Source organism: Platalea leucorodia, assembly GCF_965183815.1.
Source record: "Platalea leucorodia genome assembly, chromosome: 2".
Classification (NCBI taxonomy): domain Eukaryota; kingdom Metazoa; phylum Chordata; class Aves; order Pelecaniformes; family Threskiornithidae; genus Platalea; species Platalea leucorodia.
This window is the reverse complement of record NC_138824.1, coordinates 3465482-3609660: the sequence shown is the minus strand read 5'-3', so window position 1 is coordinate 3609660 and position 144179 is coordinate 3465482. Positions and strand designations below refer to the sequence as shown.

At 44.5% G+C, this 144179-nt stretch overlaps 2 protein-coding genes across 2 annotated transcripts; both read left to right on the top strand.

Moving 5' to 3' along the window:
- Window positions 1–52437: 52437 nt before the first annotated feature.
- Window positions 52438–98428, top strand: GUCY2F (guanylate cyclase 2F, retinal; the record flags this gene model as incomplete). The annotated part of the gene is made up of 18 exons (XM_082304963.1): window positions 52438–53176; window positions 54903–55204; window positions 56733–57087; window positions 61536–61620; window positions 64884–64980; window positions 65771–65905; window positions 66750–66830; window positions 67852–68028; window positions 68923–69079; window positions 70421–70570; window positions 72697–72845; window positions 74101–74264; window positions 74540–74732; window positions 74860–75034; window positions 80004–80102; window positions 82447–82541; window positions 83589–83674; window positions 98290–98428. The coding sequence occupies 18 exons, from the start codon at window positions 52438–52440 to the stop codon at window positions 98426–98428; spliced, it is 3378 nt and encodes a 1125-aa protein (XP_082161089.1).
- A 22825-nt stretch (window positions 98429–121253) lies between these two features.
- Window positions 121254–132847, top strand: LRRC32 (leucine rich repeat containing 32; the record flags this gene model as incomplete). Its single annotated transcript, XM_082304918.1, has 3 exons — window positions 121254–121276; window positions 124564–124654; window positions 129217–132847. The coding sequence occupies 3 exons, from the start codon at window positions 121254–121256 to the stop codon at window positions 131155–131157; spliced, it is 2055 nt and encodes a 684-aa protein (XP_082161044.1). The 3' UTR covers window positions 131158–132847.
- Between the last annotated feature and the right edge of the window lie 11332 nt (window positions 132848–144179).

The window sequence follows — 144179 nt, the reverse complement described above, 5'->3', positions numbered from 1 at the left end:
AGTTATTGGGCTGTGCTGCTGCCATCTGATGCAGCATTGACTGAATGTGCATTGAACGTGGCTCTACCTGGGCTGAAGCAAACATGATTTGGAGAGGGATCTAAGAGCATATCCTGGGGGTAAAACATGAAAAATGGAGTCTGTCTAGCCTAAAGAACCAGGGCTGGGGAGGAGATGGGAGAAAAGTACATTCAAAGCTGCTGCAGAGAGGAAGAAATACAATTTTCTTCTTGTCTGTGCTGGCTGCTCAGGTTAGATGCTAGTTTGGACAACTTTAGATTTGAATCTGTTTGCAAAGGGAAAACATGGTGTGGCATCACACATGACAGCTGTTGGAGTTATTGCAATTTAGATGCTTCTTGGTTTGAAATTGCTGAGAATCATCAATTCTTTCAAGGTTTCTAGCAGTCTTCTTCCAGGTGGGCCTGTGCGCATACAAAATGTGTCAGCCAGCATCATACCAATGTGCCCATTTCCCTGCTTTAATATCCCAAGAGTGTGAAGAATGACACAGAGTCTATTCCAAGAAAGGAGACATGCTGCTGTATTTTAATGCTCTTTCTGCCTAGAAGTTGGTGTTCCCCCCTAGTTGCAATTTATATAGGGAGGGGGGAATCTTCAGCCCCTTGGACTCTCCCCTATTTGACCTGCACCCTTCCATTCTCCTGGTGATCTCCAACCATTCATCTACCATCAGCCCTTCCTGCTTCTCCCACCATTTTCCCTGCTCCTCTTCTTCCTCCAGTAAAGCCAATGCTTTTCTCCTCTGGTCTCTCCTCAAAGCCAAGAATGTTCCCCCTTTTCCGACACCGACCTCCCTCCTCCCAACTGTTGTTCCTGCTTGCTACGTCTTTTGGCATTCACAGGAGGAAGGGGAGATGAAGGTTAACCTCCCTGTGAACCTCTCCTTTCCTGCATTTTTTTTATTTAATCAATGAGGCCAGAGAGGCTCTGTGGTTATTCTGGCTTGGATCTATCCCTCAGTTTAACCCTTCCACTGGGGCAATTCTGTAGCTCTAATTTGCCAATGAGGTTTTTCTTCTGGGAAAACAGTGGACAGATCTGTAGCTTACAGATACAGGTCATTAGCAAGTTGGCCAGCAAATAGGAGGAATTCTTGGCCTGGAAATGGCTTTTCCATCAGTTAGAACATCACTTGGGCTTTGCAGAAGTGTCTGTGAGAAACTGCAGCCACAAGTGCCGAAGAGCCGTTTTGTTTGGGACCTTTTTAGTTGAACATAGAGCAGGAAGCAATTGGCTTGAATTTTGTACAAGTGGGCAATTTCTCCATTCCCTGTTTTATCCCGTAAGGAAATCTTTGTCTTGTATATGAGAAGGAGGGTGAAGGAAGAGGGTAAATCGCACCTGTGAATTTACCCTTGTTGAGCTAGACTGCTTTGTGCCAGTGTGAACACCTTTCATTTAGTCTTTTTTCTTTGTCTTCTCTTTGTTTCACTGATATTAAATCTTTTCACCTAAAAATATTCATTGATATTGGCATCATGGGAGAAGGATATCCTTGAACAGCTGGTGACCCCTTGAGATCCCCATCAACATGCCCTAGGAGATCCTTATTTGATTTGAATCATGTTGGGTTTCAAGCACTTGGCAAAGGCTTTTTTTTTGTGGAAAGGACACAATTTGGTTGACTCCAGACCTGTTAACAGGTATGACTATCACCACTGCAAGGGCTGGGCTGCTCCTGCCACTGCAGAGAGAAGGGAAAAGACAAAGAGCTGGAGTGGATAGTTGTGAGGGAAACCTGTACTTAGGGGTCAGAGGACAAGAGACGAAGGCAATGAATGAAGCTGTTGTCTCCTTATTTCCCAGAGGTTCACAGAGGAGCTATAGCCTCCTGCTCTTCTCTCAGCAGCAAAGGTTGTTGAGAAAGTTGTTGGTGATGATGGAAATGCTTGGCTGGTGGTGGCATGACTGACTTTCCAGCATCCTGGCAGATATGCAGGCAGCAGGGCCAAAGCTTTTCAGGGGCACTGGGCATGCTGCTGCTCCAGGAGCTGCACCTACCACTCTACATCAAACCCACTGAGACCTCTAGTGCACAATGTACTGTATCGAGCCCAGCTACCATCAGGTAGCTTGAGGGACATCACATGTGGCTGGAGAGGAACCAGCCAGGTGGCAGCAAGTCTGAGTCTGTCCTCGCTTTCTTGGGCTTTGATGACAAAGTGACTGAAAAACCAGTTGGGTGCCTGGAATGGCAGATCTGAATATGTCCCTTTCTCCTTCAGCATCATGGGCTGACCCCAACAGCAGCTCATGCAATCCTTCCTGCTGACCATTTTTTTGCATAAACACACCAAAATCAATCAACAGGTAGGTAATTTACGGCTTGTCCTGAGTCCCACACATAACATTTAACAGCCATCGCTAGTTTTCACAGATACTGATTGCTCCAAATCCCCAAATTCCCTGGTTTTATCTTGAAAACCATATTGCACTGGAATCCAGACCTGCACTCTGGGATTCATCTCAGACCTTAGGAGAAGATACAAATGTGGAAGAAAATATAAATGATCCCTAAGGGCTTTCAGGCTGAGTTCCTCCTGGGGTGCACTGTGGGACTTGTGCCTCTCAAAGGAGAGGGGAAAGAAGCTGTTGTGATTTGCTCCCACTCTGAATACCCTACACTTCCAGCATGCTGCACCGCTCTGTGTCTTTGCTGCAATCAAATCACTCTGATGGTCGCTCTGCTGCTCCTGGGTCCATTTCTGTGGCTTCTGGGCTCCACAGTAGGGATGAACTGGTTTCCAAGTGAAAAATTCAACGTTGCATGAACTTGCAATAAACAACTCTCTGTGCTGGGAAAGCCATCAGGTTGTACTGACAGTGGAAATATTCCTTTGCAAATGGGCTCTTAGGGAAAGTCGAGCATTTTAGGAGCTCTTTCTCGCTTTCTCTCTCTCTTTTTTAAATTAGGGTTGTGAGCTGGCACTCAACTCCTGCTGTGAAAAAATAACACACAAAAAAGAAGTACCAGAACTCAGTTGACAGCTGCTGCCACTGCTTGTGACCACATGCTGGAATATGTACGTCAGTCCCCTGAATAAACCCTAGAGGCCAAAAATATAAATTTAAAAAAAATTAAAAATGTTGTAATGTTCTTGGAAAGCATTGTATTTGCAGGGTCAGGATCTGTCTCCAGTGAAGAGGGGAGGGAGAAAGGTGTCATGGATTAATAAGGAGCAAAAGGTTGTGCACTGGAGCAGAAAAAGGCAGCCCAACCTTCTGCCGAAGAAGGAGGCAGCAGTTCCCATCAAGTCACCAATCTGTTGTGCTGCTTTGTCTCACCAGGAAGGGCTTCGTGGTGGGGTGTCTTCTTGTGAAGACTTTCTCCTCGTAGCTAAGAGGTTTTGGCTTTGCTCTCTGTTTTGCTGTGACCTCCCCACAGATCATGCAGAGGTGGACATACAGAGGGGCTGAGGAGCCCCTAGTTCACATGTAACCCCCCACCCTCATTCCCTTGGCTGAACTGTGGCTCCAAAGGCACTTATCGTGGAGCCAAAACTGGCTTCAGCAGCTCTCACCCTGCTCCTGGTTGCTATTCCCTTACATGGGCTTCCCCACCCTCTCCTACAGCTTTAGAAAATCCTCTCTTTTTTTGGCAAGGTTATTTTTGACTTGGATCAATTCGCAGGTTTAGCATAAGACCCCCAGCCTGCTGCATGGGAATGACTCAAAGTAGTAACATGCAGCCAGCTGGGGAAAGTACATTGGGATGGGGAAGAGGTGGAGAAAGAGTAGTTACATCTGCTTTGCCAACAAAAATACGGCTGGTGTTTTACCACCAGCTGAGGGAACATGGTTGCTGCTGAGAGAAGTCCTTCTCCCTTCTTGGGAGAGGCTGGTGAGGAGCAAGGGAGATGAGGAATATGGGAGAGGGAAGGGAAGCAACCCCTTTTCAACAGTAATAAATTGCAGTGTTGGCTTACTGAACGAGGTCAACCACAGCCCAAAGGTCTTTGCAAAGCTGGCTTTGGGAACAGATGAAGTCCTGAGTTAGTCATGGCCAGTGGTAACACTCTCAAGCACTTTGCAGTCTGTCCTGAAACACCAGCCCAAAGGTGGTTTTACCCACTTTTTATTCCCCCCACACTGGCTGCAGACCAACGGGAGCTGTAAAAGCCTGTGCTAGGAGATTCCCTTGATTTTGTTAGGGATGCATCATTTATCTCTTTCAGCTTTTTAATTTTACGCTTCTCTTGCTGATATTGAGAGGGGTCCAGAATGGAGGTGTCTTTGATATTTTGCATGCGCTTACTTGAATTCGGTTTTCCCATTTCATTTGATTAATTCTGTTTGTATTTTTTTTTACTCAGTTGGTGATGGAGTGTAGGATTGTGCATGTCTGAAAGACTCTGTAATTGCATTGCCAGTCTGCTGATAGTGCAATTAATCAGGCATATTAATCATCACTGCTTTCCAGTTATTGCCTCCCATGTAGATATATAGCCCTGAAAATTCAAGCATAAACCTAAACCTTTACAGACTTATTCCTATTAATAACAGTTATAGATGTGGTGACTTCCTCCATAACCTCTGGGCAAGGAGTGGCCTTTTGTGATGAGTTATTTATGCTGACTTGATTTGATTTGAAGACATTGGTCATTTACATGGTTTAATTGATGGAAGTTATTTCCCTGAAGCTTGAAGTCTTTGATTTATTTCCCGAGAATAACAATCTGTTTGTAGGTGCTCTGGATAGACAGTATTTTGTGATATTTCTGTTATTGCTTTACTTCCTAATAGTCTACAAAAAGGCTGTTAAAAGTCTTTAAGTTGCTTATTAAGAGGAGTCTTGAGTAATATACTGCTTGACTAATATATGACCTACATGGATGGCAATGCATGGGTGGATTATAAACCTGTCAAAAGGCACTTTGGCTTTTAGTTATGTTCTTCGGCAGGAAATAAATGCCATTCCTCTATGAGCTCTATTATCTTAAGCATACCCATGCCTCATCTGGAAGGAGTTGTTAAGATTTATTGCCCAGCATTTGGCCATTGTGATACCTGAAGGAGTCTCCTGTTGCTGCAGCTGTGTTAGGTGGGAGAAGAGGTTCCCAAGATGAACAATGTCTATGGAGTAAGAAATTCACTGGGAATTCAGCGTTGTGAAGCTGAAATTTTGCAAAACACTGTTTAAAGAGAGAGATTTTGCTGTCTTTGACACCCTGAGGTCCTCCACAGTGTTGTCCCAAAGCATGAGAGCTCATAACACTGCCACAACAGAGACAGAATCCAATCTTGCTATGGTACTGGGTCTTTTACAGTCCTGAAACACATGGCTGGGGACCATCTGTGTGAGCCTTTGTATAAGGGCAAGTTTTTTGTCTCTGGCTTAAGTATTATACGGTTGGGACTGGACTTAGTGGATGCTGGACTTGACCGCTGAAGGACCCTAGTGTGTTTTCATAAGCAGGTAGTTTGGAACAGGAGAGTTTTCAACCCAGGGAATTTCCAAAGCACTGAGAAACTGACTCCTGGTAGATGCAAGTGGAAAATGACTGTAAATAGCTCATTGCACTAATTATGCAAATGATTGTATTTACACTGATAGGAGCTCAAGGAGACTACTCAGCTTAGTCTGGGTGCACACAGGTGTAACTAGAAAGTGAAGCCTAGTCTATCACCTGCCTTGGTTCAGGACCTTTACAGACCTCTAGTAACCCGTGGCTGACCACAGATCATGTAGTAAAAGCCTGCTCTCAAGCACAGAAACTTGATTTGAAGCTTTTACAGAGAAGCATAGAAAGTCCTATATTACAGCTGTCACTGGGGTACAGAAGATTTTTCCCTCCTTGCTATCCATTTTATTACCAACAGTTCTCATTTCCCTAATTTAATTAGCTAGCGAAAGACCATTTACATTCATTAAATCAATCAGCATTCTGGTTCATTGTGACGCTAATGATCCAGTCTCTAATTCATGCGGTTACAAGGAACTTGATAAACAAAAGTAGCTGCTGCCGGAAAGCACCTGCCCTGGTGAAACCCAGCTTTGCCAGCTCCATCCATTCAACACTGGCTACATGGAGAGCCCAGTGTCCCTTGCCCTGCCCCTTTCATACCTGGATGGTGCAGGGTTCAATGGAAGATATGTGTGGTCCTCATTCTCTCCCTCTTCCAAGGGCACGGTGAGTCCTTGCTCTGTGTAGTACATGCCTGCTTATCCACAGAGGGTAGGTGTTGTACAGGGGGCTGCCTGGAAAAGCTTACTACTTCACTCAAGATTAAGTATTTGTTTTTTGCAGCTTTGGAGGCTGTTGGTTTGATCTCGGGTACTGTGAAGGTGGGAGGTCTCACAGAGTTTCCAGGAACTGAGAAATATCCACAGTTCAGAGTCAACCATGGAAGTGACTGAAATTAATAGCAACTGAACAACTTCATGGTGCAGGATCCAGGGGGGAGGTCCAGGGGCGAAAAAAAGGGTGCAGCTGCCCCTGCTGTGTGGTGTAGAGCATGTGGTGCGCTTTGGCTCTTCATAAAGAGGAGGGTGAGGGGACTGTGATCTCAGTGTTGAGCTTGTGTTGAACGTGGTGCTCAAATTAGAGGTCACGCCGGATGGGGACTCTCTTAAGGAGATGGGTCTCATTTTCTCACCACCGTGGTAATGCAAGTAGTTCCTCATGAGAAACTATGAGGATCTGACCAAAGCTTCATCTCTTTTATACCAGTAATGTTGGTGTCACTGGAGTCAGTCCAAGTTCAGACCAGAATAATCCCAGCTAACAGAGGATTCTGCTTCCATCCCCTCGAGGGTAGGCATCCAGAGACAGACGAGCCTAAATGAATCACTCCTTGCTCTTTTTTTTTCAGGCGCTGGAGAGTCATGCTTTGAAGTCTGAAATCCCAGCTTCATCCATCTGAGATGAACTCCCTCCGGGAGTACCAAGATATCAGGATGGAATTTGGCTTTCCTGTCACTGCTGGGATGTTCTGCTGACAGCTCTGTAGACCTTGACTGTGTTGACCCCCTGCAGCCCTGTTATTAATTTCTTTAAATTCCAGCGAGATGGGGTATCACTTTGCAGACCAGTCCAGGGCTTTCAAACAGCCACATTTCTTAGCATCTTCTTCTGATGGGCTTGTGTCAAATGCTTTCGAGATAATCTAGCCAGCTGGGCCCAAGTTCATCCTACCTGTCATGGATTTCTAACTGAAGTATCTGAGCTAGGACCCTTTTCAGACTGATATAAACTGCTTCAACCTTCAGAGAGGGATTGAATCTAGTTAAGATTCAGGACTATAACCTTGGGCCTTTACTGTAGTTTGGTCACTCTCTCTCTAAAGGCAAATAACTTCTTAATGAATTCCAAATGATGAACTACACAACAGAAAGCTGACAAAAACATTAAGTTTAACTGCAGCATTGTTCCAAACCATGAAAATCCATTATCTTTTTCATATTTCTAAACCAATACCCCTGCTGTTTCCTGAAAGTCTTCCGTTTTTTGGTCCATCATTAAAAACAAAGCCTATCTACATTTGTGCACAGAAAAATTAGACTGAAAGGTAATGTAATAGCTTTCTAGGCACTCACAGGAAACTAAGATCTATGGAAATGTAAAATACTGGAACAGAAAATGCCTTTGTCTTTGGAAGCCACTAGTCAAAGTGTTCAAGGCTGCTTTTCCAGTGGGTGTAAGGAGAAAGGCGCTTGTACAGGTCGATTCAAACCACCCTAATGTATGTGTCCAAAGTGGATTGGCTGAATTGCCCTCTGAAAATCTCTTTCCCTTGCCTATAGAGAGAATATTTAGACTCAATGCTGATCTTTTTTAAATGTGTAAACTTAGGTGATATGAATCATACCCTGGCATCTCTTCAAATAACCAACAGAGACTGCAGAAAACAAGGAGAAATTTCCGGGTGCATTAGCGAAGCAACTGCCTCTGAGTCCTAGGGGTGCAGAAAGACAAAACCTTCCCAGGAACCTTTCTGCTGTCTACTTCATGGCCTTAGTTTGTATGCTCAGGTCATGAGCACAGTCACCTAAGGTATAGCCAGCGGAGAGAAAGAGAAACGTCTTCAGAGCGCAATTCAGAGCAGGAACCTGAGCTGGCTTGACAATAGGTGTACTGAATAGGGCTGTCATGATAGGCATTAATCTCAGCTTGTTAGGATGGGAGCAGTGTCTTCCTTCACGTCCGCCCACCACCACAAATGTCAGGGCTGCTGCCGAAGCCAGCCAGGAATCTTGAACAGGCAATAGCGTCCCCCGAGCAAAGGTGCAATCACCTTTCAGTAATAAAGCCCAGCGTTAGTACTTTTATGTAGCTTCGGCTCTAAAATCAAATGTGGGTTGAAAACAGAAGGCAAAGGAAAATTATGGTGCCAAAACAGACTAAAAACAATGAAGGCATTTTTGAGTTACAAGATGTTAAAGCATGAACCCTGAAATGAAATTTGGTATGTTTTTGCCCAGTATGCCTTTGTTTTCTCTCCCCATGTTATTGCATCACAGCAAAGCATACTCCTTGGGGTTTAATGGGAACAATGTGTTTCTTTTTCTGACGTGGTAGGGAAAGACATTAGGTTATTCTTAGTTATTTGGATAAATGCTTGTGTTTTGTGAAGGACCTCCCAGTAAGTGTGTGGATACTGATGTTGGTTAGCATGCTGAACTGGACTTGGAAGCAAAATGGTTTGTGTTTGAAATAGGGGTGGTGTTGCAGCTGAAGCAAAGTCTCAAAAACAAATTACAGCTGTTGATAAGGTGTGGTAAAGGCTGGAGGAGGTTTCTCTCCTCCTAACACAGGCACAAACCCTGCACTGGCGCCCTTAGCTGTGCCTAAATATGCAAGATAGCTTGGGGCATCCACTAGGAAACCAGCTTGTCTGGGTGGCCTTCTGGTTAAGTGGAAGGGTGTTATGTATTTTCCCTTCCTCTGTATTTGTGTGTTTTAATTAGGGAGGTGTTAACTGCAAAACACACTCTCATGGTAAGATCATAAGAAGACACAGATATGGTTTCTCCGATAGATGCACACCAGTTTCTCTCTTGCCATGCTAAGCCTCCCTCCCCTTTGAGGCCTTTGCAACTTCAGGGCTTGAGCTTGAAGTTAAGGATTAACCCACCCTCCACATTTCATTACCGGGGTCAGAAATGGGACTTTGGGACCTTCCTAAGATGTGACTGTAAAATCTGCATCACATGGCAGGCTTTGGGACAGTCAGCCACACCCAGCTTCCTTTGAATCCAGCCCTGCACAAAACATGCCCACGTGCGTTCAACCGCAATCCTTGTTTCCAAAGTTAATTACCTTTCTCCCCTTAAAGAGAATTCCTGCACTGTTGACATTCATCATCCGTGTGTCAATCTCGCCGTGTGAAGATGTATTGCGCTGTGTACTCCGTGCAGAGTCAGGAGTGTCCCAGTGGCGTTTTCTGAAAGTCATTTTGAGTAATCATCCCTGGAGGGTCCCTTAAGCACATTGAGCTCTACATCAAGCAGCATCACCTCCGCCTCATTAGCATTCTGCAAAGCGGCGCTCCCTTCCCCCTCCTGCCCTTTCTGCTCTTCACTGAAAGAGAGACAGAAAGTAAGTCTTTCCTCTCCTCAAATAGCTCCACTGCTACCTTATTCCTCTTAGCACCTAAATCAGAACTACCTGTGTGCTTGCTGCGCACCGTTATTTTTCACTCTGTCCCATCCCCTGCTCCTTTGGTGCCCTTCACAGGAGCTTATGGTAGCAGTGTGAGAGCCCTCTCCCCTGCAGCTCCTGCCATACGTTTATCTCCACCTTACCGAGTTGTTTGAATAGCCAAGGCTATTTCTACACTAACTTCAGCAGCTTCGAAACATTTCCAGAGGCCTTACACTGCTCACCCCATTCCCCTTTCCATATATATTATCGCAAAATCTTCCTTAGATCTGGGGGTTGGAAGTGCACAGATGAGGCTTAAAGGTGCACAGGTCTCGAGCTGAGTCTTTCCAAACTTTCTTCTTGTGTAGATCTCAGAGCACTCTGGTCCTCCCTCCTCTCCTGCTGGGTCCCTAAGGTGGGGAAGGGCCCTGCATTGATACCGCAGATGCTCCAGGCATGGCTGCATGCTGGGGAGGATGCAGGACCTGTGATTTACCATCTTTTTCTCATGGAACAGCTGCGTGAAAAGCCACTAATTGAGTCTTCAGCTTCAAGGTACGTTGTCTTTGATGGCTTTTCTGCTCTCCCTCCCTCTGCTGCCTCTCATTCTTGCTGTCAGGCTGCTGCATGCCATCCCTTCTCCCCTGCCAGCACAGCTGCTCTGCTGAGAGCTGGTTTGGGGAACGGATCCAGCTTAAAAGCAACATAGCCAAAACAGATTTTTGGGGGGTAATTGGTTGCTTCCCCGATTCTTTTCATCCTACTCAACCTCAGCTTTGCGGTACTGCACCGTGATATGGCAGGAGCAAACACTTGGGAGGGGGTAAGGGACAAGGACTGGGAGGAAATTGTTTAAGCTGATGTTGCTGCAAAAGAAAATGTATCAAGAAACCACAGCCTGAGGTGCAAGGCCTCTAAGTGAAATAACAGAGGGATAGTGTCACGTTCCTTTAAATCCCCCAAGGAATTTGACTTGCTGGACAGAGATCCTTTCTGCAAGAAAAAAACTCCAAACAAACAGCCCTTTATAAATCAGGAAATGCTTATTTTCTCCTTCACCCTCTGCTCCTTTCTGCGCCTCTTCCTTTCAAAGTTAGAGTTATGAGTATATACGGAGATGCAGAATAATGCAATAAATATATAAGTAAGTGCCCTACAGCTCAATTTTGATTGCATATATTTTAGATCTGCATGGATTTGTGGAGACATTCTGCATGGCAGAATGAAAGCCTGGCAGCATTCATAGCTCCAGACCCCTGCTGAGAGCTGTTCAAATACATCTTTAAAGAAAAAGAAAATCATGGCAAAGGCTGAAAACAGCAAGCCTTTTCCCCACTCTTGCTCCTCGTTTCTCAGTTCAGCACATCCCAATGACATTTCCTCAGGTGTTAGGACAGGTGCTTTGAAAACCTGCCAGAATCACCAACTCCAACTCGCCACCAACTCCACCACCTGAAAGAAGCCCTTATCACCTAGAAAAATGGGTCTTGCACCCCACGGCATATGGGGAAGAAAGGCACAGAGGTGTTTTTTGTAAGTGGGAGTCTACAGCTCCCGTTAGTTTCTGAGGCAGCTGGAAAATTTAGCACTGAGTCTTTTTGGAAAACATCTTCACTTTTCCTTCACTGGCATGGTCCTCCCTGGGCTATTTCTTCTACCACTAAAAGCAGCTTGAATTTCTGAGGCATGTGGGTTGGTGCTTGACTCTTTCTAGAGGTATTCAAAAGACGTGTAGACGTGGCGCTTAGGGACATACTTTAGTTGTGGATTTGGTAGTGTTAGGTTAGTGGTTGGACTCAATGATCTTAAGGGTCTTTTGCAACCTAAATGATTCTATGATTCTATTATTCTGTAGTTAGTGAAGAGAAATAGGTGCCTTCAGAAACTGATTTGGCCCTGCTAAGATCCAAATCACCTTTCAGGAGTGTCTCTGAGTTGTCCCAGGCTGTAGCACAACCTTGAGCAATTCGGTTCCTCACATAGGCACTTTGGTCTGGTATCAAATGTTGGGGTGGGCTCTCCAGACCCAATGGTGATACCCTTTTGGAGGCTCGGGCAGAGAAAGCATCGGCATTGCAGGTGATGACAACCAGCTCACCAGGGACTATGTTTGTGTCTGTCACTTCTCTTCCACCTTCTTTCTTCACCTCCTGCATCTGACTTCCCTGTGGTCCCTTGCACTCCAGTTCCTTTCCACCTCCTGCACCAGCTCCTGTCTCCTGTTGTGTGCTGAAATGGGAAGCTTCTGGGGCTATTGGACCATCTAGTTGATGTGGCTCCAGTGCTACTGGGGTCTGAACCAGGTAGCTTCATGCTAATTCTGCTGACAGCCATAGCTGCACCTTCAGACCATAGTACAAATCCTTTGCCCTCAAGCAGGAGCTGGGCTTTAAAATGCTTCATGTGAAACAGAAACCAAGGAATGTGAATATTTGGCATTGCAAGACCTTGGAAAATCTGTCCAAGTATAGCACAAAGAGAGTAGCTGAGTGTCAAAAACGTATCCTTCCTAAATGTGAAAAGAAGGACCAACGTGACAGGGATGTGTCCAAGCAGCAAGCAAGGAGGCAAGGCTCCTATTGCCTTGAAGCTGGGAGCCATGGTGTGACCATGAGCACGGTGTTAGAATGAGGAACCACGGAAAGGCCAAACCCTTTTCCATCCCCGCTCACTAATATGAGGCTGCAATAATACAAATGTGGCAAACACACGTCTCCGATTTCGTCTTCTGATTTCAGGGCAGGCTTAATTCAGCCTCAGTCTAATTGTGTTGCCCTGTGGTTTACTGAACCAGTCTGATCTTGTTCCCTGTGGTTAATACTAACTGCCAAGACTTTTTACCTTTAATTCTTCTTTTGATATCTCTTTTTGTTGTAGCTTAGGTTAAAGGGCTTAGCTTCTGAAACATGCAACTTGCTTATCTCTAAAACATCCTAAGACCTAAAAAAGCAATATTTAAGTACACTTGTTTCAGTGCACCTCTTTGGCCTTCTTAATACGTTTAGGGGTATAAGCAGGCTTTCTATTCCATATTTATGCAGCATCTTACCCAGAGAGGTCTTAGTTCATGGCTAGGATTCCTCTGTATTGCTAAAGAGATCCACAACTTGCCAGTCTGTTCTCTTTATCTGTTTTTATCCAGCATAGTTCAGCTGCAGGCCCTTCATAGAGGGGGCAGGACCTCACTCAACCTCACTTACTTGGGTGGAGGGGTCCCTAAACCAAGGCATGGGACCACTGCAGCAGATTGCCTTGGGAAACTTTCTCTAAGTAAAGGTAAATATGTGCCACTGCTCTGCTGGGACACCTTGCAAATCTTTCACCTCTTAAGTTTCCCCACCATGACTGTCTGGGGAACAGGTCCAGAGAGGTAGTGTTGGTGCAACACAGCATCCCTGGGACCAGACCACACCGTCAGCGTGGCATCAAAACCTTTCTCCGTGGCATCTTCTAAGCATCTGCTCCACCAAGCACAAAACCCTCCCTATGGGACAGACTGTGGGGGCTGGGAGCTTCCTTCCCCCTCTTCCCCAAGCCCTTCCACTTAATTTGTGTCATTTTGTTCAGATGCAGCTGGAAAGAATTAAAATGTCAGCCAGGCACAATTGCCTCCATTGAGATGAAAAGCTGCTGGAAGAAACAATTCTAACAAGCATGGCAAAGAGAAAAAGGGAAAGCCTGGTGCTGTTTAGCTGGTAATAATTAGCCCCAGAAATGGAAAGAGGAAAGATCCAGTGTGGCTCCCGTTCAGTTCAGGGGAGGTCCAGTTAGGACCAGGTCGATGAGCTCTGCTTAATTGCTGCTAATCCGTTACTGGATGTAGTCTGGTCTACAGGATGTGCCCGTCATGCAAAAGCATGTGGCAAGCTGGTTGCAGAGAGCAAGGGCAGGCAGAGATGCTTCTAAGACTTGGCTGTTGTGAGAGGTGACCTGCTTGGATAGGGTCACATGGTGACCGGTGGTTGTGGGGGTGCAAGGTTTTGGAGATCCTTTGGATATTCATATGTTATCCAAAACGGAGTGATAGAAGGAAAAGTTTTCAACTGTTTAACCCAAATGACTATGTGAAGTCAGGACTCATCCCGCCACAGCCCAAGACACTACAGGTAAAGAATAATAGATTCAAGGAAATCACTGAAGCTCCGCATGCCTTTACTATGAGAAGAAATCAGATGTGGGACTTTTGGATCAGGAACATGCAACAGCCCTGCTTTGAAGACTCAATATTTTAGCCAACTGGTTAGCATTGGGGAAACATAAAAAATGGGACTTGAAAGGTCCTCCAGGGTTGTAACTCCTGTTCCTGTGTCCTCAGCCAGAGCTTCTTATCAGGGCTGATTCCCTGCAAGTAATGTGGAGGATACTCTGGGTCCACCATCCATCTTCCTCCCTTCTCCTCTTTCCAAATCTTCCTTCTTTTCCTGGACAACGTGAGGACAATCCAGACAGCCTTGCGCCCATTGTGCATCCAGTCTCAGTTTGTAGCAGGAGCTGTAGCCAACTGCACTCTTCCTTTTCTTCTTCACATCTTCCCAGCGCAGTTTCAGCACAGCACACACTTTATAAAGCAACCTCCTCAGATGAGAGCCTGGGGTCAGGCCTTCTTCCATGCTGTGCGAGTGGCTTCATCTATACCAGGGTTGCACTGGGAAATATGGGAATAGAGAGTACTGGGAGGGCAGTGACATCCAAATCACACTGGAACCACTTGCAAACTGGAGATTGACTGTCTCTGATCTACCCAGCTCTTAAAATCTGTGATGATTTCATGTGTTGTTCCAGGTCTTTCTTGTTTATGGGTAAGTCAGTGTTTGCCTCTGTCGCTGCAATGTGATGCTGGTGACTCGGTTTACATCCACCATCAGGTCAGATGTTTGATGTGCTTGGGAACTCCTCTGTTTTTTTCAAGCTAAAGCAGTTGGCCTAATAAAAGGTATGTTCCCTCCCTACAAATCTTGCTTAAGCTCAGCCTTGAAGTCTTTCAGGCAATATTTATCCCACATCAATGCTGCATACACAGATTATTGCTTCTAGAAGGAGCAAGATGGGAACTGGGCAGGACATGTTAAACACCAGATAATGGGGGTGACAGGACACCCTGGAAATTGTTTTTAAGGTAGAATTGATGGCAGAGAAAGGAAAACAGCTTAAAGGAAAATGCAAACTAGTTGTACATGATTCAAATCAAAGGGTCTTAAGAATATGTTTAACTGTTTTCCTGGCCTGACGTCTAGGAGTTGCTCCACAGCCAAATCCAAGGCAGAGCAGTGAAAGACCGTTGCTGACCAAAGGAATACGACTGCACTAGATGCACTGTGAAATCCGAAGTGCACCTTTTTTTTAGTAAAAAGCCTACCCCCAACACAGCAGGCTGAGTTCATACTGCAGTACCAACACATGGGTGCCTTTCATTGCCTTTTGAGATAGGGGCTACCCTTCTATCTCTTATCTAGTTCAGTAGCTGTGCTACGTGTCGTGACTTTTTCACAGCAGTGCAAACACTCGACTGAAGCAAGGTCCAGCACTTCTGACATCTGCTTGTACATGCCCTATCTTTTAATGCAAGTAGCAACACACCTCCCAGTTTGGTGGGACAGAGAGCTGTGATCTGTCTTGATGTGTGTTTTCAAGAGGTAGGCAAGGGAGGAGAATGGGTACTCAGACAAAGCCAATTCTTACAGTCCAGTGGTCCAGTCAGATCATTGTTCCAGTTAATCCCATCTTCTCAGATAGCAACTGCTCATTGGGAAGATGAGACTCTTCCCAGGATGCAGCCGGTGAGCTGTGCAATATCCTCAACCGTGTGAAAAATGGCTTTCTCACCCTCCCATGTAAACTTCTTATGCTCTCTGAAGCGTAACGTTAGATTACCTGAATAATATTGTCTTCCTGCTTCTTTTGGTTAAGCCCTTTCTTTAAGCTGAGATTTCTCCAGTGAGGCATTGAAGTGAAAATCACTCCTTGATGGCCCCTGTTGTAGTGACTTTCACAACAAACACCCTCTCCCCTTCCCCTGTTTTATCTCTTCCTTCAGAGCTAGGGGGTAAAAATGACAGTATATGGTCATGACTTGTTTTGCAAGTGCAAGATGTGGTCCCAAAGGGGACATTTCTCCCATGCCTGGCAGCAAGATCCCTTGCACAAATTTAGGGAGTGTTTGAAATAAGAAACAGCCATGTAAGAGATGTCATACGTAAGAGATCAAGGAGGATGCTATCTGCCACGCTGTCCTAGTTTGAATTGCACTGCGGTTTGGACACACTCAAGACTGCTTTCCTATGCCTGCTTTAGATACAGGCAGCACATCTACCACAGCAGCATGGAGCTCCCCTGGGCTCTCCTGCTCTCCAGGGAGGGGTTGGAGCCCTCGGTGAACTACAGGATGCTGCAGCTCTCAAAACCTGAGTGATTAAAGACAGCAATATCTTCCTGACCTGCACTGCAGACCCAGCTAGGAAAGTGGTGTGTGTTGCTGCAGTGACACCACTTTTACTGGTGAAGCATCTGGAGCACCTCTGTATCAGGCCTGGACTCTAATTGAAGAAGTTGGGCTTGCGAACTGCTAAGCCACCATCTGAGCTTGAATCCCAGCCTCTGAGGTTCAGTGGTGCTATTGCAGTCAGCTTTACGAAAAACAATTCTTTATTCCAGATGTGATAAATTCTATGCTGGAGAAATTTGGACATCAAATAGAATTTATGTGCCTGATTTCTAGTCTGGTTCTGGTTTGTATCTTAGAAAAACTCACTCCCTCAGTCCCTTCTCTGTGGGTAGATGTCCTACACCCAGAGGTGGTATGTCCCCATGAGCTTTTGTCTTGCCTTGAGTTCACTCAATGGTAGCTGTGCCCTGCGAACCTTACAGGAGACGGGACAACCTGCTAAGTGTATTGACACCTCTTAATGCAGGTTTTGTCCTGGTTTCAGATACTGTTTAACACAGTTTGTGGCTTGTTCCAGGAGTTTGCTTTTACCACATCCAGGTAGCTTCAGAGAAGGTCCTCCAAATGGGGCTGATGCTATCCCAAGCCCAGCACAAGAAACAGGGACAACGTCTGCACCTGGCTTTGCCTCCCCAAAAAACCATGGCATTGCATCCTCTTGCCGCTCAAAGCCCTGGGATGCCGGGAAGAGGGTGCTGCTTCAAGTCCGTGCCCTGGCTCTGCAGTTGTGCTCCTTCAGAAGACTGCTTCCCCTCCTTCTTTTTGGTGCTGCTGTCTGCTTCCAGCCTTTGTGAATCCCTGCAGGGGCTTCGGGAGGAGAATTACCCCTCCATTAGCACCGCTCTGCATCCCAGGCTCCCATCAGGAGGCTGGGCAAGGAAGGCTTTACCATCAAGGCGGTCTCTTTCCTGGCCCTGCCAAATTGCTCCAGGGTGCCTCATTAAGTCCGCTGCTCTCTCACTGCGATGGAGTTCGTTTCTTTTTTAATACACGGGCTGACAGGCCTGGAAATATCAAACTCAGCAGCTTTGCGCCCTGCTCAGATCTGAAGCGCCGTGCTTTGGAGCTAATTAGCTGGATTTCAAATCAGAAGGGCAACTGGCTGCCTTCTTTGACAGCCCTGTTTCATCAAGACCTCCCAGGAAGATTGTTTTAAAGTTTTTTCCTTTCCCAGGCTTGAAATGAAGTCACAGGAAACTTCTTCTTTTTAGGCGGGGGGGGGAAGCAGGCATTAAATAATTTTTTTTCCTTTGCCTCATCCAATGCACTTCTTACTTCCTTTTAGGCAAGTAAAGATCATTTCATACCTATCAACCAGCTGTGTTTCAAGAAGCACTGGGGAGAGACATGTGTGCTTTCCTGGGAATCTCCCTAGACCACCACCTCCTATCCCATGAAAATCAGCACCAGCACAAGAGCTGCCTTGGAAGAAGGTTGTGCTTTTTTTTTGCATATTATGAGACAATTCTCCTCTGCCTGCTGCTCTGCCTCTGGGAGGCCACCACGGTGCTCAGTCACCTGCAGGACCGCGGTTTTGTGGGCTGGAAGAGAGGACTCAGAGCGTCCAACTGGATTTTCCAAATTATATCCGACGTTCCCCATCTCGAGCCTTAAACTTCTGCTACAGCCAGGGCATAGCAGAAGTCAAGAGCTGAATTCAGAGCTTTTTGCTCCTTATGTGTTGGCCAACATAAGATCAGTGGTGATTTTGTGCTGCTCAGCTTTATACAGTTGGAAGAGACTTATGTTTCAGAGGCAGGTGCTTAATGCTTTTTGCAGACCAAGCATTCACTGAGGGAGCATCAAAATCTCTACCCCTTCATAGCCTGCTCTGATGTGCTACAGAATTCCCCTCAAGCTTCCTGTGTGAATTCAAGCCCACCTGGAGTTGTTATTCCCGCCCCAACCCATTAAACCACTCTTCTGCCTTCATCTTTGGACCTTTAATCACCTCTGTGGCGGATGCTGGGTTCCTACACAATACGTTGCTATGGGCAATTGGCAGTCTCCAGAGCCACTACAATAAATTCCCACCTGAGTCCTCTGGCACCAATTCAGCCAGGCACTTTCTTCTTTATTTTCCCCCTCCACACCCCCAATTAAAAGTAATATGTCATTAAATTGCCTTTATATTTGTGTTGGTGGGCATGTCAAATGCTTTCACAATACCAGCTCTTACAAAACCTGAGACAAAGAGTCCCACACGAACTGGCTGCCCTCCACCACTTCACTACAAGGTCTCTCATTGTACATCAAGCCTTAATAAAGGAAACCTAACGAGACACCGGAGGGGGCTCCAGCAACAGAGGATCTGAGACCTGAGGAGGGGAAAGTGGCAGGGGGGCTTTCAAACCTCTGCAGCATTAGGTAGCAGGAGTTATTTAACTGAGTGGAGCTGGTATTCTCCTCCAGGAAAAGCTAGCTGAGCCCTCAGGAGAAGGATTTCCAATGTCACCCCATGCTGGGGGCCTGATGTCTCCATTTCTGTGGAGTGATGCATCTCTCCATCATGTGTCTGCAGAGCAGGGGGTACAGCTCTACAGGAGCTGTGGGAGAGGATTTTCAGCTGAAAGCTTTGACATGTTCTACACAGGCTGCCTTATTAATCCCTTGCAGTCCTCCAGTGGAAGAGGGAAGGATGATTCATTCCCTGATTGACTGAAAGGAAACCAGAGCATGAAGAGCTGAAAGAATACCAGAAAGAAAACTTCTACCCTGCTCTCCTGAATTAAATGTTAATTAGTGACTCTGGGTGTATCTATGTGGTGTGTGGAGACAGGGATGAAATCACTCTGCCCATGCCAAGCTCTCTGGACACAAGAAGGACCAGATCAGAGGCAGGGCTGGGGCACTACAGCTGGATCATGCCCCCGATATTTCACTCTCAAGCTATGGCACAGCACTGTATGTGTGGCTTTTGGGTTAGGGCTGCCCAAAAGCTGCCAGATCCTGGCAGAGCAGCTTTGTCCTGCCTGTCTCCAGCCATGCCAACATGCTCAGTGAGGCATCGATAATCTGGTGATGAGGAGGGTGCATCCGTGGTGGCCCCAGAATTGCAATCTCTGCTGAGATGATGGGCTTAGCATGTTTGCTTAGAGCTGCAAGAAGGATACATGGACAGAACACAGTCAGCCGAGGACATCATTCAGAAGGCAGCCCATGCATCATCTTCACACCTCTTCAGGGCACCCAGCCCTTCTCCTGAGCTGCAAACCCCTTCAGCCTCATGAGTGAGACACTGCTGCCCCACTGAAGAGTGTTGTGGATGAAAGCAAATGGCAGGCAGGAAAGGTCTCACGTTCACTGGCCCTGCTCCTGAGCAAATAAGCTCTGAGGAGATAGGAGGGTCTACTGTGGGATCAGCAGGTAGGGGTTCAAAGCCTTGTCTTTGGATTTGCACTGAAATCTGTCTCTGTGGAGCACTTTGGTGTTGCAGAGAGTTTGGGGTGATCAGTAGAAAGTGCTGAGAGGGAATCATGGCCCCTTATTCCCTTGTGAGCCAATGGCTATGGAAAACTCATGTGCATTAGCCAGGCTAGTCTGATAGACCCTCTACATCCAGGATGAATCTAAACTCTTCTTTTTCAATCAAACGCACCCCTCTCAAATCCTGCTTTACAAATGTGTACCATGATCAGTTCAGCCTTTGCTAGAGGCACTCTGCTCTCTTTGAAGGGACTGCAGTACAGGTTGCCTGATGCCATCCGTGTTGTCTGCAGATGCGTCGGTCGTTGCAGGCTCCAGTGTGTTCACTATAGCAGCAAGACTAAGGTGGCAAAACTCCCCTAGCAGAGGGTTAATAACAGCAATGCAATTTGCTTGGGCAGTGGGATGCAGTATATTGCAATCATCATGTGTGGTGACACCTATATTATGCGATGAAAACAATCCCTTTGTCTTGCAGGTAGTGGCCGCAGGGTCTTTAATCGTCCCATTTATACTGGCCAGAGGAAAGGATGGTCTTATATTGCGGAATACGATTGTTTATGATCCTCATTTCCCCTCCAAGCTGAGCACATGGCAGTGTCCATCCTGGAAAGGAGGTGATGTGAATAGTTCCCTGTATCTGCTCATTTCTAGGAAGCAATGATTAAAACCTAGACATTCCCTTATTAGAAGTGAAGGAAACCTCTGGTCCCACTAAGTGGTGGATGTATGAGGAACAGGGAAATGCTGGTGGGACTGACTGGACTTGCCTTCACCTGCTTTGCATTGCCAGCGTAACAGGAATGAGCTGTTTGCACCCTCAGGCACATACTTGCCCTTGTGTGCTGGAGTCCCAGGTTTCTGCCTGGGGAGGAGAACTAATGTGCAGCTAGACAGGCACATGCCTGCTCTCATGGACCTTATGCGGAAAAGATGCTGAACCTCAGTGTCCTCCCCTGGCTGCTAGCAGCCGGGAGTTTCCCATACCGTCCTTAAAACCTATCCCCATAGGGAGGCTGGGCCAAGGCGTGGTTTGCCGTATAAAGTTACGCGGCATGATGTTATCGTGTATCTCTGCCAGGAGGCAAGAATTTCAGGACTTCTTGCACTGTCCCTGTTTTATGAATTACCAGAGGACTGCATTTGCTTAGCTATCATCTAAAAAATATGTGCTTGCCCCACCCTAGCATGGAGACTTGCGTTACTTCACTGGAAGGTGAGCTCCCAGCTCTGCACCAGATCTGGAGGAACCAGACTGTTGAATCAGCCCTGCGGGGATGCAGCCAAACCAAGCCAAGCAGCAAGTCCTGCAGAATTTATGGATGTTGTTCCAGTCCAAGTCCTACTTCTAGCAATGGTCGAGATTAGTTGTATCGGAGGAAGATGCGTCAGCCAGTGCTCACGGTACTTGGTGCATGGGGAGCTGAGCACATCATCATGTTGGACAGCATTGCACATACCATTTGCTTTGAGACAGTCAGCATCATGCTCTGTCCAGAAAAATTGGATCCTCCTTCCTTCAGCGTGCAGAACTGCAGATGTTTTTAACAGTTGCAATGTTTTGCAGCTTTCAAAGCCAGCATCCATCCTTTAATTCAGTTCCTGTATCACTTAATGACCCAGCTAGCAAAGCTAACAGAGAGGGTGAGATGTCCTTTTGTTTCAAGTGTATTTTCGGTGGCTGACCAAGATGTTGGAAGATGCTCACAGGGGGAAGAAGGCAGGTCCTGCGACTCAGAGACAGAGTCTGGCAGAAAAGTGGTTTTGCTTTCAAGGAACTGTTGATCCTTGTTCTCTCTTGTCCCTGTTTTATAGTTGCAGAATCTGACTGACTGAGAAGACGCTCAGACCTGGTCTGTTTAACAAGCGCAGTTTTAATTCAAAAGTACAAATGTGGTCAGATCTCTTATAAACAGATCGGTTCGTGCTGATGGCGGAGGCTTCTCCAGAGGAAGTTTTGATTCACGATAAACTGTCGGTTACAACCAGGTGAAAGCTGCTGGAGGGCTGGATGTTCCTCATCTGAACTGTAAAACATCACAAGCACTATAATCCACCATATGTGTTTGAAACCAGCAGGCAAGTTCTGCGCTGTTTCATGCCCCGTTCGTTGCCCATTGCCTCCAGCCAGGCACCATCCTGCCCAGAGTTTTGTGTCTGAGTCCATTCCAGGTGCCCTGAAGAACAGGGATGTGTTTCACCCAAGCGATGCTTATCATCTGCCTGGGCAGAAATTTGGAACAACTTTTTAACCCAGCCACTCAAAGCACAACAAAGCCCGGCACCAAATAATTCAGGTGCTGTATCCCAAGGGTCTTGGTTTTGATCCAGCTGGATCTGAGGACCAAGGCTGTAATGAGAGGCCAGACACTGCCTCAAGGGCACTCAGTCACTGGCAGATTGGACTCGAAAGCCTGGAGACCACAGTCCACCGCCTGGTTTTATCTGAAAACTACCATTTGAAGTCATGCCTATTTAAAGATCATATCTATTTAAAACACACACACACAGAAGAAAGGCAGATAGAAATAGCAGGGGCTGTGAGGAATGGGGGCTGAGCTCGAATTCTTCCTCATCTACACACACGGCGACTTGGATGCTTTCCACAGACGCTCACAGCCACCATTCCTGGACTGCCAGTGGCAGGGAAAGTAACACATGGTGACAGCCTCCCTGCCATTACAGACGGGCCCTTCAGTTTATTTGCAGGTTGTTATCACACTATTTATAGCTGGCACCCATTTCTAACCCTGCAGACTACTCATACAAGAGGCATCGCCACTTCTAGAGACCCTGGAGAGCCAGGGATATTTGAAATGTGACATCTGCAAGGACAAAAGAAGGGAAAACCTGACACAAAAGACAGATGGAGAGGGCAAGCAGGGCACAAAGTATCTCAGGACCATCACTGACCTACCAGAGAATATCTCTGTCTATATGACACCTACTGTCATTCCTGCTTCATGGGGTTCACAGTCTGACCATGGTGACAGGAGAGGAACCGACCCTGGAATAACCCCCAAGCTCTTTTCTTTTTTGCGATATTCTTCTCTCTGCCTCCTGGCTTCTTACTTCAGGCTAAATTTCTTCTCTGTACAATTCTGCAGCTTCTGGAGACATCAACTGTTGTGGCCCCATGGGAGGAACCTCCCTTGGCCACAGGTGTAGAAAACAGGAGTCACCATCTCACTCTAGGTACAACTGGTCTTTCTACAAGCGCTGGGCTAACCCGTGGGACTTGCTGTCCCAAGCGTGCTGCCCACGTCCCAGCCTGAGCAGCTGCAACCCATGGACTCTGCACCAAGTGGAGACCTGGAGATCGGCACCCGGCACTCCGTGAAAACGCTGGCTGCTGTCCGAGCTTCTCCCTGCCTGTTATAGCACAACAGCTGTGAAATGCATTACTCACAGATGTCTATAATTAGGGTCCGGCACTGCCTTCTGATGGCATCTGAACCAAAAAGGCCGATGAAAATTGAACATGCTCGCTTGAGCCAGTAAATAAAAGATTCACGCTCTGTAGACCTGTGCGATTCAGTTTTACTGATTTAGCCTCATCCTAATTGTGGGAACCAATGGGAGGAACCCTGGATCCAAAGGGGTCATAGCTGAGCTGTTGTTTCCAGCAAGACATTCCCATATGGCCAGGAGGCTTTATGTTCTGGAATTGTATAGAATCCTACATGACAGAAGTAGGTCTTTATTGCAGACTTTTGGGATGATTATTTGTGCCTTCCTGCCTGCCATGGAAAACTAATTTGCATCTCGACTAACACCAGCTGTTTGCTACTGTTGATGAGCTTCAGTCATCTGTAAGTTCTGTCAACAACATCGCATTTTATAGCGCTTTTTCCAACACGAGCCGGCACCAAGAGCCTTTCCAGCCACCACAATATCGCAAAATCTCCTATAGAAAGAGAGAACACCAAAAAACCCAAATAAATTCACAATTTCCCTAAATAAAACTTACTTAAAATTTTGTCTTCCGGAAGCCCTGTGCAGTTTTTGGGAAAGCAGGCTGAGCTTGTTGAAGGCATTGTGTGTCCACAGTGTTGGGGGGGTCTGCCTTGTGTCTCCTGATGGCCTCAGCCCCCAATTTTGCAAGAACCTCTGCATGTGCTTTAAGCACACAAGCAGCGCCAACAGAAGATCTGTGTTGGGCTAAGATAACAGACAACTGATGGAGACAGGCAGCAGTGCAAAAGATGATATCTGAAGGTTGGTGGCCTTTTTTGATGGGGGTCCGTACATTTTTAGGAGGCTAGGAGGAGCAGGAGAGGGTCAGCATGTATTCAGAATGAATGGTGAGGAAGAAGAGGCAGGAAAGTACCAGCACAGAAGAGAGATGGTTAAAATGAGCTCTCACCAAGATCACAGAGCAAGAACCAGCAGGAGTGAAACCAGAGATTTTGACTTCGTGTTCCCTGCTCGGATCATCTATATGCTATTCTCTTCTCCTTTACTGCCATTTTCCATTTGTTGCTGCAGTTTTACAGAAGCAAAGAATAAAGGTGTGTTGTGGGGGTTTTTTATTTTATTTTGCAAATAGGCTGTGTTAACTTCATGCTTGCAGATAGTTCCCATTTGTGGCTCTGCTGTTTCCAGAGACAGGACATCCATCATTCCTGGAGATACATGCAAGCTGACATTTTCTGCTAGACCAAAATATAATTAGATTTACACACACCAAGCACAAGGTTATCGACCACGAAAACAAAAAGACATTGCATGAACAGGGAACAACATCTGGGAGACACACCAATCCATCTAGGGACCAGCAGATACAAAACTGGAATAATAGATGGGCTAACATGATGCTATCAGGGCCAATGTCCTGTCTGATTAAATCTACTTCATCAAACATCATCAAGGACAAAGTGTCCCCTTGGCCCATAGTTGGATGCACGATGAGTAAGGAAAAAAATATATGACTTCTAACACATTGCTGAGTTACTCTAAGTCCTCTGCATTTTGCAGCAAGTGGTCACAAACCACCCCTGTACTCTGGGCATCAAATTGGTTTGCAAGTACTCCACTTTTAGGGATGCTAATTTGTTAGATACTGCCTCAAACTGGAAAATTTGCAGACAAGCTCTCCTTTCCAGTCTGCTGTGTTGCCTGCCAGTGGACTGAGGACATGCTAAGTGTTGAGAGTGCTTAGGGTCCCCTGCTGGTATGCAACCCTGAAGCCATGTGCTCATGTTTATGTTTTCATGTTTAGTGTTTGTACAGACACTAAATTTGGTCTCCCTGGAAGCCTCAGGCTGACTGAAAAAACAGCATGGATTCACTCAGTGGGTCTGTGACCATTGATATTAATAACACCCACTGCATGGTCCCAGCCTCAGGCAGGGGCAGGCTTGGGTTAGGGCAAAGCAGCTCATGGACACACCTGCTGTCAGTGCAAACCACAAGAAAAAAAACAACCTTGAACTAGTTCAGGTTACAGGGAGAGAAAGTGAGTTATAAAAATCCATCAGCAACTGACCGAGGACTTTGCTAGCACATTTTAACTTTCCTGGGGAGCCAAAGAGAGGGATCGATCTCTCTGCCTGCGACCTGGTGACTGACAGAGACTACGTTCATGTTCAGCACAACTTCGACAAGGCGAACCGACAGGTAAATTGGAAGTATTGGGTGAGACAATAATTCAATTTTTCTCATCGGTTCAGTTAATGGCTTCCATTTAGAGGATTCATGGAGGATCATTACTCTCCATTAAGCTGCCACAGGTAGACACAGACAGATGGTAAACCAGTTTCCTCAAAGCGCTCTACTAAAACTGTCTACCTGGAGACAAATCCCTGAGCCTGGCTGTCAGAGGAACCTGTCAGGCAGAGGGATGAGAGCCTGGGACAGTCCCAGGAGCTGGCTCCAATAAGGTCTGATCCTGGTGGGCCTGCAGGAGGTCTGCAGGGTGCACAGGCTGAAGATGACTGCTCAGGAGCAGACGTGCTGCAATATAAGGGTGGAGAGAAATTCAACCCAGAAACTCTGCTCTTCCACTGCAGGGAACTGTAAGCCTGAAAATCCTCTGATGCTGAGTGTGTGTGGCTGCAGGGAGCAGGAGAGCCTCCTCTGTGGGTGAGTACCACCTGCCCTCCCTCCTGTGCCACAGGAGATGGTCAAGAGCCCTTTAATCCAGGATATTCTTCTGCTCCATGTTGTGGGTGTTTAAACAACTTCAGAAAACCAGAAGCTCTGCTGATCAGAGTCCCTAGCAGCTCTTAAAGCAATGATGTCTCAGTGGAGTGGGCAAGAAATTTGGGTTCAAAAGACCTGGGTCCACACTCTCTTTCTACTACAGGGTGAATTTGAAGAAATCACATCTGCTTTGCATGAAGGACGGGTGAAGAAGTACAGTGCACCTCTGCTTCTCTGCTTTGACATGTTGGAGATGGTCTGGCGCTAGTTACACTATGAGTCAGCCTGATATAGAAAAAGAGTCACAGCTTCAACTTTCGTGCCTGGTCCCTTGGCTTCCCTCCTGCAGCTCCCCCACCATAGCCCAGGGCTAGTACAGGTTGTGTGGCAGAGGACTGAGGCACCACATGTAAGCATTATCCTAGAAAGGATCTCTTAGGAGATTCCTTGGGAGATGAGAAAAGTTTTATCCAAGCTTTTCAAAGCTGTCAGAAAAGGAAATTTAAAAAGACAGATGTCATATTCTCACCATTACATTGAACAAGGCTTCTTGGGTGGAAATATTGCTTCCTCTTTAATTTTCTCGGAGTTGTTTTGCCCTGTCCCACTTTTAGTCAGTAAAACTGCATCAAGAACTTTTTAACAACCCCCTCCTTTTCCAGCGTGCAGTCATGTCTCCTGGGTGGGACTTGTCATTGCTGAGTTATCCTGGAGCAGGAAAATGTCAAAGAGCTCCAGAAGGCCTTGTGAGGGTGTGTTGGGTGGGGTTATACCAACACACTAAATAATGGATGCCTTGTGTGGGCAGACAAAGCCACGGCCAGAGATATGCCAGGCTTAATGAAGGAGGATTCAGGCTGGCGTTGCAGATGCAAGCACTAGAATGGCCCACTTGAGATGTCTCGCCACCCTTTGTGGCCCTACAGCTGCTTGGAGGGGTTTGACAAAAAGCTCTTCAACATTCCTAAGTAATGAAAGATGCTGTGTGGACACAAAGAAAGGGCTGAACTGGGCTGTGGGGTCACAGAGCAGGCGAAAACCATGACAAGGGGGTGTCCTGTGCAGGATGGGTGCTCAGAGAGAGCTTAAAGGATTGCTGTTGGAAAGCATGCTCCCTGTGGACACCCTTCTGCCACATGAACTCCGTTTCTTCTGCCCATGACCTGATGCATGGGGTAAGGAGAGCAGCAACATGATTCTCTCAAGAGAGAGTTGCAATAGGAAGAGCCACCTTTAGAGGTTCACACATGTCCTGTAAATGGCTCATTGAGACTAAAACTCTCCACTGTTCCTGAAGGCTGGAGTTAGTCTCTGTGTCAGGTACTGGGACCTGCAGACAAGAAATTACTTCTGCCTTGGAGGTATACATCAACTTGCTATATAAAAGTCAAACCAAAGTCTCAAAGAGTGTTACTTTACAGGATTAATAAGCTACCCGCTTATTGCTGGCTGGGGCAACTCCAAGCTAATATCCTCCTTCCCTGTAGTATTCACCTCTTGCCTTTTGCCCAAAGCCTAAGTTGTCAATTCTCTGCTTTGTACCACATTTCTCTCAAGATGGCAGGGGTTTGTTAGCACTACCACAATACTGATAACAAGCAATGAGCGAAAGGTCTTCCACACACCTCCAACTCCAGCTTTGTCTCCTCTGTAATGCCTTACAGACCAAAAAAAAAAAGGCCCTTAACCAAAATGGGGAAGTGTGTCTGCAAACTGCTGAATTTTGCCTGAAGAGAGTTAACTTGAATTAAGAACATACCGTATTCCCAGTGGAGGCAAGACCTCTTAGTATTTCTGTACTTCTTCCCCTGACCCATATTCATTACAGTGATGGCTCACTCTAACATGTGGTGCTCTGAACACTGCGGTTACCAAAACCTGCCTTCCTATGGGACTGTGTCTTGTGGTTGATTCTTTAATGTCTAATAAGGGTTGGGGTTTTGCTGCAGACTTTCCCTCTGAATAAGTAAAAGTTTTCTCCATTGACTATGAGCACAAAATCTTTAGCCGTAGAATACCTCTGAGGTCTCCACCTTTCTGTCAAAAGTGATTGAAATTGAACAGCGTGTTCAAAAATACCTGGGGAAAAAAGAAGAGGACGGAATGGTTAGGCAGGCAAAGACACTTACAGGGAGGCAATCACAAAGGTAGCATGATTGCATAGTACTCATTTCCCTAGGAAACTAGGGCAAACAACATTTTCATTGCTTTTGATTATGGCCTGCTGTGCATTGCCATCTTCAGTCTGCAAACATCAAAAAGCCACTGCTGTAGTAACCACATATGATATCTAATGCTGAACAGGAGGAGATGAAATCCCCAGTAACAGGGGACCTATTTCTGTCTAAACTTCCCAGGCAATAACGCTAGAAAAGTGTTTTATAAAATGCATAAGATAACGAGAAGCTGAGAAAACATTTTCCAAAAATTCATTTCCAATCGGCTCTAACAATTGCCATCAAATCTTGAAATTTTGTTCTCATTTCAGTGCAAAGCAAAATAACCATTAAATAAGGTCCGTATTATGGCCTGGATGAATCCAAAAATGTTTGCATTGAGACCTCTAACTGCATGGGATGGAGCAACAGGATCATGGCCTAAAAAATAAGAGTGGGCAGGTGATGTAACCAACAGATGGTGACATTTCACAGCATTGTCCCTAGACAGCCCCATATCAGTTCCAGGAATCACTATGCAACCTGGCGGATCACAAGATGCTGAGCAGCGTTGTAGAGGGTAACTGCTAGAAGGGATGTCAAGGTAGCAGAAATGATATGATGGGGAGTTCTTCCTTGGAAGAAAGCTGTGTTACAGAGGGGTACATTTCAGTCGTGTTATCTGTGAGCTTACTTGTCACAAACATTTGTGCTATGAACAATCTAGTCCCCGAGGTACTTCTACATCTTCCTTAACCAAAACCAGGAAATAACTCCCTCCTTATCTACAGAAATGCAGACACATTTTCTCTGAGTGCCACATTAATGGGAAGAACCAGCAGGGAGTTCTTGAAAAGCATGTTTGATACAATACATTTGCTGTATCATCTCAAATCTTGCCTCTACCAGTGGTGAAGGGACGGGTATCACACCCTTCACAATGCTGTGGTGGTTGAAATCTGATTTTTGAAATGGGAAAATCTGATTTTGTGTGTTTGTGTTTATTAGCAGCCTTGTTGAGAGAAGTGTTCAAGTGCTTGTCTCCTGTTCCTCAATTGTTTCCCCTTGCATTTGTTAGTTGCAGCTGGACTCACCATTTCTGTCCTGACTCAGACTTCTCCTTAGCCCAAGAGATGCTCAATGAAATGTCGAAGAGTCAGTCATGTCATTAGATGAAAGGTGGTCCACCTGGGCACAAGGTTTCCATCACGTACCTTGGGAGAGGTGACTGTGCAGCTGCAAACACATCTGTGCAAGCCCCAGAGCTGGAACGGTGAGAAAACTTGCAGGATCATCATAAACTATGGCTGCTTGTAGGATCCACAGGGTTGTGTGCCCAGTGGAGGGGCTGAGCAGATCCCAGGCATCTGTTGCAAACACGGAGAAGCACAGTTTCTTGATCCAGTCTGCACTGATCGGGGCTGGGCATGGACTTACTGGGTCAGGTCTGTGATAATTTGGGGGGTCTCTCTGGAGTGTGACATAAACGTGGTCTAATAGCCAGAGGATTAAACACAAAATTTAATATCCCTTCTCACACCTTTTGGCATTAATGGTGGTAACTAGAGATGTCCCTGACAGTCATATAAAAAATCAAATTCTTTTGGAAGGCTGTTCATTTTCTGCCTCCTGAAAAACAGTCTCCTCCCTTAGAAAGAAACTAAACCACAAAAGTCTTCTTTTGGAAACCGGTGTCACTTGGCTCTGTCATTCCTAAAAGGCTAAAAGACTCCATGCTACTCCCAGAGGAAGCTGAGGATATGAGTTATACTGGTCACATTGCTAGGACAGTATATCTGATCCCCTGTGTCTTCAGTGCGATTCAAATGTCCTGGTGGCACTGAGGCAGCATCCTTAGGTGAGGTGGGTGAGAGACTGAACGTTCAGCCCACCCCAAAATCAGGGTTCTTGGTTAGCCTCTGAAATGTTAAGGTGTTATTTAACGTCAGGAAATCTGCACAGTCACCTGGGCTGGTTGTCACTGGTTTTGATTTGACCAACTTCGAGCTTTGCACACTCAGGTACCCAGGCTGCTCTCACACAAGAAGGGCGTGCATGAAGATCCTTCCTCCATCAGTTGAGGCACCAGTAGCCAAGATGAGATCCTTGTTGATACATTGGGAACTAAACCTGGTGTCTTCAGGAAATGCATAGGGTCTGTCACACAGTGAGCCAAGACATTGCAGACTCATCTAGCTAGGGCTGAAGGCGATGTAGATCCTCCTCAGCTAGAAATGGGTTGGGGCAAGTAGCATGCATCCATTTAGTGCAAACAAAACTGAGACAGCAGCGAAGTCTTAAAGCAATCAAAGCAACTCCTAACAGTGCCAATAACTGTAATTCTAGTCTAGAAGAGTGCTGAAGCTGTGCCTTAGTTGACTGCCTATTGCTGCGCATTGATTATTTGGGGCCAGCAGTAGGGAAGGTGTCAATAGCCACCATAGTCCCGTGGATGCTGTGGGCTACAGGGAACATCATGGACTAGCCATACCAGGCTGGGGGGACCACCAGGCTCAGCATACCCTGTGGCCATTTTGCTGCAGAGAATGTAATTTGTTTCCTGCCTTTCCTGCTGTAAACATATGGCCATCATTAATAATAATCACTGATTATCCCAGTCTCTAATTGAACACAAGACACCTTGGTGTGCAAAATAGGATAAGAATGTATTGGCAGACAATCTAAAAAAGACAAAAGTGACGATTATGTGGGTTCGTTTGGGGATGTGATGGTCTAGAAGAGTGAACCAAACCTAGTCTGACCAGTCATCTGCCAGTCACACCAAGATGCCATTTTTGATTGCAGCTGAAGACATGCCTGCTCACTATCTCTTTCCTACCACATTAGCTGTACTCGTCGTAAAAGTATGAACTACATTGTGGAGTCAGACTCATAAAGGAAAGCAATAATTAACACAATCATTGCTACATCTGTTAACCACAGATTCCTCCTTCCAGGTCTTGGCAAGTCCCCACCAGGGTCATATCTTCCCATACTATTTCATTTTGGCAGAGTTTTCAGACATAACTGCCGTGACACAAAATGACACATATTGGCTGGAATGACAGCTCTTAGGGCGTTATATTAGTCAGTCATACATTTTCATCCCAGCTAAACGCATTTGATTTCTTAATATTATAGTAGTGATTTGGACAAAAAATCTATTAATTAGAGAAATGTGAAAAATTGGAATAAAATGCAAGAATGTTTTTTACTAGGTCGAACAGTGTCCGGTCTCTGACATGTCAGTTGAGAACCTGTAGGAAAAGGTGTAACGGACAAAGATAAAGTGAACATTTCCTAACAGACCTTCTCAGATTTTAGTAGCAAGTGATTTAGAGACTTCCTGAGCTAAAGCTTGAATATGGGCTACATTTTCTGTGCAGCTACCATGCAGATATATTTTTTGGATGCCATCTAGAAGCAAACTTCCATGCATCAAGTGAAAAAAAAATATGCCATTCCTGCTTGTTTTAAATAGTGAATAATCCTCCCCTTCTCTGCACTGCTCATGGTTGTACAGACCATGATCTAAAAAGCAGCCGAAGTAGATAAATTCACCTGCAGGTTACCTAACTGGGATTTTGGTAACTCTCTTCTCCTCCAAATGATTGTTGTTATTTACATCTTGAGTTTGGTTTCAAATCAGCTTCATCCGACTTGGCAAAAGCTTCTGCTGTGCTTTGTTTCCAAGGAAATATTTGGGTCAAACATAGCAACCAGAAGTTGTTGTTGTTATTATTTAGCAAATAGCCTAAACCTTTGCTCTCCATCCAAGCATCCCTCAGACTTTGAAGAGTTTGGAAATCCAATCCCACACTGAAACTTTGCAAACAATCCCTCTCTTTATAATGGGCCAAACCACAAAGCCAAATTCAATCATGCCGAACCCTCACATTGCTCAATACTTGATGTGAGCTCGAATTGCTGCCGTGTGTTTCCATCTCTGTTATTTGTTACTGCTGTTATGCTGTGCCTCCTTCTCCCTGTATCTGTAGCAAAATGCATCAGACCAAAACTGATGAGGCTTTTTAATATTGTCGATGGTGTTATTGCAGAACCGTATCCATTAGGTACCTTGAGGCTTATTAGAAGCATCTGGAAAGTTATCCATCAAGGGTGTTGACCTCTGAGATTTCACCCTTTTCCTCTCAGACAAGCCTCTTTTAATTTTCTTTTGGGTAAACAGCTCCAAAACACCTCTGCTTCATCTCTAGTCAAAATATCACACATGAGGTAAACATACCCCATTTATATTCAAAATTTTGCTTGCTAGCTTGGTTTTTTTGGTTTGGGTTTGGTTTTTTTTTCCCTCCAGAATTGCACAATAAAAATTTAATGATCCTCTGCATATATTATAGATGTATATAGAGATCTATGCTGCTTGAACGTTAAGCATAAGTGTTCACTTCATAACAAATTGCTGCAGAGGTTTACACTGCCCATAAAACAAGACTCAGCATGGGGCAATGATAGCCAGGAGTAGGCACTTATGCTTTGCTGTCTAGAGATGTGACCCAATTTAACCAACATTAAAGGGAAATCCAACCATTGATATAGGCAACGGGGTGAATTAAAAAAAAATAATCAGTGCCTAGTTCCTACATATGTGTGTGTTCTTGATTCTTTCTGCCTTCTTGCTATATGACTTTCTAGTTCTTGTGGCTCTTGGGATTTTCTGCTAAAGGTTTTGAGTTTTCTATAGGCTTCTGGGAAGCTGTGGCATCTTCTTAGTGGTTTTCCATTAATCTTTCTGGACTATGTGGCTTTATCTGTTCTGCTAAGGAATATTCTCTAGGGCTGGGGTCAAATAATACTGTTCAGGCTGTATACATGTACCTTGTTTCTCTCACCGCAGAACAGAGTGGTCTCCTCTGTGCTGCCTAATGGGAAGAGTCTTTGGCCTGTGCTCTCCTCCAGGTTGCTTTGGCATTGCCTCATCTGTTTATTGGCAACACATCACCAACTCATGCTAACGCTTAAATGGATTGGACTACTGCAGAACTGTGCTAGAGTCCATGCCATGGCATAGGTTATTCGCTGGGATAGATGTAGACCACATCTGCTGTAGTTGTATGAGCTGGATGAACTCGGGATGTTATCCAGGGGTCCTTCCAGTCAAATGTTCCTTTGATTTTACATAACGAAATTTAGATATTGATGCACGGCTGAGTCTTAAAAGGACAGTACCACATTCTGATATCTGTCACTTTAGAGCAAATCTGGAAAAACTGCCCTGACCAGCTAGCTGAGGGCATAATTTGCCATCAGAGGAGATCAAACAACTGAAGCTGAGATATACAGAGTGGTTTATTGCTCTACAACTGAATTCAGAGCTGCCATTTCCCACCACAGAGAGCTGACAGCAAACATGGAGATTGACTGCCCTTGACAGCAGGTGACACTGGGCTGGGTAGGTGGATGCTGGCATGGACCTTGCTATTCAGGATGGCTGCTTTTGGCATCACTCTCTACCTCCACAGTGACAGTGACTTTAGCAGTCCACCTGCCTTGTGGACAGCACCTTACCTGTAACATTGCAACCCTTCAGGGGAGACCTGCGGCAATTCAAAGCCACTGAGAAGGAGCTTCCTTTAGCAAAGGCCCTGAAAGATGCCATGGCTTGGACAAGAGATGGTCAACAGAAGATGACTTACCCTTTTGCACGCAAACCATCATGCTGTGGCATTGGTTCAGGCTAAAACTATGATGTGGTCACCATCACAGAAACATGGTGGGATGACTCACGCAACTGGAGTGCTGCAATGGATGGCTACAAGCTCTTTAGAAGGGATAGGCAAGGAAGGAGAGGTGGTGGGGTAGCCTTGTACGTTAGAGAGTGTTTTGATTGTCTAGAGCTCAATGAAGGTAATGATAAGGTTGAGTGCTTATGGGTAAAGATCAGGGGGAAGGCTAATAAGGCAGATATCCTGGTGGGAGTCTGTTATAGACCACCCAACCAGGATGAGGAAACAGATGAAGTATTCTACAAGCAGTTGGCTGAAGTCTCACAACCTCTAGCACTTGTTCTCGTGGGAGACTCCAACTTACCAGATATCTGCTGGAAATACAACACAGCAGAGAGAAAGCAGTCTTGGAGGTTCCTGGAGTGTGTGGAAGAGAACTTCCTGACGCAGCTGGTAAGCGAGCCAATCAGGGGGGTGTGCCACTGGACCTGCTGTTTACAAACAGAAAAGGCCTGGTGGGTGATGTGGCAGTCGGAGGCTGTCTTGGGCTCAGCGACCACGACATGATAGAGTTTTCAGTTCTTGGAGAAGTAAGGAAGGGGGTCAGCAAAACCGCAACCCTGAACTTTAGAAGGGCAGACTTTGGATTGTTGAGGAGTCTGGTTAGCAGAGTCCCTTGGGAGGAAGTCCAGAGGAGCTTGCCAAGCCACTCTCCATCACTTATCAGCAGTCCTGGTCAACGCACTCTGCGCTGGGTTAAAAACTGGCTGGACGGCCGAGCCCAGAGAGTGGTGGTGAATGGAGTCAAATCCAGTTGGCGGCCGGTCACCAGTGGTGTTCCCCAGGGCTCAATGTTGGGACCGGTCCTGTTCAATATCTTCATTGATGATCTGGATGAGGGGATCGAGTGCACCCTCAGTCAGTTTGCAGATGGCACCAAGTGGGGTGGAAGTGTTGGTCTGCTGGAGGGTAGGAAGGCCCTGCAGAGGGACCTGGGCAGACTGGAACGATGGGCCGGGGCCAACTGTATGAGGTTCAACAAGGCTGAGTGCCGGGTCCTGCCCTGGGGGCACAACAACCCCAGGCAACGCTACAGGCGTGGGGAGGAGCGGCTGGGAGCTGCCCGGCGGGAAAGGGCCTGGGGGTGTTGGTTGACAGCCGCTGAACATGAGCCAGCAGTGTGCCCAGGTGGCCAAGAGGGCCAATGGCACCCTGGCTTGTATCAGAAATAGCGTGGCCAGCATAACTAGGGAAGTGATTGTCCCCGTGCACTCGACACTGGTGAGGCCGCACCTTGAATCCTGTGTTCAGTTTTGGGCCCCTCACTACAAGAAGGACATCGAGGTGCTGGAGTGTGTCCAAAGAAGGGCAATGAAGCTGGTGAAGGGTGTAGAGCACAAGTCTTATGAGGAGCGGCTGAGGGAGCTGGGGTTGTTTAGTCTGGAGAAGAGGAGGCTGAGGGGAGACCTTATTGCTCTCTACAACAGCCTGAAAGGAGGCTGTAGCGAGGTGGGGGTTGGTCTCTTCTCCCAAGGAACAAATGACAGGACGAGAGGAGATGGCCTCAAGCTGCGCCAGGGGAAGTTTAGGTTGGATATTAGGAAAAACTTCTTCACCGAAAGGGCTGTCAGGCACTGGAACAGGCTGCCCAGGGAAGTGGTTGAGTCCCCATCCTGGAGGTATTTAAAAGACGGGTAGACGTGGTGCTTGAGGACATGGTTTAGTGGTGGACTTGGCAGTGCTGGGTTAACCGTTGGACTTGATGATCTTAAGGGTCTTTTCCAACCTTAATGATTCTATGATTCTATGATTCTATGATAATTCAGGATCATAAGCAGACGTAAGTCATCAAGACCAACAGTCGTGGTTTAACCCCAGCCGGCAACTAAGCACCACGCAGCCGCTTGCTCACTTCCCCCCAGTGGGATGCAGGAGAGAATCTGAAGGGTAAAAGTGAGAAAACTTGTGGGTTGAGAAAAAGACAGTTTAATAGGTAAAGGAAGAGCTCCACACGCAAAGAAAGCAAAACAAGGAATTCATTCACTACTTCCCATTGGCAGGCAGGTGTTCAGCCATCTCCAGGAAAGCAGGACTCCATCACACATAACAGTTACTTGGGAAGACAAACATCATCAGTCCGAACATCCCCCCTTTCCTTTTTCTTCCCCCAGCTTTATAGGCTGAACATGACGTCATACGGTATGGAACATCCCTTTGGTCAGTTGGGGTCAGCCCCCCCGGCTGTGTCCCCTCCTAGCTTCTTGTGCACCCCCAGCCTACTCACTGGTGCGGTGGGGTGAGCAGCAGAAAAGGCCTTGACTCAGTGTAAGCTCACGGAGTCACTCATGCTCAGCAGTAACTAAACCATCTCTGTGCTATCAACAATGTTTTCAGCACAAATCCAAAACATAGCCCCACACTAACTACTATGAAGAAAATTAACTCTATCCCAGCCAAACCCAGCACACAACTGTTGAAGTCAGCTTCTCAAAGTACAGCTGTCAGTTATCCATGGCAACAGACTGTCAAGGGAAACGACCACAGTGCCAGGACAGCCATCTCTCCCGGTTCTCCAGCTCTGTTCCTGCCTTCTTCCCCTATTTCCTACATCCAGAGTGGGCCATGTTCTAGCTCTTAATCAAACCTCATTTTTACTGGGAAACCCGAGCCACAATCTGTCTTTGATGCCTCCCAAAAGACCCAAAGACCTCAGCCTGATGTGTTTGGCTACATTGATGTAGCACAGAAGTCTAAGCCAACATTGATGAGCTCCAGGCTGCACAGTTTGTGAAGACGTTTAGTTTTGTTCATCATACGGCCAGTCCTCTCTCCCAGTCTCCCTCTGAACTAAACTAGCGGTGTCACTAAGCTAAGTGAGTTTGAATACACAGCTTTTTGACAGTGCAATGGTGCAAACCAAAATCTGGCTAGCAATAAACTTTATCCCCCTTCATCACTACGCCTCGTCTCTGCTTAGTCACTGCTTGAATTGGTGTCAGGGGTTCATTTCCCTGGAACAACGTGTCTTCTGCCCTAGAACAAGGCTTCCTTGTGAAGAGATGGATGCTGAGAACAGAGATGCCCGCCCAGCTGGAGGGTTCAGCTCCAGGGGTGAGGGCTGGACAAGTTCTGTGCAGAACAGATGCTTTAATATGATCTTCTCTCCTACTGCTAAAGTTAACTCACTTGCAAAGCATGACCCTGTCTGTATTTCTTGCTGGGAGATCCTTTAGCATCAGCACAGATGTCCTCACAGGCGAATTATTAGCTTTTCCTCTATTTATCTGTTTTTCTGCCAGACAATGAAATAATAGGGGTTAGCACTCGAATCCTTGACTGGATGTTTATAACAAGTCAGTTCCAGCTAAACAAACTCTGGAGGAGACATGTATATTTTACAAGACCTCAGAAATAAAGAATGCTGATAAGGATGCATAAAACCTTTGGAGTCCATACCCTGCGGCCAGGGAGTGGCGACTACATTTTGCACTCTGTTCCTGGATGAACACATGGTGGGAACAGCAGTGAATAAAGACCTATGTATAAACAGTGAGCAGCAGACACAAATGCATTTCCATTATCATTTCAACTTGACTCCATCCACCCATAATTCAATGGCTCCCGTTGCCATAGCAGTGGAGTGCCTCACCATTTTCATATATTTTTTTTCACAACATCTCCATGAGTCATGGAGGTTTTGTCTACACATTACAGATGGGGAAATGAGGCACAGCAGGAGGTGTTTTAATCCCCCTCTCTTAGCACCTAATTGAAGTGGTGGGTTCATTTCGACACCCTGGCTCACAGCAAGGAGGGAGTCAGACACCAGCACCCCAACCCTGACATGTCCCAGTGTCTCCCTGCTTGGGAGGAAGGCAAAGTGCAGATGTAAGGTGTTTTACCAGTTAAAGGGAGTCTAAGTACAGCACTGAGAGACAGCAAAGCTTGGCCAGAGGATGCTAGGAGGTCTCTGGAAGATCACAAAATTGAATACTGATCCAAAGCAATCCCTCTTAACGCATCCCTGATTGCTCAGATACAGCGGTACCCACATGCCTGTGTATACTTGGACCTGGACGCACCATCTCAGGGGGATTAACTTGTGGTGACATCCCTCCCATTAGCTCCCACCCATTCAAGCTGGGATGTGGTGGGAGCTTCCTTTCAAAACTCCTCTTTCTGGGCAGCTATCCCATCTCAGCCCCTCACCATAGAGCGGTAACTGAACACGGATTACCATGCACACTCAGGGCCCTCAGCTTTGAAAGGACAAGATAATGCACTGTATGAGCAAGAAATTAGACTAATTCCCTCAGTGTCCAACCCTGTGACATCCAAAACTCAGCAATTAGTATTTCTCCCCCTCATTTATTTTTTTTTTTTTCCACAGTGGTTTCAGTAAAATCTGGAGATGATCCTCCTGAAACATAGCCGGGCTGCTCGCAGCTGTAATTTGCAGAAAGAACCTCTCATTTATACCCCTGGTCCTGGGAATTTTCTGTTTATGTTGGCATACGAGGACTATGGCTGGTCACTCTCCCTGGCAGGATGGCAGACTGAACATCCCAATGCACGGGGACCCACAGGCTTTGCCACATCCCATCTGTGCTGTGGCCACAGCACAGGGAGGACCATCCAGAGCTGAGCCATCTCTGGTCCTCCCCTTCAAGGCTGTGCTTGTCTGCTCTCTTCTTGCATCTCCGTGCCTGTCTGCTGCATTTGACCACGCTCCTCCTAGGTGGTTTTCCCCTCTGACCAGTTTCTCTCCCATCCCACCCTTCCCAGTCCCAGTCCTCACTGGTCCTCTCCAGTCACTGCCCTGTTGCTGGTGCATGCAAAACGGGGCAATGTTAGCAGGCAACCTTTGGCTGGATAGATCAATGCTCCCTCTCCTTGGTGTGAAACACACAGCTCCTTCCCCTCCTACCTACCAGGTCCAGTGATGGGATAAACTATGCGTTCTCCCCCTCCTCTCCTCACTAATGAAGAGTAACAAGCCCATAGCTCATCTCTGCAGTTTGCTCAGCTGTCTCCTGGGAATGCCAATTACAGCTCTAATGATGTGGATGTCCGTCCACTGGCAGTTGGTTGGAGACCACCAGTCTGCTCTGCGGAGGCTGTCAGCTGCTGGTGCTGTATTATTCGCACTGAGCTGAGGTGCCGCTCAAACATCAGTTTGTAGGCACACAGGGAACTTCCAGGCTCCCGAGAGATTTGGGCATCTCAGCCATTGGCCTGGATCTTGCCTCTTAACAAGCTGGAAGAGGGGAAGGAGCACCTCTGGGTTCAGACCAGCCACCCGCGCAGGGACAGCTTGTGTCGTTTGAGATGCCCTGGAGTATCTAGACATCTTCACGGGGCTGATGATAGGTATGACACAGCCTATGGGAGGCCTCTACCTTTTTTGAAAAGTCAACAGGAGACCAGGTGGGATGCCTTGGGGACCTCAAAGGGCATTAGGGAACCAGGTAGGGCTGATTTGTGTGACCACACTCAGGTATTTAGTGAAACAGGAGATCATCTAGGGCATTGCAGCTCCAGCAGAGCATGCAACTCCTACATAAGACACACCACACTGATGTGTTAGACCCAGAGGACATCATATATGTCATTATATACCTGGAGGTGCAGCTGAATGGAGCTATTCAGCTGCTCAGATGTTTTAGGGGGAGCTGAGTTACTTTCCAGGCTCCCTGATGGCTCCAATAACACTAAGTGCCACTGGAGCTTGGGTGCGCAGTGGACATGGAAACATGCCCTGGCATCAGCTGGAGGGCTCAGACCCACACCAGTGCTGCTGCAGGAGATGCATCTGCCACCAGGCACAGCTGGGAGGGGATTTCTTACAGCTGAAGGGCTGTGCTGGGAGGAAAGGAGGTTTCAAAGGATGTCAAGAAAGAAGGGACAAACTCAATGTTGAAGACATCTTTGGAGCACCCAGCTTCTTATCCAATGTCCATTGCTGTTCATCCAGAGAGACCACTCCCTGGGCCAGCCCTCAGCACCACTGCTGGGGTGCTGGGGCACTCAGCTCCCCCAGTTTTAAAGCAGGGGCTTCACCTTGCCATCCACAACGTCTTGGCCCCACTGTTCTGGAGAGGACGGCCTTTCTTGCCCTCTCCCAATGCAGCAGGGTGGTGGATCAACCACAGGCTCCACTGCTATCCAACACAGAGCACCATGCAAGAGACACAGCACATGAGGCAGGCAACACCATCTTTCCCCCCCTGCCACCAGGTCCAAGCATCACTTTAATCATGGCTGAGGGCATTCCTGTTCCCTGGAGGAATGAGCTGGGTGTTTTTCAGGCATCACGCTTCATTAAGTGTTTTTATAGCATTACTTTGCAGCTGCAGGGTGCGGTAAATGGGGGGCTGCAGCTCTGACTTGCTCATTAGTGCAAGGACTCTTACGCACATGTCTTGATGAGACCCAGTGATCATCTGAGCAGGAAAAAACTCAGAATAACATAAAACCAGGAGTGGTTATAAGTCTGGCATTTGGGGAGTCCTCTGAACTGTCTGTCATCCTTAGACATTCACCACGAGGGAAACTTAATTAAAATGAGGCATTGAGAGAGGCTCACCACTCCTCTCCAGAGCAGCTCACTGCTTAATTGGAGAAACAAACTGTGCTCAGTGCCTTAGTGGAACAACTAAGGCTCTTCTGGACAGCAGGTCCCTGAATATGAAAAGAAAGGCTGAGGGCAGTAAAATGTATTTTACCAGCACTGATTTCAGCTTGCTCTAAGGATCAAAATCCTGCTGGTGACAATTTAGTCTGGATGATGAATTGGCAAATCACACTTGCAGTCAGTAAAATGTGTGACTGGGAGAACAGAAATCCCCTCCCTTGTCATGCTCTCCTGTTTTGCTTGCAAGTGCTGTGTCCTGCTGAAATCTTTCCTGGAAAAAAACCCCTCTGACAGACCAGATACTGATGCATCGTGTCTGGTTCCCAGGGAGCTGCCTTTGGTGGGATTTGGGCGTGAGCAGGGGATTAGACCACAGGCCAGGGACCAAGCTACCCCAGCTGAGTTGCTTTCCAGCCTAACCAGTTGGAAAAGCGTGCAGTCTACCAGCGAGGGAGCGCTCTCTCGTGGGCTACATGGGGCATGAGCAGAGCATGTGTCAGCCGGGTTGACTCAGAGGCGATGAATAAAGAAAATAAAGACTGTGGAAGGAAGACAGGACATAAGCCAGCACGGCAGTAAAGTACAACCAGATGTCAGGTTGTTTTGATCTTCTCCTTGAAGAACCAAGGAAGAGGAAAGACAAATAAGCCCCCCAGCATCAGAGCCATTTTTGGCACCCGCTGTGCTGCTTGAGGCCAGCTGAGATGAAAGGGAAGGTCCAATGTGTCACATGCCCCTGGCTGGGGGCTCCGAACTGCAGAAACATGTAGGACAGCTCGCTGCAGGTCATAGACATGTTGGGTTTGCTCTAACTTCCCCCATGTCATGTCTTTGGCAGAGCAGCCAGCACCTGAGGATGGCAGCAGGACCAGGAAATTTTGGGTGGGTGTGCTTCTGCCTGTGGTGGTGAGAAGGTGGTGAAGACAAGGAGGAGGAAGAAACACAGATGAAGGATGGGAAGAAGAGCCTATCAATTGGTACATGATGGTTTGCTCAAGGCTGACTCATATTTCTCCTTTTAAAGTCTTGCAGCCAAGCTTCTTATCTTTGCCGTGTGGGTGAAATGATTTGCCTATGGTCTTATGAAAGGCCTGTGACAAAGCAGGACACCCTGAAACCAGTTCTCCCACCTCGTGGAGTACTCTCCACCTCTTTGGACCTGCCTTGGTATCCCATGAAGAACATGCAACTTACCCTGCTCGCATCACACCCACATACCCATCTCTGTTGCATCTCGTGGCACAGGAGCTTTCAGAAACTAGAATAGCCACCAGAAAACCCCAGGAAGACAGCTGGAGCCTTTTCCAGCCCAGTTCCGATACATGGAGCTGAGCTAATGTGCGAAATGTTGATTCTTACAGTTAAGCGTACCCTTACATGCTTTACTGTACTGAGGTTCCTCCTGGCCCAGGAGAACTCCTCCTTGGCCTTTCCACCCAAAGGATAATGCCCAGAGGTTGGGATAGGACCATAATCAGAGTTTGATACTGCTGTGGATGAGCATCTTCACTCCATCAGCTGAATACCTGGCAGCATATTTACACTACTCCTTGAGATCCACCCTGCCAGTGAGCCAGATATGAAATCTTTTGGCAGATCCTCATCTAAACAGTCTAGTGCTCAGGAAAAACAATGTAAACTGCTCAATATGGGGTAAAACGTGGCTTGCACATATGTCTATAGTCTTAGGGAAGAAGTGGAAGTGACAGCTCTTTGCTGCACCTGCTGCATTATCTACTCAGTGTTTCAGTCACTCACAGTGATGCTGATCCAGATGCAGGCTTGGAAGTGTTTCGTGCTCTTTAAAACACAGGAAAAGGTATCTCAGGCTCCGATGGCTTATTGTATAAGACTACATGGTGTGCTTTAGTGACAGCTGCAGAAAGTAAAGTGATAGAAGAAAGCAGGCAAGGACGGTGTCTCTTTTTCACAGCATGAAGCTGGCAGTGCTAGCAGGAGAAGGCAAGGTACCCTCCCCATAGCCATACCCTTACTAAAACCATCTGAGAAAGAGGCAGTCCTAGAACGTGGGGAAGTGGTTTCTCACCAGACCTCTCTGTTTTGCCCACCTTCGAGCACTGCAAGCCTCACACAGACACGCTGACATTGATTTGAAAGGTCAAATGAGAACTGGCCTGGCCAGGGTTGGAGTCTGGTCTCAGAGCAGATGTGAGACTTCTTGGTCTCTGCTGGGGGGCGAAGGCCAATGAAGCTGGAACCATGGAAAGTGAAGACCAGCCCATCAGAGCCAAGGACAGTTTAGGAAGGGGTTTTCCTGACCCACCCCTGGTAAACCTCCCTGCAGTTCTCTCTACACATCCCTGCAGACATTCATGCAGCCTTGCCTGGCCATAGGCAAGCCAGGTGGTTCCTAGGGCAGCAGATTTGCTGCTTCCCCAGACCTGGATGTTGCTCTTGCTTTTTTGTCCCGTGGCTCTGAGCATCCAAGGTTTCCATTTTTGCTTACAGAGCTCTCAGCAGTGACTACCTGTGCCTTGTGTTTGCTACACATCCGCAGCAGCGCTGGAGGTAACAGAGCAACACACAGTCAGCTTGAGAGGCTTATCATTATCAGCTTAGGAGATGTAGGTCTTCAGGGAATTTTAATTAGCAGAGACACTTTCACACCCAAAGAGACAAAGATATTATCAATTCCCTTAAATGGACACCAGAAGAGCTGAGCTGCATCTCTGGAGACTCTTCCTCTGTTCATCCTGGCTGAAATAAATTGCTCCACGAACCACAGCGATGCCATGCTGATGCCCAACTGCTAATGCTCCAGCTCTTCGGCCACAGATGTACTTTGAAAGTTAAATTTCTCTGAAGGATTTCTTTTTGCATGAGGAACATGCTGTTTATTTCTCTCACGGCACTGGAAGGGACCCTTCGTGATGGCCACCCTGAAAAGCTGTACCAGGACACAGCAGGCTGCTGCTCTTAAAAATGCTTGGCTGTCTTCTGGGTCAGTGCTTATTTTCACCGGTAGTTTTGATCTGCTTTTTCTCTCCCTCTCTCCGAGGGCATGCCGCACTTGCCCTGCTGTACCGTACCATGCTGTGCAGCAACAGATAATGGGGACTTAGCGAGGTGTTAGCCTGGATGTGCGTGTTTCAGATGAGGAGATTAATATCTGGGGGCTTGTTTCAGACTCCTGCAGACTCCGAGTTGGAAATACAGCAATGTTTACACTGGGATTTATCCTATGTCTTGCTTCTGTCAACGTCTTCATTAAATTATAATTCCTTTAAAAAAAAAAATCACGTTTGGCATGAAGCTAAATAAGAGCAATTGATTATTTGAATTTTTTCCCCTTCTGTAGTTAGTTGAATTGCAGGTATTGCTGGTTATTTGATGGCTGGGTGGCAGTTAGGACTGATTGTTTCTATACCCCTGGGAGGCAAAGAAAAAGAGGTATTGGGGGTGTTTTGCTCTGTTATCTCCGGTCTTAGCTTTACTGAAGAGCTAAAGCATGTGTTTAACAGATGTGTCAGTCTAGCTGGGTTAACTGAGTTTGAGCAGCACTACAAAATAACCATCTGCAACAGTCCGTGTGGTTCGAATGTCCCTTGGAAACAGTCATCTCAAGGGTTGTCTTTATGAGTGACAATTAAAGGGCACTAAAAAGTAGATGTGCTCTGAAACTGGATACGTTGACCCTCATTAAGTTTTGTGCAGGCTCTGGAAATGAAGAGAAATCAAAATATTTCCTTCAGTGAGAGTCCTCAGAAAGGTTTTAAATACAATTTTAAAAAGCTTCAGTAGAAATTCCTACGTATTAGCTTTTCTGCCAGTCTGAAATCGGGCCAGTTAATTCCCAGTAAATTGAGCAGGCGCTTGCCCAACCCTGTGGGCACAGAGGGGATTAGTGGGAAGGCTCCGGCGGACCATGAGTTTTCCATGGGAGAGGGTTTTGCAGGGAGTCAGCAGAGCCAGACTGTAGCCAGGCGGTGACTCTCCTGCCACGCTGCAATGCAAAGCAGCTGACAGACACTGCCAGGGCAGCCCAGAGGACAGATATATATAACTGAATGTATACATATGTATATATATAAAAATATAACTGAAACAGGAGAGATTAAGCCACCGGGTTGCTGGAGGCTGCTGCCTGCTAAGACCTTCCACCTACCCATGAAAGTTTATACCTAATTCATGCTCCATATTAATTAATTAGTTAATTAATTTATTTATTTTCTGTAACTCCTCATGGATGAAGTGGTGTTAGAAAATGAGGATATAAGAAATTATTGCATATGCTGCTGTTAAATTAATAAAGCCTGTTGCGACAGGAGAGCTCTTATGCAGTAGAAGTTGGGTTTAGGGGAGCCCAGATGCTGTCAGAGAAGTGATTTAGGGCTGCATGGACATGCGGCTCAGCACCTGGGGTGGTTTCTTTTTCTGCTCCTGTATGATCTTCTGTGTAACATCTGGCAGGTCATGCAGAGACCTGGCCTTAAAAATGCTGGCCTAAGTCCTACATGATAAAAGTCTACGGTTATAACAGAGGCAACATACCTCTTGGGTTTTGTTACATCCCACACTAAAAAGAGCACAAAGCTTTGAGCCTAGTACATGCATTTCCTATGCAGCTTAGGCTAGATAACTAAACTTTGTATGTATGTCCTCAGTTTCTAAACCTTTAAATGATGCTAGTGATGCTGTTCTAGCACCAAATATTGGCTAGATGTTTGGGTAGCCTAATGACAGGGACGAAGGTATATATTGTGATAGGCAAGGTGAGAGCTGGAGGAAGATATAACACCGGTACTGTATGGCCTTTGCTGTGGTTCAGTATCCAAGTTAAAGTCTCCCTAGCAAACATTTGAAAGCTCAGATGTTTAGATAAGGTTGTAAAACTAGTTATTTTCTTCAAGCTACCAGAGGTGCCAAAGGCTAAGAGACACCTATTGGTACAGAAGATGTTCTGGGATTATTTTCTCCATGGGGTTTGTAAAGCCTTAGAGTAAAGTTAATGCAACTCAGTGTCATGTTGAAGCTTTATTTTAGGGATAAATGCTATTTATCAGATCTGGCAGGATCTGATGAATGCTCCAGTGAGGTTATGCGGTTGTGGGAAAGTTTGTAACATAGCATAGGGTAAGACATCATGCAAAACGTCAGCCAGCCATTCATGAGTCCATTGACGCATTTGGAAGTTTTGTTACCATTCACCATGAACAGGATTGGCCAAAACTCATCATTCTTTGTCTGCCAGAAGGTTTAGTGTGATTTTTTTTTCTTTTTGTTTTTTTTGGCTGCACTGTGATGAAGCAATTTATTTTTTAAATATCCAAGGAACTGCAAGCTTCCTGAACTCTACAAGTGCTGGGTGGGTTTGCTGTTCCCCTCAGGTTTTCTGTTAAGGCCATCAATGAAATTGTCATTGTCACAGAGCTGCTGTGGCTGGTCTCCAGGCTTCTCCGTGCGGGCCAGGCTGGCAAAGCATATATCAAACACTCATCTGCTTTCAGATTCCCTGACTATGAGACACACCTGCTTGATATCTTTATTCCCAGATAAGACACCTGGCAATCTCTAAGGTCTCCAGACATAGATCCAGACATGTCTGAAGTTTTTTTGAGTCTGACATACTTCTAGAAAAACATTTTAGACGTGTTAGGCAAGTGCTTTTTCAGTTAACACCACGTGAGACACTCCATCTCCTTCAGTACCTGGCTTTAACTTGCTTATTAAAAGTCCAGCCTCGCTAAGCCTCATGTAAAGAAAATGATGAACAGTAGCCACTTCTTAGGTTGAATCATAGCTGGATTCCAAGAGGTTTGGAAATGTCCCCTGGAAGAGGGGCGTTTCTCTATGTATTGCTATATAATGAGCTTCTGGAGACAAGGCTGTCAAATTAACCACTCAGATTTTCATGCCTAAATAAATACAAGTATAAATACCTCATCCAGTGTTATGAGACTGTTTCCTGCCAGCTCTAATATTGACTGTCCAAACTACCTGCAACATCATATATTCCACTAACACCAGTGCCAGAGACTTCAGATCTCACAGGCTACAAAATCAGCTTCCAAGAAAATCAAATAAATCTAACCATTTGGGGAAAGTAGTGGACCCACTTGAACCTGACCCTACAGGACTTCTCAGGGCTGACATACAGCTGCTCCGATGCAAAGCAGATATAACCTGGAGAAAAAGGGATTCCACGTACTGGACTGCAACTTGAAAGCAGGATAACATGGCACAGCAGGACACTCCCTCCTGAAAAAAAAAACATCCCCACCAAAGCCATGGGACATCAAACTCTTCCCATGCTGCATGGCCAAGAAACTGATGTCAGATTGGGTTGACATGAAGCTTACTCAAAGTCATGGAAAGGACAAAATGGATAGGAACTTGTAAAGAATCAAAGGATGGCAGTTAACTAATGCCAGGCAGTAAGACTGGAGTGATAATAAATCTTGTCAGTCTGACTCTACATAATTTTTGTGATCAAGTCACAAGTCTAGCATGTAAAGTCAAGTGGTGACATTTTCGTAAACCCCTACAAGTTGTCATCCTACTGAAAGGGGATATTGAGATAGAAAATTAGTGACATAGTCAGTGTGTCTGTGTCATAAAGAAATAAAAAATGATTAATTGATATTTTGAAATAAAATAGTAGATGAGGAGCCTCCTTTGGTAGTGTTTTCTAGTGGAACCTCTAGGATGTCATTTTTTCCAGTGCTGTTCAATAACTGTATCCCATTATCTGGAAGAAACAGAAAAATCATTATTCATAAAACTTGCAGATTGGTCTGGACCTCTCATTAAATGGACATATTTGAAAAGTATCCACTAAACTAAAACCAGACGGATTTGTATATATCTGGGAACAAAGAATTCATACCACACTTCCAAGGCAGATGTTTGCATTAAGGAAAGGAGAGATGGGCTTGAAAACAGCAGTGCTGCAACTGTGTTCATCTGAGCTGTAGAATTAGAGTGGAGAAAAATCAAATAGGTGATAAAAGATGCCATCACTTCTATATTCAGCATTAAGGAGTGAGGCTCACTAATGGATACCGCTTTTAATTTAGCGAAGAGAAGGAAAATTAAAAATGAATGTCAAAAGAGCGTTGCAAGGATGAAATCCTGAAAACATGCTCTATGGCAAGAGCCTTGAGGAGCTGTTTATTTATTTTGCTCAGAGGATGACTAGGATGTGAGCTAATTATGGTGTGCAAATGTCTGCAGGGAGGTGATATTTATTGAGCTTCCTGGTTTTTTGTTTCACAGGCAAAGGCGGAGTGAGAACCAGTTGGAGGAAGACGAAGCCAGACACACTAGACGTTAAGTGGGTATTTTTAATGTTGAGGGTAATTAACAGTTGGAATAATAGACGTGGGAACGTGGTAGATCCTCCAAGGCTGGAGCTTTTAATTAAGGCTCAGAGGACGTGAAGAAAGGCTAACGCAAGCTGCTCTCCCTTGTTTTTCTCTATAATCAGTGGAGATACAAGACTTTTCTGCCAGGAGAATCAGAAAAGGAGGCAAGCCTTTTCCCTGTCTCTCTCTGCTGGCTGCAGAGGGTTTCCAGAGAAATCAGCTTTATTCAGCGGTACCCTCTGGTATAATTCATTACAAAACACATTTTATTTCCAGGATGCTTGAAGAGCTCAGAGCAGCAGCAGCAGCCCTGGGAGGCTGTTTGGCCAGGCTGATATGGGAGGTCAGACTGAGAGATTAGAGCACCCTCTTCTGCTCTAAAAATTTAAAGCAAAGCGATACAGCTGTGGCTTAACCTTCCCATGGGAAATGTTACGGCTGCATGAATGCGCGCATCTCTCACTCACTTCGGTGAGTACAGAAGAGTATTGGGAATTGATCTGATGGTGTGCAAATAACACGGCATTACAAAGAAATCTTTGCTCTGTGATGTGGTTGTTGCAGTAATGATGAGCTTAAGATGTGAGAAAAAAGTAAGGTTTGGAGGCATACACAAGGTCTTAAGCTTTAATGCTAATTCCAGCCAGATGAATTACCTTAATAACATTTTTTTTTGTCTCAGCTGCATGATTTACCTTGCTTGCTGATGAATGAGGCAAATCAGACAGTGCCGGGACCTGAGCTTTTGTTTTGCAAAGGTAGGAGTGTTATCCCCAGTCCTGGATACCCTAAGCATGGGACAGATGTGGCAGAGCTGTTTGGGATAACCAGCTTTTCCTGTGGAGGGTGGATTCCTGCCACTGGTATTACTTGATTGCAGGAGGGTCTTTTCTTTCACTGGCAAACAAGAAGCAGAAGGGAGAAAGTGATAAAGGTTTCAACCCACTGGGCTATGGAAAAATATGAATTCATAGAAACATCGAATCATAGAATACCAGGTTGGAAGGGACCTCGAGGATCATCTGGTCCAACCTTTCTAGCCCAATCTAGACAAGATGGCCCAGCACCACGTCCAGCTGAGTCTTAAATGTGTTCAGCGTAGCAGAGTCAACCCCTTCCCTGGGGAGATTATTCCAATGATTGACTGTTCTCATGGTGAAAAATTTACCTCTCCTGTCCCATCGGAATCTCCCTGGGAGTAACTTGTACCCGTTACCCCTTGTCCTCACCATGGGACTCCTTGTAAAAAGGGAGTCTCCGTCTTCTTTGTAGCTCCCCTTTAAGCACTGGTACATGGTGATGAGATCACCTCTAAGCCTCCTTTTCTTAAGGCTGAACAAGCCCAGCTCTCTCAGCCTGTCCCCACACGGCGGCTGCCCAGAGCCTGGATCATCTTGGTGGCCCTTCTCTGGACCCCTCCAGCCTGTCCACATCTTATTTGTATAACGGGGACCAGAACTGTGCATAGTATTCCAGGTGTGGCCTGACAAGTGCCGAGTAGAGAGGGATCATGACTTCTTTATCTCTGCTGGTGATGCCCTTTTTGATGCAACCCAGCATCCTATTGGCCACCTTGGCCGCAGCAGCACACTGTTCACTCATGTTGAGCTTGCTGTCCACCAGGACCCCCAGGTCCCTTTCCACAGAGCTGCTCTCCAGCCAGGTGGATCCCGGTCTGAGCTGCACTCCTGGATTGTGCTTTCCCAGGTGCAAGACCTTACACTTGTCCTTGTTAAACTTCATAAGGTTCTTGTTAGCCCACTCTTCTAGCCTATCCAGATCTTCCTGCAGGGTGGCTCTCCCTTCGAGAGTGTCTGCTTCCCCACTCAACTTGGTGTCATCGCCAAACTTCATCAGGCTACACTTGATCCCGTTATCCAGGTCACTTATGAAGATATTGAATAGCATAGGGCTCAATATCGATCCCTGGGGGACCCCACTTGTGATGGGTTGCCAGTCTGAAAAAGAGCCATTTACCACCACCCTTTGGGTGCAGCCTGCCAGCCAATTCCTCACCCACTGCACAGACCACTTGTCCAGGCCATTATGCATCAGTTTCTCCAGGAGGAGGCCATGGGGAACCGTATCAAAGGCCTTGGAGAAGTCCAAGTAGACAATGTTGACCTCTTGCCCCATGTCAACCGAGCAGGTCACTTTATCATAGAAGACCACCAGAGATTTGTCAGGCACAATCTGCCTTTTGTGAAGCCGTGTTGGCTTTTCCCAATCACGTGTTTCATTTGACTCGTGATGGCCCCCAGGAGGATCCATTCCGTGACTTTCCCAGGGATTGTTAAGGGATTTCCTGGAAGTTGTTAAGGGTCAGAATAATTATGCTAATAAATAGAGCTCCAAGTCGATTATTTTTTCATCTTTCATTGTTGGGTGCCTGACCCACATTTTTTTCAACACAGGAGATTTTAATACTATAAATATCCCCTAGAAAGGAATCACTGGAGCTGGTCCAGGAGACTTTCAAACTTCTGACCCTGAGTGAAATTAAACTGTGCAGTACCATTGTTGATACCTAAAGAAATGAGACGGCAGTGAGCATATGGTATATGGATAGAGATGTTGGTATATTTGTATATGGATAAAACAAACTTTTAAATTCAGTTCAAAAAATCAGACTCCTAGCTGCAAAAACTTTATTTAATTTCAAGCTTTGATCAAAACCCAGTGTCAAAACCTAATGCACCAGTAGCACACAAAGCAGTGTTCTCAGTTTAGGCTTGATGTTAGCATGTCTTTTAGGCACTTTCCAAATGCAAAGTAATTTGGTAATTCCTGATAACCATCTTGAGTTGTACCAGCCTTCAATGAAGCACATGTCCAGGAACCTTCCTGGATCTGGGTCGTGCAAGGAAATCAATGAAGGGAAGAAAATTAATGAAATGAAAGGAGAGAGCTGCTCTTCCCACTGCATGAAAGACTTTGTGGCTTCCCATAATGATTAGTCATGAAAAGAGAATTGCTCCTGAACACACACCAATGAGACGTGTATAATTTATATGATGCATTTGAAGTTAATACTGCTAAAAAGTTGAATTGCAAATGGTTCCCTCTAGACCACAAGTGCTGGTCCTGTGACCTCGGGGCTTCCTAGCTAGGACAGGCGTGGAGACATTCAAGGTCTTTCCAGGATGACAGTTTTACTGCCAGGTCTGCTGGGGAAGGAAGGTGTCTGGGAGTGTGGAGAGGGTTATTGGAGGGCTCAGCTCCCCAGGGAAATAACCAAGAAGATTTTGATAAAAGTATAAAAATCTGTGTGTGTGTCATGATGGGTTCCAGGAAGAAATGGGGAAAAGGGGAATGCAACACATCAGCAAGATGGTAGACCCCAAAATCAAATACTCTGTTTACCCCAAATCTAAATAGCTCTTGTGTCTGCTGCTTACGGGGCAGAAGAGAAGCTGTCCGTGCTGTGGTGCAGAGAGACTTAAGAAGCTGTTCTGCAGGGGCAGATCCCAGGAGCTAAATCTCACTAATCCGAGGGCAGAGCTTTAAGATGCCATCCCTACAATTACTATGTTAGATATGAGTACATATCCGCACTGAGGCAGTTCAGAGTGAGGCAAACTTGGAGCTCTGCAAGACCTTCATCGAAGAACAAAGGGCTTGGGGCAATGTACCCCAAGTCGTGAAACCTTGGAGGAGAAGGATGGCCCTCATCAAAAGGGACGTAAGAAGCTTTTGACACAGCGTGGAGGGTCCCAGAGCACCCACCCCATTGGAGTGGCCCATGCAAGCAAGAAGTTGAAGGAAGTGGGCACCCAAGCGCACTTTCAGGGGAGGCTGACCATGCATCGCCTCTCCTTGAAGTGGGACCCACGTTCAAGGATAGCCACTGCCACAGGTGAGAAGCTGCTCTGCTGGTGGGTGGCTCCTTCTGAAGGTCCCTCTCCATCAGGCTAGAGGACCTGCGGGTGCATTTACAGCATATGCTCCACTGCCGTCCTCTGTGTTGCATGTCTCGGTGGCTGAGGATCCGGGATAAAAATACTTCTCCAGTAATGAACAGGTAAGCTGGTAAGGGGCCTGCTATTTTTAGAGCACAAACCTGCTTGGATCAGCAAATTTTCTAAGCTACAGTGTGACACTGCAGATGGTGGGGAGACTGTTGTGGGTTTGAGATTTCTGTGCCTGGCTGTGAAGGGTGAGGTTGTTATTCCCCAAAAAACCTATGGCTCCTAGTCTTTAACCAACAATATTTTAAGCCAAGAGTGAACACAAAGCTTTTGCCCTGACAGTTATTTAACAGTTCTTTATCCAAATTCAAATCATAATCCACCTTTTCACTCACTTTATGATTACCTGTTTATCCACTGTTCATTTTGCCAGGTTTAAGAGACTCTGCCATGAGTTGTCCTTGAAAAACCTTTTCAGAAAGCTTTAAAATCAGATGCATATAGATATATGTATCATCTCTAAGTATATGTGTATAAGGGTCTATATATGTGTGTGCATGTGTGTGAATATTTGTATGGGCTCTGATTCATATTCAAAACTCACTGAGGATTTTGGACTGGCAGATGTTGCTTAGTGCATTTCATCTTTTTTATTTTCTTATATGCGTGTTTGTCTGTGTGATTTGGGAATTATCCTTCTGAAGAATGAAAAACATTGTGTATCCATAGGTTGTGTTTACTGCTGCAAACAAAGCTGAGTCAGTCTTCACTGCCTGGTTTCAAAATATATTGCAAAGCATTTTAAAATGTTTCTATAAATGTACATTTAAGGGCTACGGTACATTTAACTGACACTGGTTGGATGCTTGTCTGCGTGGTGCAGTGGCTTGTCTGGTGCGTGTCCACGTGTCTGTGCAGGGTTTTGGCATCTCATAGGCTTGCACCTTGAGAACTGTTGTGTAATTTGGGCTGACTCAGCTATATCTACATGCATGGAACAAATACGTGTACAGGAAGGCAAAGGTAATCTACTTTTCTTCCAGCAGCTGGTAATGCACTCCCTGGCTTCCTGAAGAACTCAGTGCAGGTCTACCCACCTGTAAAACAATGTCATTTCTCCTACTGTGTCCTAACGGCTTGTTCTGGGTGCTGTCAAGGCACATTAGATCACATCAGTTCAACACTGGAAATTCATTCAAGACATTTTTCCAGGCTCTCTGGTGGCTGCTGTTGGGAATAATCTTACTTTGCTCTCCAGCACATTGTTCTGTTTTTAAAATTGGACTGCTCGGACCTTGGAACTGTGACCCCTTCTTTTCCAAAGCCTTTCCCCATGTGGCTGCCAGGTTAGCAGTGGGTCGCCTAAGCAAAGATCCTTCGCTAAATCTTGGCCACAGGCTGGATTATGTGGTCCTGCAAGAAGAATGTGAGACATCAAGAGCTCTGGTTAGATTCATTGACTTTGGAAAGCTTTCCTCAGCTTTCATAGGCCCTCTGAACCCTGGCTTCTGTGAGGTGGCTACACTTTTAGGGGAAAACTGGAAAAAGGCCATCTTCTCATGGATGTGCATCAATTATAAACTGGATTCCAGCATCCACCACCCTACATTTGCAAGGACCCTGCCCTCTCCAACCCGAGTTTTGTTTACAATAATGAAATATTTTAAGTGGGCTCATGTTGGCATCATTGCTTCCAATGAGGATATTTGGATGGACACAGCCAACAAGTTAGCGAGTGCACTTAGGAACCAGGGGCTTCCTGTAGGTATTGTTACATCCATGCGTAAAGGAGAAAAAGGCATTGAAGACACCTGGAACGAGATTAAAGAAGTTGATGGCATTAGAAGTAAGTTCTTTGAGTCTCATTCCTTTTTTTTTTATTTTCTCCATGGTAGGACTGTATTGTTATCCAGTCAGCATAACTTAGTGAATGACATTTTGAAGTCATTTAAGTGAAGCAGAATTTTATATCTGACCTTAATGGAGCCAGGGCTTCATGTAAAAGAATGCTGGGCATTTTCTATGTGATGGAGATAGGGCAAAATACTCTTCTACAACATGGAAGTTTGGGTCCAGCTTGTCTGAAAAGATAATATTTAGTAGACAAGTGTCGGTGCTTGACCCTGTCGAGTGTAAAGAGGGGTTTATAGGAAGGTTTTATATTTATGGTGTTTTGGATTATGGATCATCAAAAATCTCATGCTTTGATGCTGTGTCCTTGCTATCTGTGTTCAGTGAAGGTATCAGAAGTGAAATCCAGTGTTATACACCACATACTAAAGCAGTGGAAGACCCCTTGTTGATGTACAGCACATAGTAAAGAATGATCTTTTTTCTCTTGAGAAAATGGGGGAAAAAAGTCATATTTTTCTGGTTCAGAGCCTTATTATGAAGCCTGTGATGGAGCTCTGATCCTGGATGTACACCTCTGCAGTCAGCACTGTGAATCCAGATGAGGATGAATTTTAATGAAGACTTTGATTTTTATACCAAAGACTAACAAGGGTAGCAAGGTGTTTGCTAACTTGGAGTTTTATCAGTGCTCAAATCTATGCGTGAGACCAAATCCACCTTGGGTGGGTTCATCTCATCACCATCACAGCTCTCCATGTGAGTTAGAGATGATGGGCTCCTTTCATAACCAATGGAGGGAATAGTCCTTCTTCCAACATGATTCATCTGAACAGCTTAGGCTCTTTGCTATAGTATGGGATGAATCACTGCCTAGAAGCGCCCGTTTCTTTCCTGTAATTCAGCAACCTGAAAATGCTCTTGTTCACTTCAGCTTCTACTTTGCCAAGAATACTTTTTCTCCTGAGGAGAGACCACAGCTACTCCTGATCCCTCCTGGTTTAGTAGCAGGCAGGCCTCCTTTGCAACCTTCCTTCCCATCATTGCCCTGCTTTGCTCCTCTCAGTGACTGAGCTTTGAAATGCTGTCCTGGATGAAAGATCAGGAGTGCTTCCTTTCAGGAAGGGCCCGTGAGCACCATGGAAAGCCTGTTAAAAAGATACACTTGTATTTCAGTTCGCTCCAGCAGACATGGGGACATTGGCCTCATGGCATTTTGCAGTCAAAGACACAGACTCTGGGACAGTCAGGCATGGACCAGAAGTTGCAACACAACACAGTGCCCAACCTAAAATCTGTGTGTATGGTGACAGGGTGAATGGGTAGAGCTTTGGCACTGCTAATGGTGTCTGTCAGTGTCAGCTCAGGGCACAAAAAGGGAAAGCTCTTGTCTCTCAGTCAATGACAACAATGACCATGACTACCCATCATGTTAGCCTGTGCCTCGTTTTTGTCAAAATTTATATCTCCACTCCTCCTTCTGTATGCCTCCAGGAATGGGTGATGCTCACAGCCTCCTTTGCTAGAGGTTGCAGACCTCCAGAGGTTGAACAAAATTGGTATAGCTCCCAGCTTCCTCAGCACATAACATTGGTGGGGGACCATTAGAGTCTGACGTGATACAGCAGTTCAGACAGCTCTTTTATTGGGAGGGAGGGAGCTATTTTGTGTTGAAAACCCCAAATGGATTAACAACGCTGTCTGTGATCCTTGTGTTTCAGTTATACTCCTCTGCATGCACTCTGTGCTCATTGGAGGGGAGGAACAAGCCACCTTACTCACAAAAGCTCTGGAAATGGGACTAGCAGATGGAAGATACATCTTTGTTCCATACGACACTTTACTGTACAGTCTTCCTTACCAAAACAACTCATTCAATGTCTTTGATAATGACAGCAAGCTCCAGGAAGCATATGATGCTGTGCTGACTATCACACTGGAGTCTGGAGAAAGGACTTTCTATGATGCATTCAGGGAAGCTAAAGAAAGTGGTGAAATAACCAGGGATTTGGAAGGCACCCAGGTAAATATTCTTTCTCTCAGGCATTTCTGGGACCTGGTAACGGGAGACATGAGACAAGCAACAGTTATAGAGAAAGTACAGGCAAGAGACAACCCAGGATGCATGCTTTTATTTTGAGAAAAATATGGTGAAAGTTGGATGTGGTCTGCATTCATTTGGAAAGGATATTTCTCCTGAAGTCTGGCAGTCTAACTCAGTTCAACTGCAGGACCATGCTGGGAATTCAAGAGAAAGAGGTTGTCTCTGAGGCTCTCAAATTTGGTTTGCTATGTGCTAACTGCAGTAGGCCCAAGATGAAGAGATGTTTCCTAAGGTGGATGAAGTCCATGGAGTTTTTAAGGCACCAGAATAAGATGTCCACATGCCTGAGAATTTGGGGGGATGTGACAGACAAACGAAATACTGGATGCTTCTAGAGGGAAATACTTAGGATCATTGTTGCCTCATTCCTTTCAGCACTATAGTCAAAGTTATTCTTTGTCAGCACAATTGTCTAAATGTCACCAGTAGCCTATAAAAAAAAAAAAAAGTCAGTTGCAACCTTGTAAACATTGCAAGAAGAATTGGGGAAATCTGTCATACTGGTGAAGAGATGCAGGATTCAGCTGAGCTAATCTTCAAATCTCACTATGATCTTTCAGAAAATTGTAAGTACTTTTAAAGTATGATTTATCAGATCTGTATGGATGTCTACTTTTTGGAGGAGATGAATCATGACTTGAAAGCATTCATTTCTTTCCCTTCACTATAATGAGAGCCCAGGTTAACTGTATTGAGTGTAGGGTTCTTCATCATAGTTGCCTACATCTGGTCAACAAGTCCCACTGCAGATGTGAAATTCTGTGGGTCCCAACAGCACTCCTTGTTTTATCACAAGTGTATATGCCTATAATCTCTCTTCACCTACCAACTGTGAATGACCATGTGATTGTAAAGGCCGCCATGTGTGTTTTTAGGGGAAGGGAAATTTTTAGGTTCCTAAATCAAGTATGGCATAGAAGGGAGCAACACAAGGAGAAAAGGCTCTGGTACCCCAGAGGATGAGTTTGCTGTGGCTCTGCTTTGTGGTTTTTATGCCTCAGGAATAAACAATGCTCTGACAGAGAGAACCAATCCTTTGGGCATAACATTTTTCCTACCTGGGCAGGGAGACGAGCCTCTGGCTTTGATGTTCTGTTTTAGCACACTGCTTTGAGGCAGGCTGTGACAAAACACCAGCTGAACGTCAGGCTCAGTCTTGGCTCTTCCCATGATAAAGCGATTTTACATGATCTTAAAAATATTTTGAAATTGTATTTTGGTAAGCAACCATAAGAAAAGACAGATATTCAAAGTCACACATATATTGGGTCAATCCAGAGCTACCTTCAGCCTAGGATTCTTCAAAGCCATTACTCTGTGAGCCTTAATGCTCAGGTGTCTCAGTTCTTGAGTTCGCAGCTTAGCCAGTGGGACATCTTATGCCACAGATCTCAAACCAGAGGTTGGCAGCAGTATATCCTCACCTCAGTTTCTCCTGTATTTTTAGGTTTCTCCACTTTTTGGAACAATCTATGATGCCATTTACTTCATGGCAATGGCTATAGACAGTGCTCGGAGGAAAGGAGTCAGAATCTCAGGAGCTAACATAGCTGAGCACACAAAAAACTTCAGTTTCCCTGGATTTAGTCACCGGGTAGAGACCGACAACTGTGGGAAGGGGCTGAGCAACTACGTGATACTGGACACAGATGGTCATGGGAACCAGCTCTTCCCGACCCACTTGCTGGACATGTCTTCAGACTCTGTGAAATCCCTAGGCCGGGCCATCCACTTCCCCAGAGCAGCTCCACCCAAGCCAGACTCCAGCTGTTGGTTTGATCCAGATGTTCTCTGCACTGGAGGTAAGAAAGACAAAACCCCAGGGTCAAATGGCATTGGGTGCATGCTTCTTATTTATTTCATCTTTTCTCTTACTCCAGGGGAGAGCACCCCAAAGAGAAAAACCTAAATTCAAGAAATTCATATAAATATGACCAGTCATCATGCTGTTTGTCATGGGAGTCCTATAAAGAGATCCCACTGTTGACCCACAAGATTCTCTTATTGCTTGTTATGTCAATAAAGTTGTTGCCATTGTTGTGTGCTGGAAAGAGTTTTCCAGGTCTAACAGTCAACATCTACCTATTTTGATAGCAATCAATATATGCTGGAGGCTCCAGCCAGCACCGTGTCCCTGTCATTCTGAGGGACAGGGTACTAAGAGGATTTGCGTTGAAGACAGCCTAAGAGAGCTGCGCAACGGCAGATGCTCTTACCATCTCTCCTGGTTAACCCCAGCTTCTTTACCCAGTTAACTCTGCAGCTTTAAGGACCATCAGAGCTCACCTCATCAAGAAAAGATGATAATCATTACTCAAAATAATTTGAGTTACTGCAGACAACAGAGGTGGTAATCGAAGACTTAGGGGCAGAGATATCTGTGCTGCTTCCTGGCTTTCCAAGACTGGTCACTAGTTTTACTTATTATTTTTAATCTGAGGCAACTGTGGTGCAGTTTTAAAGTCCTCAGGGAAACCAAAATCTCAGGGTAGGATACTTAGCCTCCACTTGACATATTTACTTATAATACTAAGCATTTACTCCTACTGCTCCAGTGTATGACTTAAACAGACAAAATTAACCACATCTACAGAATATTTCATTCAGCAGCTGAGAAAAACATTCCCCTTGGCTCAGCCATAGCTGGTTTAGATCAGTGTCGCTCCGTGGAAAATGGAGATATACTGATGTTACAGCAGCTGGCAAGCTATAGAAGAGACAAATATAATGCTACCATATATCTAATTTTGCACGGCTACTAGGAACGGCGTAGCAATTTAGCATCCCATTGAAGTCTATGGAAAAATCCCACTGATTTTTAGAGAGATCAGATTTTATGTTCACACCTTTACAAAAGCATAAAGCTCTAGGCATTTGCCAGTGAAGCGGTAATTTATTATTATTACTAATATTTCAGAGACTGAATTTTATGACTAGAATTAAATGCAGGCCTCAGTCTGGCTTTTGTGTGGAGTTAGGGTTGGATGTGAAGCTACCAGGCTGCTGTGGTTCCCAACCCCAGGTCCACCAGGAGCGGGGCTGAGCAGATGCTCCCAGTACACGCGTGCACACACACACACACACACACAGAGCACCGACACAACCAGTCGCCGGCAGACTAACACATCCAGGAGAGCAATGCATTTACAGGCAGCACCACCCACAACCAGCATTGCTGAAACATGGACAACGTAAACGGCCTGATCCTGTTCTTATGCACCAGCTAGTCAGGCTCCAAGCTTGCTAGCACATGTTACAACCCCAGCCCCTGCACACACACAAATGCATCCTTTGGTAGGTGGTCCAGACCTGTAATTCCCCCATAGCCAGCTCTCGAACCCCCTGGTCTCTGTAGCAGCCGGTCTCCAGACTTGTGGTCTCTCACAGGTTGCAGGCTCCAGGACCTCTTATCTTATTTATTTGTTAGCCTGACTTGAAGTCTGCAAATGTCACACACAGGCAGAATAAAAAGCACCCTCATCCAGGAAAAAAAGCAGAAACAGGGGTTAAGAAGAAGGTAGGACAGATTGTGATGATCAGGTGCAGGGTTTGGCTGGAAAAATGCACAACATGCTTATGTGTGACCAGTATCTCACGCCTGAGCCTCCCCAACTCACCCTCATCCCTCCCTTTCCCCATTTTTTCCCTTCCTCTAAACATCCCATAAGAAGTTTTATATACTCCCATAGTTCCCTTAAAGTGTCCCCTAATGAGTTTAACACAATCCCACAAGGCCCCACAAGAATGCTGTAGGTTTGCTTTTTCCCATGAGGCCATGATAACCTTGCTTTTGCTTCTGATTAGCTATAAAGTTCTGGTTGAGCTTCCTGAAGGCTTTGCATCATTCCTTCAGTGACCCATCCATCAGTGACATGAGTGCTCTGGCCTTTGGTATTGCTTTCGCTATCTCGTGTTCCCTAGGGTTTGTTTATCTGGTAGTTTATTTTTTACTTCTCTTGTCTTTTGACTGTCTCTTGTTCGCCTCGGTGAATTCTGTTCTCCAACCAGCTCTTGCTCTCAGCTTATCAGATGCTGCTTCAGTGAATGAAATTGGACTTGGGTGTTTTCCAGCTGTGGAAGAGTCCTCAAGTCATGATGTGTAACTGTGCCCCTACTTCAAGCGAAGGACATGATCAGGGAGAGACCCTTTCCTATTCCTTGGTTTCCGCCACTGCCTTTCAAGTACCACGTTGCCTTAGAGTCCTCTAAAGTATGGTCAAGCACTTTGGGGTTATAAAATGCAATGGTAATAAGCAAAAGAATTTCTCTGGAGCTCTTTCTCAAAGGAGGTTTGTTCAGACAGCAGAGTCTCTGGGGGCTACCTGAGGAAGCTTAGGAGACAGCGTCAGTAAAAAACCCCTGACTGAATAGAGAAGAGAGCATTAACAAACTCCATGTTATTCCTACCACATTGTGGTCCGGGTTACAGATTCTCTGAAATGTTAGAAGGCCATGCAGAGATGTGAGATGGGGCTTTCATACACTTCATCACTGGTTTGTCCAGGAGGCATTTGCTCCTTTGTCCAGCAAGAAAACCAACCCAGGCTCCAGTGACTGGACTATTTAAAGCTCATTCTCTCTTTAATGACAAGTTTCCTAGCAGGCAACCACAGCTCCAGAGCGCTACGTCTCCTGCAAGTCTGCCTCTAAGCTGATCCAGTTCCTCCTTTTCCATGGATTTAACATTGTGGAAGACCTTTATAGGATATGTTCTGGCTTCACACTTACACCAGTCCTTCTGGAGGGGGACACGTCTTCAGCAGCTCCCTTGCTTCCTAGGGATGAGCATTGGATTGCTGTCACATACTCTTACAGGGAATGCAACACTCTGACTTTATCTATGCATGAAGAACAAACCCTGGCCTCCAAGCCAGCTTGGTGTGGTCTTGCTCATTCCTGTATTCAGGGTGAGCACCTCCCGGAGAAAACTGGCTGTGTCTCCATTGCACTTTGGTGGAGTCAAACCTTGGCCTACATCCACACTGTCTGCAAGGTGGGGAAATGGATGTGAAGTATCCACTCTACTGTGCCTGGATTTCTTCTCAAATGGAGGTCTACAGGGATAGTTCCAGGCTGGAGCATGAAAGGAGAGTGACGTCTTATATAGAATCATAGTACCATAGAATCACTGAATGGTTTAGGTTGGAAGGAACCTTTAAAGATGATCAAGTCCAACCCCCATGCCATGGGCCGGGACATCTTTCACTAGATCAGGTTGCTCAAAGACCCATCCAACCTGACCTTGAACACTTCCAGGGATGGGACATCTACAACTTCTCTGGGAAACCTGTTCCAGTTTATGTGTGAGGACAATCAGGGATTGGGGCCCTGGTCTGAAGTAAGAAAGTCCAAACCTCGCAGGAAAATTTCAGCTAAAATGCTCTGTCTGTTTCTGAAAAGAGTGTTAATTTTCAAAAACTCCTGCAGCTTTCACTGGGAAGCTCTAGGTCTCAGTGCTTGCAAAAAGGCCCGTGATTTAACTTTGAGTGACTTAGAGACATGAACCTTTTATCAACCCAAATTTCTCCATGCTTGTTTGTGTTTCAGGATCTCTGAACACAGACAGAATAAAACAGAAACAAACAGAAGACAGAAGAGATAGAGACAGCAAACACTTCCCACTGGAATTTAGCTCATCCACTCATGTTAGCTTTTCTTAGCTCTCCAGCAAAGACACTCAGAGCAAAGTATGTGTCTCCAGTACTTTCTGTTGATGGGCCCATTGAGGAAGACATCACCCTTCTCCTCCTTCTCTTCTGCTCATTTCAGCGTTAGAAATCTGTAGCAGGGAATGAAAAATCCCAGATGGGCTGGTGACTCACATTGGCCGTCAGTTTGGTACCACATGATAAAGATTTTTCAGCGTTTCAGTTCCTGGAGAGAAGAGGGTCAAATGTTCAAAAGTTATGAACTTTGCAGAAGCTGCCTCTAAAAGTTAATACTTCCTTGTGAATCCAGTCTTTATTTACTTGAAGAAAAACTATTTTCCCACTGATCCAGGGCTCTAGGTCAGGTATAGAAAAAAAGTGCATGGAAATAAATAATTAAAGTAGCTGCAGTCTCACATAAATAAAATCAATAACTATTTGTGTGTTCACAAATTAACATTGCATAAAAATTTTTTTCTAGCATTCTTCTGGCTGAATATTTGACTTTGTAGTCTAATGGTCTGAACATTGATATTTTCAATTTTATTGCCTAAATCAAAGGCATTTTCTAATTCACTGATTCTTTTCCCCTCTTTGCACAGGGATTGAGCCTACAGTCATGATTTTGGGAGTACTGCTGATATTTGCCCTGGTGCTTTGTGCTGTGGGCCTGGCTTCTCTCATCAGGTGAGAATTGCAGTAATTATTTGATTTGGTGCCACTTTCAGCTTCTGTGGGAGACTTGCACTTTAGCCAGCAGTTTAGACCATGTGAACACATAGCAGGTTTGATTGATTGTGGTCTTTGCTCTCCAGCCACGTATCTCTTCACTTTATTAAGTGATAGTGGCTTGAGCATGGTGGGCATTGGTTCTGCAGTCTCAGGAGCAGCCATTTTACCCTTAATCCAGTCCAGGTTTAGAAGGATACTGCAGTCTGTTGCTAGAAGGATTAGCTGGGTGATGGCTCTGAAGCATTAGGAAGGTGACTGTCACTTTGGAAGTGCAAAGTATGCCATACAAACCAAAGACAGGAATCTGCTTTGAGAACATCAGGGTGGAGACCGAGTGGGCTGCCTTGTTAAATGTCTTTTTCCAGATCATTCTTGCCTGGATTTCTGTCCCTAATATCATCTTGTTTCCTATGAAACACCTAGGCTGACCCTCTTTACTCTCTCCGTGTACTAAAGAGAAAGAGAGAGAGAGAGAATATCTCTGGAGAGGGTTCAGAGCAATTAATTACGATACCTCTTTATTACCAAGTTGACTCACTCCCTGTTTTGAACTGGAGTCCAGCTCCCTGGTCATTCATGTTGCATATATATTGGTCTGGGCATGGAATATTTGGAGCAAATGAAGTAGTCTGCTGGGGAAGGGACAGTTTCCAACAATTGCATAGGTCACACTTGTGTCCCGACTCTATATCCAAGGTCGACATGACCCAGCATGGACTGGTCGGTCCAGGAGCTATGGGTTGCTCTTTGGCAAGGACACTGTGGCCATAACCTAAGGTAATCTTCTGCTCCAAACTGGCCCCTGGAGTAATCTGTCTCTCATTATTGATGACTACATGGTATGTGACTGAAATTAGAGTGAAATTAGAGTGAAATTAGAGTGAAATTAGAAGACATATTTACTCAGCAGCAATGAGTTCAGCAGAGCAAGGTTCCTGGATTGTCCCATCCAGCTTTGCCTCTCAAATAATCCCAAAACATGTTTTCTCTCCTCTCCTGAATCATCAGACTCAGATGATATAAGGCCACCCAGCAAGCAACACCCCAAACAGCTCCCCCACTTATAATACACAGCTGCTTCTGATATCTTATAATTGCAGGCACTGAGGAGGTTGCCTCCATCCACCCGCACTTTAAAACCCTGCTCTATTCCTTGGCCACCAGCCTCTACAATTACGTAAATAAAATACAATCTTTCCGCCTACTCTACTTGTAAGCTGTTCCACAAGTACCAGACTGTGCTTGGGAAGGCTCAGTCATGACTAAAGATGTATGGCCATCTGCAAGGGAAGGCAAAAAAGTCTAGTGTGACTCAGACTATGATTTATGTTAGGGAAGGGTATGTCTGGAACTAAATTTAAACCACAGCATGGTCTGAGTTCAAACATGGGAGCTCTGGTCTTAGCTCTGCCAGGGATGTGCTGCATGACCTTAAATGAGTCATTCCACTCTCTGTGCTTTGCTTTCGGCACAGGGATGCTTCCCTTCGTGCTTGGGGGAGAGGATGTGATTGACCAAGCAAGGTTTTCAGGCGGACAGGTGAAAGGTACATAAGTGATGAGTTTTTTGCATGAAGATGAGTTGGGCAGCTTGGGACAAAGAGGTTAGAGAAAGATTATAAACCAGGTGATGTCTGTGATTATGTGGGCAAGGCTCCCTCTGAGCTCCAGAAAGCTGTCTGTGCTATTTTAAAATGCCCAGAGTGGTACATGCAGTGGAAAAGCGAATTGTGGTGATGTATGGATATTTTGTGAAATGGATTCCTTCTACAATACAGTTAGCAAAAGGCATCCTATTGCCCACCTCATCAGGAAAAATCTTAGGTGTGCGCAGATCTGACATCTGCTGTAGTGTAAACAAAGTTCCTTAAAAAAAAAAAGTGACATTGAGGGCAATGAAGGAGCTTTCCTTTCCCTTCTCTGCTCCTGCTTGATGAGGTTTTGACTAATAGATATAGTGTGCTTTGTGCTCCGTGTTAGACCTTGACATCCGCTGAAATAGTGGGTTCAAGATGATGGGGTGTGACTTCTGCCTCTTTCCTGAGTCCCTAAAATGGCCATGTGTTGGGTATTAGTGTCAGATGAATCCCAGCTAAAAACTAACAATGAAACTCTGGAATGTTTCGTATTGATTTGCACAAAATGGACATAAGCCTGTTTGAACTATGCCACGAATGCGTAGTCCTTGATGGTGCACCATCTTTTGTTGTGGTCTCTTCTGCCTTGCAGATTCAAGAGAAGCTGGGCAAGTAGTAGGATGCAGTCAAGCAACAGATAGTGTCTTTGCTGGTCTGATGACTATACTGAATTTTCTCTCTCGCCTGTGGCATTTCTGCAAATCTGGTAGCCTATCAAGGAGTGCAAAGAGTCATCCCTTGGAAAATGGGCAGCAGCATCCTGTGGAGATGCCAGAAGCACATTTGTCCTGTGTTACACAGTGCGTGATAGACATCCCATCTGGCTCAGGTCCTGGAACAAGTAGATCTGAATCAGCACAGTCTTCTTCTTGATCTAATTACTCCTGACCAAGAGAAACAGCACTGGTTCAGCAATACTGCTTCCAAGACCTCCACGATGCATTGCACTACACCATGCACACCAAACTGCTCATCCCCTGTAGCTTTTCCCTCTGTATGAGCTTGCAGCCATTACAATATATGAGGGGGTATCTTGCTGTGTGCTTCATACTGCACCATGCTACAATATAGACATTCAGCCAGTGCATTTTGATGGTAACTTATGTCCGGGCAGCTTTTATAAATTACCCGTGCTTCAGTTTCAGTCCCTAAGAAAGGCTGGCGTGCTTGAGAGCTGTTTTCTCACCAGCCAGATTGGCTGGTCTAATAAAATCTATTATTCTCTCCTAATGGAGAATGATTTGGGATATGAAAAATAAAACCAAGCAAAATAAAGTATGCATTATATATGCATCTGATTCATATTTGTAACCAGATTGACTCAAGATGTCTATTTGAGATGTGACCCTTTGAGTTTATCGCTTTTGTAGTCTGTGAATTGGATAACCCTTGACTCAGGGGATTTCAGTCCTAGTCAGGGCATCATGATTTGTCTACTGCTTTCACCCATGTCCATCCCCACTGCCACACCACATGCTGCACTTTCCTAATACTGCAGAGAAGCCAGATGTGGGGGACTCAGAGGTGGTATAAACTGGTTACCTACCTAAAAATGATAACCGTCACTCTCCAAATCTTGCAGGCATAGTATCTTGAATAGCCAGCTGTTCAGAGGACCTAACAAGATAATATTGACCCTGGATGACCTCACCTTCATCAACCCAGAGCTGCATAAAAAGGTAAGTCCTTCCACTCGTGAAATTAATCTGGTGGGACACTCAAAGATAGGTTTGCTGTGTGGTATTTTCATACCCACGAAGCTCTGGGAAGGTCATTCCATGTCTCATTTTTCCCTGCATATCAGAAAATTTCCCATATGCTGAGTGTTTTTGAGTCTCAGATTAGAGGCACATGCAGTGTCAGAGCTGTTAGGATGATGTAAAAGTACCCTTGGCTGTGTTTTTTCTAACAGCCAGGGCTTATTCTTTGTTCTTGAGGTGGGATGGCATAGCATAGTTCATGTCCGTATAGCTAAACCATCTTACCGTCTAAAACAAAATGTCTGCATCCAAACTACCTATTGGAAACCGTTCCTAGCCTGTGCTGGCTCCTGCCCAGAGCTGGGGATCTCCTGCGGGAGTGTTATTTGGCATAGGCCAGAGCCATGCCCAGGACCACGCCAATGATATGGACTGCTGTGGTGGAATCCCTTTGCCTAGGTCACTGGCACAGATACAGGCTTCTTGCCTGTGCCAGAGGAGACACTTCCCTGTGCCTTGCTCAGAGAGATACCTGCCTCATCTGGTGTCTCCCCCGAGCCACAGTGTTTCCACCACCTAAAGTCCTGCTATAGTGTTTCAAGGTCCACCTTATGAGCCTTTTAGAGGTATTCAGAGAGATGAGATGGGAAGTTTGGGAGGTTCGGGAAGTTGCTAGCATGGATGAAATGTATGGCCCGAGGCAAAGCTGGAGCGGAGGTTTACATCCAAAGGTGGCAACTGTCTTTCACCTGCTTTCCTTGCCTTCCAGAGGCTGACCTTGGACAGTCTGACTGATGCAAACAGCATAGCAGCCGACGGCAGAAGTCTGAAATCTGTAACCCGCTCCTTTTCCTTGAAAAGTGCAGCTGCCACCCATGAAACCTCCAATGTGGCTTTGTATGAGGTAGGTAGGGACCTCGTGCAGCCTCCTCCCACCACTTCGGTTCACTGAGCTGCTCAAGTGGAGGAAGTCTTGGGCTGCAGTACAGTAGATCCTGGGATGTGAATACTGCTGATGGACCCTGAGGGTAAAAATAAGTTACTCCCAAGCAGGGACTCACCAGTGTTTAAGGTGATTCTACGCCAACCCTCACCCTGACACTTGGAGTCATGGGGGGTGGTGGTATTCGACATCCCCATGTAGTGTTGCCAGGTCTGGTCCCTGTTAAAGATGTCACCACCTAAAGGCACCGTGAAGAACCTTTCTTAGAAGACCTTTAGGTAGTGACATCTCTAATAAGGACCTTTCTTACAAGACAGGATTCAAATACACAGAATAAAGGCTATCGAATTGTCCTTTGTGCTAACAGGACCATATGGAGTTTAAGCAGAGGCAATGGCCAAGAAAACTCACCCCATCCATCAGTTCTTTCCTAAAAATACAGCTTTTTGAAAAAATGGCATTTTTTTGTGAAAAGGAGTGAAATAAACTGGATCATTAATGCCAGAGAAAAGCTTTGGACAGAGTTACTTTCCCTTTTAATCAATTTACCATTGTTTATCAGATACCAATACACCTTCTAGATATGAAGTTCTGATCCAGGTGAAAGTCCTGCCCCACCCCATTTTTTTGAGGATTTGCTGTGGATATTTTTATTTGGGTGCGATATAGAATGAATCTGCTGCCAAGAACATTGAAAATCCCCAATCACTTTCAAAGTCAAAGATCTGGAATTCAGACCTAGGTCCCAATGTTAGCTGTTGCTCAGAGACTTGCTCTATCATTCACCCACCTGTATTGTGGACAGGGAGACTGGGTGTGGCTGAAAAAATTTGAGACGGGAGCAGTTCACAATCTGCGGCAAAGCTCCACCAGCATCTTGAGGAAGGTAGGAACAGGGGATGGGCATGTGGAGGGAAGGTTGCTCGGGGGACCTTTGTGACTGCAGGGTATTTTTATTCTCCTTGTCTCCTGTTTATCCATTGAATCACGCTTCATGGCTGTCAATGAGTCTTGCCCGGTGAAATCTGGTGGAATGGACCATGCACGATTGCATTTGACAAGCTTACCAATGACCCATGTGTCAGAGTCAGCAGCTTGCAAAACCCCACCCTGGACTTGACACTTCAAAGCTGGTGCAATGCTGAATGTATAATGAGTCCTTTAAGTGGCCTTGTCTACAAAGGCCAAGTGGTTTGGGGGAAATCGTCCCTGCCTCGTCAGGGCAGGATGATGCACTGGTAGTGATTTTCGTGTGTTACTTGTTGACTGTCTAACAGTGTGGCACAGACACAGTTGTGCATTTCTCTGGGCTTTGCTTTGTGTCTCCAGTTAAGATGCCTGTTAGAAGTTTACTTTTAGTCTTCAATTTTATTATTATTACTAAATGACAAGCAAAGACATTTATTTTCCAAATTCAAGGCCATTAGTTGTTGGCAGCTACTGCTAACATAGCAGTGGCATTTTTATGCATATAAATATAACAAATTTACCAGGGCATGTCTCCAAAGGCACCATTGATGGATGACTTTGGATCCTCCAGACATGGTATTGCTTTCCAGATCAGACCAGAGCTGGAGCAAGACTCCACATGCTGAACTCAATTTACCCCAGTGAAGCCATTTTGTCCTAGTGAAAGATCCAATCCAGCTTGTCTGAAGAAAAACAAATTTCTGTTCAATTTGCTTTTCTTGACTTGCTTTCTTTTTCTTAATGGATAGACTAAGAAAAGCAAAGCTTAAAAAGAGTGTAGAATAGCTGAAAGTAAGGAGCAAAGAGGTTGTTTGCTTCCCCATCCTTGTGTGAAAGACTGAGAGTAAAGGAATGGTAAGGACATCTAATGATATAAAGAAGCTGCTGAGCAGATGTCTGGCTGACTTGGTCTCTTGTGATTCACTGTCTTGTTTCAGATGAAAGATCTGCGTCATGAAAATGTGAATCTGTTCCTGGGCTTTTTCTCTGACTGTGGCATCTTTGCCATAGTGACGGAGTACTGCTCCCGAGGAAGCCTGGAGGACTTGCTGAGAAATGAAGATATGAAACTGGATTGGATGTTCAAGTCCTCTCTCGTGATGGATCTAATTAAAGTAAATCCATTGCTCCTGCTGAGGCGTGACCTGCATGTGACTTTTATGTTGACATAGCTATTTCATCCAGGACTTTGGGATTTTTATAGCAATGCAGGGAAAACCAATGTGAATGTAATTACACTGGTATACAGCGTCTTTAATGGAGATCTCTTATTCCTGTTTTGTTACCATCTGAGAGCAGCACTATTAAGGGTAATAGGACTACGTCCATGCAGCAGGTTGAGAGGTTAAAACTACACATCAGGCTAGAACTGATCACCTAGAACAATGAATTTGGTGACAAATTCCTACTTTCCAAAGGCCCTTTCTTGTCATAAATCAGAAATGCATCCAGCATAGAACCTAACCGTAGAAATCTCCTGCCACAGGATGGCTACATGTATTGGTCACTAGAAGAGTGTTCACACACTTCCAATCATGTCCCAAATGTTTTCATCCCCTAATGGTGAACTACCAGTCTGGGACAGGTGGCCTACACACTGCCAGAACCATTCTTACAGCCCATGATCCACCTTCTGATCCTCCTTGAGGGAGCTGAGTAAGGGCATCCAGCTCTTAATGGTTTTGCTTGACCTAACCTTTGGGTACCACTTGTGCCCACCTTCTTAACCTTGTCTAAAAGTACAACTTCCGAGTGCATTGAGTCCTAGGGCTACAGAGGGAGGCATCTGACTGTTCCTAAAGCTGCCAGTCCTTTCCAGTATTACTTTAATTCTTGTTCCTAATCCATTTCTGATCTTTTCCCATAATCAGTTGATCAGGACCGCATTTGACATAGAGTCAATGCTGAATCTGATGCCATCTAAGGTGACCGTTTGGCTTGGTGTCTCTGAATGCTGATGGATAATATAATTCTTAAGGAACAGCCTCAGTCTTTTCTGTGTTTCATAGGGAATTAGGTATTTGCATCACCGAGATTTTGCCCATGGACGTCTCAAGTCTCGTAACTGTGTTGTGGATGGCCGGTTTGTGCTGAAGATCACTGACTATGGTTATAACGAGCTCTTAGAAGCGCAGAAATGCCCGTATATTCAGCCACCCCCAGAAGGTAGGTGCCATAAGGAAATATTTTTGGGGAAATATTTGTCCATTGATTTAACAGATGCTTGTCCTAATGCAATTGCAGGCCAGTGGCCACATAAGGATTTATGTGCTGAATCTCACATCTGGTTACCTGTATACAATGCATTGTTACAATAAGGGATAAGCAAAGTTTTCTCAGACTTCCTGAAAGTGAAGTGAATAGCAGAGTGTCATGGTAAGGAAAAAAGATTTTATTGTAAGCAGTGACAGAACTTAAGCTTGTCATAGTTGGAGAAGGATTTAAGCGTCCCTGAAATCTGATCAATCCTGAATTTCTGTGACTGGTGGAATTGGCTTCACATCCTTAGCCCCAAACCTATATTTGAAGTTTTACGTTAAGCCAAATGCAAAGAGTTTGTCTTGTAAAACTAAGCCATCTGAAACACAAGATGATACAGGTCTCTTTGAAAAAGGTCCTCTACATGCCAGTCACCAAAGGCTGTCACATGACATTCCCACCACTTAGGGACTTTGACAGGATTTCTTTCACCTGGCTATTGCCTTGGGGTTCCTCTGGTATCTCAGTTTATTCTTGAAACCTGGTTTCAAGTAGTATGTAGTGTTTTGAACCCTCTATCATAGGATTTGGTTCCTACGCATTTCCAGTGTCTCAGATAGGGCAGTTGCCAGAAGACTTTCTTCTCCTCCTTTACAAAAGTTGTATATATTACAGTAGCTGAAATGTTCCTTATTCCCATTACTCAGAATGCCCAGTTACCAGGGTAACAATATCCCGGTTTGAAGAAGATTCATTTCTTGATGAGGCTGGGTATGTTTTACAACTGTGACTTTCATCACTTGAACTAATAATTAGATTATAAAGACTGATCATACCTTAAACTGCCACAAACCGCTTTTACAGAAACTATTTTCATCTAAGAAGAACTACAGATTATATTTTATTAACTGTTGCTCTGTAAAAGAGCAACAACAGTAACAAGAAATCCGGGCTTCAGTGCCAACATTTTGTCTGAGTGATATTTTCAAACAAGGAAAGGTGTTAATGCTTTTGGCAATGATGAGAAGACTTCTTCTGTAGATGTTTAAGGCTGGTGTTTTAGCATGTAAACTGTTAGTATAGCAAAATTTTTTTAAAAAGTTAGAGTGAAATTTGGCAAATTCAAATTTTTTGTCAGGATGGAAGTTTAATATTTCTAACACATCACATGAAATAAAAGACTTGATCCAGTAAATAATGAAGTATGTTCCAACCTTTCGTCAAATGACTGAAAAGAAATATAAGCTCTTAATTTGTGATAGTCAAGTTTCTCAAGTGTAAGAAATGCGATGCTCTTGATTTTTTTAGAATTGCTCTGGACAGCTCCTGAGTTACTGAGGGATCCGGACATGTGCAGAAAAGGCACCTTCAAAGGGGACATTTACAGCTTTGCAATCATCCTACAAGAAGTTGTTGTTCGGGGTCCACCATACTGCATGTCAGAACTCTCAGCTGAAGGTAGGCAACTACTTCAGTACAATTTTAAGGCTTTACACAGAGCACTGAAAAAATGTCTGGCCAAGCCCCTTGGGTAAAACATTAGTATGGAAATAACGTCTTAATGTCATGACCTTTTTCAGTGACAGAAGGCTGTTTTGAACAAAACATCAATAATAAACATCCAAAGGTGTAGGTCTGATCTCAGCTGCAATACGTGACTCATCACTGCTATCAATGGCGTTGGGGCTCTGGGTACCCCCCAAGATGCTTCAGAGCTGACCAACAGTCAGACCCCTGCAGCACCTCCATTTCCCTGTCAGAACTTTGACTTTTCATCATGACTTGGGGTAAAATCTGATGGCAGAATTTCCCATAGCTGGGAAACTCCTTTGCTTCCCACTTATTGGCCCTTTTTTGTATGTCATGGGAGTTGAGGTTCTTGAACTGGACCCCTTGCTAGCATCCTGTTTTGTCCATCTGCCCATCTAATTTTCCTTAATTACTTCCCCATTTAAACAAGGTTCTTTCTTCAGCAGAGATCAAAGTGATACATCATGACCCTGCTGACATATATTAGGTGGCTTGTATCAGAAACAGCAAATAGGTGAACTCCTTAGGAACTGCTCATGGTGCGGCTCTCGTTAGTTCAACCTGTGTTGTCCATGCATAGGTAGAGCAAACACACTGCAGTCAGGGTCAGGTCACAAGCACTTGAACAGGGAGAGGGTGAGAACAAGCAAAAAAGAGCTGATTTCAGTGAAAGCCCATTCTCAACAGGTTTTAAGCTGGACAGTCACCAAGTGGGGTATGGCCTTTCAGTATCTGCCTGTTGAGCGCCTGGAGAAATGGGGCCCTGACCTTGCTGCGCCCCAAGATGCTGCAACAATGCAATGAAAATGATGATTATGATGTAACCTGCTCTGTAATTCACAGCTGGACCTATGATGTAGCCTATGATGTAATTAGCAGGTGTCCCCCCACCTAGTCCCCATGGGAGACTTCCAGCAAATGTTGCACATAGTGCACTCCAGTTTCCTGACCTGATAATTCTACTCATGTGCATCCTAATTCTCAAGGAGCTTCCACTCATGGTGTGAACTTTAAAACTGTCTGGGGAAGGCACTTTCCCTTGGCTGCCCCTGGAAATATTTGGGCCAGGTGCTTTGTTTAGTTCATTTGTTGGAGACTGGTGGGATGAGCCAAAGAGCTTTAAAGTAAACTGTCAACACTGAAAAGCTTTGGGTACTCACTGTAACAGCTGTGGAAATGCAGGGCTCCTGCCAGAAAGAGAGTGGTTTTCACTCCATTTGAGTGCTCTGCACTACATAAAATGAAACCTTGAAATACAATCACTTTGGGGGTTTTTAAGCAGGAAGATATAGTTCTACCTTACAAAAACCACATTTCCTCCAGGATATTCTTACTAAGAAATACCTAAATTGAAGGCAGGGTTGGGTTCAGACATCACACTCCCCCGTCCGTGCTTCAGCTGTCAACGAAACCTACAGTTCAGCTCCTTTGCTGTAGTGCTGTTTTATCTAAAAATCACAGATTCAAGGACTCGTTTCTCAGGGTCTGAAAGCTCAAGCCCAGTTCCTTATTAGTCTTATTTCACCTCTGGATAGAGAGTCACTTCCCAGACGTTGTTTTGAACCCAAACTCTCCCCCTTAAAATACTTTCCATTGTCTCCATTCCCATCAACCTCCTACGTACTGGTTCCCAGTTAACAATGAAGCATCAGAGGCTGGTATCCTTCCTGTCTGGGCTTGGCCATAAGCCTCTGCTCCCTTAGAGGACTGCAGATCCTAATGGAGAGACTCAGAGGCAGTTTCATTAAATACAAGCCTGCAGGCTCACACATCCATCTGTCACACAACCTTCCCCCATCCAGCCACTTTATTGCTCGTAACCTGGTTCTCCAGGGACAAGAAGGCAGATGAATCTCTTATCTTTTAAATTCTCCAAGAGATCCCTGGCAGAGGAAAGCAGAAACCCCCAGCTTCATTTGACACAGCTGTTGGGTCGTGAGGAATAACAGTGATGGCTGAAGGAGCGAGCAAGGGACAGGTGAAAAGGTCCCTGTCCTTCGCCACCACCAAGACCCTCCATCTCACAACGTGCTTCCCATTCTTCTCTTCTACAGAAATTATAAAGAAAGTGAAGAAGCCCCCTCCCCTGTGCCGCCCAACCATAGCCCCTGAGTTGGCTCCCCTGGAGTGCATCCAGGTAATGAAGCAATGCTGGGGTGAAGCCCCCGAACGACGTCCAACCTTTGAAGAGGTATTTCATAAGGTCGGTGAATAGAGCGGCAGGTGCAATCCTTTGTTTGTACTTGGCACGAAAGTGTCTTTTTTTTTTTTCTTTAAGTGAGCCCTTAAATAATGATTGAAGAAGGCCCAGATCTCTAGTCTTGCCTTTGTTATTGGGTTATTTTATGGTTTGTGGTGTTTGGCTTACACCTTGTCCTGAACTTGGGCTGCCATGGCATCACCGTGTGGGGTGTGAAGCAGGCTGGACATGGGCTTGGTGTCTTCACATTTGCAGTGTACCTGCATGGGTTGTCTCCTGGAGATCAAAGATCTGGAAATTATGATGGCACCTTCAGATCAATATGGTTTTGTTATCTTCTAAAGTATTTAAAAGGTGATTAATTTAGAAGGAAAATTCACCAAAAGGCTGTTAAACACAAAGATAGAACGTTTGGCATAGGTCTCTGAACCATGGGATTGGTGGAGCCTGGGAGTGTATCCCCGGGAAATATGACTGTACTTGAGCCCTGTTTGAACAGCTTTCCCAGACAGTTGTTACTGGCCAGTCTCACGGACAGGTACTGGCAAAATAAACCCCTTGTCTGATCCAGCAGTACTGTTCCTATATTCTTATAAGGTCAAACTAGGTAAACCAATATCCGTAATTTTTACCTTCTGGTTCTATGAAACCGTGAATAATTTTACACCCCTCTGACTCCACGGTTGAGTCTAAGGCAGCTTCTGAAGCCACAGATTATCCAAATGGTCCAGAGGCTCGGCTTCAGGTCAGGAGGAGAAAGCACAACTCGATGAGGAGTTGGGGATGGGAGATGGCAGTACACATACATGCCAGTGTGCAAAGGTGGCTTTAAGACCAGTAATACATAAGCACGTTGTAAGTGTTGCTAATGCCCTGAAATTTGCACCTCTGAATGCAAAGGGCTGCAAGTTACCCCAAAGGTTAGTCATGGGATAAATGAGGGTGCAAATTTGCAGCATGATAAGACTCTGTAACAACTCACATACATGTTGTCATCTCATGGAAGGTGGTGTTTCACTTAACCCTCACTGAAAGTTCATAGAGGAGCAACATGCTCCTGGACACCTTCTGTAGTTATTGATGCAAGTTCACCCTCTAGTTTGCCTTTTTCCTTTATTGTTGAACTCTTGCCACTGACAAAGCCAGTCTTTAGCACTGGCCCTTTAAAATAGGTGTTTGCTTTTTGTTCCTTTCCAAACTTAGAGTGCTACAATGGTGTAATGCGATGGAGAAATAACTCTCCAGTTTGATTTTCCAGTTTAAAACCATCAACAAAGAGAAAAAGACCAATATCATTGACTCAATGCTCAGGATGCTTGAGCAGTATTCGAGCAACCTGGAAGATTTAATCAGGGAGCGGACCGAAGAGCTAGAGATTGAAAAACAGAAGACGGAAAAACTGCTGTCACAAATGCTCCCCCCGTAAGTACTGGTACTTGAGATGGTAAAAAAACTCCATAGCTAGACTGGACAAAAGTGTTCCCCAGAAGTGAGCAAGATTGCAGAGCTGACCTCCAATTTTGGCAAGCACCCTCCAATCAAAGAAAGAACCTTTAATCAATGCTTGTTACAGCCACACAGAACCTTCTCTTTAGTGGAAGATCTTTTGAGCACAGTAGAACAAGAGTGTCTGAGCTCTCGGGCATGTCTACAAAAGGGTTTGTGCCCTGTCATCTTTGCTTGCGTTGTTATTTCAGATCAGTGGCAGAAGCCCTCAAGACTGGTGGCACTGTGGAGCCAGAGTATTTTGACCAGGTGACCATCTACTTCAGTGACATCGTGGGCTTCACAACCATTTCAGCCCTCAGTGAACCCATTGAAGTAGTTGACCTTCTGAATGACCTTTACACACTGTTTGATGCTGTTCTTGGAAACCATGATGTTTACAAGGTGAGAGGTACCTGGCCATGAGGATCAAACTGTCCGTGGGTCAAACACTCTTGTAGTTTTATTCTATGTCTCTTTTCCATCTTTTTCAATTTATTTATTTAGTTTTTAATGTAATGGCATTTGCTAGGTGGAGACAATTGGTGATGCCTACATGGTTGCCTCAGGGCTCCCAAAACGGAATGGAAACAAGCACGCGGCTGAGATAGCCAACATGTCCCTGGACATCCTCAGCTCAGTGGGAACATTCAAAATGAGACACATGCCAGACATCCCCCTCAGGATACGAATCGGGCTGCACACAGGTAGGCAGCAGCACTCGCCTGCGCCTGAACATCAAAGAACTCCTTTGCAGTTGTATTTCCAACTTTGAATGCTTTCTCCCTGCCTGCCCCAAAACAAGCACCCTTAGAAGATGTTTTAAAATCTTCCATAGCAACAAGGGCATTAAAATGGAAAGACAAACCCCAAGGAGGAAAATGGCTCAGTATCATTTGGGGGAGAAATTCTGTATTCTGTCACAGTCATGAACTACATCAGACATGTTAGTCACCAGGGTTTCGTTGTAAGGGTGGGTCTTTGATGTGCCATAGGATCTTCGCCGGTGTGATATGGAGACATCCAGCGATGCCTTTGTAACTCTGTTCTGACATGAAAAAGCACAGAAAAACAGGCATATAGAGTGAAAGAATGAAAAGGTTGGGGGATTTATTACAGATAGGACATAACTCGAAGAATATGCGATAGAGCTATTAAGAAAAAGTTATGTTATAAAGAAAGAAAATTATCTCTAATGTAGCAGTCATAATCTATTCAATTAACAGAAAAGTGGCTTGTTTAAAAAGAAAAGAGGAAGTTCTTTTTTTTTATACAAAAAGTAATTAAACTCCAAAACAAAACAAAACAAAAACCAGTAGGACTGCAGTCATATAAGCAAAAGTATAACTGGGATTTTAAATGGAGCAAAAGACATCTCCTGTTATCATAGAATCAATATTTTTGGAAGAGATATGAACCTTCATAATTTTATACCATAGTCATCCATTAATAAATTTTTCCCAGCTGTTTGTCACCAGACTTCTGGTGTCTTCCTCTAAAGTACCAGGTACTGCCCATTGCGGGAAGCCAAACAATGACCACGATTGTCCATGAGTCTGACCCAGTATTACAGGGGGTTTTATCCTTCTGCCTATCCGATAATGCCCACATTTTTTCAGCTTTGGCATGCGAGTGTTCTACAGAAGTCAATATCCCAGTCCCTGTTGTACACATTGGGAAACAAGAGCAGAGAAAAGGAAGTATCTCACCTAGAATATCCCAAGAACAGAGCTGTGACTTGAGCAGAGCTAAAATCAATATTTCATATCTCCTAGACCATATAAGTTCTTCTTTTGGGGTTATCTCTGAAAACTCATCTCCCTACTGTTTTCTTCGCAGTTCAGGGGTCTTAGCTGGGCCTTCATAGAAGTCTAAAGTGTTAAGGAATCATTGCAAGAGTAATGTGGGTTTTATACTCTGGCAGAAATTAGGTGAGACTATGGCCCCAGCTTGTCTTGCCCAGAGCAGGAGCCTCTGGAGCACCAGCAGCACATTTTCAACATGGAAAGAGAGGAATTCAGTGTGCAACATCTGCTGTTGCCTGTTGACAGCAGTTCTACAACGCGTCTTCCATGCACCCAGCCAAAAATCTATCCCTAGGTGATGTATATGGGGGGGTAGTTACATTTTTTCTTGTTTTCATGAACTCTGGGTATCTGGAAAGCGGTGTTGCTATGAGTTATTGTGTAGGGTGTGAGAGGAAGAGGGGGAGGAATTGGTGTTTTCTTTCTAAAGAAGCAGAAGCCAGATCATGTTTTGCACAGATCTGGTAATGTCATACTGTCATGGGAGCAGTGAGAAATGCATACTCCAAAGCAAACCAGCTCTCCGAGCCACCGAGCTGACAGAATAGTTTGATTAACCCTAGACCCTGTTTCTCCTGAGGAAAGAAGCATGAAGAGGGAATCACCAGCATCATGAAAGCACTGAAGAAGCGCTGGGGGGAGAGGAGGGCTTGGCTAACACTTTCACTGTCCTGGAAAGGATAGAGAATGGGTGTGACCACAAGTTTTGCTGGCCAGCTGCTCTCTGGAAACTGGTGCCAAGAAGAGCTTGTGATCCCCTCTCTGAAAAAGCAGTAAATGCCATTTGGGCATGGGCTGCCCCTGTCCCTCCAACCCCCACAGAGAGCTGCACCTCTGGGAACTTCTGCTGGCCCATGCCCATGATCCGTTTGTGGCAATGCATGGGTAAGGCAAAGAGGAGAAGATGACCAGTGTTTGGTTTCAAGTTTCTCCCCTGCTTTAAATGCACCCTGAAGTCTTGACTCTCCTCTCTTGACTTGACGGCATGTCCAGAAAAACTCAGTTGACTCAGCTGTTTCCATGCTGTCCGTGTCTGGGATGGAGCTGGACAGTCAGGGAGAGCGGTGGTGAGAAGACAAGCTTTTCCACGGAGGCTGAAGAGGATCTGTTTATCAGTCAGGCTCTCTGGCAGGCAGCCCTGCACTTCAATCGAGTTTATTAACCTCTGCGGCACCACTAATGCCTGTTGCAGAGTCTTAGCCAGCACGGCTCATTAACTGACCCTGCAAGCCCTGGCAAAGAGCCATTTCAAAACAAACCAGCGAACCTGTATAATTAAACAACTAGGCCATAACGTTCTCATCACAGAGTATCTGGTTTCCTCTGAAACTTGTTACCGTGGAAGATTTATCGCTGGAATTTTTTGTTAACCCTTTGCTGAAGCTGTGTAGACAAGGAGGAACACACACAGGCAGCGAAGTCAGTGAGTGAATTAACTCTTGGATGCTTTCAGCGTGGAGAAGTCCTTTGGGCATGCTTACACTGTAGGGTTGGTTTTGAACTAATAACTTTCTGTAACAGGAGGACAGGCTTAAAAGCAGTACTCCAGAAAGATAGAACCTTGCCCTAAAAATCTCGCCTATCCTAGGTTGTGAGCTTTGCAGAAATGATTGGATGATTGCATTGACTAAGAAACCTAAATTTAGGCACCCAGGTGTTTCCAGGAGTGTTAGGGAGCCTGCACTCATTTTGTGGTCGGTGGAGATCTGGTGGACACGTAAGTGGACCCTGGAGAGATGTTCAGGTGCAGGAGTGGAAAGGCTCTCATGGCTTAGTTGGCTGTGTTGACTTGGCCTCCACCGACTACAGCATAGGCTCAGCTGCCTATATTTGTGCTTCTTAAAATGTAACAAAATCCTACTCAGTGAGGGCTGTTTTTTGACAAGAACCACTTTTTTGTGTCCTTGCAAGACCTATTACAGAAGCATCTTTGATCCTTACTGAGATTTCTGAGTGCTGCTGTCATATCATCACCACAAGATGAAGAGAGGTGATACTATGAGTTAGTGTTTTCTCAGGGAAAGCTCTTATTGAAGCATGAATTAAAAAGTCTCAACAAGGCCCTTTTTTATGCCCATGTCACATTAGTGTGCACACATTAAGGACCAGTTAGGTAAGCGTTAGGTCCTTGACCCAGTAATATCCACAGTGCCTTTGCAGTTGTGCTATAGAAGTGTCCATAGACTAGACCCTGAAAAAACTTCCTTTAGTGCATATATCTCTTCTTCTGAAGAGCTTGAACCAAATTAGTGAGTACTGATAAGGATGGGAATTAAATTAGAAGCTATTCTGAGGAGCAGTGTGTTATCCAAGGTTGCACAGCACATTGGCAGTAAAAAAACCCCATTAAATCAGGTTCTTCTGATCTCCAGCAGTCCCTGCATGCTGTGTTTGATCCAGACACACTGTTTAAGTCCTTGTAACATTTTTGGTATGAACCATTCTTCCCCTCTTTTTTTTTTTTAATCTTTAATATTTAAGCAAGTGATGCTTCATCAGGCAGGAGTTAAATTCTGTCTTACCTCTCAGTTTGCATCCTCTGTAAATTACATTAAAATCCTGTTACTTTGACTCTGCAGCAACAACTTTTCAGAGGTCACAGCAAGAGGGGTTCTTGCAAAGTTCCCCATAGCTTTCAGCTATGGAGTTTCATTGTCCTTAAGATGTATCTGAAAACTACATGAAGACTCATTTTTTGTAACTAAGAAGGCTAAAATTACAGTAAAATTACATTGTCCTGTAACAAGTAACTGATCACTTCTAAATTTGGCTATTATTATTATTATTATTATTATTATTATTATTACAACATTTTAACCCACAGCTTTTTATATTATGAAAAACCTTATCTATAACATCATTTCAGATACTGTTGATGATGTACTACATTCACATCTCTTGTAACCGTGCATGGGAAAAGATTTCCTAGATGTCAGTTTTGCCAAATCTTAACCAGGAAGGATCATGAAATTCAAAAGGCAGGCAGAGCCTGAAAAGACATATGACATAAATGCATCTGATGGAAAACACAAAGTGGCCTGTCTTTGCTCTGCAGGAAGCACCACACCTCCTTACATTGCTGAGAACATTCTCTTTTTTATTTATTTATTTATTTATTATGCAAGCCTGATATTGTAAATTATGGGTGACGAAATTTAGTATCTGATCCTTCAGAGCACAGTCCAAACATTAGCTAAGCCAAGTGCCCCAGATGACAATTGTCTGTGCTGTTTGGCTATCACACATTTTATCTCTGTGTCTGTGCATGTTTGTGTGAATCCTGCACACATACCTCTCCCTGAGAACTTGGCACCGGTTCTTTGGGAGCTACTTTGGAAAGGAGTGGATCTTGTCTAAAGAATGAGAAAGAAGAAAAATAAACAGTTTTTGGCTAGACAGGCGAGCTAATGATGTCTTCCTTTCCAAGGAGGGGACACAGGGTGGTCCAGCATGCTGCCAGCATCTCTGGACTTCCAAGGCTGATTTTCAGTCCTGTTTCACTGGGACACAGGGCATGTCACAGAATCTGAACTTTAGTTTTCTCGGATGGAAAAGGAGGTCTTTTTAAAATGAGATTGCGATAGTCCTTGAACTTCCATGAACTCTGAACAAATTTCTCCCAGATGATGGTGAACTGAGATCCTACCACACAAGACCTTTCTCAGGCATAAAACACCAATGTGCAATCCAGAGCAATGCTTAATTTTTGATCGCTTGTAGCAAGCACCAAGGCCAAGGAGATCTTTAAAAAATCCTTCTCCTGTATTCCCAAGTGGTTTTTGAATACCAGAGGGAGGATGAGATTTGTTTGTCGGTGAGCCCCTTGATTTGTGCAGTACTGTCTGGGTTATACAGATGACATGTCTTTCAGGGCCTTGTGTGGCAGGCGTGGTGGGGCTTACCATGCCACGGTACTGCCTCTTTGGAGACACGGTGAACACGGCATCACGAATGGAGTCCACAGGCCTGCGTGAGTATTTGGGGCAGTCCCTGGGGTGGGTGGTTGAACAAACTTCTCAAGAGAGATGAAGAAATGTGCATCTTCAGTTATAAGCATTGCAACCGAATCAGCTCTGAAGGAAGGGGCAAGTCAAGCAACAAAATTCAAAGCAGCCTGAAGGGGAGGGCACCAGATTTCCCACTGTAGGTCAGCCTTTAAGATCCTGCTTTCCAGCTACAGTCCTCTGATTTGGATCCCATCAACCAAAATCAACATCAATATTGCCCTAGATTTCTCCTACATGTGTTGGATCTTGCTTTCATTCAGTGCTGAGAACCCTTAATTCAGAACTGTTCTTGCACAGTAAAATGATGCACTCTACCTGTCATGGCCCGTACAAGGCAAGGGTTGAAGCACATGTGGGCACTGCTTCCATCATGCTGGAGAGAGAGGAAAGCAGACCATATGCAACGAAGCCCTGCAACATGAAGGGCACCACTTGTGATGGCTTCATTTATCAGCAATAACAACTCCACGAACAAGTGTTGGCAGGTCCTAACAAAATCCTTAAGCTTCCCTTACTCTTTGGGTTTTCTTGATGTCTTGATGGGTTGATGTTCATGCTATTTTTCCCTCAAGGTCTTGCCTTTTCTTCCTGAGGCTTCCAGTTATAAAAGCACAGTCTACATGCACAGAGCCAATAGCTGCAGCAGATAAGACAGTACCATCTCTCAGCTGGTTCTTATTGTCCCATGGCTGGAGACTTCTAGACATGTAAAAAGAGCTGGTGGGGAGAAACATTAACCTGCTTTTCAGTCATATGTGTATACAGATCTGCTGTTTGTTGCTGTCCTTGGCTAAGACATTGATAGGCAAACCATAGTGGTTGAACCGTGGATGACACAGTGGACAGCTAGGGATGGCAGTGTCAGATCCCTGGATGTGTTTTGAATTTGCTTTTGATGTTCAGGCTGTCAGTACAAGTTGGTTTCCAAAGGCAGCATCTCATACATTTTAATCCTTGATCCGCGATCTCCCTTTTGATATTTTCAACAGCTCTAAGAAATTAACTATTATGGCTAGTTTACAAGCTACATGAAGCCTGTGATATTTAATATTAAAATCTTGAGGTCTTGCCAGGCTAGAAATATGTTGCAGTATATATGCCACATTGGAACTTTTTCACTCTTTCATACAGTCCTCACATTTCTAGCTCCAGCGATTTCGATTAGACTAATTAAGACTAACAATTAGGCTAATCATTAATTAAGGAAAATTGCCTTTCTTGTGATTTTGGCTGGCTTATTTTGAGGCATGTATTACATTTGGAAAGCAGTGGAAAGGAGGAAATACTTTGATAGCAGACTTCTAATGGCAAGACAGATATTTGCTTTAGACCCTTGGAAGTGCAAAGTCCCACTGAGACTGGAGGCAGCAGGAGCACTGCAGGTACAAGAGCATCATTATACATTAATAGAAGTGTATATAGATACACAGTAATAGGATGATTGTAGGTTAGTGTCTCAGGAAATGTAGCTCAAAGCTGTGTGGTCTGCCTCTGCATGTTTGAACTGATGTTACTCTTTCTGATTATTCTGCGAAAAAAATTTAATTTGTTCATCTCCCATTCTTGAAGGGGGAAGGGAATGTGACTGACACATTTGAAATAAAAGCTCAACAAAAGCAACAACAAAAAGAAAATTATTTTGGGAGGAAATGCTTTATAAACATTCCCTGGCTTGTTCACATCAGCAGAACAACAACATATTTCAGTGAGTTCCAGCAATGGCTGTAAAACAAACTGGGGAAGATGGGAATTATAAAGATCTCCACCTTTGCCCTTTTTGTTCATAGACAGTTAATGACAGTTCTGGATGGAATCAATTACTGAAAAACCCAGATGGATGCACAGCCACGTTTTCTTTATGTCCCCTTGCAAACTCCATCTCTCTGCTCTTCATCCCAACTTTCAAATGACTTCGGGTGTCTGGAGCAGGACAGTTGTTTCTCTTCTTTCATGCTGCCTAGTTACGTTGTGGCAATAGATAAAAATGGCATTTCTGATTCCAGCTGACAATGTTGCTGAAAAACCACTTACCATCTTTATTAAGAGCTGGACTTCTACACTTAGCGTGTTTGGTATCCTTCTCTAGGAAGTACCCAGTGTAGATCTCCTCTGGCCCTGTGGTCGTTACAGCCCTGCGTGGAAGGATCCATCCATCAGCATCAAACTCCGCGTAGAGGAGCACCACACAGCTACACCAGCTACACGCCTGCATGCTTTGGAGCATTTTTTCTTGCCAGTGTGAAGCAGTGGGGAATTCACAGCGTGTGTGCCGTATAGTGATCCATCTGTTTTGCTTTCCATTCCCAGCTTACAGAATTCATGTCAGCCAAAGTACAGTGGATACGCTTCGGAGTCTAAATGAAGGCTATGAAATCGTACCTAGGGGAAAAACAGAACTGAAGGTAAGAAGGCCAGGGCTGTGTGAAATGCTTCACAGGGGAATCTTCTTGCTTAAGGAATTTTCATATTAAGCTCTTGTTTGGCCTTCATCCACCACCACTGGATCCTTCCCAAATCCCCATCAGTTGTTTCAGTACATGAGGTAATTCTTGAAGGACCGTGGGATCGAGCAATCAGCTGTATGTACTGGATCTAACTATTTATTTAGGAATCTATTTAGTCCACCCTTGACAGAAGCTGCTACTTTTCACAGTGTCCAAACAAGACAACACTAAATAATTCAAAACATCACTTCTCCCCTCACATAGCCAATAGACAGAAGTAGGAGCTTTGCTTGCCTTAAACACTTACAGTAAGAGGTATGAATATGGCCTCATGTCCCTCGACAATCTTTCCTGACAAGTGGAATCATCTCACCCAAGTTCATGTGTCTGCAAGTGGAGATCTGAGGTATTTATTCCAGGTTTAGTCAATGAAAAGAAACCTTTACATAGTTAGTAGAGATAAATTGGCACTTTAGGAAATCATTAACCTGATTTACTTTCAGGGTCCAGTTTATGTGAAGACGAATGTCACCCTAGAAGTGTCTGTTTTCCTCCACTTCTCCAGTCAAGGGTGATTGACTCTGATATAGATGTCTACAGTTCATCAGATGCATCTCACCTTAAAAGCTAAATCATCAGTGGTGGGAGAAGTTATTATTCTGATACTCACCCCAGCAACAGTTGTAAAATATTTCAATTAAGGATGCTAGTGCTGCCAAATAAGATGAGTAGAGATCCTGTAGTTTCCTATTTCTGTGAAGCTGTGTAGTTTCAATGACCCAGATCAATGAGGGTCATTTGTAGAGGGTTTGAACAAGGTCTCCTCTTTCAGGATAGTGAAATTCAAATCATCCCTGAACCATTGTGAAGGAGAGCCCAAGATTTCCACCCATGCTCTGTCTCTGGAGGTATATAAAGCCCTCAGAAACCCAGTGAGGAAGTTACGTATTGAGCAGAGGGTGGTCAGAAAGCTGCTCTTTATCTGGATTTTTGTTTTTATTTTAGGGTAAAGGAGTGGAAGACACATATTGGCTAGTTGGGAAAAAAGGCTTTCTGAAGCCCTTACCTAAACCTCCTGAAATAAAGCCAGGGTAAGTGTGACTTCATCACCATTCAATACATTCTTTAAAAGGTCCTTGTTGGAGTTCATAGGCCGAATAGCTGTCTTTCCGTGTTATCTGTTTGCAAAGTCTACATCATTTTCCTTAGGTGACTTATGTTTTCAGGCATAGTACTGGGAGTCAGAAGTGATGTGGTTTCTTCAACTCCTCTCCTTAATCACAGTTCCTAAGAAGTGGCATGGAAACTTGCTGCTTCCCCACGATAGTCCCTTGGAGACTGAGCACCAGGAAGTTCCTTCCCGAATCTCCTTCCTACTCTGTGTGCGTATGGGAGACGCACAGGCAGGGACACTTTCAGGTCTCTGGTGTCATTAGTGTATGGGTGACACTCAGATTTTTCTCTGCTTCCATCAAATTCCTGAAGAAAACATCAGCCTCATTCACCATATAAACATGTTCCTTCCTTGTAGCACTGTTCATTTGAACAGAACAATAAGGAGATTTTGTGTTGCGAAAATACGGCACTGTTAGGTAATTAAAGACTTAATGATGTTGCCTCCACACAAGCGAGGGTGAGCAAAGATTGAGCACTTGAAATTCATTAGGCCATTTTGTAGCTTTGTAACGCCTGACTTTGCAAACGGAGTACTCCCTGTTCAGCTGTCACATGCTGTATGGCTGGAAAGGATGTTGTGGTCAGGACATAAAAACCAGCAGTGGGATTTGTTTGACAAGAACATAGTAGTCACCCGCATTAAAACTAGTCAACCTTGGCTCCCTTTATAGTCAACAAAGAGAAATACATACTCAGGGGTCTTATTCGACTGGCCTGCTTGGACATCTGTATCCGAAGATGAATCGCCCTTGCAAGATGCCTGTTTTGTTGACTGTAAAGAGGTCCTAGAGTGACTAGCTCAGAGACAGATGTCTGACAGCAAACAGGGTCTGTTTTTACTTTGACTCTGACTTCCCCTGAGCAATCTTGTTCTAAGTTTTGCCTCATTTCCTCTTAGTAAAATGAAGATTTTTCTAATCTCCCTTTGCAGATAATGGTTAACTACAAGGGCAGTTGCATACAGGGCAGTCTGTGTGCTCAGAGCCCTCCCAGAGCTTTCTTGGAGTAGCATGGAATTTACAGTATTTTGGGCCATAACTTTTAAGTTATTTGGGTGTCAATCAGGGTGGAAGATAGAAGGTTACTGGAAGATAATTTTGAGAGACAATATTTCTTAGGCTTGGAGACATTTTATTGTTAATACTTGGTGGAAATGAGCTATTGAGTAATGTGTGTTTATACCAATGATGCATTATTCATGTGAAATATGAAACTTGGAGGAGTTTTGCCAGATTAGCAAGGTGGGTTGGCTCACCATGCAACCAAAGAAGCGCCAAGACTTCTACCTTGAGAGCAGATTCTTCTCATCCTGGTTTTACCATCTAAAAGTCATGTGTTAGGCCCCTGTTGACTGTTGAGGTTCTTTCCATAATCCTCAAAGAGCCTGTCCTCTGGTCATGTGTGCCAAAGTCAGACTTCTGCAAGCCTGAGATGTTTCTAAACATGGATTGTAAATGACAAAAAATACATCAGGTCCAGGGGAACAATACAAGGAGGCAAAAAAATTTCCTACATACCCACGATCAGGGGATCTCTAGCATCCTTGTGTAACCTCAGAAGAATCCACCAGGAGCACTGCAGAGAGCGAGGTGATCTTCTGCTCTTGTTCCAAGGCCGTGATCTTCACTGTTCTTTTGCAGTATTTCTGTCCCCATAGATCGTCATAGAGCAGTTGAATGAATAAGAGAGTAGTCAGAGGAAAAAGCAAAGTTATATGAAACTGAATCTGTCCTAGTGAAGGGTCAAAACGAAACCTATTCCCTGTAGAAGTCAAATATGAAATGGCAGAAAGAAGTAACTGGATGTTCAAGCAAAGCAAATATTTGGAGAAGTGCCTCATGCATAGGCTGTTCTATCATCAAATAGGTATCAGACATTATGTCCTGTTTTTCCAGCCTTATCTTCATGGTTTGGTTTTGTGCCAGTTTATGAGAAGTTGAAAACTGTTTCTCTCTTATTGGCCAATATAGTGGTTTCAAGTCACTGCCTCATATACTTCCATAGGAATTTCCTCATCTGTAGGCTTTTGAGCTGAATAAGGAGGTACTGAATAGATTCTTCTTCTACTTATCTTTTCACCCTGTCCTGAAGCAACTCATCTTCTATTTAGGTCTTCCTTTCCATGAGGTCCATGAGCATTTGCGTTTCTCTCATGCTTTATTTTGTGACTTGGGTGGCCTAAACATCTGCAGATGGGCAGTTGTGGTGGTCTTGCTGAGAGCTGGTACATATTAAGAGAAGGTTAATAAATTGTGCTTGGTCTCATGTCCATACTATGGAAACACAAACCTGTGGGCCATGGATTTAAGGGTCAGATCCTAGGGGTGGAAGTTCTGTATGAAGAAAAGGCTCAAAGTAACCCTAAAAAAACCTATTTCATCTTCATAAAAATCTCTGGATGTGTGTCTGACCCCATGAGTTATGTCCTGGAACTCATATGGACTTGGACATCTTGATGAGCTTAGTTTCACTCATGGTCTGTTAATGCTTCTTACTGCCATGATAAGTCATAGCCCTTGAGATATGGAGTATTTCAGGCCTTCACTGCAGTGGTTTATGGAAAAGACAGCAGGTAACATAAAAAAAAAATATCCTAACTTTCTATTATTTCCCGTGACGTAAAACCCATCAGCCAATCAAAGCTGTAAGCACAGTCCTTGGCAGGAGGATTTCTTGACACGTGAGGGCAATTTCCCAGTTCTGGTAGGCAGTCATGAGCAAATCTATGATCAAGCAGCTCACAGAGCTGTTCATAGATGTCTAGGGACAAATCAGGCTTCGTTACCCTACTGTGCTTGCAGTAGTCTTGGCACCTTACACCTGGAGAACAGTCCTTGACCTTACAAAGGTGAGTTTATATGCAAGTTAGAAACCAAACTTAGCAAACTTAAAAATATAGAAGAATATTTAATTATGTGATTGGGTTAATACTAATGGTCCAGGAAAATACTGTGATAACAACCCCTTATGGTATTGCTGAAATTGCTGAGAGACTACATCTGATTGTCTGGTATTAAACCTCAAGCCACCACCAAATGACTAACAAAGGAACAGTTATTGCACCTACATAATTTTAATTTAATTGATGTTCATCGACCTCTCTGTTTAATCCCAATTACAGACTTATTGGAAGCATTAGTTGGAACACTCTCATTGATTTCCACTGTCTGCACCAGGTTTTCATACATTTACAGTTGTGTAAGGACATTCAGATAAATGCACTTTACTCTGAAAACCCAATTGCTGCGGGTGACATGGCTCACACGGGATACAAAACATTTTAATGAAGAAGAAAAGGAGTTCAATTAAAAGACCTAATACGCTTCTTCTCACCCCTACTTTCTTCCAGCCATGCATAAAATCAAATTAACTAAAAGGCTATTCTTAAAATGAACCTTAGGTCAAGGTGCTCAGGGTCTGTATATGTGTTTTCAGAAGCAAGAAGCTTACTGGAAATCAAGTAAGAAACCCTTTCACATGGTCTTTTTATGGGATAGGGTGGAAGTTCAGTAGTAGTCCCATGACACAGGGAAAGTGCAAGTTTAACGTCCAGTTTGCAGTGCTGGCTCCTGCCCCAGAGAATTTTCCTTTTTGAAGGATAACCTCCTCCTTTCTAGGTCTGGTTAAATCTCAGTTTTACCTGCTTTACATGGGAGCTCTAGGTTAACTTTGCATCACACAGAACAGGGCAGGCAGTTCAACAGGCTCCTTAGTCCTTTCCATGCTCCAAGGCAAATTTCTACACCTTCCCTGGAAGATGTTTGCCTTGTAATGAATATTATTTCTCCTTCTTCCTTGCAGCTTGTTAGGATTTGTATTGCTGCATCTCAGGATCTTGTGAGTTGGGGCTCCATTGTGCAATAGCCACAGAAGGCAAAGAAAAAAGCTTGCCACAAAAGCCTGCTGCAGGAAATAATAGCAAATTGGGGTGGACATAGAGAAGGTGTCATAAAATGATGAGATAGATAGCAAAAACAAGCATGCTGAGCAGTTGAGCAGCAACCTACCCGTAGGATAGGTATTTTTTTGAGATTTCACAGTCAGACAGGTTTAAAGGAAGACTGTGAGGTTTCTTTGAGGGTACTCCAGGAGACTAGTTTCGGGGCTGAAGAGCAGCCATGGAAAAAGCATGAAGTTTCTCGTTTATAAATGTGGGATTTGGAAATTGGCATCCTGTGATGCTCTGGGACAGGCAGCACCTTGTCAGCACTGGTGGAATGCTCCTCTTGTCCGAAACAGCAGAAAAGATATGAGATTATACAAACCTAGCAGATACAAGCCTGACCTGGACTAAATCACAGATCCATTCGGAAAAGCACTGAAAAAATATCTAGCACTAGGAAAAATTCAATAACTAATGAAATTCAGAAAAAAAGAAAACCAAGAGCCAGGATCATGTTCATCTGCAGTTCCAAGGAGATGAGTGACATACTCGGTCTTCTGACTTTCCAGCTGAAACACCCTGTTTCAGAAATCCTTTGCTCCGGTACTGAATACAGTGCTTTCAAGCAGCAGGAGTCCTCTATCCCAGGAGGCAGTTTTACCTGGAAAATTCTCCTTTATAACACTATTTTAAATTAACTATGGGAAGTTAACTGGAATAGAAAAAAAAAATACAATCAGATAAAAAAAGGTATAGATTGTGGGTCCTCTCAAGGGCTTTTAACCATGAACCCAGCGCCCAGGTAAAGAACATATGAGAGTTTTGGGTTTTTATCATCAAACCCAGACCCCTTCTCTTGTATGAAATCATGCAGTAGGTCCTAAGTCCAGAAGGGCTGATAGATCATCTAGCCCGCCACCATCCACAACATTAAGTACAACCTGATGTGAGAAATCACTGAAAAACTGAAGATGCAGCCAGGGACAGGAGAGAGTTTTTGAGCTCTCTCATCCCCACATACATGAGGATCAACCTTGGACAAAGCACTGAGATCCTTGTTTGAATAGGAAATGGGTGAGAAGCAGCGAAGGATGCTCAAAGAATCCATCTCCCAACACCAGATGAGAAACATCTTTTTACGAGCCAGGAAAAAGACACCCATTAGGACAACATGGTTTCTTCTTCTACCCAATACAAAACTCTCATTGCTTTGTCTATGTTGAGGTACCCTGGCAGGATGGGAGATGATCAGTAGAGAGTCTCTAATGTTGCTGTTGCTGCTGATGTGTCTCTCCAGGGGGATAAGTGAAAGGATTTCGATTCAGGTTCCTATTTGAAGTTTTTCACCCAATGCACTTTTAAATCAGAAATAAAAGAGCTTGTGAAGCAAACAGCAGTGAAAAACTTTTGCTGTCCTTACACAGCTGGAATTATAGAACAGCATCACAACATTTCCTAAATAAACTTTATATAATATATAACAAGAGTTATTTGGGGAAATCAAAGCATCCTGTGGCTCATAGGCTTGATCACCCTATGTCAGGACAGATGCTTTTTGCTTAACAATCAAGGCTTTCTTTTCAAATTATTTCTGAACCCCTAACACAACAGCAAAATTAAGAAAAAGGAATATTCTGGTCATGGCTATGGCATAATTCAGGTGAGAAAGAAGAATTTTTCTCTGAAATCTGATCAAGTGGAGAAAGGGAATGAAAACCAGTGACATCTCCCTTTGAGCAAGGGTCTCTCACTTGGAATGGGGTTGCTCCAGCTGATACATTTAAGCAAGCCCTTTTTGAGCAAGCTGAGGTTTCTGGGAGAATTGACTGGAATATTAGATTAGAGAATTACTGCCGATAGCAAGAAGCCCTAAATGCAGTGTTCAGAAAGGAAGCAAAATCAGGTAGTAGTATTGTTCGGCTGGAAGATGAGATTCAATGCATTACCCTTTCTTCCACGGATATTTCTATGGATTTAGGGAAAGATAGTTCTGAAACTGTGCTCAGGACCTGGCTGGCTTTGTGGATCATATTCTGGCTTGCAGGTACGACCTCAGGCATGACTGAGGTGTGCCCAGATGTGCCTGAATGTGCCCAGTAGTTTTCTCCTGTCTCATCCAGACAGAATGGGAGGTGAAGTGGGAGGTGAAGGTCCCTTTGAAGGATGTCTTTGCAGAGGGACAGAGATAGCAGCAATCAGCAGTTCAACAGCAGGAGAGGCTGCCTAGGGTAGGTCCTAGCTGCAGGAGTTCATTTGAGGGTGTTTCTCCCTGGATCTACCCAAACTTCCCTTGAAAAGAGAAGCAGAGGGAAGCCCAGTCATGAGTGATCTGAGCTGTCTAAACTGGAGTCAGCTTGAGTCTAGGAACATTTTTAAGGTGTTGCACACAATGCATGGGCTGGCCAAGTGAGATCTCTATCCAATCAGGGTACACTGGTCTCCCTTGTGCCATCTAAACAGGCTTTCTCATTACATAGCAGCCCAAAAGCTCTTTTATGAACAGTGCTGAGGGGCAAGAGGGAAGAGTACTGAGGAGAAACGATGTCAGAGCTGCTTTTAGCCTCCTCTGCTCACCAGCCAACTGATTCTACAAAGCTACCAGCCATCTATAGTAAGAAAAACTGGAGTACGATGAAACGTGGGTTAAAATAAAATAAACCACCTCAGAAACAAGTAACCCCAGAGACAATCCTGACTGGTTTAAAGACAAAGGTGTGCGGGAAGCAGTCGATGAAAGGGCTTCAGGGCTGGTTGGAGCAGGACCACAGAGCTGAGACGTAATGAGCTGCCCAGGATACCTGCACCTTGCAATAGGCTACGCATTGCTCCAGCGTATGGGTTTATGTCAAGCAGGGATAAGAGAAAGATAAAGGAGGGCAGAGAAGACTATGTCTGCATCCGTGTGACCTAGGTCTCAAGGCAATTTGAGTTGCAGCTGTTCTCACCAGAAGGTACAAATGTAGCCAAGTCATAAAGATGCTCTGTCTACGAGTCTCAGCCTTTCCCCCTGTAACTGGGAACTAGAAGTTGTGTTGGCTGCCTAAGTTTCAAGCCAGAGGCTTGTGTTTTCAATGCTTAGAAAAAAATCATTGTAAAACACCATATTCAGAAAAGAGAAGGCAAATTCCTTAACTGTCCAGGGAGCTCGGGTGCAGGACCTTACAGATTTTCTCTTGCTGGCCTTGGAAACAAGGTGGTGGGAAGAGAGGACCTTGGAAAAATAACAGCTGACTTCAGACAGAGGGGTTGTGTGAGAGGCTGGGATGGAGGGTGCAGAATCATCTCTCCCCAGTTGCTCAGACATTAGTGAGTTCAGGAGATGTGTTGTTAGCACTGGATCTTTCTTCTTGTTATTGTGCTGTGGATGAAGGTCAAAGCATTATCAAATGGTTATTTGATACTTGTGTGAGCAGTGTTTAGAGGTGAATTTCAGACAATCTGGTACTGTTCTTGATCCCCAAATACCACCTGCTGCGCTATTGTGCAGAACCAGGCAGCGACCTCCTCCCCTGTGGATGAAGTCCTGCTGGGTGGACTCAAAGAACAAGCCCCTCACGCTTATCCATCTGTGGCTGAATTTTGCCACTTCTTGCATAAAGGGGCTGGAGACAAAGTATTCCTCTTCCCCCTCAAACTGGTTGGATTTAATCTTATTAGAAGTTATTTAGCTCTAGTGTAGACACCTCCATCTGAGCTGGTAATCTTACACATCTTCTAGAGTCAATGCAGTGAAACAGGCACTTCCAGGTGTAGCTCTTCTGCTCCACAGAGGACATCTACATTGGGATAAACCCTTGCTGTGGTCCAGCAGTGCCTGCTTCCTTCCACTGGCTCAGAAGAGAGCCCAAGATATTTGGCTCAGATGGAGACATCTCTGTTGCAGATGTAGCTGAATTTCAGAGAGGTGAATTCCACCTGAGTTGCAGATTCCCAGAAGAAGCCATTCCTCATTCAGCACATCAAGGTAGAATCATAGAATCGGTTAGGTTGGAAAAGACCCTTAAGATCATCAAGTCCAACCCTTAACCCAGCACTGCCAAGTCCACCACTAAACCATGTCCTCAAGCACCACGTCTACCCGTCTTTTAAATACCTTCAGGGATGGGGACTCAACCACTTCCCTGGGCAGCCTGTGCCGGTGCCTGACAGCCCTTTCCATGGAGAAGTTTTTCCTAATATCCAACCTAAACCTCCTCTGGCACAACTTGAGGCCATTTCCTCTCATCCTATCGCTTGTTACTTGAGAGAAGAGACTGACCCCCACCTCGCTACAACCTCCTTTCAGGTAGTTGTAGAGAGCAATAAGGTCTCCCCTCAGCCTCCTCTTCTCCAGGCTAAACAACCCCAGCTCCCTCAGCTGCCGGGGTTTTATGGGAAGGTTATACCTTCCTGGCTTCCCTGTCCTTGGGACCCAGCCCTAAAGGCTCCAGCACTCACGGGAGGGCTTATGAACAGGGAACAATGTTTCTATAAAAAGGAAAGATGTTCCCAGAGCTGAGGGTTTAGGTAAGGCATGGAAGGACAGCTTGGTTAGATGTTTCCATTTGTAGAACAGAATTGGCAAAAGAGCTGAAATTTGACTTTGATCTCCTTTGGGAAAGGCTATTAAATTTGTGCTAAGCTTTCAGGGAAAACTGACTGTCTCCAGGGACAGTTAAATAGGATTTCCATTTGGAAATGTGCCCATAGTTTTGAAAGCTGAAAGTTTCTGAAAGCAACACCCCTGGAAGATCAAAAGGCACTGAGGCAGGAGCTGAACTAACCAAAGGCAAGATCTTCACAGCAGTTTTGTTCTGCTCTTCCCTTTGATGAATGAGGGAGAGGATCAGAGGAATAATGGAATAATTCTCCCAGGATTTATCTTGTCTAATAGATTCTGGATACAGCCATGACAGATATATAGTTTGTGCTCCTCAGTCAACAAAGTCATTCATCTCGTCCTGGGAGAAGTGTCTAAGATGTGCCAAGAGCCCTCTGGAAGTGCCCGATTATACAGATTACAAAAGATGCCTGCCTCAGAGCAGGCACTTAACTTCAGGACACTTTAAATTAAATTAGCTAACCTCACCCTTTGCAATAAGTCGAGCTGAAGTGATACAAGAGGGGAATAAATAAAATCAGAGCCAGGCCCAATATTTGTTTTCCTTTTTTGCACCAGAAGACACTTACCTTTCACTTGGTCTCCGTTACGGTCTGTTCTTTATTGCAGATGAAACTGAACTGGTTCTTTCTCTAATGGCATACATGTTCACTGCAGGTGTAGAGCTCACGGGTTATCCTCGGAAGAAATTGCAGAGTTCAAAAGGAGGAAAGCTGAAAAACTCCTTGGCAAAAGGGCCTAGATCTGAGGTAGTAGCTGTAGGACAGTCCCAATGTAGCTCTGCTATTTAGTGTCTGCTTATGTGTTATTTGTCTGCACTTTGCTGGTTTTAGTGTCACAACTTTTTTTTTTTTTTTGGTCAAAAATATGTATTATTCTTTTAAACTGTCTCATTAAAAAAAGGTGCTCGGAACAGCAGCAAAGCTGTCTAAAGGTAGTAGTAGCCTTGTTGGGCAATTTCCTAGCAAATTTATGACCTGTTATCACATTAATTCCTGAAAGATATACAGTATTACTGTGTTTACCTGTAGTGTATTATCGATCCACTGGATGTTGATGAGCACTGTACCAGGAAGAGCCCAGTCGATGGTAAACACAGAGATAAAGCTGGAGTTCAAGCCTGGAAGAATCCAAATTGCCTATTGTTGCTTTCCTGTAATGTATATCTCCAGCCTAGTGTAATTCCATATCTCATGACATGAAACAGGATGCAGCTCTGTTATTCATCAGCATGGTACTTATTGGTAGAAGAAATAAATGTGGATTTAGGATGATTTGGTTGGAATTCAGAAGTTACATGGAGTATAAGAGCATGACCTGAGGTGCCTGATCAAATAGGTGCTACCAGAGCAAGGCTGGCATATAAGCATGCATACCCACATGTGCACATAGAGGCTCTGATGTCCCATGGAAATGCTGTGTGGTTGGTTTTTTTAATAATATCTCTGAAAGCAGCAATAATGCTTCTGCTCAGTGCCTCTGAACTAACTTTTACTTAATTTCTACTTTCTTAGAAAAAGACAGAGGTGAATGAAAACCTAGAGTGCCTAGATATAGGCTGGTTACAAACCCCTAAGATATACACCATATCAAGCTGATAGATTACTCTAAAGACTAAAGCTCCATCCAATTTTCTCACAAGAATAAAACCCAGCAGAGAAATTTTGGCTGTGTTCCTCTTTCCCAACCACAAATTTTAAAGCTTCAGAGGGTGTTACTAGGCTGTTTTATCTCCCTTAAGAGATTTTAAAATTTTTGTCTGAGGCTCTCCCTATTCTAGGAGCTGGGCAGAAATTCCTCATTTAAAAAAAAAAGATTTAGATATGGGACACACTGTGCAGAGATCTGCATAAGCACTACCATATGTGAACACTCGCTGCTAAATATAAGCTCCAAGGCACAGAAGACCACCCTGCCAATCTACACCTATAAGCACAAGCTGCTCCTCCAAGGACAGAGCCAAAGAGGGTCTCTCACTTGGGTTAACCCTGCTTGACAAAAACTGCACATATACTGACACAAAAACATTTAGTGCGTATATCACCCACAGACGTAGACTTCTGCACTGAAGCAAGGGTGATTAGCAGTACATTATAGAGAACAGAAGGTCCTCATTAGCCTACTTGGCTCAATTCATGGGAAATAGCAGAAAAATCAATAAGGTGTTTATACCTGGAGCTTTTCAACCATCCTAGTTCAATCCTTCTTGTGTGCATGAAGCTTTCAATGGAGGCAATTATGTCCTCAACCGATGCTTATTCCCACGTGCCTGCTTGGTGGTTTAGTGATGTTTCCAGCAAATCTATTTTAGACATTTATGATGAAAGGGGATATGCCATCAACAACCTTGTTTTTCCTTGATAGCAATAAAGGGACGTTCTACAGGGATCTCAGATATTGTGATCTATAGGCCATTCACCCAGTTTACAGTCCCATTAGTCTAAGACTGTAAACTGTTAACAGTCTCACAGGGTCCCTGCTACGACAAGATAGGATCCCCATCTCAGAGTATTTATATATTTCGGCATATTCATCAGGCCTGGAGTCTAGAGGAAGGCCAAGACTGTGCTCCTCATGCTCAGGAAGCAAAGCCTTTAACCTTGAAAGAGTGATTGTGGACTCTGCTGTCCTTGGTGGGCACCTGTTTTCAAAGAGAAGGTTCTGGCCAGTTCTTGATAAAAATGTGCAGCAAAGCATGAGGAACACCACAGTGCACCTCCAGTTACCTGAAGATAAACCTCTTGGCTCTACCACTAGTGATCCTTATACTTTGTCCTGAAGTAGGATCTGTGATCTTAACATGGACCTATTAACCCACTCATGCAAGTGGGTTTCAGCCCAGAGCACTGTGGTTGTCAGAGACACTTGTGCAAGGCTGGCAGATGAAACAGCAGCTGAAGACCACGTAGGATAAACCATGGCATCTCAAGTACTGCTAGGCAGTATCCTCAGGCAGCTGAATCCCACCCCTAGCATCTTACAGTGCTTCTGATATCGAGAAAGAGATTTCTCTCTTTCCTTCAAGGCCCAGCAGAGAATGGTCCCCCAGAGAGGTCAATGACTCCCTGTGGTCCCTAGATTGATCTCACTTTGGAGATGAGACTTAGACTCCATGCAAGTCAGTCAGAGTTCATTGTGGAGTTCGAAGGGGTGAGATTTCACCCCAGTGTGATTGGCAGCTGCTGTGTTTATGGAGGGATCCGTGGTGTATAGATCTTAGAGTCACCTGTATTGCTCTTTGCTGACCTTTAGATCTATAAGCATACAGGTAGTGTGCCCTGGATGGACAAAGGACCAGCCTGCGATCACCTAAAAGTACTGAGGCTCAATTTTTTAAGTTATTTTCTCTCTTTTTTTTTTTCCTCAAGACTTTGCCTCTCCCTCTATTCTGACCTCTTGTCCCATGAGCTCAGCTTAGTGACAGGAGAGCCCTCAAGATTCTTTCTTGTTCAGGAAATGCAGTAAACACCCAAATCATTGCATCTTGCTGGCCAAGCTATAGACTAGCAAGGTATAGCTGACCAGCAGTTAGGATCTGAAAACTCATTCAGGACAGGTTTTTTGATAGAGATTCTCTCTGTCCTCAAAGGTGAAACCTATGCCTACACAGAAATCCCTACAATTACAGTTTACTCCTTCAGCCCCACTGCAGGGATAATCTCAGATGATCTCTCCAAAGATTAAAACCAGAACTGCAGAAACCAAACAATCATTTCTATTGATTTTTTTCCCCATCATATCTTTCTTCTCTTCCCCCTTTCTTCCACTTTGCATCAGCTACTTCTTCTCTCTTGGTATGCAGGTACATCTCCCAGCAACACACTGGAAGGCATATCTTCTTCATCCAACACCAGAAAGGCCTAAAAAGAAAAAAAAAAGAAATTTCTTTTCCTTGTTTCCTTAGTGGTTGCAAAACATTTAAGATCATCTTTGACAAGGGCATCAGCTCTTTCTCATAAAGTTCAATGAACGAATTTTCAGGATGGACCCTCCACTGAATCCTAAATTGCATTGGATTGATACATTTGGGTGATTTCTTAAGATTCCGCAATTTGCCTTTAGATCCCTTTCCTGGTTTTTGCCCTTGATTGTCCTTGGCTGCCCTTGGTCTCACACTGAATGTGAGTGAAGGGAACATGATGTGTGCTGAGTTTGGAGGTCCTGGCTCTTCTCTTGTTGCATCCAGATTTAATAGGCAGTCCTCAGGCACCAGTAACCAGACCATCAAACATCATCTGCAGAACCTTAGGTCAAATAATAAAATACAATTCCCTTGAATGATAACAAAAAAGCATTAGATATGCAGTGCTACAATACAGTGTGTCAGAGTGGTCAACCCTGCATACCTGGTTCTAGTGCCAGTGCTATTAATTGACTTTGCTGTAGTCATATATACACTTTAAGTATATTTATATACTTTATAGATATCTAACAGATACTTTAAAGACAGCTCATCCTGTGCTGTCATTAAGGGCAGTTTCATTAGGCTGCTTAACAATTTCATATTAATAATTGGTCATTAGTGTGAATAGTCCTTGGGCCTAATAATGTTAGTTCCCCTCTTTTCAAGACCTCTTATCTTGCACTCTTGGGATAGAATCATAGAATCATAGAACAGATTGGACTGGAAGGGACCTTTAAGGTCCAACCCCGCTGCCATGAGCAGGGACATCTTCCACCAGATCAGGTTTCTCACAGCCCCGTCCAGCCTGGCCTTGAATGTTTCCAGGGATGGGGCACCTCCCACCTCTCTGAGCAACCTGGGCCAGTGCTTCACCACCCTCATTGTAAAAAATTTCTTCCTTATATCAAGTCTGAATCTCCCCTCTTTTAATTTAAAACCATTACCCCTTATCCTGTTGCTACAGGAACCCTCCTTCATGTAGTCAGTTTTACATATATTTCTATTATAAAGTAATTGCTTGTTCATTGTACAACAATGGTATGTACAATTTAAAACCATATATATGTATACACACAACAATTTCTCAACAATTTCTTTTTAATATCTATATAATCGCAATGGTGTTATTGGTATGGCTTAGCATTTGGTGCTTTTTGGTTTACAGCAGCTGGAATGATATTTTCTTCTGTTATACACAGCAAATTTGATTTCATGCAATGCTTTATGTAGGACAGGACAGCTGCAGAGTTGAGACCTACCTAAAGCCCTGCCATTCACTCAGCTTCTGGCCTTCTACAAGTCATAGAATCATAGAATCGTTAAGGTTGGAAAAGACCCTTAAGGTCATCGAGTCCAACCGTTAAAGTCCTTGATGTTTGTTTTGTCTCTGAAACCCCCACTATGTTATAATAAATCTGTGCCCGCCAACAGATGGTAGAACCTGGGCATCATGGATACTTGGAGCATCATAGCAAATGATCGTCTTCAGCTGCATCACATCAGTTTGCTAGCCTGGATCTAGATGTAGTCTCTCAGTTAGCCCAGCTCTTAAGTCCTGGTACTCAGCAGAACTTATTCTGTCAGGAACAGTGCCAGGCTAAGGCAGCAAAACCACACCTGGATCTGAGATGGATGTCAGGGCTTTCTGGTTCTCTGCCCATCCTGTCTTGGGCTTGGTGAGATCATGGGGCTGTCAGAGCAGCTGGACCTTCAAATTTCTCAGTGATGGCAGTGAATGACCTCAAACCCAGAGAAGCCCAGCTGATTAACAGGGAATCTCTTTTATTACCAGCTAGCGGCTTTATGAGGCTTGTGATGCATAGTTAGGAATGTTTTTTCAGGAGCAGCTGAAGCCCTCTGGTTGTTTTTTATGTAAATGTAATTTACATTTGTAAAGTGGATATCCTTGGATGAAAGGTCTATGTATCCCATTAACCCATGCAACAGCTCCAGCAGTTGTGTGGTCTACTGGGATCACCACATTCCTGCAGTTCTCTACCAGCATCCCTCCTTGTCTGATGCTTCTTGATGGCTTTGAGAACGTCTAATGTTTCTGCTTTGTCTGACACAAAATGATGCAAAACGAAAGGCTACTCCTTAGTGAGCAGGGTTGCTAACTCCTCCTCTCTTCTCTGTTTTACAGCCACAACTGGCCAGACATGCTGACCAGGAAACTCAGATCTGTCCTGAGGGACACAAAGAGGACACTGACAAAAGCAACCTTTAAAGAGCCAGGGAGCATGAAGGAGGCTGGAATAAGTATTGAAGAGGATGAAATCTGAGAAGAGCACAGCAAAGAACTAGTAAGATCAGGACAGACACCTTGAAGCCAACCCAGCAGAGGAGCTCACACCCTCCATTTAATTCCCTTCCAGCCAAAAGCAATATAACTGATGAAGCCTCTTAGCTCTTGCAGGGGGTGAACCTGAGCAGGCAGACAAATCCTGACCATAATCTCTTGTGAAATTGGGCACCAGCTCAGAGTGGTATGTGTGGGGTTTTGGCAGGGGTCCATTGGGGAGGAAAGTGATGGTGATGGTAGTGCCCAGCTCTTCATCAGCATCTGTCACGAGAATGAGCCCAAAGAATATTTTAGCTAGGTCTACATGGCAGCACAAACATGTCCGGCTGCACTTGGGCCTGGATTCGAACAATAATGCCAAGTGCTAAAATTGTTTAACTGTTTTGCATTAAATAGATTTTTTTGTTGTTGTTGTAGGAAACTCTAGTATCAGGAAAATCAGTGCAATTCAGAAGAAAATGTTTTAGACAACAATAAAAAATATTTTTTACTCCCCCACAAGGGGAAATTTTGAATCAAAATGTTTTGTTCCTGTATGTCAACTTAAGCTGAAACATTTTCTTTTAAATTGACATTTCAGCTGCAAATGCCATTTTAATGCTATTTTCCATCTGAAATGACAGTTTTGAAATGAAACAGTTTGGTATGAATCAATATTTGTTTCCAAATGCCAAAATGTGATTCTGTTCAAAATGTCAAAATATGTCATCTTCGCAATTCCGAATCTAAACTGGAAGAACATTTTGTTTTGCTTTATACGCACACATATAGCATATCTAAAACATTTTATGCTTTTCATCCCAAGGCAGGATGAAAATGGAATGCCAAGATATTGGAAAACTGAGATGCAGAGAAAGACATTCTGCAGTTCCTTTAGCTGAGTAATACTAATAAGATATGAACTCTCCTTCCTGCAAAAGTGGGACTGAGGGAAGGAAAAGTACATCGCTTAAGCAGTGCAAAGCCTAAAACACATCACTGTTTCCTTCCCAGTCTCCAAGTGGTATCAAAGGCACTTGCTTTCAAAGCCTCCCAGTGAGTAGAAGTACCCTTCTGCAAAGGGCCAGCATTGGCCTGTAGGCACTTCACAGAGCACACTTCATCAAGGTCAAACAATTTTGTTGTTGGCCACTTCTTCTTCCAGGTTTTTTACTGACTGTTCAACATCTGGCTTCTAACAAACTTCTGGGAATTGTTCTCTCTCCTGCAAGGCTACAGAGAACAGCAGATATGGTAATTTAATCAATATTACCACCAGAAGGTGCTCATTGAAAACACAGAGGTCTTTCTCAAGCTCACTTTGAGCTCTTCTCATCAGAGCAACCAGAGCAGATTTTTATCATTCAGATGATAAATAAGAGTCAACAACCACTTGCCAAACCTTTGGTTATTGCAAATACGTTTATGAAACGAGGCAAGCCAGACTCCACAAAGCTAAGAAAGATACTGTTTTCACAACTAATTCGCTGTAGCAAGTATAAAACACGTGTACTGTCAAAGTAAGAGCTGTTTGGAGTATCTGAAAGTGAAAACAGAAGGGAAATTCATTAATGTTCTTTAATAATGAGATTTTACTCTATGGCACCTGGTTTTGTGAAAGAAGCTTTTGCCTATTTAGTGATGATATTGATATATTGATATAGTGATTGATATTCCAGGAGGGAGAAGTTGGCCCTTGAAAGACACCTGTCAAAAGGCTCGTATGACACTTGAGCTGTCAAACAGGGCTTAGGAAAGCTTTCACCTTCTGCACTGTGCTCACCCTCTTTTGCAAATTTGCAAATTCATTCAGTAATAAATTTCTATGGAAGAGACACGGGCCAGGCAATTCTGACACAATACACCTCAATATACAGTTCCAGGGAGGGACATTATTTGGATTGGTCTGTGCAAACATGAGTTTAAAATCAAACAATTTCTGCATAATTCATGTCTTTTCCACTCCTTTCCCATGTTAAAAACATTGATCAGTGCTGTTCTGTTACATAGTGGTGTAGGATCAGTCAACCTGACCTTATGTCTTGGGTAAAGAGGATTGCAAGCTGTGGCAGGCAGAAAGCACATCCTCTCTATGGGGGACAGGTGATCTCTCCTTCTGTTCTTGATGTGGTATTTCCATGCAAGTGAGAGTTGCATCAGTGGGTTTTGCTTGGAAAGGCCTATGTGTAGTCAAGGCTGGCCTCCAAATGAAGAGGAATACCCACAGTGATGCACAAAAGGGGACTCATCTGGCTAGATATAGCCCTGTAAGGTGCAGTCTGAGACAGTCACCCAGACAGGTCCCCTAACAGTCAGAGAAGGGAAACAGGCCCTTCCCAGGAGTGTTTCTTAGACTCCTACATGTGGATACTTCTGTGTGTGCTGGGTATCATCTCAGCTCCCATTACAGTTAATGGAGATCAAGTCCAAAAGTCCAAGGAGCCTAATGACTCAGCTGAGCCTAAAATGGGTGCCTACATCTGGCTAGCATAGTCACCCCTAAACTTCACTGGCTATTGGCAAGGTCTCAGTTCAAGCGATGGGAGCCTGGTGCACACAGAGATACCCAAATGGAGATATCTGTGATACAATTCAGCTGCCTAAACATAGGTGCTTAATGCTATTTAGGATGCCCTAGACAGGCAGAGCTGATAAATAAGACACAGGACCAGATCCTTTTGCAATGGCAGCTGGAGACCAGACAGCAGACACTAGGATTTGAAATAATACTAGACAGATATGTTTAGTGAGATACACCTTTAAAGCTGGGTGTCTTAACCTGAAAGTGAAACCTGTACTAGGTATCTTGCATTCAGATAGATGAACCATGCCCTTAAAGTGCTTGCCATCGACTCTAACAGGAGCTGCACTGATCAGCTCAGGTGGAGAAACCTACATCACAGATGACTGAAGCCAAGTTGGATGAACCTCACTCCCACATAGGTATCATCATTGGTTCAGAGGAGGTGCTGAACTCTCTGACCTTTTCCCTGGGTCTGGAAACTCTGCCACTTGGCTCATCTAGATGGGGTAACCCTCTCTGAAACACTTGTTCTTCCCAGCACACAGACAAAATGGATGTAAAGGAAGATACATATGAGCAGAAAACATAAAATCTGTGAAGCTGAAAAACTTCCCATCAATCCATTTAGCTGGTAATCTGACAGTGAGCAGGAGGGACAGTGACCTTCTATTTCTGCTATATATCAAATTTGTAAATGTATGAGAAAAAACCCAACGATGCACCTCTTTAATCTACTGCTATGCATATATTCTCCCTTTCAACATCTACACGTATGTACAGATACATATATATTTCAATTTTGGGGTACCCAGTTTTTTATTTCGTACTTACTCACTAAGAAATAATCTTTTGAGTGTGTGTTTTTTTAGTCCAAGAAAAGACAAGTTTAAGAAAATGTTGGGTAGCCAAAACCTGAATTTTCCTGCTGAAGATCATTTAAACAAGAGGATTTCAATCTGCCCTTCTGTACACAGTTTTTGGATTCTTTCTTCAGTCTGTAGTCTTCTAAAATAAACAACATTCTTTGAATTTATTTAAAAAAATAAAATAGTAAATCTGTGGGAAAGAGAAGCAAAGTTCTGATCACTGATGACTTTAGTAATCCCAGGATAATTCTTAATTCTCTTTGAAGCCAGTGGTATTTTTTTCCTCTTAATTTCAACAGGAAGAGGCCAAGAACTCATCCCTGAGTGTGATAACCTCTGCTGTTAGAAAGCCATAAAATATATTTATATTTTCCTGGCATTGTTCTGTTTAGACAGGTTTAGGTTCACCCATGAGATTTCTTCCCATACTAACTGTGATTTCAGGCTCTTTTCTTGTTATTTTGCTCCTAAAACTAGTGTTTGGATGTTGTAAAGAGGAAGATGGGGGCTGGAAGCAGCAAATGTAAATTTTGTAGCTCCGCAGCAGGCTTCTCAGGTGATTGTGCACAAGTCACTTGGTGGATTTCTTGGATAGTGAAGCACACACTCTAGAAACCACTATCAACAAGGACCTACCATGTGATTGCCAGAGGTTTTACCACTGATGTTGTAGGGCGAATTTTAATGTAATCGTGCAAACCCGCTGAGAGCTGTAGAAGATGTATTTATGCACAGTATACACTGTCTGAATATAGTTCATATTTCATACAGTATTTTTAACAGTGAATTAAAACCAAATGCCAATAAAGATCCTTGGAGACCTATCCCTCCACCTGAAAGTCTTATTCTTGTTTGTATATTTACCTTCAGCTTACTTCTCAGCTTACTTTTCAGCTCTCTGTGCAGATAAGGCACCTATGGAGACCCTTGTTCACATATTCACTCAGTTATTCAATAATTTAGAGGCAGCTTGCAAAATAGGCAAGCTTTCAGAAGGACAGTCAGGCAGAGGAGGCATGAGGAGGTGCAGAAGAACTCAAGGAAGGTATGGAGCAGCCACAGCATGGATGGATGTCCAAACAGCTGCAAGGACCTATGTCTGGGAAAGTTTCCCATGACATGGACTACTAAAGTGGGGAGGGGGCAATACCACTCCCCACAGCACATTTCTCATTGGAAAATATCAAGATGTTTCTCTGGGGTTTGGGACTGCAGCCGGGTGACGGCAGGAGTAGGGCTGAGGGTAAGTCTTCTGCAGCATTACCCCTCTTTGAACTCACGAAACTATGTTGTCTGTGTCCTGACATCCTCGTGCAAAAACATCAGCATGTCCGCCTTCCCTGAAGCTCTGGTTATTTACCTTGGCATTGTAGAGACGTGTCCTTCAGTGGTGAGGTCAGGGACAGCTCCACGGTCACTCCAGCAGGAGCCCTCCCTTCCCTGCAACCTTCCATCCTCACACCAGCAATGGATTTGTCCCTTTGTCAAATGCATGGGAGACATCAGGGCAACCAGTTCCCTTCTATCCATGCAATCGAGAACATGGTCTGGCAAAGTCCTATGCACAGGCAGTCCCTTACCGCCCTTCACCCACCCACTCACACACAGTAACAGTGGTCATCAGCTGGATGCAAGTCCATGGGCAGCGCTGGTGAAGGTGGGTTAAGGATTTCCTACCGCTGTAGCCACACATCCTCGCATTCCCCTATAGTCATGCCAGAAAGTCCTAGTGTGACACTCATCACTGACCTCATCCGCGTTAAAAATAATCGTTTGAACAAAAGAATAGGTGAAAGAATGGCCGAGGAACTACAGGTCTTCACACTCAAATTGAAGCTGTGTGAAATGGTGGCCTTAGATAAAGCTCTTGCAGGCAAAACTCAGCCTGATGAAGAGCTATAGGATTGCTAGGTCAGATTGTGGGGACAGCGCTGTAGGATACAGAGAGCTTGATGTAAGGGGAGGCTGGGTTAGCACACAGAGTTGAATCAGACCTCCCAAAATGTGCAGAAAGCCATTGCATTTAGGATGATTTCCAGACCCTGGATCATTGCAATCCTCTCCTTCAGCGTCCTGCAGCTGGTGGCTGAGCAGCAGGACGCAGTGCTCCTGGGCCAGTGACTGCTGAGACAGGCAAGCAGATGAAGCTTTTCAGTATTCATCCCACAGCAGGGTACTCCCCCAGTCTTCTTGCAATGACCATAGGAGAGCGTGCCCTGAGCTGATGAAACCAGCTCCATGCTCTGTGTAGTGTAGGAAACACCTAACATTTTTCCTCTGATGCTTGTTACTTTACAGCTGTTGGTATTAACTTTCATTCATCATCTTTTTCCTCATTCACTAGAATTCCTCACAATCCTCCCCAAGTCTGACTTCATGATATCTACAGATGTCAGTCTCCCTTGATTCTCCTTCCTTCCTTGGCCAACACCTCCGAGCACCTCTAAATTCTGCTAAACAGCACGGAACCCAGCGGAGGACTGTGAGGACCACACACAGAAGCTGTTGCAGAATGAATCCTGATCATGTAATTCTCTTTGCTCCCTGCCTCCACATCAGTCTTGATCCATGACATTTGCCCTTCACTTTGTCATTACTTGGTGCAATACCTCCTTTCCTGCATAGGACCTGTTTAGGATGTCCTGAAATTCAAGAAAAAAATTTATCAGCTAGTTGTCTTTTATTGACAGCTTTCATTGACACATTAAAATAATTTTATTCAAAGGAATTAAATCCCCTTTTTGCCACTATCTCTTCTCAACTTGGGGTTGTCCAGGAACCAAACTAGATAGTACAGACTGCAGGCACAGTTAAAAAAACCTGTACAAGAGACCCTTAAAATAAATAGACTCATTTTCACACAGCTAGATGTCTGAAACTTTTGTCATTAACCTATGGAGAGAAGCTCAGGGAAAGTCAATATAGGGCCAAGGACCAAATATGAAATATGTTATATCTACATAGCCCTGATTTCCAAATGAAAACCACAATACGATGCATGAAATTCCAGTTGGTCTTGAAAAAAGACATTTATTAGCATTGAAGCTTTTTTGCTATTGTTGTTAGAGTTCGCCAAGTTGCGAATGTTCTGCAGTTTTCCAATGGAAAATGGTCTGGTTTTCTAACAGTTTCTTTGCCAGACACCTCAGCTGCCCGTCTGCTGGGCTATCTCAGTTACCAATTCCAGCCTCTCGCTACAAAGCAACCCTGGAGGCAGATGTCTCAGATCCAACCTCCACATCCAATTTCCTTCTTTATTTATTTTTTCGTTCAAAAGCTGGAACTGAAATAGCATTTCAAAATATTGAAATCCTGCAGGAAACCAACTGACCTTTCTTCACGCTAGTCAGAAAACAGTGGGCAGGAAGAGAAGGCAGCAAACAGGCTTTGCGTGGCTCGAACTCCAGTCTTGAGGTCTTTGCTCACCAGGAGCAGTGCACTGTCCAAACGTCGTATAGCACAGAATAAGATCTGATGGCAGATGTACTGCAATTAACTACTTTAATAACCATGGCTTATTGAATATTTCTTCTGTTATAGTTCCAGAAGGCTTTAACTACAGACTGAGAGCCTGGTGATGTAGAAACTGCTTACATTCCTCTGCATGCGAGCTCTGCCCTGGTACATTATTGCTTTAAAGAACAAACCTGAAAATTGTTAATCTGAACCATTCTGATTTTAAAGGAAGTTCAGGCTTGGCTCTGAACATGCATTTTGTGACTCAGGGCTGTTTGCAATAAGAAAGCATCACAGGAGCAGAGCATTCCTTGCCAATACTTGTTTTGAGCCGTCTATGAAATCTTGGCACCGCGTCCCGAGAACGCTGTGTGGAAATAAAGCTTTTGTTTAACCTACTTGTGTGGGCTCCCTGCAGAGGTGATTGTCTGCCTGGCCAAATCTGTAACTCTAGCTCCCCAAGCACCATCATCACACAGAAAGCACCAGAAGGAACAATCACAGGTTGTTATCCAAATAAGGTGCCAAAGTTTATTCATGGAGAGATGTCATCGATGTTGCCCTGATTGACTGCACCTGTCAGGACTGCAGCGACTGCAGGACCAGAGGGAAATACGACCCAATACTCATGGTCGGTCCAAGCCTCAGGGCCAATCCACAGGGTGACCCAGCAAATGCTGTTTCTCACACTATGGAGAGGAGAGATCAGTCTGAAAACCTTCTGCTCTCTAGCCCTGCTGTTGCAGCTTTGTCCTGGTGGCTGAGTGTTGGGAAGGGTGCAGACTGTCCAACTCTGGTGTGTGTGGAGAGGGATAGGAGACACAAGAACAATAATCTCCTGACCAAATGAGGTTAGAAGGCACAAAGGTCTTCATTTAGGTGGGATGAACCTGCCTTGGTTGTACGTTCAGGCACTGTTGTCCACATGCGCCCAGCCACCAGAAGATGGGCAGGTGGAAAGGAACTGAGCAAAGAACGTCCCCAGATGGGGAGTCCTCCAGCTGTGGTGGGACAGTAGGTTTCACATCCTGAGAGGTCTCCAGCAAATCATTCCACACATCTGGAAAAACAGGAGTCCTTGAGCACTGAGAGCAACTGACTGTTAAGGGAGCAGCAGCCGCCCGAGCATTCACACACCATCCAGGGAGTCGCACACACACCACCTGAGACTTTGTTGGGACCGGAGTCCCTTTGCAGCAGGCAGCTCCATTGAGCTGATGGGTGCCCCTTTTCGACTCCTTGCTCACACACACACTCGCCCTCAGGTGCTTCCTCTCCCTTCAGGCTCGACCCTAGGTTTCCCCAAAGCAGAGTCTCCGACACGACATACGCCAGGTGATGTTATTGAGTTGTACAGCGGTGAAGAGCAGCTCGAGCTGGGTGCCTCCGGAGAGCAAAGACCCCGAGCAAAGAAATCCCTGGACAATTATACCCTGACAGTCTAAGTTCCCCTCCCCTCATGCGACGGTTCGGTCCAATAATAATATTTGTGTCTGGGGTCTTCTTGTTCCTTATTGGATCCTTTCCCAGTCTCTGGGCAGGTCATTCTTTTTCCTATCTTGATTAGCTGCAGCTTCTGCTGATGGTTTTGGCTACCTTATCTTCCTGGTTTGCACCGGTTTCAGGGCCTTCCTTCATGTAGCTAGGTAGGAGTTCAGCACACGGTCAGCATAGCTAAGTGAAAGTTCACAGCTTGCAGTTTAAGGCTTCAACAGGCCTTTGGATCCTTATTTGAGCTAAAAATGACTTCTACAACACCGACCTTGTGTGGTACTTCTGTGGACTTAGAAAAGGAAAAGCACAAAGGGGTGCTCCTCGGAAAGCAATGGTGACACCTGCGTGATTAAATGACACATGCCTGACACCCTTCCCTGGCACTGGAGTCAGATAATAAGCTCCCTTCCCCTCCCAAACACCCAAACTACATGGTGGGAATATCCCTGGCCCCAGACATGCCCCAGGATTTTTTGGGGTGGTACTTGTTGGCCTAGGAACTAGAAGTGGTAGCAATTTAACAGTTGAATCCAGCACCCAGGAACTGGTCACTGGTTCAGATGGAGCTACCATGAGACAGAAAGGCAGACAAGTACTGCCACAGTCACTGGACAATGTGCCATAAATGGTGGGTTTGGACGCTATGGACACCACCTCCATGTTGCCTAAGGCTACGTGAGCCCAGGAACATGGTGTACTCATCCCCGTGCCCAGCTTCAAAACACAATCCAAGGCAAATAAGAAATCAGGATAATGATCTATAGAAGGGCTTGCAAATCTCAAGGGCTCCAAGGGCTGAAGGCTGTTTTCCCAAAGGGGAAAGACTGTAGTTTCACTTGGAAATGCTGAGTGGTGAATGAAGGTGTTTAGACAAGAAGTTTCTCTGGTTCATCTCCCACTAGGCATGGACAAACCCCTTCAAAATGAACACAGCCTGAGAAACCACCTTTGCTGCCCTTCCTGCCGCAATAAGTCATCCCAAAGAGAAAAGGCTGGGAACACCACATTTAGGCAATGCCTCTTACATATATATGAGTCCTGAGAGCTGAAATGTTAAACACACTTATCCTCGCTACCTCATGCCCAGGCGCTGGACACATATGTAGGAGGTGTAAGAGCTGCATGGCAAATCCCTCTGCTCTTCGGAGCTACAAGGGGAAAGGACTCTAAATATGATGTTGAGCCCTTGCTGAACTGAAAATAAACCCCACTGAGGGGGTGAAGGAATATATGTCCTCCAAGCTTTCAGCCCAGGGCCACCTTCCTCGCTGTGCCCTCCTGCTAACCCAGACTGGCATTGTGTAGGGAAAAGCACATCCATGCTGCGGCAGTTATTTTTATGCTGTCCTGTATTTGCTATAAGAACTGGTCCTGGAAAAACATTTTGCTCTTGATTTTGTACAGCTCACCCAGTTTCAGCAGAATTTATTTATAGAGAGCAAAAGGACACATGAAGATCTCACTGGTCTCTCCAAGCTGGAACAATTATTTAACTAGACTTTTATTATTTTCATGCTGAATTATTTTAACTGAACTAAATTTTAACACAATCTCAGTAAGGAGGAAAATCTTTAGCATTAAAAACATCAGCTACAGCCAATGACAATAATTAACTACTACTCACATCTGTAACATTCAGATTCAAGGTACAATTCAGATGAAAGCATTTTCCACCATATATGTCAATACATATGCATATGTCCATACACATATATGGACATATACATATGTGTATATATGTATATATAAATATATATGTATTCATACAATTAATCAGCAGCCATTCACCACCAGAGGGCAGGCAAAGTATGCATAAATCAGTTGTCCTATGTGTTCCCTGCACATGTCAATGAGCGAATTGTTCAGTGGCCAGAAAGGTATTGCCAATGTTTTCTTTGACCATCTCTAATGACTTTCTTATCCTGAATCTCGAGCCTTATGACAACCTCATATTGTGCAATGCGCTGGCTATTTTTTTTGTGTGTGTTTTTTTTTGTTTAGAAATGCTCTGCATTTTTCAAGGATGAAATGGGCTGAGCTGAGAGCGGTCCACCATAGGCTAACCACAGGGTATGTCATGTCGCATGTCAAAGGTGAGAAGCTTCCTCAGTGCTGCGGCTGAAAGAGGAATGAATATTGGCATGTGTGTCTCTGGAGAAACAGGAAGGTCAGTGGGAGCTGTATGCCTTCACTTTTCATTGGGCATAAGCTATTATTATTCCTTTGCAATCAGTAGATATTCACTGATCATAGAATCATAGAATAGTTTGGGTTGGAAAGGACCTTTAAAGATCATCCAGTCCAACCCCTGTGCAATGAGCAGGGACATCTTCCACTGGATCAGGTTGCTCAGAGCCCCGTCCAGCCTGGCCTTGGATGTTTCCAGGGATGAGGCATCTATCACCTCTCTGGGCAACCTGTGCCAGTGTTTCACCACCCTTGTTGTAAAAAATTTCTTCCTTATATCTAGTTTGAATGTACCCTCTTTTAGTTTAAAACCATTACCCGTTGTCCTATCACCACAGGCCCTACTAAAAAGTCTGTTCCCCTCTTTCTTATAAGCCCCCTTTAAGTATTGAAAGGCACTGATGTGCAGTAAAATGACTGGTCCTTTCTGGGGTGTGTTAAACACTTATGAAGACTGTCTTACATGACAACTTCAAACAACCAAGACCTAAATCTAGCAATGTTGATATTAACCAATAAGCAATGTGGCCACTCTCATAGTCCTGAGTCCTAGGAACAGCTTATTTCATCTGTTAAGATGTGAGGTGTGCTAGCAGGAACATGGACCTTCTGGAAAGGCAAAATGAGCAAAGAAGAGCTTCTCTTCATTTCACTCATGCTATGGAGAGGATAAAAACACAGGAGTCTTGACACCAGAAAGTAAATCCTAAGAAGCATGCTCCTCCAACCAGGAGATGGTTATGATATGGCACAGAGAGACCTTCTAGATATGATGGGTCATGAGATCTATAAGGATCATTGTCTAAAACCCAGTGCCTTTGACCTGAAGAGGAAAAGGGATATACAATCTAACCCCAGAAGCTGCATCCCAATTTGCTAACAAACATATTTGCATTTGTGTACAAGGAGATGCTTTATAGGGGTACAGAGGCTCCTCAGGGCAGGAATCCTGTTCAGGGCTTTGCTCAATGAGGTGATAGATGTCAGACCCTCAAAGCAACAGCAGAATGGCAGAATCACTTATAATGTTTGTAACATCCCAAAATACCACCCCCAAGCGGCTTCTCCCAAGGAAATCTGGAAAGTGTTTTAAGTGATTGATATGTTCAACCTGGGCTGGAAACCTGGGATTTACACCAGCAGGAGGTATACCCATAACCAGCAAAAAAATCCAGTTCTCTGTTTTCTGACTGTGAGAAGGACTCATTTCCTTTAATTTTAAATCTATGTCTGCGTTAGTCACTCACCACTCCCTTTGTGTTCACAGGAGAAAGTCAGAGCTCCTTGTGGGTGACTAATCTGCTGGAGAATGAGATGAATCATGAGCAAGAAGGGCATCCATTTCCCTCCATGAGCTGCGAAGGATATCAAGATCAGTGGTTCATTTGATAGATGCCAGCCTTGCAGATGGCTATGTTTGATCAGAGATATCTCATCGTTTTCACCTATGACATCATTCTGGGGTTACAAATTTGTATAAGAAAAAGGAGACCAGGAGTTTACTCGGCTCTTCAATGCTGCTGCCATAGCTTCTTCTACCTGTGCTTGACAGGGGGCTGATGATACATATTTGAGCATAATTATCTGTGCTTCTGTGCTCTCCATATTTCACCATTCCAGTGCACTAAACCTCTTAGTGGAAATGTAGCCTGTGCAATGGTTCCCAAGTTTTTGCTGAGTGCATCGACCTCTGAAATCTAGAAAATGTTCAGCATCAAATTAAATTTCCAGTGTTTTGAACAATCAAAAAGATTGCCATGATGTACTGTGTCAGCACAGCAAGGAGCATGCTCAGGGATGAAGTTTTAAGGGTTTAAGTATTTTTCCTCCATGCAAAAAATCCAAAATCCATCATTGGAGGTGGAAGTTAGATTATTCAAGAAAAGCCAACACACTGCACAGGAAACAAAGACATTTTGGAAATAACCCAGAATCCGGCTGTGGGCTATAAAAAAAAATGCTTTCAATAAGTGATGACGTAGTGATGGATCAAGGGGCTATGGGAAGGATCAAAGGGTTTAAGGAACATGACAAAAATAGAGCATTTCTAACCCATTTCTTCTCTCCCTAGGATTATAACTGCAACCTTATTTTTTTTCAGTGTTTGCCTGAAAAATCAGCATGGAAGCAGCAAAAGACAGGGCAGATCACACTCTCAACCAACCCTTCTCCACAAGAGCTGGATATTACCTGTTTCATGATCAGCTTCAAGGCCTTGCAGATATAATGCCAGTAATCCCTTCACTAGAGCTTCGCTGGAGTAAGACACCACCTACCCAAAGTAAACACGTAAAGAAGTGGAAAGAGAAGGGACAACAAAAAGGGAAAATTGATTATTTCAGTGGTGGTTGATGGCTTAAAGTCATTTTCACAAGGTCTGAGTCAATAGCAGGGACTAAAAACAACGGGGGAGAGACCAACCTTCCTTTTCATTCTCCCACCCAAAAGAAAATGAAAAGAAGGAAGAAGAATGGATGATATTTCACACTTTGAATTGAGTAGGAGATCTAAAAAGAGAAACATGATCTTTAAACCCATTAGCACAGACAACAGAGCAAACTGTTCTGCAGCTTTTTTGGCACTACCTGATTCATAGATCCTCCTGCTATTGCAGTGGCAGGCAGAGATATGAGAAATATTTGCGAGAGAAACCACATCAGTCTTGTCTGGTTTGCCATTTCAAGATAAACCAGATTTGTCACATGGAGCACAGTTTCCTGAACCTGTTGATAAAGCTTAGGATGTTTCAAGCACAAGCTAGAAGATGTCCCTGGAAATGGTAGCAGGGGCAGACAAAGCCTAGAGACACTTGAAAAATTTGGGTTGGATGCAGGCTGCCTCCGACCATCAGAGCTGGCAAAGCAAGTGCAAGGCAGAAGGTCTCTGCCCTGCAACTTTGTTTGCAAGCCTCAAAGTCCCACTGGGCAATGGTGTAAGCCTGAGGCTCACAGCCATGGGAAAATAAAACCAGGCGACCCTGGAGACAGTTTTGGCCCCCACAATCCAAACACAATTTCCATTTGCCCCATTACAACCCCCCAAAAGTGATGGGACTCTCTGCAGCTCCTGTGATATGCTTTTTCTTGCCTGGGAGTTTTGCCCACATGTTTTCCCTCTCCTTTTTCTCTTACTGTCTCACTGCCCCATGTCCCAGCAACCCCCACATCTGGCCATCGTTTCCTCCGCAATTGTATTTGTGCTGCCTTCTGTGGTCTCTCACTCTGCAGAAGACCCTTATCACCAAAGTCACCTTATCTATATCCTGCAGTGGTACCTGCTCACGCTGGGACTTTCAACAATGTCTGCCACTCCAAGTGATGTACAACATCCCTCAAGCACTCCATGAATGTCTCAAGCACCGTTACGTGCATTTTGCTTTCTTGTTCAACTTTCTAGCACTGCCTGCCTAGGCGTCAAGCAGTGCCTGGGGACAGGCAGCCACCCAAGAGTGACAAGAGCCAGGACTATGCCCATCCTGCAAATCACTGCTTCGTAACGTGGACACAGCTGACCCCTCCGTAGCTAGTCACATCTGTCTGGGTCAATGATGTGGAGTGTCCCAGAAGAACCAGACATGCATTTTTTACCTTTTACCATTTTTTACAATGAATTTCAGAGCTACTTGGATTACTGGTAGCTGGTTTGGAGCTAGCTGAGGTATGTGTCCTTTGCAGTTGTAAGTGGAGCTGTCTGCATCTTGCAATGGCAATTTCTTCATGGCCCAAGGCCAGGTGGGCCTGAGGAAGGTTATGGTTGGTACCAGAGGGGATTAAAACAGGCCTAGTCCCAGAAGATACCAAGAGCGGTGTCTTACTTGAGTTCAACTAAAGACACAGTGCCTGAGACCTGCAGGCATCATATGATGAGGCTGAGATGGGACAGGAACCACAGCTGACCTGGTGAACAGGACAACTCCACTGTCCTGCTCACCACGAGCGGCAGCACCAAGGCAAGTCAACATCCCAGCACGTAAAGCATCATCACACTCCCATCAGCAAACTTCCCTGAACAGCAGCAGGAACAGAAAAAGAGTGGCCAGCGTAAAGCTCTTGGCCCTCTTGTTCATGATGTATTTTTTTTTAAAAAGCAGGCTATAATCAGAGCTGGAGGAAATGGAGCATAAATATCAAACTTTGTTTAGTCTGGGGAAATATCATTTATAATTAGAGATGGGCATCCTGTTGACATGATACAACCTATTTTAAGCATGAGGTGAGCACGTGGTCAACCTCTAATCTTTTGCAAGTGATTAAAAACTGCCAGTTCATCTCTTCTTGGCTGGTTTCTTTTCTTTTCTTTTTTTTTTTTTTTTTAGTGTAATTTCTAAAAATCAACTGGGCTAACGTCAGCTCAAGATAATGATGCTTATACTGGCAGTGATGTCTTGGAGCATCTCAGTAGCTGGGAATTTTTCTTTCTGTTCACGCACTTCTGCTTGTCTCCATGCCAGCCCCACCAACCACGGCTGCTCACCTCTCCCATGGAAGAGTGGGAATCCCATTGGAATTGGAGGGGTTGAGCCTATGGCAGGACATGATCCAGGGTTCACTTTGTGTGACCAGCACTGACTTTTTTGGAAGTGGAATTTGCCGGCTGCCCTAGTGTGGAGGCGTGCAGGATTTGTGCATGGCAGGTACCAGCAGAAATCATTGCAGGATTGGTGCTTGTAAGCACTTTTGGAGACATGATGCTACAAGTCTTCAGGGTGTGGCATCCCTCCTAGTATCCTCAGGTTCTTTCATGGGGTATGCATGGGTACATCAACGCTGTCAGATAACCTGGCTCCCCACAGTCAGCCACATTGAGGGTTAGCTCTCTCATGGGCGTCCTTCCCCACCAAACCAGCTTGTTCCCTCCAAGCTGTGTGTAGTTCTGGGGTTTCCTTCAGGGCCTGCATCAGGTTTGGCTGCTTCTGCTCCACACAGCCCTCCTACGCTATTCCACAGCACTTTGCACATTGTCCCCACATTATTCAAGGCACTCTGAAAGAAACATAACAGTGAAACAACAACCTCAGGGCTGTGGGGACACCATCCAGAGCTACATATCTGAGTGCTACATACCTGGACATAGCCAACTTGATCTAGAGAAGGGCCAAGTTTGTGCAGAGCAGACCAGGGATCGCTCCCTGGGAGAGACATCTTCAGTGGGAGAGATGTAACTGGAGAAACATCAGCACCCAGGTGTCACTGGGAATCAGCCATAGGTTGACCCAAATCTTCTGCAGCCCACACACCAGAGATGGAGGTCTAACAACAGCAGGATCTGTGGGAATAATTCCTTCTGCTTCCATATGAGTCCGCAATTTTTTGTCAGGAAACTTGTTATCCTTTCTGTGATAGGTCATTTTCCTATTAGCTAGCCATGCACCTTGGAAAATACAATTGGACCCCCATCTCTAAGCAGCAGGTCCACAGCTATCCTCCAGGCTTGACTACTGTGACATCAAGTTGGCCATCAGGTTGGCCTGGCATGGTGACAGGAGGGGATAAAATACGTCCTTGTGCCTTGGTGAACTCTCTTTGTGGGTCAGTCCTGGCCAAATAAGCTAGCATGGACTAAGAGGCAAGTTCTGGCTTGGGTAGGAGGTGTCCGTCAACACATCAATGTTGAGCTCATGCCAAACCAAACAATGCAGCCATATTCACTAGGCATGGTGCCATAAGATGAAGTGACAGTGGACAGCTAGTTTAGGCATTATACAGGGTTGTTGGGGCCATACAGCTTTCAGGCCATAAGCTCACCCCTTAGTACTTCCCTGTATTCTTGGGACCACCTATGTCCCTTGGAAGAGCTATTCTGAGGACATCAACAAGGTTTTGAGACTGCTGTACACAAGCAAGCTTCTCCATAGGATTTGCTTCTGTTGCCAAGACAAGTCAATGAGAGATTGTTTACTTATGAATTGTTAAGCCATTTGGCCTTTAATAAACATACATATACAGCTATACATGTACACAGGCAATAGCTATTGCAGTAATAAATTCATTATTGTTTACTTCTTTATCATTATGTCCATGTTACTATTAAATTTATTATCCTTGTTACATACTTATTGCAACATGCGCAAAATATATTTACTGCGATATTTAACAAACCACATCTTTCACATCCAGGAAAGCAGGACAGAATTGATGCTGTCCAGGAGAAGGGAGTCAGCACCCCATTTTTTGGTGAAAATCATTGGTCATCATTGTACATCTTAGTGCAAAGTGGCGAAAACACACGATGCTGAAGCCAAACCTCTCCTCCGAGCGGGAGGTCACTGGGTGGAGGTGTTCCTCATGCACTTAGGGGAGAAGGTGGGAGGTTTGCGGTGGTCCCCAGTGCCTGTGGGAGCTCCCCGGCAGGGTGGCCCAAGGGAGGTTGAGTCCTGGTTGGTGAAGTCAAGACTCGGTTTGGTCCTAAGACACCCGCTCAAGAGCTGGCAAAACCCAATCAGAGGTTTGTATTCCTCCAAACTAACACGTGGAGCCGGTGGACAGCTGCCCAGGTATCAGGACACTTCTAAGCAGAAGTAGACAACATGGGCAATGTGCAGGTCTCCCACTGATTTACATGAGACCATTGCTTCTGAAATAAAAGGGAGTTTCACACGCAATGAAAAGAAATGAAAATTCATCCCATTTCCCTTTTTGAAGGGATTTACGTTATTACCTATTCAAGCATTAAATTGAATTTATCCTTTCCCCCAAGGCTGTGTTCAGCCATCCCACTGCTGTGCCACAGAGACACACCTGAGCTGTTGGGACACGAAACGCGATGTGTTTGCCCTACTGCGATGCTTCCCTCCAGTATACCCTGTTCCTACACACCCCGTCCTGCACGGACTTGGAGTTTAGAGTTTGCACCCAGCTCAGTCCCCATGATTTACCCCAGCCCCGGCAAGCGCTGCCCCCGAGAACCTGCAGGTCGAAAGCACACGCTCACATCTGTGAGACAGGCACAGCGAACTTCAGAGACAAGCACGTGTCTCCAAAGCCTGTGGAGGGGATTTTTTGTGGTATTCACAGACTGTTTCATGTGTCAATATGAGAGGAGCGTAATTACCAGCTGAGAAACTGCAGGAAATAAGCCAAGGTTGAGTGAACGAAATGGAAAATAAAGAGAAGCGCAGAGGACACACACATTTTAAAACTATTACGGAGGTATGTATTCACGTGCTCATGGGAGCCTGGGAATATATAAGAGCTCATGACTGCGAAGGAATGAATTCAAGGACCAGTCTATGGGGAGTATTTTTTTTCCCTGTGACTTCAAACTTCTCTCGGAGCTTGCAGAGTTTTAGTCAGCTGGCATGCAACAGAGGTACAACTTCCCCAAGGAAACTCTTCCTCGGCTTGCGCTGGAAAGGCTGCTGGGAGAGTCCGGGAGACAGAAGGCTGCAAGCAGAGGCGAAACCTCCTCCTCCTCCTCCTCCAGCCACAGAGCAGGTATGTGGAGAAGCGTGCGAAACCGGGAGCCTGCTGGAAAGTTGAGCTTTTGACTGCGGGAGAGACGGGGGCTCCGGTGACTTAGAGCTGCAGCCTTTAAAAATAACACAGATGAGGAAGGTACTGTATAAATAAAATATATTGTGTTTATGAATAGGCTGAGGAACTGACTAAACACACTGTATAGATGGCTCTGTCCACACAGCTGTATATTTAATCCATCAGGGACTTGCACTGCAGCGAGTTAGATCCTTTACGTTAAGGAGGCACCGGTTAGTTTATAACAATACAGTTGTCATATGCCTGCTTTGTTATTATTCTCTGTGTTTACGGTAATGGAAGATGGGGAGATGGTTTTTTGTTTTTCTTTCTTCACAGGACTTTAGTCTATTTATGGTGCTACTGCATCATAGCGCTCTGAACCAGGAGTGCTGCAGAGATCAGCATTGTGTGCCGGTTAAATGCTGCTCGCCCAGCTCTCCGACACTGAATCCTAATGTAGCCTTGGGCAAATCACACAGTCCCCGGGTAAAATGGGCAAAATGCTGTTTAGCTCGTCTGCTCTTCTATCAGTGCTGTCATTGAACTCTCCCTGTTGGAGCACGAGGTGTGAGATGGCAGAGTTATTTTCCTACTCTTAAGAGCATAACAGCTTGAATGTCACCTTGGGTGAATGATGACTTACTGTAGTGTTTTGCTGCATCCGGACTGTCATCACAAAGAATTAATATTTAGACAATATTTGGAAATAGTAAAGTTTTAGAAAATCTTAGTTTATATAAAAGTCACAGATAATTTTCTAAAGCCAAACTCTGTTGTATTTTTGATACAAGTACAAATATGTTTCCCTTAAATAGAAGCCAAAGATTGGCTTTCCTCAACAGTGGAAATCTGTTTTTTTACTAAGATGTAATCATCTCAACTTGAAAATCATCTTATTATTCTAAAATGCTGAAATTAGTTTTCAATAACAAAAATTCACAATCAGTCATCTCTTTTTAAAGCAGATGGCTACAGCTTAGTGACTGTATCAGTGCTTGGCCTTTTACTAATACCATGATGGATGGATTCAAGGAGGGACATCAGTATTGTGCAAGTCAAATCTATCAGAAATAATTTTCCTCACTTCATTTTATCAATTGAGTACATCTTTTCTCAAACACTGACTCCACTGTCAGTAAAAGAAAAATTGCTGAATTAAAAGCCAATTTTTCTCTCTTTTTGCTGTGCTTAGATAAGCACTGGTGAGAAAAGGTTCCGATTTGGTTCCTGGATTTGAGTTTCTTCAGGAATTTTGTTCTCCAGGGAGCGTATTTCATGTTTGCAGAGACAGGAGTTGGGCTTGATGATCCTTTTGGGTCCCTTCCAACTCAGGACATTCTGTGATTCTATGATTCTGTGTTCAGATAGTTTAATCTGCAAATGCCAGTTTACGTCAGTTTTTGCTGACGGAAGTGTTTTCATTTTCCCATCTGCTGCTGTCCCTTCGCCCAGCCCCTCGCTCACAAAGTCTCCACGCTGGTGGGTTTCGTGCAATTCTTATTCATTTACATTTTCTCTTCTGGAAAGAAGAGAGAGGAGAGAGGAGTAGGAAAAAAGGTGAATAAGGGAACTGGCTAAACCCTGTGTGTCCAATTAATTGGAAGGGTTAATTTTTGGTGGGGAAATGCTGCTGGCAGCACACCTGATAGAGACGCACATGGAGAGAGGACAGAGAGAGAGAGAGAGAAGGAAGGAAGGCAGCAGCTTCAAAAGACAGGAGAAAAGCCATGCTGGGGTTACAGGAGATGTAGGAGTCCTTATTTTGATGTGTGGACTTGACACCGGAGAGGCAGGAGGCTGCATCTGCCCATGAGAGACCAAGACAGCATGAGCAAACCAAACCAGGAGAAACAGCTCCTGGAGTTGTTTTAGGGTCTCATGAGCTGGAGCTGTGCCTCCTTCTCAAGGGCTGTGGCTGAGGATGGCATGGGCTATTTATTTTTTAATAGGGTTAATACTAATGTTGTCTCCAGCTCCCTGGTGGGATGAATCACCAAGGAGCTATTCCAGTTGAAAGGGAGCAATACTTGTCCCACTCCTGCCCTTGCAGTTCAGACCCACTTTCTAAGCCGGGAGCTTGTTTTCTTTACTTCTCTGGAGATTTTGATTCATGCAGCTCGACACAGGACTCAACCCAAAAGCAGTGCCTTAGAAAGCAGCAGCGTTATGGATGGACAGACTCCAAAAGGTCTGGAGGTTCAAGACACATAATCGTCAAGACATATTCTGTTTATCTAAAACCCTTGGGAAAATCCAGCAGATTACGGATCAGCTCGTGAGAGCCAGAGGCTGGATTTGCTTTTCCTTCTTGCTCTAGGCCAGTCTGGAAAGAGGCTTTGGAGGAGAGGAGAGGTCTGATGAGGTGCCCACCAGCCCTAATCCCCACACCACCGCCAGCTTCGGTTGATGTGGGATGAAATCTAGCTGATGTTAGCAGAAACCAGGAGGGCAGAGATTGCTGAGGAGACCACAGGAAAATCAGGAAGGGCCTGATTTCAGAGAGTCATAGGTGCAAACCCTTTGGCATCAGTAGGATGGGACAGCCCTTGCTATTTTTGCAGGTGGACAAAAGAGCTTGATTCTCCAATTTGCCCATGGAGATGACCCAATCTGTCTGATGAAGGAGACGCTTTCTCTGCAGACGTGGCTACCAAGTGCATGGCATGCTAATGTTTCAACACCACTTGAACGTATAAACTGCTGGGTAGCCCAAAGCATGAAAATATTGAAAATGGGAAGTCAGCCAAATGCTTAAGGGTCTTTGAAACTATTTGCTGTCAGATGATACCCTTTAGGAAAGGGCAAAGATGGTAAGGACACCGCCGATCTTTCCCGGCGTGGTTGGTGTGCCTCTAAGGCTGTGGTTTTAATGAAGCAATGTCCTGAGCAGCAGAATCAGTGCATGCCCTTCCCTCCTGCTTTGGCATTTGTTTCTGTCCAGGTTCTTCTTCACAGTTCAGCTGGCACAGCTGCTTGGCCACTTGGTAAAACAGCTTGAGAAACAGAGCTGGCTTTTTAAAAAGCACCACCAACAAAAATCCTGCTATTTTTACTCCTGCAAATTCAAACTTCCCAAAGTGTTCTGAACATCCAGGTGTAGGAAAATGTGAAGCTGCAGTCATCCAGGGCACTCGCTACTCCTCATTACAGGCATGATATTTGTATTCCACCTCCAAATCAAATCAAAATATCCTATTTGAAAAAAAAAAAAAAAAGACCTTCTTTAAGACCTCAAATTTTTGAGGTTTTCCTTGTGAAAGTGTCTGTGTGTTGCAAGTGTTATTGCATGCTGCTGACGAGGCGAAGCCTAAACTCAGAGCATCCAAAAGGCATTTAAACCTCTGGACGCCAATGCAGTCCCCAGCTTCAACATGAGTTTCCTGCTTACCCCAAGGGGATTGCAGATGGAGGCCTTCACTCTAGGGAGTGTGCCAAAGGGATCAAGTGAAAAGCAGCGCTGCAGCCAGCTCTGACCAAGGGAAGCTCAAGACACTATGTGCTTGGGGGAAGGTGATCAAAATTAGTCTGAGAGCCCAGTCAAGGGGAATCTGTCCAGGGTTGTGATAGTCTTCCTGGCAGACCATTCTCCTGAGAGCTAAACATGGATTTTTCTGTCCATTGCACATAATTATGCCCTCTCCTGCCCTCATGCATACTGCCACCTCTTCATAGCATTTATGCCTCTCATTTCAGCCTGCAACGCAAAGCAGATGAGATGTAAGAGCCAGCTCTTTGGTATATTATTTCAACCATGGGAAAAGAGCATTGCAACAGTTCAGGCTTGTGAGGATGGAATACAGCAACGAGGAAATTTTTTTTTTTTCCAGTAGCAGGTCTTAATTAGCAAAAGGACGTGAGGAAATCAGCAATGAGACAGCTGCTCCAGCCCTAGAGGGCAGCACAAAATAATAAATAAAAAGCTGAACTCCCAAGCAATCTGAAATCATCTGCTGCAGGACAAAAGCACCCCTTTTGCAATGGGAATTTTTCCTAGCAGGTCCGGTAGATTCTGCACTATGTACTCGCTGCCAAAATTTCAGCAGCTCATCTGGATGTTCGGACCCCTCTGCCTTTATCAAGGTCCCTAATTCCTGCTTCGTGCCATGAAAACTCTTCAAGTCAGGTGTGTTGTAGCTGACGCTGGACCCCTGTCCTGCCAGCAGACTGCTATCACGCTCTGATCAGCGGGACCACTACAAAGAGAAAGAGTTATTTCTTCCAGGGCAGGTTTCTAGATTCTGGGCTTTTATATTTATCAGCCATGAATTTGAAACCTTTAATCCTCAAGCACTGTTTTCCTAACGATGCAGAGAGTGATTTAGGTGGAGGGGTAGGAGGCTGCAACACTCCAGGAATGTAACTTGCGGACACAAAACCCTAAAGTAAACACGCTGCCTTGCACCACGCACGCAGCTAAACAATGGCATCAGCAATGATAAGTCACTTATTTCCCTGAGCAAACCCGTGGCCCGATCCTGACAGTTTCTCTGGCAAAAATCTCCCTTGTTTCTCAACGCCTGCCCCGAGCAAGGGCTTCAGGATGTCGCACAGTAGCTGACTCCGTCTGGAGCACAGCGGTGGCTAGGACCCAGCAAGAGCCCGGAGAGGAGTCCGGAGGAAGACAAGCAACATAATTTAAAGCAGACGCTGTCCCAAATGAGGTTATTTCTCTGAAAATGCCTTCATTATGAAGTTACAAGTGAGCCTTTTGGCGTCCCAAATGGGTGAACGTGAAGCTGAAGAACAATTTCATCGGTACCAGGACTGAGCTGGTTTTGAAGAGCTGGATATGCCTTTTAAAGACATGATAAGCTGTGTTTGGGGATGCAAGAAACCCTTGAAACAAGGTAAATGTGGAATATTCACTCTTTTTAACCCTGAAGGCTCTAACACGGCAGCAAAGAGTCTTGTGTGAAAAAGGATCAGACCCTGGGGAGTCTGGTTTGTGTTTTGTGTATTCTCTCATATTTAACCTCTCTTTGGCACAGGAGAACATATCTGTTAATTTTCTAAGCAGTAACAAAAACTACCTTTGGGGGAAATTTGAAAGGTGCTGCTGTTGTTAGCTACTAGCAACATCTATGAAGCGATTTCAGGGTTAATATTGTAATAGAGATGCAGGAAAATATTGCTCTGGAGTGGGAACTGGGCAAACTTGGATTAAACCCTGGTTCTTTCTTCCATGGTTTCGAATGTGTCTTGGGGCAAATCACTGCTCTTCTCTGCCTTTGCCCTCCCATCTGTTAAATGAACATGCTGACGTGGTTTGGGTACCGTTATTTTTTCTAGATGCTAAATTATTTGACCCACTTAATAAGATTCCTTGGAGCTGTTACTCAGTGAAATCAGCTGTGGATGGGGCTGGGTAATTTTGAAGTACCCTGATGGAAAGCTGTGACGCTGAATACAGTTCGGAGCTCAATCCTGCTCTGAGGTATGCTGGGATTTTTATCACAGCTGCCAGTGGGAGCAAACTGGCACCGAGCACAAAGCTGCTTCAATTCTGGGAAAGCCTCAGAGCACTAAAAACTCCTTTAGGTCGAGTTGCTGCTACTGCTGCTCCCGGACTGTTTTTGTAAGCTGTGGCTAGAGACATGAGTGCCAGTGCCAGAAGGCAGGGTTTAGTGGTGATGCCCTCTGACACCAGGGCAATGGGGGTCCTGTGAGCCCTGAGTTCTGCACTGGGAGAGGGTGGTGGGCATCTGAGACATGTCCAGAAGGCAGAGAGGAGGGGGACACAGTGCTGTGTCACACTAGGTGGGTCTAAGTGTTGTCCAGAGTAAAGCTAGGCAAGGAAAAGCTCTTCAGCTGAACTGAATATCACCTTGGGAAGGGAATCCCCATGAGCAAAGAGGTTGTGCTGTACCATGAGGAGTGGCTTACCCTCCTCTGGATGGAGTCCATGGGGTCTCATATTGGAAGAGACCACCACATCCTAGGGCTTCAGGGTGCGACAGCCACCTTAGAAACACTTTGAGGGACAGTGTCCTTGCTTACTACAGATCTGTCTTACACAGCAAGCCATTAAATCAGGTTTTTGTGTTCAAATACATCAATTTCCCAGTTGCTTTATAAACTTATAATTTAGGAAGTTTCAAAGCATGTTAAGACCCCAGATTGTGTCAGGTTTATCATTCAAGACCAGTTTTTGAACTGTCAGTGTGACAAGAGAAGACATCGCGGAGCACACGGGACGCACGCGGTCCATCAGGGTGGTGCCCTGTTGTGGATAATATCCATGGAGATTCTGTCGGCTTAATTAATTGTATTTAAACAGAAACAATTTCCATTTGTGGGCTCTGAGTAAAGCCTTGTAATCATTGGTATGTTTATCTTTTCTCTCCGTTCCAGCAAACTAATACCCAAACGATAAAACTCATTTTCTCCTCCTTAGAGGAGGCACCCACTTCTCTAAGCCTGGGGAATGAGGAACAGAGGGGGAATGACAGAGACATTATAGATGGTGGTATCAGAAATTCCTCCTTCCATAGGAAGATTTCAGTGTATTTTGCAAACAATAATTAAAAGGGTTGAGAATGAACATCCTTGGTCTTGTTTTAGAGGGGGAAAACATACTTCTGATCCTGCTGCTGAGCCCCAAAGACAAACTCCAAACTCTTTCACCTTGGGGTCCCAGATCGTCATCCATCACTAGTTGTTTCCTTGAACTGGAAGGAATGTGCAATCTGAAACCAGAGCAGTTTCTCTCTTCCTAGTACACAACTCTTTTCTCTGATTGGAAAGTGGAGGGATGGGCAGGTTCCCATAGCGAACCTGTTGGCGTTGCTGTTCAACACTTGCCATTGCTGCATGGGAGCGTGGCCATCAGCTGCATCCATCAAACAGTGACTGAGCAGAGGGATCTCCACTAGCTGGGAGTGATCCCACCTCTTTTGTTTCCAGCCTCCTGATGCTCTGCAGGTGGAAGCCGCTGAGTAATGGTACATTGATGCCGGTTTTTGGCGGCACATGTGCATGGGATTGGCGGGTGTTTGGAGCTTGCCAGATGCAGGCTTGCTCCTGGAAAGACTTAAGAACAGTGCTAGCTAAGCACTGCTGCATCGTTTCCAGCTGGGAGCTGGCGTGTGTCTCAGTGGCTCTGGATGCGAGCAGGACCAGCCCAGATCTGCCTGCAAGAAGCCATACAAATATAGGCAGATTCAGCATGTTTGCAACAGAGGCTGTCATAAAGAAGTGATATCTGGCGCTCACATCAGTGGTGACCGCAGCCAGAGACCTCATTAGTGTCCATCTAGAAACAAGCCGTTTGAAGGACGAATGCTTTCCCTTGACTTCGTTTGCATTTTTTCTCCCATTGCCCAGTGACAGGCCTCCCAGTGTTTTTTGCTCCTTTTGCAGTTATTTCTATGCTCTTTTTCTGGAGTGCTTTCCAAACAGTTAAACTCTGATGAATCCTTCATTTCACACAAATCCATTCCATTTTATATCTGTCTCTTTGTAAGGCATCTGCTTTCAAATGTATTTAAAAGCCTGCCCATACCTGGGATTTATAAAATGGAAAACTAACATTTGGACAAAAAGTTCTCAGTCCATTCTTTAAGCTGTTTATTTTAACAAATCTGGATGACTGTGTAAAAGCTCTTTGACACTCTGGGATGAGAGGAGTGGAAAATGTTGTGGATGGAAACTGTTCCCAATGCTTGTTGTTTCTGAGTGGCACTCGTTCTCTTTGCTCAGGACTTGGCACCCCAAAACTCCAGTCCAGTTGAAAGTACCTGAGCTGCCTCTCTGGCGAGAGTGATGGTAACTCAGTCTTCAGTGGTTGTCTTTCTCCATGATGCCAGAGAGACTGCCCAGCTTGAGCATCTGGACTTCATTGGGTGGCCTGGGTAACATCTAGGTAGCAGCTGAAATCACACCGGGGCAATCCCCTGAAATGCCTTGGACCTTCCTTTCAAGTCCTCATAAAAATCTCTCTTTTTCCTACCAGGCTCAAAGGGATGCAAAAGTACATAAGTAAGTAGCTCATAAGTGCTGTAGACTCAGAGATGGGTTAATTTATCGCACTGCATGTGTGCTTCTCCATGTTAGGTGATGATCTGGCGCCAGCTTTCCCATGCGTCGACTGCTGGTGTCACATTTGAAATCTAACCGTAATTACTTTTACCTGCAGAACCATGAAACTGTACATCATCTTCTTCCTGGCAGTGGTGAACAGAGGGACGTCTAACTATCAGCCCACAGAGGGGATGTCCTGTGAAATGGTAAGGCTGTCTCCCTACTCAGTCCCCTTGAGATCCTGGATGAGGTTGGGACCCCCTTGTACAGGCACTGCACAAATAGCTATGGTCTCTGAGAAGGGAGATGCCCTCAGGACCAGGCTCTCTGTGATGGCAGAGGTGGGCGTTGCTGGGTTAGTGGATGCTCAGCCAGCCGTTCTCAGGCTATGTCCTTGTTGTAGTGACAGCGCATAAAAAGGAGGGGAGAAAGAAGGGTCATTATCTCTGTTTTTTTCTAAGGGGGAGCTGGTTAAAAGAAATTTGACCTGATTTCCTCAAGACTGTACAGGGGTTCTGTGGCTGAGACAGTGAAAGAACTTAGACCTAGAATCAACTCCTTTATATTAGGCCTGAGTTCTTTGTGCTTTAAATAAAGCATCTTCTGTGAAATACATCTGTACCAGCCCTTTTGTAAGGGAGACTGACCTCCTCTGCCCTGACACAGCATTGCTGCCAGGGGAGTTGCACCTGACTTCTGCTGGAGGTAAAAGAATTGACAAAGCCTCTGGCTTCAGTACAAAATTTGGTCCTTGAATTTTTGCAAGCACCTGGTACAATATTATAAATGTTACTCATAGCTGAAATTGCTCCCTTCCCTATCCAAGTGCTTCTGACTGTAACAGGCCATTTAAAAATACTTTTTTTTTTTTTTTTGAACGTTGAAGCTGTTCAGCACAAATCCTCAAGAATTTCCAAAATAGGGAAAAAAATAATTTGCTAGCTGTACACATTTCCCTTATGGGACTCATTCCATTCCTGCCCACCCTGCTGTATTGCTGCACTTCCTGAATTCCAGAGAAATTAAGACGTAGTATATATAAAAAGATCTTGGGAAGGTGACTGGGAAGCTCAGTTCATTGGCTGGAGAGGGAAGACTGATGAAGCCACTGTAAACATGACAGCTTGAGTCCCATGTATCATAGCCACGTGAAGGCTGGGCGAGACACGCAATAATCCAAGATTTGCCCTGTCCCGTTTCTTGACGGGTCAGAGATCAGGCTGATTGCTGAGAAGTAAACATATGCTTTCCACCACTCCACTGTAAATTGCTTTTATCAAGCCAACAACCCAAGGCTTTACGCAACAAGGCTGGGATAAATTCAGCCCCGACAGAAAACACACTGCAGTCAGGGGCTGGGATGCTCATCTGGTATAAATTAACAGCTCAGCATTGCTGATGTCGATGGAGCTTTGCTCATCTTCCTTCGCTGGGCGTTTGGTCCAATGGAAGGAGGAGGGTGTAAATCCAAACACAGGGGATTACATCCAAGTCTTTAAGCTTGAAGAAAGAGGGAGCTACTGGATTAGCTGATGGGTCCATCAGGAGTCCCACTTACTTCACATGAAGATTTTTCATCACAGTCTCACTGTTTTACATGGTACTTGCCCTGTGGTGACACCTTTAGAATACCAAAGGCTCAGAAATGAAATCCCAGATTTGCTGAAAGAGGAAGGAATTAGAAACCTGTGCCCCTCTCTGACTCACCACTGGTGCTCCTGTTGTTGGACCAAAGTCTTGTAAAAGAGGTTTTAGGAAGTAAACAGTCCCTATCAGACCCCAACATGGGAGTGAGCCGCAGTGATTTTACAAGTTACTGCACATCTGCCCATTTGAGACACAACAAAGCATAGCTTAAATGTCAGGAGGTTCTTCCTAACTCATATTGACATCCAAGGAGAGGGGTTTCCACTTGTTCATGTTTTACCTCCCAAAGAAAGATGTTTCTGCTAATTCATAACTAGGAAAGGAGGGGCTTTCAAATAATTCATAGAAGAGAAGGGTTTCCAGCAATTTATATATTACCTTGCATGGAGGTTGTGCAAGAACGCATGTGTATCTGGTTATCACAAGTCAGTCGATACATGGTACCTGGACAAACAATAGCTAAGATTTTGTTGTGTAGCTGAGCCTCTACCTGGGAAGCTCTTCTAGAGAATGGACATGGACATCATGCAAGTGCAAGCTGATGCCAAGTGGCTGTATCCCAGATTCTTTGGTTCAAACACTCATGAGATGATACAGGACAACACAGGTAGATACTTGGATCCAGTTGCTTTCTTTGTAGGGCTCTTACTAAGGTGGGTGACAACTTCCACCCAGCACTGAGCACTGAAGAATCGGAGTCAGAATCCAAGCAATGCTCAACTTTTGAGCTGTTGGGTCATTTTTTCACCAGCACCTGAATGAGACCAGACACCAAAGGACCAAGCGCTCCCCACCCCGCAATACTTCTTGCCAATGGACTTCAAAGAAATCAGTGGCAGCATCGGCAGAGATGTTGAAGTCAGAATGTGAGACTGCCAAAAACCTTTTTTCCAGCCTCAGGCTGCCAACCAGTTGGGCTACGGGGTGGGAGGAGGGGAGATACACACGCAAACAGATGCTATTTGATCCATCCCACCGAGACGTGCTTCGTCTTTTCTTCCTAGAGCCAATGAGAATAAAATTCATGCAGTTTGAGGCTTGGGGGAGAAAAGATGGTGCAGAACAGACTAGATAAGAAATTCAGCAAGGATCAAAATAGTCAGTGAAAAGGACTGAAAGTTAAAAAAAAATGGGAGGGGAAATGTTATAGGAACAAATGTCAGACAGTGGGAGGCATAGATTTTATCAGTCCCTTTTATCACTGGGAGGGTTCAGTGGATGCAGATTAAAGGCCCAATCCTGCAAGATACATGGCGAACTGAGACTAACCTCTCCCCCATTGACTTCAGTGAAAACCAGCCAACTGATGCTGCCGTGAGTTGGATCGGGATTTTGCTACTGTGCTGGGTGCCCAGAGGGAGGGGAGGGTGCTCAACACTTGTTGAAATCTGGCTCAAAGTGTGGGAAGAAACCTGGCATTTGCCTCAGGCTGCAAAGCGGCTGCTGCTTTTTCACTCTGGATTTTTGCATCCTTCTATCTTCTCCCTCTTCCACAAAATGAAGAAGAGACTTCCTGCTCCATTCCAAGCCAGTAAATTCTCCACTTTTTTTCTAATTTGTTTAGCTGGGGGAGATTTGAGTGATTTGGAGGGAAAAAAGGAGGGGATTCAGGTTTTAATAGGTCATTTACTTGGGATCTTTGGGAAAGATGTATCATGGGAAGGACTGAGAAGCAGCCTGTGTATATCTAGATTTTGGATGAGCACTTACCCTTCTCTGGCACAATTTTGTACGGTGTCCAAAACTCACATGACGCAAAAGAGATTCACAAAATGCTGACTATTGCCCCACTTCTCCTAAACAGACCTGCCACTACATTCACCTAAGAGGTCACATGAAACATATGGTTTTTAATATTTTTTACTTTTAATGTTTCTTTAATGTCTGAAAAGCTTTGCGTCATGGAATCTGGATTCTGCTTCTCCACAGAAGTTAAGATTCAACAGATTTTTTTCTTTCTTTTCTTTCTGATCTTTCTACAAACAGTACATGACCCAGTCACCCAAATACATTCATAACAAGAGTTTTCCTCCAGTAAATTAAATGCTGCCTAAGCCTTTCACATTCCACTTCCTCCCGCTGCTATGTGTTCTCCTTAATAACAAAATACAGCTTGACATTTATGCAAGGATGATCATGTTCATGTTTCCAACATTCCTTATGTACACACACTCCAAATTTTGCTCTGGACGCAGATTCAGTCCTAGCTGCAATTAAACAGACATGCATCTAGAAGATGAATTTGACTTTGACACTTGGGTTTTTTCTCTACCCTTTTGCTGAGAATTGGACTGAAAAGGCATGACCCTCACTGCACATCACAGCTTTTTTCCTCTCAAAAGCTGGCTTTACATAATTTGTCTTTTCCATCCTGTATCACGGGTGTCTTGTGTGGGTGGTTTCATAAGGCGTGCTCCTCATACAAGGGAACTGTTGCCTTAGGAAAAGGATAAACATGGATGGTAAAAGCAGGAAGAGTTTGGAGATTTGTATCAGAAATGTTTCAGTTGTTGAATGACCCATTTGGTTAAAGATGCATTGCTTAACTAAGCCATGGCTAAAGGAAGACATGATCAAATATCTGAAGGGTGTGACTAAGAAGGAGAGACATGGGGTTTGTGCTATAGGATCTTTATATGTTTCTCCACCTGCTTCTTTGGGACCTATGCTGCCAACAGAGTGAAGCTCTTCTAAGTACTACTTACTACTGCAAGTAGAGTTTGCAAAATCTAATACAGCGATGAAGCTGAGAAAATTAAACATCAGAACAAAAGTGAGGAAACGGTGCTTGATTGCAATGGAAAGAGGGCAAAACTCCTTCACTTGGGACTATTAAAATGAGCCCAGGAGAAAGGTACAAAAAGAACATTTAGTAGGTATCACATGCAGATAAAACTCTCTACTCTTGTAAGTCAGAAATGTCTTTAAAATTAAATGAGTGCTGCTAGCTGCTAGCTGTTAGGATTGTTGTTCTTGCTGTCTGAATGCTCAGAGAAAATAGTGCGATCAGTGTTTCAGAAAAAGGATCTGCCTGGATGCTGAATGTTATTTTCTTTATGTTTCACGCAAAGATGTTTTTCATTTGTCATGTGACAACCCCTTTTCTCTCTTTTTCTGGCAGGCAAACTTGCAGGCATTTTGCCACAACAAAGACCTCCACCAAATCCCTCGTGAGCTCCATCCAAAGGTAAACAAAATAGATCTGTCTGGAAATCTGATTCAAAGCATCCCTGAAATGCCGTTATCATCTTACACTTCCCTCCAGTGCCTGGATTTAAGCTCTAACCAGATAAACTTCATCACGTCTGGAGTCTTTGCACACATGACAAGTTTGCTGGAAATAAATTTAGCTAACAATCACTTGTATGAGCTTGCTCAGAATGGGACAGAGGGGATTGGACTTTTACCCAAGGTGGAAATACTGGACTTGTCCCACAACAGTCTGTACAACGGGATGGCTGAGTATTTCATTAAACAAGCTCCAGCACTGCGGTATCTTTCCTTGGCAGACAACAGTATTATAATGATATCACACAAGATGTTTCAGGGATCTCCCAATCTTGTGGAGATAGATCTTCAGAGTAATATCATCATGGAAATAGAAGAAGGTGCTTTTGAGACTCTAGTGAACCTTTCCAAACTCAATCTCTCCATGAATTCAATTACTTGCATCTCTGATTTCAACCTCAGGCAGCTAGAGATACTTGACCTTAGCAGGAATAGCATTGAGACCTTCCACACCACAGAGTCAGATGATGAATACAGCTTAAGATGTTTGGACCTGAGTGAAAACAAACTGCTTCGCTTCCCAGTCTTCCCCCAGGTAAATAAGCTCATAACTCTGAATTTATCGAAGAATTTAATCCAGCTCACTGCTGAATCCCTTCATAATAAAATGGACTATATGGAAAATGAGTGGCTAGATGCTTCTTTTCATCTTCTTGATCAGAAGCAAAGTAGAAACAAAAGTTCTCTTTATTTATCCCAGCTTGCATATTTAGACTTAAGTTATAATGAAATCAAATCCATTCCGAATGAGTTCTTTGAATCAATGCTGTCCCTTCACACCCTTAATCTCAGTAAAAACTGTCTTCAGGAATTTGCAGTAATTTATGGCAGTGCATTGATCTCCCTAACTGTCCTCGACTTGAGCTACAATGCTTTGCAGAACCTTCTCCTAGATGCTGGCACGTTGTCAAATTTGAAGGAGCTCTATATTCAAAACAACCGACTTCAGACCCTGCAATTTGATATCTTCTCAAGTCTTCCTAGCCTCAGACTACTTAATCTACAGAGCAATAATATCAGCCTTTGCAGCATGTACTCAGGATTAGCTAAGCAAAGACTTGCCGGAGAGGAAAGTGGTTGCGTATCATTTGTTGATTCTCCTGCTCTTCAGTACTTGTACCTAGCCGACAACATGCTGAACATCCTACCAGCGTACACTTTCTACAAGACTTCTCTGATTGTTTTGGATCTCTCCGTGAACCCTGGACTGAAAATAGAAGTTAAAGCATTATCAGGGCTGGAAAAGTCTCTGGAATATTTGTATTTACATGGCAATAGCCTGATAGATTTAAATATTGACTTGCCTGGTTTTAGTCACCTTAAACATTTAAACCTCTCCGAAAATCAGCTGAACTGGCTGCCTAAGTGGGGTAGTGACTCTCCACTGGAAGTTCTGGACCTACGGAACAATAAGTTTAGTACATTACAGAACAGCAATATTTTAGCATTAGAAAATTCCCTTAAAAACTTGTATCTCACTGGGAACCCACTCAACTGCTGCGGAAACATCTGGCTCTCATCAATGATCCAGAACAAAAATGTCCAGATCCCCAATGTGGAGCACTTAACATGCCAGTACACTCAGAACTTTGGGTACCAGGAAGAAATGCACATCGGGAACATTAGACCAGAAGACTGTGAAAAAGAGGATCTAAAGAAAATCAACTTCCTTATTATATTAACATTTGTTTTGGTTTTATCCGTGATCATCATTGGCGTGGGTTCATTTTTTTGCTTCCGCAGGCAAAACTTTAGCCATCAGTTTAAAGCATAGGAACACAAAATGCCTTGAAAACCGAAGAAATCAGGTGCTACACTGCCGGTGTGTAGAAATGAAGGGTAAAATTCTCATCTTTGATTTTTAACTGTGGATTTTAAGACAGTTTCAAAGCGCCCCTGAACTGCACCACTAATAGTGCTCTGGGTTGCAGGAACTGAAAGGAGAATTTGCCATGTTTTGCACTTGCTTCATTCACAAGCAGATCTGCTTAAAAAGTTTATACAGTGGTAGAAGAGGCCACTCTAAAGCCCTGCTGTTGTTTTGAGGGATGTGTAATTTAAACCAGACCAAAAGAAAAAGCCCTCTAAGGTCTTGAGACTTTTCACTAAGTTCAGAGATACTTTGTGATGTCGCCTTCACAGAAAGACTTTAAGCAAATTGAGCATTGTAACTGAATCACCTTTTTATGACAGTTATTGATGACATCGGCTGAGTAGGAAAGCCCTTCTCAAAGTTATGTGCCTCCATGGGATATTTTGCTTCGAGCTATGAGCTTTGCTTTTTCCTAACTGGTTAGATATAACAGCTCCTAACCCTTCTTAAGCTTAAATCATGCAAGCCAATGCCAGGGAGGGCCAATAAACAATATTTCAGTCCTTGAAGTTGGTTGTAAATCTCCCATGAGTTCCAAAACAAGGAGAATTTAGCTAAAAAAGGAAATCACGGTTCATGTCTGTTGTGCTCATGGCTGCCATTTAGAAAATCCACAGCTATCCATGGGAATCAAAGACCTTGGTGGTAGGAACCTCTTTGGATACCTCCCTTTGCTTGTAGCATGTTGCTCCAGCCACTGGAGCAAGGCACGAGAGGCAGATGAGGTTCATTAGTCTTGGCACTTAATACGCAAGAGGAATGTAAGAGAAATCTCAGGTGTGAAACAGCTGTGCTGTATTTTACCCAGATCTGCTCAGAAGGTCACAGGTCCACAGTTCAACTCAAAGAGGAGAAATTTGCCCCTCACGTGCAATACATATTTAACTGGGTTTAATGTGAAGAAATTCATCTCTGGGGTGAATGCTTTTTAAGAGAAAAATCTTGGAGAATGAATTTCAGCCAGCTGCCATTGGACTGAAATGTTTATATTTCTAAGGAAAACTGTTGGGAACTCACTACATACAGTTGCATTTCAATGCAAAAAAATAATATGCCTATTTTTAAAGGTCACAGGAGGCTACAGAGCAAAAAGGTGTTTTAAAGATACCAGTGTGAAACAATACACAGGGAAGCTAGTCCTGGGCCATTATTCAGATCAGAGGTCCACTGTCCCTCCCTAAAAAGTGGTTATGGTCTAGAGGACTGGCTGCAAGAAAAGTTATGTAGAACCTCATTCTTTGATGGGTTTAACATGGCCAACCTGTTGCGTTGCTAAAAGCTGACAGTGACATATGTTATGCCCCGTACTCTGACAGCAGATTCACCCTTTTGAAGTGAAAAGAAGCTCACCAACAGTGGGAGCCTGACCTACTAACGGGGTTCAATGGCTTCGAAAGGAGCTGTATCAGGTTTTCTGTTAATGCCAGGAACTGTACATTAAGGCACATAAGAGAAAGAGAGGTCAAACCAAAACCTGTCCAGGTAAATAACTCAGAGTCAAATTGCTGCTCCATTTCTGTTTCTTCCAGCTAGTGAATGTCAAAATTAACACACTAAAAAAAGGTGTATAATTCTATTTTTAAAGCAGTTATGTAAGAAACTGGCTGGTAGTTTTCGTTGTGAAATTTTGTACAATAAAAACACCTTTGAATTTTGTAAAAAGCACGGGGTTGTGAATATATTAAAGCACCAGCTTGGAATGCTCCACACATAAAAAGCTACGTCTTCCTATTTTTCTCTGGTGTTCAGACTCCACCTTAGACCTTTACCTTCTGGTCCTGAAGCAGGGACATCTGCTCCATGTCTTAGAGTACAACCAATGGAGAACAAGTAGATCTACTGCAGATGTAGGCAAGCGTTTGCACAAAGAGTCAGCAGCAATAGGGGCTGATCTAGTACCTACAAAAGCCAATGCTACCCATTGGCTCAAGCTCTTATTCTTGTAGGAGAAAGTTTGCACAAGCAGCAATCCCAGGGATTATTTGGAAGCCCAAAGCTGAAGATGGTGAGCTTTTCCTTTGGTGTGAAAACAAGCTGAGCTGTGCGCCCAGACGCGGGCTAATTTATCCACACACTGCGTTCGTGCCTTTTGTGTTGAGCATGGCAAGATTATATCTCCTTCTGAGAGCCAGTATTAGCTTGGCTGCCATGACTGGAATTAGTTAATAACCTGCTGACAGAGCCAAACCTATTTAATTAATGGTTTTAACACTGCTTTTGTTTGGCTCTACCAAAAGGAAGTACTTGTTATTACTAAACATCTGGGACTAATTAGGCTTCCATTGACTTCCCTGGGAGCAGAAACAGCTTTCTCGAGGAATAAGCCTCAGAAGTAAAGTGCAGCATGGCTCATTTGGATTTCTCAGTTACCAGCGTAAACAACCAAGAAGTGACAGGAGCCCACTCTGGCCAATTCTGTTATTCTGGATGGGATGAGGAGCATGAGGGAAAGAAAATATAAATAAAAGAGCAAAGAGAGAGAAAACAGGCAGAAATGGGAGCTCTCCATGATGTTGTTCCTCAAAATAGGGGTACGCAGATGACAGCCCCAACTCTTGCCTCCCCTTTCTGCTTCTATGCCTGCAAGAAGCCCAAACGCCAAAGTACCTGATCCTGCATCAAACATAGCCATTACTCACACATTACACATATTTCCACCAGTTAGCCCCATTGTCCTAATAGGTTGGCATGATACAGGCTGTTTTGACTGTGATTTTGCAACCAAAATTTACACCCTCATTCACTGCTTTTTCATAAAGTCCTTGTAACAGCCTCTGTTGATGCAAAGAGAGCTCATGCTGCTTATCCAGGGAATATCCTTCTGGGATTCTGGGATACGTAGTAGAGCATGTGGGCTTTATGCAGCCAATGCAAACTTTTTTTTTTTAAATTGTTGCATGCAACAAGTGGCTACCTCTCTGCAAATGTTTGCATGGGTCAGGACAATAGATCTCCTTCAAATATTTCCTACTACAGTGTGCTCTGGTTTGTTCCCAAAAGTGATCCTCTGCAGTAGGATCAGGTAGATATAAGTACTGGAAGGACTAGAAACACTCCCAGAGAGAGTCCCTAAAAGTTCAGCAAGTCATGACTCATGTTGGTCATCCATGGAAAGTAAAGTCTCAGTTTCCAAAGGCGTTGGCTTTTCCTGCAAAGCCAAGACAAAACAATACCCTAGCAGAGTACCAGAGCCTCTGGTTACAGACCTCTCTGCAGGGACCCTGCTCAGCCCTGAACTAGCCATGGTGGATTAGTATCAAACCCAGTAAGTGCCTTCTAATATTTCGGGAGCCCAGAGCATTTGCTTTCCTGTTCCTATCTATTCCTCATGCCATTCAGTATGCTCTTACTTGCCTGGGAAGAAACAAACCAAAACCACAACGTGAATCCCCGGTATCTCCACATGAGAGAAAAACATGTCTTACCTTGCATGGCAAGGTATCCTCTGGCCATATCTATTATTTTCCATAAACAATTCCCTATTCTGTTTGTGCGCATATGTGCAAAGGCACAGACGCACGCAGGCTAGTATAAGAAACACATCACTTCAGGGTTAGCTTTGTTTAACCTAAATTAGAACAGCCTGTACTAAACGATCTTCTGTAATAACAACCAGCCCATGGTGCTGGTGCCTGTGGATTCCTATTTCATGCTTGTCCCTGTGAAGCAGTTTGATCAAGATTTTCAAAAGCGGTCATTGATTTATTTCAGATGCCTAAATTTGCAGGCTGCGTCTTGCCAATCCTGAAACAAGTCTGATTTTACAGAAAACTGGGTCCATCTCCTCTCAAAACCAAGGCTCTGTAGTATGTCTTATACAAGCCCCAGAAAAAAACCAAGATTGTCCAGATGTATATATAATTCTTTCACTTACTGCTTTATAATGATAGTTGCCTGCTCTGTCAGAGCTGTGTGGAGCATCTGAAGAGCGGAAATACAGCAAAGCTACCCACCAACACCTCCTCTGCCCTGCAGTCTGCTCTCAGAAGGACCAAGTTAAATATCTCCTCACTCTCAGAGCAATCATTCACCTGCTGTTGTGGCTTAATTTGAATGAAGGAGGAAAATCATCCATAAGGAAACAGCAAAAATTAAGTCTAGGGTTTGCAGCTTTCTGACAATGTTGCAACTATCCAGCCAGAGCAGATTTTGGTCTCATGGGTCATGGATTGATGAGGGTCCAAATAGATTTTGCCAAGAAACAAGAGGAAAGGGGGATGAGAGGAGCTGAGAGCTATCGAAGAGCTCAGGGTGAGTGATGGGAAAAGGAGAAAACAAAGTGTTGGTGTAATTCCCTCCAAGTAGTGGAGAGCTGAAAATACTCCAGAGGAACAGGCAGTAACAGGTACCTACCCACCTCTCTTCAACCCAAGAAGTTAAGAGGAGATCTGTGAAGCTTCAGCCCATCTCTTGTAGTGGAAAACTGAGAAGAGAGCCTAAGAGACAGATAACAGAGGAGCTGGAATGAGGGATGACAGAAGTGAAAGATGGAAGGGAAACAGAGTAGAGAAGAGGGTTTTAGTACAGTTCAGCTCTTCATGATGGGTAACCAAGAAGTGTAACTGGAAACTGAAGAGCATCCAAGAGAGAGGGGTAGGAAAAGCTTTGCAAAGAGGCAGTGAGAGCCGAGCTGTGCAGAGCAGGGGGATACACGGATACCTTGGCTAGGCAACATGCTAGCTGTCTGCAAATGTGATGGATGTAAACAGAGGAGGACATCAGCTGGCAAGGGGTGACAAACAGAAGTATATAGTAACCAGGGAAACAGGGTGAAACCAAAACGTGAGGGAAAAGAGACTGAATAAGCACAGAACTTTCCGAGGAGGGCCTGTTGGGCTGTGCAACATTCCTTCACAAACAAAGACATTTGGAGGCTGATGCAACATGATACTAAACAAAATTTTGGCATATATGAGGGAACAGTCCTGCAACACTGGGAGAGTCACTTTTCTCCCAAGCTATTGATCATGGCTGTTCTGTCGTGTTGCAGAGCCAAGTTAGTTCCACAGATTTCCTCCTCCTGTCCATTTCAAGCAGTCATTGCATCAAAGACACACATGTTCCAGTTCATAAGCAGTATTCTTTATGAAGAAACATTCTGGAAGGTGACAACAGAAGAGATTCCTCTCTACTGTTTCTGACTTTCCCAGAAAATGGAGCGGAGAGGGGAGTCCAGGGTGCTGGAGACAAGACCAGAGAAGGAGAGAAACCCGTTTTCAGGCAGGAAACCCACCAAGGAGAGGAAGGTTTCGGACAGGCAACTGAGAAGGAGGTGTGGGGTGGGGACAACAGAAGGGGAATAAGCACAGCTAAACCAGGAATTTGGAAGACAAATGGGGAAGGAATGGTCAGGATGAAATCAGAAGCAGAAGCAGAGAATGCAGCATTACAGGGCAGAAATAAAGGAAAGGAAGGCTTCACACCACTTTAAGCTAAATTTCTGTATTTAAGCTGATGGACAGAGCCTGTACGGTGCTTGTGGATGACACTAAATGGAGCGGTGTTGATATGTTGGGGGCAGAGCTGCTATTCAGAAGGACCTTCCACATCAGAGCTATGGTCTGACAGAAACTTCATGATGTTCGGCAAAGACTTGCACCTTGGACAGAACAAGCTCATGCAACACTCTAGCCTAAGGACATGATGACTGGAGAGTAGCTTTGCAGAAGAGGACCTGAGGGTCTGGGTGGACAACAAGTCGTCCATGAATCAACATCATGCCCTAGTGCCAATGAAATCCAGCTCCATACTGAGCTGTATTTGCAAAAGCTTAGTTAGAAAGTCAAGAGATGCTGTTACTCCCCTCTATTTGGCACATCTAACACCACAGCTGGATACTGTGTCCAGCTGTGGGCCTCCCAGTGCAAGAGAGAGACTGACAAACTGGAGTGAGTCCAGCAGAGGCCACCAAGATGGTCAGGTGACTGGAGCATATGATATCTGAGAAAGAGATTGAGGGAACTAGGCTTGTTCAGCCTGGAGAAGAGAAAGTCTTGAGAGGGAAATCTTTTATCAATACTGGAAGGGCAGTTACAAAGACAGCATCAGCTCCTCCCAGGAGTATTCAGTTAAAGGACAAGATGTAACCACTGAGAGTTGCAACTGGGGAAGTTCAGATTGAACATAAGGAAAAAATTCTTCATAATGAGAGAGGTCAAACTCTGGAAATTTCTTGGAGATTTTCAAAACTCGTCAGGGCAAGGCCCTAAGCAACCACTTCCGACACTGAAGTTGGCCCTGCTTTGATCAGGGAGATGGGCTGGAGCTCTCCAGAGGCCCCTTCCTGAATTATTCTCTGAGTCTGCAAAACAAGAAAAACAGGTCATGCATTTAGGTGAGGAGTAGAGTAGCTGAGAAACTTCTGAGCAATGGTCTGTTAGTGGTATCTACTCCCTGCACTGAAGCTGTGGATGGGATTTGGCAGTAGGAGAGAAGTGAGAGATGGCAAAAGTGGCTGATGATGTCAGATGTGGGCAGAGTTAGTCAGATCGTGGAAGACTGAGTTCACATAATGTTTCCTCTTTTTTTAATATATTTTTATAGCTCAAATTTAAAATTAATGTTTTCAAAATTTTCCATGAAAATTCCGGAAAACGTGAAGTTGGGAAAAGTTTGCTTTGTAAGGCCAGAGCTTCAGTGTGAATTCAGTTATTCCTACTGCAGCAAGCACATTCTCATACAATAAAAAAGAAAAAATCATTGCAACATTCTGTTTGCTTTTATTATCTTTGTTCTAAAGAAGATGAGGAAATGTTTCAATTGGCTGATACTAAATAACATCCCCCCAATTATCACTAAAACAAAACAAAATAAAATAAAAATAAAATGTTAAGTTAATGAAACTGTATAAATCTTTTCATGTTTGAACACATCAAGTAATGCTGGGACACAGAAAGAATATAATATAAAATAATGGCAGTAATCTTTTGAAATTCCATAAGAGACCTATGAGGTAAGATTTTCATTCAAAAAAGTTTTTTATTGTAAAACTTCCTTCCATCATGAGTCCTTATATCATAATTGGTGCTTTTTTATAATATTTACAAGTTTTATGACTCCACTGCCTTTCACTTTAAGATGTTGTAACAAAAAATTCTGGCAAGAGTCATAGACTGAAGAGTTTCAAAACCCCAGCTTCATTAATTGCTGCTTACTCTTGGAAAAATCTCTTTGTAGCAGACCTTAGCATATGTTTCTTGCCTTACATATGTGATTCAAGACTGTATGTTTCCTCTAATCTGTCCCTTGTGTTTCGCTACAGACATCAGGCAAGTTATTGCTTTGCTGAACTGGACCCATCACCCTTAAATCGAGCTCCTTTCCTGTTTGGGAAGAATGATGCCCAGTGAGGTGAAGGGCCAGAAAAGTATTTGGGTGCTTTAATTGCCACGCTAGGTATTTAAGTCCAAAATCTAAATCTTTGCAGTCCTTATTCAGCTGCTGATTCTTCCATCTGGCGCCTAAAGTCTGTAGAGGACTGTGTGTGATGTTGAAATTCCATGTGCATTTAGCAGTCTGCTCCTTGGCATATTCAGAAATGCCACAGAGAGCACAAAACAATTCATATCTGTGTAAGCTCTCACAGGGTTCTCATGTTGAGCATCCTTCTGCCAAGTCTCCTAAGCGGGTAGATATTCCTGAAGCATCGCTGCTAGGTAAAGGTCTGTACAAAGTGTAGCTGGAAATAGAGCTGCCATAACTCCATGCCTAGACTGACAATTCAATTCTCTTCCCTACCCAGATGGGTATTTTCTACTCCTCAAGCAGTGCCCTCCTTGCTAGTCCAAGGGGAGTGCTAGGTGGACCCTATTAATTTATCCACAATTTTGTCTCAATTTATAGAATGTTGTGCCCCTTAAGGAGCACTTAAGTAATCCCTGGAGGAGGGAACTCTGCCCTGAACACAACAAATTGGCCACTGGGACTGCAGAAGGCAGAGGCAAAGAGCCTGAACAAGACACTTGGGAAGTACCATGCTCCCATATTGTTTGATGTACTGATTAAAGCAACCCCCCTTCCTTTCCTGAACAGGAGAAAACTGACCCACAATGTGCCATAGTCTACATGATGCTCTAAACACTATGCTATAGGAGAAAAGAGAAAGAAAAGCCACCACATCCTCCAGTCACTGTATTTCATGAGGAAAGCCTAAGGATGTCAACAACCAGTAGTCAGTGCTGTCTCGCTCTATAGCCTGGATTAAGTCATTTAAGTCACAGAGGGAGGTTAAAATGCAGGTGCTGTCATGAAGGGTTATGACATCTGAGGCCTCTGACAGACATCTACATTCCCCTAGGGCATCTACATCTACATGGGCTGGAGGCTGTGACTCAGGTCTTCTGGGAGACCCACAGTCCTGCTACATAGTGAGCTGAACCTCTCTTCAGCCTCCATCAACTGTATTGACTAGATCTCCACTAGTTGCAAAAGGAGCATCAATCGCCAGCTTACATGGTGATGCCTACATCTAGACACTTATATTTAAGTATCTTAGAATCATGGAATCATTTATGTTGGAAAAGACCCTCAAGATCATCAAGTCCAACCATTAACCTAGCACTGCCAAGTCCACCACTAAACCATGTCCCTAAGCATCATGTCTACATGTCTTAAATACCTCCAGGGATGGGGACTCAACCACTTCCCTGAGCAGCCTGTTCCAACGCTTGACAACCCTTTCGGTGAAGAAATTTTTACTAATATCCAATTTAAACCTCCCCTGGCACAACCTGAGGTCATTTCCTCTTGTCCTATCACTTGGGAGAAGAGACTGACCCTCACCGCACTACAGCCTCCTTTCAGGCAGTTGTAGAGACAGATAAGGTCTCCTCTCAGCCTCCTCTTCTCCAGGCTGAGCACCCCCAGTTCTCTCAGCTGCTTCCTCATAAGATTTGTGCTCTAGACCCTTCACCAGCTTCGTTGCCCTTCTTTGGATGCACTCCAGCACCTCAATGTCTTTCTTGTACTGAGAGGTTCAAAACCATGATTTCTGGTTTTGAGTACTGTTTAAGAGGGCAGGGGAGATGGACTAGATGACCTTTAAAGGTCTCTTCCATCCCAAAGCATTCTATGATTCTATGAAAACTCACCTTGAAAAACTCACCTCACACAATATTCAAGGTGTGGCCTCATCAGTGCCAAGTACAGGGGGATGATCACTTCCCTAGTCTTGCTGGCCACACTATTTCTGATACAAACCAGAGCTTAATCTTCACCCAGAGCTAAAGACTTGAGTCAATTGCCTAAATACAGGCAACTGGTTCAGTCTATGGCAAGAAACTAGTACCATTTGGGATGTTCCTGGGGTTTGGGCTACATCAATACAGAGTTTGCAGTTATGATAAGGTTAGAAAGGAAACCTAGCTCTTTTTGAGTATCAACTGGAGGCCAGACAGGATACCCCAGGGTATCTCAAAGGCAACTGAACACCAGTTTGTGGGCATCCAGTCAAACCCACTGTTGGAGAAGAAGTCAGAATTAGTTTGAAAAACAGGTGTTCTGAGTCCTTTGCTTTAACTGGTTGATATGTTAGATCTGCTCTCTGAAGTCTAATGTCAGTTTGCCCTCTTAAACAGTACTCAAAACCAGAAATCAAGGCCAGCTTTCAACCAGGAAGGTTTTGCCTAACTCTGCCTGTGCACTTCCAATGTCACGTTATCTGTTTTTCTTCTTTTCCCACCGTGTAATTACTTTTCCAACCTCCTGCTTCCTTAGACTGCTCATGAGGAGGCTTTTGAGTAAATGCAATAAAAGTGCAATGACGTCCCGTGTTTGTGCTCTACAGAATGTGTCGCTTCATTCGGTTAGCATCATGCACTTCCTACTGCTCTTCAGTAGACCTCTGGACTCACCCACACAAAGTATTCTCAGATGTCTCCTAGCAGAGTACCTGAGTGCTGCATGGTTAAACAAACCACTTACTGCGGTCTGTGGAGCAATGCTTTCAGCATCTCATGGCCCAAATGTTGTGTTTTTTTCTTACAACTTCTTATTTCACAACTCACTTGTTGGGATTTTGGTCTTGTGCAAGAGTTGCTATGGGAATAAAGTCTTATCTTAAGGAAAGATCTTGCTTTATTTGGATCAAATAAGATGAGTAGATTTCCCTAACTTTCCTCCTCCAATAATAATAAAAAAAGCTTTATTCAATTAATAAAAGCCTGAAAGACAGAGCTAAGTTTTGCATACAAACATCCAAGACTCCCTCGCTTTTCCACTGCACTGTTTCAGATACAAATTAGAAATACAGACACAACATACTATCCACATTGGGAAGGTATGGCAGTCATTTTTCTGGTTAAGTCTGTGTGGCTTTTGAGGATGTCTCTGCTGGAAGTGAATGAGGTCAAGTTACAATCTGTTCACCAGCCAAGCCCTCACAACTCTCTATAACCCTCCCTGTTTGTGAAGTAGTTTAAACCATCTTCATGTTTTACTTGACAAATGGGACAGGCTAAGGCTATGTCCAGTATCATTTACATCCTAAGGATAATTTATTAGGTCACAAGACTCAACTCCATGGCAGCTGCTCCTGTCCCCCTTCTCCTGTTTTGCTTTGCAGAGCTCCCAAATGCGCTCCTCAAGATCCCTGGTACTTTCTCTCAAGAATGAGGTTACAAAACCTGGCAAAGTTTTCCAGTCAGATACTGTGAGAGAGTTCAGAGGGGATGCAGCAGCAACTGGGAAAGGTGTGAAAAATGGGACCTTTGCAGAAAGGTTATGAGAATTGGTTCACAGTGGAAGGGGGAGAATTAAAGCATATAAACAGAAAGGGATGTTTTAAACATTCTGAATCAGCAGGGAAGAAGGAAGAAACACATAGAAAATATAAGTCAAATGTTGGGTGGATTTTTACAGTCTCGGTGGTGGCATAGATGTAAATGTATGTTGGGATCAATCCTGAACCCGGGGGACCCAGCAGAGACTGCCTCTTGGAAGAGGCTTTAGGCATGGGGAAGGGAGCGGGTGCTTTCCCATCAGTTTGGACGTACAGATGTTGGAATGTGAATTATTCAGGACTTCTGAGACAACTCTAATTATCCTGGAGGGTTTTCAGATCAGCCTGAGTGCTTGAATCCTTCTTGTTCTACGAATGAAAAATGTGCTAGCTTCTCCCAGGACAATTCAACCAGCATATCCAGGTTTCTGCTTGGGAGCAACCCTTGGGTGGGATAGTTTCATTCACACCAGTGAAGGTGCTGCTGCTGTTGGCGCTCATTTTTTGCTCTACAAATGGTACCAACAACACACATGGGACTGGTGATGACATTAGGTGATGCTCGGCAGATTTGATGCATCCAGCAACTTTTTGGACTGTGCTCAGAGGACAACCTAGGTGAAAGACAGTAACACCACCAAAAGTGAGGCTTTGTACAGAGTATTCATTCTTTTAATGCATTTCTTGCTTTTTCTTTGCCAGACGTTCTGTTTACTCCAGCCTGACCACTGCCTTTCTCTCCCTCTGTTCTTCACTGGATTCCTCCCATCTGTTTCAAGCTGTCAGTCCCAAACAGGACATAAACTCAATAAAGTTTGATCCCAAGCTGAACTTTTGAATTATATTATATTTGAGTGGACCAGTGATTAGGTCAAGGGAATTTATGCATCCATATTTCATCAAGAGATGAGGCCTCTCTTCCTTGTTTATTATTCCTAAAACATTTACATTTTTAGCAATAATATTATGAATTAGGAAAAAAAATCTGCTCTAATTGGAACAGCCATTTCAATGCACCAAAATATTATAATATCAGCCAAATCTGTGCTCTGAAGGATGCAGGCAAGCATGAATTATGGGCTGGCACTGTGTCAAAAATGCAGCTATTGTTCTCAAAAACAGGATGCAGACCAAGGGGAAATGGTGTCTAGTCTTGACTGTTCATAGTATAGGCATAAAAAAACCACCGCAGTCCTACTGAAAAGGTAGAAGGTCAAATCTTCATGGGAGAAATTTTTTTTTATTCTCCTGAATCTGTTGATTTCCTCCATGTAAGGGTCTGGATCACCAAGTAGAGCTAAAAGCATTTGTTTCATCCATCAGCTTGTGGAGTATGTTATCCTTAGCACACGCGGAAGACTTCTAAGCAGCAACTGATACCTTATAAACTTGGAAGGTTCCTTTTAAGCCAGATTTTTCATCTGAACCTACATAAAATTCACTTAAAAACCATTGCACTCTTTGGTCCTAGGTGGAGAAAGAACAATTTTTTTGCATTCCTCAGGTGAGCACTTGCCCACATTACAGTCACACTAAATCCTGCAGGGATCAGGACTGCCCTATGTTATGTGTATATCAAAACATGTCTGAAGAGCTTCCAGTCAAACTCAACCAAAAATGAGTGGAGAAAAGCACAACCTGGCTTCTTCCATAGATGGGGAGGACCTGCATGAGTGCCTCCAAGCACACAGAGAAACTATGCAAGGTGACTCCGTTTGGAGCACCCTTACCCAGTAAATATCTGCCTGCACATAGCTCTCACCCTGCAGTGTGTGTCAGTAGCTCACACCCTCTTTTTGCAACAAAATGCATTTTGCATTGGCCAAGGGTGAAAATGTGCACACGGTAGGGGCTCTGCACTAACCCCAAGGCATAAGCATCTTTGCTGAATTTCCTTGCAAAGGCCATTCCCTATCTCTCCAGATCCTGTGGGGTAGAACCGAAACTTGAGGCTCCGAGTTTAGCAACTAGACCAATCAGCTCCTTACCAAAGCTGGGCTGAATGGGGCTTCCCTGTATTGTTCTGCTGGCTGGATGGCTGCTCTCCTCCCTCCCTTCAGTTAAGAAAACCCATGTGTGGCTCCCAAAAAGGAGCTGGACCCCTAGGATGTTATGAGAGAGAGCGCACCTTTCCCTGGTTTAGCAATACTCAGATAACATTTAAGAGCAGCTCCTCATTGTAATGGAGGGAAGGAGAGAGCGATGG